General features: G+C 39.7%; 3 protein-coding genes and 3 pseudogenes across 5 annotated transcripts; 3 read left to right on the top strand and 3 right to left on the bottom strand.

Moving 5' to 3' along the window:
- Nucleotides 1–26,272: 26,272 nt before the first annotated feature.
- Nucleotides 26,273–60,138, bottom strand: LOC130870861 (cytochrome P450 3A11-like). Its single transcript, XM_057763767.1, has 13 exons — nucleotides 60,010–60,138; nucleotides 58,955–59,048; nucleotides 56,754–56,806; nucleotides 48,190–48,289; nucleotides 45,338–45,451; nucleotides 45,161–45,249; nucleotides 44,717–44,865; nucleotides 40,087–40,214; nucleotides 38,927–38,996; nucleotides 31,833–31,993; nucleotides 30,855–31,081; nucleotides 29,240–29,402; nucleotides 26,273–26,476 (listed from the first exon to the last, which is right to left on the bottom strand). Exons 1-13 carry the CDS (start codon nucleotides 60,078–60,080, stop codon nucleotides 26,381–26,383), a joined length of 1,515 nt encoding a protein of 504 aa, XP_057619750.1. The 5' UTR covers nucleotides 60,081–60,138; the 3' UTR covers nucleotides 26,273–26,380.
- Nucleotides 60,139–67,820: 7,682 nt separating this feature from the next.
- Nucleotides 67,821–68,825, bottom strand: LOC130870854 (S-adenosylmethionine decarboxylase proenzyme 1-like). 3 transcript variants are annotated; one of them, XM_057763760.1, is made up of 2 exons: nucleotides 68,710–68,825; nucleotides 67,821–68,622 (listed from the first exon to the last, which is right to left on the bottom strand). In XM_057763760.1, the coding sequence occupies exons 1-2, from the start codon at nucleotides 68,823–68,825 to the stop codon at nucleotides 67,821–67,823; spliced, it is 918 nt and encodes a 305-aa protein (XP_057619743.1). The 3 variants fall into 3 exon arrangements, with proteins under 3 accessions (XP_057619743.1, XP_057619744.1, XP_057619742.1); XM_057763761.1 differs by having other exon boundaries at nucleotides 67,821–68,356; nucleotides 68,717–68,825; XM_057763759.1 differs by having other exon boundaries at nucleotides 67,821–68,825.
- Nucleotides 68,826–72,185: 3,360 nt separating this feature from the next.
- Nucleotides 72,186–72,821, bottom strand: LOC130870857 (60S ribosomal protein L15-like; annotated as a pseudogene).
- Nucleotides 72,822–77,687: 4,866 nt separating this feature from the next.
- Nucleotides 77,688–77,927, top strand: LOC130870860 (cyclin-dependent kinases regulatory subunit 1-like; annotated as a pseudogene).
- Nucleotides 77,928–81,363: 3,436 nt separating this feature from the next.
- On the top strand, nucleotides 81,364–81,463 carry LOC130872354 (U6 spliceosomal RNA; annotated as a pseudogene).
- Nucleotides 81,464–88,514: 7,051 nt separating this feature from the next.
- Nucleotides 88,515–116,158, top strand: LOC130870851 (cytochrome P450 3A11-like). The gene is made up of 13 exons (XM_057763751.1): nucleotides 88,515–88,612; nucleotides 89,996–90,089; nucleotides 92,237–92,289; nucleotides 95,895–95,994; nucleotides 98,949–99,062; nucleotides 99,151–99,239; nucleotides 99,536–99,684; nucleotides 103,755–103,882; nucleotides 105,185–105,254; nucleotides 110,373–110,533; nucleotides 111,290–111,516; nucleotides 112,960–113,122; nucleotides 115,889–116,158. The coding sequence occupies exons 1-13, from the start codon at nucleotides 88,542–88,544 to the stop codon at nucleotides 115,982–115,984; spliced, it is 1,515 nt and encodes a 504-aa protein (XP_057619734.1). The 5' UTR covers nucleotides 88,515–88,541; the 3' UTR covers nucleotides 115,985–116,158.
- The last annotated feature ends 1,082 nt before the right edge of the window (nucleotides 116,159–117,240 follow it).

Raw genomic sequence — 117,240 nt, 5'->3', positions numbered from 1 at the left:
CATGGCTAACATAGACAAGAATAATGGGCTAACATAAGTTTTAAGAGTTAGTAAGATGTCTGAGCTACTAGGCCAATCAGTTTATAACTAATGTAGACCTCTGTGTGATTTCTTTAGGACTTAACGACTGCGGGAACCAGGCAAGACAGAAACCTCAGTCCACAGAATGGCACCCATGTGGATAACTGCATCCACAGAAAGCCTGAGAGAGCTTGGGAAGTTATTCTAGACACAAGAACAGAGTTAAGCATGGCTTATTGGTAGCAGCATTTTCTCAGATGGGCTCTGCTTGCTAGAGGCAAGCGATCTCATTTAAGAGAGGCTTCCTGACTCAGCATTAGCTGCAAAACCCTGCAGCTCTTCTAATAGGTCCTGCCACAAAACACTTAAATGGTGTTGATGAAAAGCTGACTGCATGCTTTTTGGTGGTGGCAGGGACCTTGAAATGCAATAGAGTCATGGCAATAAACATGCTCTGGCTGGTACCTCTGTCATGAGGCTGGAATCTCAGAAAGCTGAAAAATGGGCTGGATCCAGCTGTCAAAGTCACGGCTTTAATCCTACCCATATCGCTTAGCAAATTAAAGATTCATGTGGTCAGAAAAAGAGGGAGATAAACAGTAAAGATAGAGTCAAAGACAAAAAAAAAACCCTCTAAATGGTTTACTGTGTGTTTAAAAATATATGTAGGCTTGGGAGAAAAAAAAAGCATAAAGTCCTTTTAAAAAAAAGAGATGGGGCTGGAGAGATGTCTCAGAGGTTAAGAGCACTATCTGGTCTTCCAAAGGTCCTGAGTTCAATTCCCAGCAATCACATGATGGCTCACAACCATCCAAAATGATATCTGGTGCCCTCTTCTGGCCTGCAAGCATACAGAACACTATACACAGAATAAATAAATCTTTTAAAAAAAGAGATTAGTTGGGTGTGGAGGCACACACCTTTAATCCCAAGGCTTGGGAGGCAGAGGCAGACAGATCTCTGAGTTCAAGGTGTGGTGGCTCACACCTTTAATCCCAGCACTTTGGAGACAGAGGAAGGCAGATCTCTGTAAACTCAAGGATAGCCTAGTTTATAGAGGGAATTCCAGGACAGCCAAAGATACACAGAGAACCTGTCTCAAAAGCCAAAAATTAAAAATAAAAGAAATAGAGGTTGGGGCTGGAGAGATGGCTCAGTGGTTAAGAGCATTGCCTGCTCTTCCAAAGGTCCTGAGTTCAATTACCAGCAAACACACATGGTGGCTCACAACCATCTGTAATGAGGTCTGGTGTCCTCTTCTGGCCTGCAGACATACACACAGACAGAATATTGTATGCATAATAAATACATAAATAAAAGAAATAGAGGTTAAAATAAAGTCATGTAAAGATGAAAAATACACAGAAAGTCTCGATACTATGTTATTATGTTCTCTTTGAATTGTTTGAATGCTGAGGAAGTAGCAATAGCTACCAAAAGATGTATGTTTATAAATGCTGCTGAATTAAACCAAGGTAGGTATTTTGAAAATTCCTTGACTTCAAAATTGAAGTCAAAAGGTATGTTACTTTGGAGAGAGGTTTTGCTTTTGTTTCCACAGGAAATGAGAGGCTGTGAATTTATTCTGAGTTAAGAAAAATCAGGTTTGATCAAGGAAAACCACCCGAGAAATCTTTGGTAGGAACAGATGGCCCAGATGCCTGAGTTCTACATCCAGAACAGATTCAAGACTGCTGCCTGAGATGATGAAGCCTCATAGGATACTCCAGTCATGACTTGATCATAATTCTAAATTTTCTTTAGGTTCCCATACGATCATCAGCGCCACCAACCAGCAGGAAGTAACCTGGAAAACTATGCCCACATTCCCAAAAAATGGACTATGGATATTTTCCTTTGTTTAGAATGTTGGTTACAAGTTGTTATGGATAATGGACATGAGAAAATCTAAACAAAGGATATTAGGAAAAAAGAGATATGCCGGGCGGTGGTGGTGCACGCCTTTAATCCCAGCACTCAGGACAGAGAGGCAGGTGGATCTCTGTGAGTTTGAGGCCAGCCTGGTCTACAGGAGCTAGTTCCAGGACAGGTTCCAAAGCTACAGAGAAACCCTGTCTTGAAAAACCAAAAAAAAAAAAAAAAAAAAAAAAAAAAAAAAAAAAGCAGCACAATTGATCTCTTTCTTATGAGAATATATAAAAATCCATCCCTGGTGTTTGCAGTTACAAGCTTGTGTTCTTTTTAATTTTTTTATTACTTTATAAATAATACCGATCAAAATCAAAATTCCCACTTCCTCCACCCACTTCCCTTCTGTTTCTCCCCCACATCCTCCCCCACCTCCAGTTCTAAGAGAGGGCAAGGCACCCTGTCCTGTAGGAAGTCCAAGGCCTTCCCCCCTACATCCAGGATTAGGAAGGTATGCAACCAAAGAGAATAGGATCCCAAAAAGCCAGTACATGCAGTAGAGACAAATCCCAGTGCCATTATCATTGGCCTGTCAGTCTGCCCCAGTTGTCAGCTACATTCACAGGGGCCAGTTTGATCCCATGCTCGTTCAGTCCCAGTCCAGCTGGAGTTGGTGAGCTCCCATTAGCTCAGGCACTCTGTCTCAGTGGGTCGACCAACCCCTTGTGGTCCTGACTTCCTTGCTCATATTCTCCCTCCTTCTGCTCTTCAACTGGACCTGGGGAACTCAGTCCAGTGCTCCGATGTGGATCTCTGTCTCTGTCTCCATTTGTTGCCTAACGAAGGTTCTATGGTGATATTCAAGATAGTCATCAGTCTGACTACGGGACAAGACTAGTTCAGGCCTCCTCTCCTCTAATGCCCAGGGTCCTAGCTGGGGTCATCCCCATGGCCTCCTGGGAACCCCTCCAGAGTCAATCCTCTTGCAACCCCAAAATGGCTCCCTCAATTAAGATATCTCCTTCCCTGCTCCCATATCCGTTCTTCCTCTATCTCAACCATCCCACTCCCCCAAGCTCTCCCCAACCCTCCCCTTAATATAGTTTCTGACTCTCAATATGCAAGAAAAGTAGTTTTGCATATTGAAACCACTGAACTTATTCCCGATGATTAGGAATTAAGTTTTTATTTATACAGTTACAAGAAACAGTAATAGGAACTCTCTCTCTCTCTCTCTCTCTCTCTCTCTCTCTCACACACACACACACACAGACACACACATATATGTAGCAGATCCCATATGGGTCTGCCAGACCCTCTAGCACAAGGTAATGATAAAATTGATCAATTATTAGTAGAAAATGTGCTGCAGGCCTCAAAATTTCATAAAAAGCACCATATCAGTAACAAGCCTTTGAAAAGGTTTTTTTTTCTATCACTTAACAACAAGCCAAGGAAATTATATGCAAATGTTCTACTTTTCCCTTGTATAACCAAATTCCACTGCCTGCAGGAAATAACCCAAAGGGTACTCAGAGAAATAAAATTTGGCAAATGGATATGTTTCATTTTGCAACATTTGGAAAATTAAAATATGTACAACAAATCATAGATACATATTCAGGATTTTTTTAGTTTTTTTTTAATGTACCAATCCCAGTTCCTCCTTCCTCCTCTCCTCCTGTCTCCCCTTCCCTCCACCCTACTCCCACCCACTCCTCAGATAGCATAAGGCTTTCCCTGGGAAGTCAACTAAGACCCATCACCTCATTGAGGCAGGAACAAGGCCCTCTTTCCTGTGCCTAGGCTGAGCAAGGTATCTCTCCACAGAGAATGAGCTCCACAAAGTCAGTTTATGCATTAGAGTTAGATCCTAGTCCACTGCCAGGGGCCCCACATATTGACCAAGCCACACCATTGTCACCTGTTTTCAGGGGCCCTAGTTCAGTCCTATGCAGGTTCCTATTTGTCAGTCCGAAGTCAGTGATCTCCCACTAACTTGGGTCAACTGATTCTGTGAATTTCCTCATCATGGTCTTGACCCCTTTGTTCATATTATCCCTCCTTCCTCACTTCCTTTGTACTCGGGGATCTCAGCCCAGTGATTAGTTGTGAATCTCTGTATCTGCTTCTATCTGTTTCTGGAAGAGGATTCAAGCTTCTTTGGGGTTGTGGGCTGCAGTCTGGTTATCCTTTGTTTTATGTCTGGTATCCACTTATGAGTGAGTACATACTATATTAGTCTTTCTGGGTGTGGGGGATATTTTTTCCCTAGTTTTGTCCATTTGCCTGCAAATTAAAAGATCTCACTTTTTTAAACCACTGAGTAATACTCCATTATGTAAATGTACCACATTTTCTTTATCTATTCTTTGGTTAAGGGGCATCTCGGTTGTTTCTAGGTTCTGGTTACTATGAATAATGTTGTTATGAACATAGTTGAGAAAATTTCCTTGTGGTGTGAGTGTGCCTCCTTTGGGTATATGCCTAAAAGTGGTATTGCTGGGTTTTGAGGAGGATTGATTCCTAATTTTCTAAGAAACCTCCATACTGATTTCCACAGCTGCTATACAAGTTTGCACTCCTACCAGCAATGGAGGAGTGTTCCCCTTAATCCACATCCTCTCTAGCATAAAGCTGTCATCAGTGTTATTGACCTTAGCCACTCTGACAGATGGTAAATTGTATCCCAGCCTGTTTTTGATTTCTATTTCCCTGATGACTAAAGCTGTTGAGCATTTCTTTCAGTGTCTTTTAGCCATTTGAGATTCTTCTATTGAGAATTCTGTTTAGATATGTACCCCATTTTTAAGTTGGATTATTTGGTAATTTGATATCTAGTTTCTTGAGTTCTTTGTTTTTTTTTTTTGGTTTTTCGAGACAGGGTTTCTCTGTGGCTTTGGAGCCTGTCCTGGAACTAGCTCTTGTAGACCAGGCTGGTCTCGAACTCACAGAGATTCACCTGCCTCAGCCTCCCGAGTGCTGGGAGTAAAGGCGTGCGCCACCACCACCCGGCTTCTTGAGTTCTTTGTATATTTTGGAGAACAGCCCTCTGTCAGATGTGGGTTTGGTGAAGATCTTTTCCCATTCTGTAGGCTGCCATTTTGTCTTGTTGACTGTGTCCTTTGCTTTTCAGAAGGTCCCATTTATTAATTGTTTCTTTCAGTGTCTGTGTTACTAGTGTTATATTTAGGAAGTGGTCTCCTGTGCCAATGCACTGAAGGCTGCTTCCCACTTTCTTTTTTATGAGGTTTACTGTGGATGGATTTAAGTTGAGATCTTTAATCCATTTGGATGAGTTTTGTGCATAGCAATAGATATGTTTCTATTTTCATTCTCCTACATGTTGACACCATGTAGATGCTTTGTTGAAGATGCTTTCTTTTATCCCATTGAATAATTTTAGCTTCTTTGTCAAAAATCAGTTGTTCATAGGTGTGTGGGTTAACATCAGGATCTTTTATTCAATTCCATTGGTCCACTTGTCTGTTTTTATGCTAATAGGAAGCTTTTTACATTACTGTAACTCTGAATAGAGCTTGAAGTCTGGGATGGTGTTGGAGTTCAATGCCAGCCTGGACCATAAATTATTTCTCTGGACCAGATCCTAACATAAACTATCTCTCCTGACTGGCGTAGTGGCTCTGGAATAAAGACACAACTCCCATGGCTTTATCGGGAGGGAGATTCTCTGTGATCCCTCATGAAATCCTGAGTTCTTGAAAAATTTCCTCCGCTTTATTCTACAAACAGCCTTACATATGAAAATATAAACTGAGGGGGGAAAATCCATTAGCATTCTGTTTCCTAGGTAACCAGGTGAATAGCTTTTAGTCACACCCACATTTGCCTATATCTCCTCTGTGACATCTTCCTGGTCACGTGGGTTTGAATTAACATCTCTATTCAGGCATCCTCCAAATTACAGAGAAGGAGCAGAGCAACATCCTGACCTTTGTTCAGGTTAGTGACAGCCTGTCTAGAAGGTTACATGACTACTTCAGGTGCTAAATATGGCTTGATCGCCTGGCTACCACACCATGTAGAAATTTAGGCCTACAGGATGGCGATACCTCCAGATGTTGCTTTACTGTGCAGAGTTGTTTTGGCTATCCTCAGTTTTTTGTTTCTCCATATGAACTTTAGAATTTTTTTTTAAGGTCTGTGAAGAATTGTGCTGGAATTTTAATAAGTATTGCAGTGAATCTATAGATTGCTTTCGATAAGATTGTTATTTTTTACTATGTTAATCCTACCTATTCATGAGCATGGGAGATCTTTCCATTTTCTGATATAGTCTTCATTTTCTTCCTTTTTTTTTTTTTTTTTTTTTTGGTTTTTCGAGACAGGGTTTCTCTGTGGCTTTGGAGCCTGTCCTGGAACTAGCTCTGTAGACCAGGCTGGTCTCGAACTCACAGAGATCCGCCTGCCTCTGCCTCCCGAGTGCTGGGATTAAAGGCGTGCGCCACCATCGCCCGGCCATTTTCTTCCTTTTTTATTGATGTTTATTAAGCTCTACATTTTTCTCTGCTTCCTTCCCTGCCTCTCCCCTCCCCCTTTAATCCTCCCTCAAGGTCCCCATGCTCCCAATTTACTCAGGAGATCTTGTCTTTTTATACTTTCTACTTCTCATGTAGATTAGATCTATGTAAGTCTCTCTTAGTGTTCACATTGTTGTCTAAGTTCTCTGGGATTGTGGTTTGTAGGCTGGATTTCTTTGCTTTATGTTTAAAAACCACCTATGAGTGAGTACATGTGATAATTGTCTTTCTGTGTCTGGGTTACTTTACTCAAAATAATGTTTTCTAGCTCCATCCATTTTCCTGCAAAATTCAAGCTGTCATTATTTTTTTCTGCTGTGTAGTACTCCATTGTGTAAATGTACCACATTTTTTAAATTCATTCTTTGATCCAGGGACATTTAGGTTGTTTCCAGGTTCTGGCTATGACAAACAAAGCTGCTATGAACATAGTTGAGCACATGTCCTTGTGGCACGATTGAGCATCCTTTGTATGTATACCCAAAAGTGGTATTACTGAGTCTTGAGGAAGGTTGTTTTCTAATTTTCTGAGAAATTGCCACACTGACATCCAAATCAACTTGCTTTCCCACCAGCAATGCAGAAGTGTTCCCTTTTCCCCATAACTTCTCCAGCATAAGTTGCCATCAGTGTTTTTGATCTTGGCCATTCTTACTTACAGGTGTAAGATGGAATCTCAGAGTTGTTTTTATTTGCATTTCTCTGATGACTAAGGATGTTGAACATTTCCTTAAGTGTCTTTCAGCCATTTTAGATTCCTCTGTTGAGAGTTCTCTGTTTAGGTCTGTACTCCATTTTTTAAATTGAATTATTTGATCTTTTGGTGTCCAATTTCTTGAGTTCTTTGTATATTTTGGAGATCAGTCCTCTGTCTGATGTGTGGTTAGTGAAGATCTTTTCAAATTCTGTAGGCTGTCGTTTTGTCCTGTTAACTGTGTCCTTTGCTTTACAGAAGCTTCTCAGTTTCAGGAGGTCCCATTTATTAATTCTTTCTCTTTGTGTCTGTGCTGCTGGGGTTCTATTTTGGAAGTTGTTCCCTGTGCCAATGCATTCAAGCGTACTTCCCACTTTCTCTTCTATAAGGTTCAGTGTGGCTGGCTTTATGTTGAGGTCTTCGATCCATTTGGATTTGAGTTTTGTGTATAATGATAGATAGGAGTCTATTCATTTTTCTACGTGTTGATATCTAGTTATGCCAGCACTACTTGTTAAATATGCTTTCTTTTTTCCATTTGATATTTTTTGCTTCTTTATCAAAGGTCAGGTGTTTGAAGATGTGTGGATTGATATCCAGGTCTTCTATTCAGTTCCATTGGTCCTCCTGTCTGTTCTTATGCCAGTACCAGGCTGTTTTCAGTACTGTAACTCTGTAGTGGAGTTTGTATTCAGTGATTGTGATGCCTCCAGAAGTTCTTTTATTGCATAGGATTGTTTTGGCTATCCTGGTTTTTTTTTTTTTTTTTTTTTTTTGCTTTTCCAAATGAAGTTGAGTACTGTTCTTTTGAGGTCTTTGAAGAATTTCCTGGGATTTTGATAGACATTGCATTGAATCTGTAGATTGTTTTTGGTAAGATTGCCATTTTTACTATATTAATTCTGCCTACCCTAGAGCATGGGAGGTCTTTCCACTTTCTGGTGTCTTCTTCAATTTCGTTCTTCAGATTTAAAGTTCTTGTCATACAAGTCTTCCACTTTTTTGATTAGAGTTACTCATAGATATTTTATGCTATTTGTGACTATTGTGGAGGGTGTTGATTCTCTGATTTCTTCCAAAGCCCTTTTATTATCTGTGTGCAGGAGGGCTACTGATTTTTTTGAGATAATCTTGTATCCTGCTACATTGCTGAAAGTGTTTATGATTTGTAGAAGAATTTTTGGGATCACTTATGTAAACTAGCATATCATCAGCAAACAGTGAGAGTTTGACGTTTTTTCCAATTTGTATCCCCTTGATCTCCCTTTGGTGTCTTATTTCTCTAGCTAGGACCTTAAGAACTATATTGAATAGATATGGAGAGAATGGAAAACCTTGTCTTGTTTCTGATTTCAGTGGAATTGCTGGGAGTTTCTCTCCATTTAGTTTGATGTTGGCTGTTGGCTTGCTGTATATTGCCTTAATTATGTTTAGGTATGTTTCTTGTATCCCAGCTCTCTCCAAGACCTTTATCACGAAGGGATGTTTTATTTTGTCAAATGCTTTTTTGACATCTAATGAGATGATCATGTGGTTTTTATTTTTCAGCTTGTTTATATAGTGGATTATGTTGACAGATTTTCGTATGTTGAACCATCCCTGCATCTGTGGGATGAAGTCGACTTGGTCATGGTGGATGATGGTTCTGATGTGTTCTTGGATCGATTTGCTAGTATTTTTGCATCAATGTTCATGAGTGAGATTGGTCTGTAATACCCTTTCTTTTTTTTTTTTTTGCGCATTTTTTTTATTCTTTTTTAATTAAAATTTCCAACTGCTCCCCATTTCCCATTTCCCTCCCCTCCTCCCACACATTGCCCCCTCCCCCCACTCCCCTCCCCCATCCCCACTCCTCTTCTCCTCCCCCCAGTCCATTCCCCCTCCCTCTCGATACTGAAGAGCAGTCCAAATTCCCTGCCCTACAGGAAGACCAAGGTCCTCCCACTTCCATCCAGGCCCAGGAAGGTGAGCATCAAAACAGGCTAAGCTCCCACAAAGCCAGTTCATGTATTAGGATCGAAACCTAGTGCCATTGTCCTTGGCTTCTCATCAGCCTTCATTGTCCGCCATGTTCAGAGAGTCCAGTTTCAACCCATGCTTATTCAGTCCCAGTCCAGCTGGCCTTGAAGAGCTCCCAATAGATCAGTTCCACTGTCACAGTGGGTGGGTGCACGCCTCGTGGTCCTGATTTCCTTGCTCATGTTCTCCCTCCTTCTGCTCCTCATTTGGACCTTAAGAGCTCAGACCGTTGCTCCAATTTGGGTCTCTGTCTCTCTCTCGATCTATCGCCAGTTGAAAGTTCCTGTGCCATTCTCCTTGGCCTCTCGTCAGCTCTCATTGTCCGCCACATTCCGAGAGTCCGGGTTTATCCCATGTTTTTTCAGTAGTAGTCCAGCTGACCTTGGTGAGCTCCCAATAGATCGGCCCCACTGTCTCAGTGGTTGGGTGCACCCCTCATGGTCCTGACTTCCTTGTTCATGTTCTCTCTCCTTCTGCTCCTCATTATAACCTTGGGAGCTCAGTCCGGTGCTCCAGTGTGGGTCTCTGGCTCTATCTCCATCCATCGCTAGATGAAGGTTCTATGGCGATATGCAAGATATTCATCAGTATGATTATAGGATAGGTTCATTTCAGGTTCCCTATCCTCAGGTGCCCCAATGAACTAACTGGGGACATTGCCCTGGGCATCTGGTAGCCATTCCAAGTTCAAGTCTCTTGCCACCCCTTAGGTGGCTCCCTTACCTAAGGTATGAGTTTCCCTGCTCCCCTATCCAACCTTCCTTTATCCCCAATCACCCCAATTCCCCCAGTTCCCCTCATCCTCTCCTTCACACTTTTCTCTCCCCATCACCCCTCATCCCCATCCCACCCCACCCCCAAGATTCCAATTTTTTGCCCATCAGTCATGTCTATTTCCCATAGCTGGGAGGATATCTATATGTTTTTCCTTGGGTTTACCCTCTTGTTTAGCTTCTTTAGGATCACAAATTATAGACTCAGTGGCCCCTATCCATGGCTAGAAACCAATTATGAGTGAGTACATCCCATGTTCTTCTTTTTGGGTCTGGGTTACCTCACTAAGGATCGTATTTTCTATTTCCATCCATTTGCATGCAAAATTCGAGAAGTCATTGTTTTTTACCGCAGAGTAGTACTCTAATGTGTATATATTCCACACTTTCTTCATCCATTCTTCCATTGAAGGGCATCTAGGTTGCTTCCAGGTTCTGGCTATTACAAATAATGCTGCTATGAACATAGTTGGACAAATGCTTTTGTCATATGATAGGGCATCTCTTGGGTATATTCCCAAGAGTGGTATTGCTGGGTCCAGGGGTAGGTTGATCCCAATTTTTCTGAGAAACCGCCACACTGATTTCCAAAGTGGTTGCACAAGTTTGCAGTCCCACCAGCAATGGATAAGGGTACCCCTTTCTCCACAACCTCTCCAGCAAAGGCTATCCTTGGTGTTTTTGATTTTAGTCATTCTGACAGGTGTAAGATGATATCTCAAAGTTGTTTTGATTTGCATTTCTCTGATCGCTAAGGAGGTTGAGCATGACCTTAAGTATCTTTTGGCCATTTTAACTTCTTCTGTTGAGAATTCTCTGTTCAGTTCAGTGCCCCATTTTTTAATTGGGTTAATTATCCTTTTAAAGTCTAGTTTCTTGAGTTCTTTATATATTTTGGAGATCAGACCTTTGTCTGTTGCGGGGTTGGTGAAGATCTTCTCCCAGTCAGTAGGCTGCCTTTTTGTCTTAATGACAGTGTCCTTTGCTTTACAGAAGCTTCTCAGTTTCAGGAGGTCCCATTTATTCAATGTTGCCCTTAATGTCTGTGCTGCTGGGGTTATACATAGGAAGCGATCTCCAGTGCCCATATGTTGTAGGGTACTTCCCATTTTCTCTTCTATCAGGTTCAGTGTGTTCAGATTGATATTGAGGTCTTTGATCCATTTGGACTTGAGTTTTGTGCATGGTGATAGATATGGGTCTATTTTCATTCTTCTACAGGTTGACATCCAATTGTGCCAGCACCATTTGTTGAAGATGTTTTCTTTCTTCCATTGTGTAATACCCTTTCTTAGTATTGTCTTTCTGTGGTTTGGGTATCAGGGTAATTGTAGCCTCATAAAAATAGTTTGGTAATGTTCCCTCTGTTTGTATTGTGTGTAATAATTTTTTTTAACATTTTTATTTTTTGTTTTTTTTTTAAAGGATTTACTTATTTATTATATATGCAGTATCTGCCTGTAGGCCAGAAGAAGATGCCAGATCTCATTATGGATGGTTGTGAGTCGCCATGTGGTTGCCAGGAATTGAACTCAAGACCTTTGGAAGAACAACCAATGCTCTTAACCACTGAGCCTTCTCTCCAGCCTCCAGTGTGGAATAATTTGAGGAGTATTGGTATTAGTTCTTCTTTGAAAGTCTTGTAGAATTCTGAGCTGAAACCATCTGGTCCTGGGCTTTTTTTGGTTGAGAGACTTTTGATGACTATTTCTATTACTTCAGCAGTTATAGGTCTGTTTAATTTGCTTATCTGATCTTGATTTAATTTTGGTAAGTCATATTTATCCAAAAAGTTGTCCATTTCCTTTAAGTTTTCCAATTTTGTGGAGTACAGGTTTTCAAAATATAGCCTGATGATCCTCTGTATTTCTTCCATGTCTGTTGTTATGTCCCCATGTTCATTTCTGATTTTGTTAATTTGGATATTCTGACCCTGCCTTTTGATTAGTTTGGATAAAGGTTTGTCTATTTTGTTGATTTTCTTTTCTTTTCTTTTCTTTTTTCTTTTTTTTTCTTTTCTTTTCTTTTTTTTTTTGGTTTTTCGAGACAGGGTTTCTCTGTGGTGATTTTCTTGAAGAACCAACTCTTTGTCTCATTGTTTCTTTGTATTGGTTTCTTTGTTTCTATTTTGTTTATTTCAGCTCTCAATTTGATTATTTTCTGCCATCTGATTCTCTTAGGTGAGTTTGCTTTTGCTTCTTTTTGTTCTAAAGTTTTCAAATGTTCTGTTAATTCACTAGTTTGGGATTTTTCCAGCTTCTTTACAAACTTGTCTCTTAACACTGCTTCCATTGTGTCCCCTAAATTTGGGTATGTTGTGTTGTCATTTTCATTGAATTTTAGGAAGTGTTTAATTTCTCCCTTTATTTCTTCTTTGACCCTTTGATGATTCAGGTGAGCATTGTTTAATTTCCATGTGTTTGTGGGTTTTCTGGAATTAGTATTGCTGTTTACTTCTAGTTTTAAAGCATGATGATCTGATAAGGTACTTTTTTTTTGTATTTGTTGAGGTTTGTTTTGTTACTGAGTATGCAGTCAATATATGAGAAGGTTCCAGGAGGTGCTGAGAAGAAGGTATATTCTTTTTTGTTTGGATGGAATATTCTATAGATGTCTGTTAAGTCCATTTGAGCATAACATCTGTTAGTTCTCTTATTTCTCTGTTCATTTTTTGTCTGATTGACCTGTCCATTGGTGAGAGGGGAGTGTTGAAGTCTCCCATTAGTGTTTGAGTTTTAATATATGATTTAAGCTTTAGAAGTGTTTCTTTGACATATGAGGGTGCCCTTGTATTTGGGGGCATAGATGTTCAGTATTGAAATTTCCTCATGATGGATTTTTCCTGTGATTAATATGAAATGTCCTTCTTTGTCTCTTTTGACTGATTTTAGCTTGAAGTCAATTTTGTTAAATATTAGGATAGCTACACCTGCTTGTTCCTTAGGTCCATTTGATTGGTATATTTTTTTCCCCAAACTTTTACTCTGAGATGATGTCTGTCTTTGAGGTTGAGATGCATTTCTTGTATGCAGAAGAGGGATGGATTCTGTTTTCATATCCAATCTGTTAACCTGTGCCTTTTTATGGTTGAGTTGAGTCCATTTACATTAAGAGGTATTAATGACCAGTGGTTGCTATCTCCTATTAATTTAGTTTCCGTCATTGGTGATGTTAATTTGTGCGTTTTTTTCTTCTTCGGGATTTTCTGTAATGAGATCATCAATTGTTTGTGTTTTTGTTGGTGTAGCCATCTTCCTTGGGTTGGAGTTTTCCTCGTAGTATTTTATGTATGAATGGGTTTGTGGCTAGATATTGGTGAAATCTAGATTTGTCATGGAATATCTTGTTTTGTCCTACTATACCCAGACAGTTTTGCTGGGTATAGTAGTCTGGGCTGGCATCCGTGGTCTCTTAATGTCTGCATAATGCTTGACCATGACCTTTTGGCTTTCATTGTCTCCACTGAGAAGTCAGGTGTAATTCTGATAGGTCTGCCTTTATATGTTACTTTGCCTTTTTCCTTTGCAGCTTTTAATATTCTTTCTTCACTCTGTATGTTTAGTGTTTTATTATTATGTGGCAAGAGGACTTTTTTTTTGATCTAGTCTATTTGGTGTTCTGTAAGCTTCTTGTATCTTCATAAGCATATCTTTGTTTTGGTAGGGAAAGTTTTATTCTATGATTTTGTTAAATAAATTTTCTGTGCCTTTGAGTTGAACTTCTTCTCCTTCTTCTATACTTATTATTCTAAGATTTGGCCTTTTTATGGTGTCCCAATTTCTTTCTTCAAAGACTTAAAGTTCTTGTCATACAGGTCTTTCACTTGATTGGTTAGAGTTACCCCAAGATATTTTATGTTGTTGTGGCTATTGCAAAGGGTGATGTTTCTTTGATTTCTTTTTTAGCCTATTTATCATCTGCATGTAGGAGGGCTACTGACTTTATTTATTTATTTACTTAAAAATTCCCACCTTTTCTCTTCCTTCCATTTCTCTCCCCCTCCTGCCCTTCCCCTCCCCTTCCTTCTCCCTCTCCAGTCCAAAGAGCAGTCAGGGTTCCCTGCCCTGTGGGAAGTCCAAGGTCCTCCCCCCTCCATCCAGGTCTAGGAAGGTGAGCATCCAAATAGACTAGGCTCCCACAAAGCCAGTACATGCAGTAGGATCAAAACCCAGTGCCATTGTCCTTGGCTTCTCCTTGTCCGACACGTTCTGAGAGTCTGGTTTGATCATATGCTCCATCAGTCCCAGTCCAGCTTGCTTTGGTGAGCTCCCATTAGATCAGCCCCACCGTCTCAGTGGGTGGGCACACCCTTTGCGGTCCTGACTTCCTTGCTCATGTTCTCCCTCCTTCTGCTCCTCATTTGGACCTTGGGAGCTCAGCTACTGACTTTTTCAAGTTAATCTTAGATCTTGCCACATTTTTTGTCAGCTATAGGAGTTTGTCAGATATAGGAGTTCCTTTGTAGAAATTTTGGGGTCACTTATGTATACTATAATATCATCAGCAAATAACAAAGTTTTGTTTCTTCCTTTCTAATTTGTATCTGTTGATCTCCTTTTGTTTGTTGTCTTATTGCCCTAGCTAGACTTCCAGTTCTACAGAGAATAGATATATAGAGAGTAGACAGCCTTGTTTTTTATGATTTTAGTGGAATAGCTTTGAGATTCTCTCCATTTAGTTTGATATTGACTGTTGGCTTACTGCATATTGCCTTTAACATGTTTTGTAGTGTTTTTTGTATCCCTGATCTCTTCAAGACCTTTATCATAAAGGGGTGTTGGATTTTGTCAAAGGCTTTTTCAGCATCTAATGGGATAATCATGTGGGGTTTTTTCAGTTTTTTTTAATATTGTGGGTTATGTTGACAAATTTTCATTTGTTGAACCATCTCTACATCTATGGGATGAAGCCTACTTGATCATGGTGGATATGTTTTTTTTTTTTTTTTTGAGACAGGGTTTCTCTGTGGCTTTGGAGCCTGTCCTGGAACTAGCTCTTGTAGACCAGGCTGGTCTCGAACTCACAGAGATCTGCCTGCCTCTGCCTCCCGAGTGCTGGGATTAAAGGCGTGCGCCACCACCGCCCAGCGGTTGATATGTTCTTAAATTCAGTTTGCTAGTATTTTATTGAGTATTTTTACATCAATGTTCATGAGGGATATTAGTCTGTAATTCTCTTTCTTAGTTGCATTTTTGTGTGGTTTGGGTATCAGGGCAACTGTAGCCTCATAAAAGAGTTTGGCAATGTTCCTTCTATTTCTATTGCGTGGAACAATTTTTAGGAGTATTGTTCGAAATTCTGGTAGAATTATGTGCTGAAACCATCTGGCTTTGAGATTTTTTTTTTTTTGGTTGGGAAACTTTTGGTGACCATTTATCTTTCTTTATGGGTTATAGGTCTATTTAGTTTGATTATTTAGTCTTGATTTAATTTTGGTATGTGGTACTCATCCAGAAAATTGTCCATTTATTTTAAACTTTCCAATTTTGTGGAGTATAGGTTTTTGAAGTATGACCTGATGATTCTCTGGACTTCCTCAGCATCTGGTGTTATGTCCTCCTTTTCATTTCTGATTTTGTTAATTTAGATATTTTCTCTCTTCTTTGGTTAGTTTGGATAAAGGTTTATCAATCATGTTGATTTTCTCAAAGAACCAATTCTGTCTCATTGATTCATTATATTTTTTTCTTTGTATCAATTTTATTGATTTAAGCCCTCAATTTGATTATTTCCCAACATCTACTCCTTCTGGGTGAGTTTGCTTCTTTTTGTTCTAGAACTTTCAGGTGTTTTGTTAATTCGCTAGTGTGGGATTATTCCAGCTTCTTTATGTAGGCATTTAGTGCAATGAACTTTCCTATTTGCACTGCTTTAATTATGTCCCATAAATTTGGCATATGCTGTGCAGTCATTTTCATTGAATTTTAGGAACTATTTAATTTCTTTCTTTTTTCCTTGACCCAGGTGTGATTCAGATGAGTATTGTTCAATTGCCATGTGTTTGTAGGGTTTCTGCTATTAGTGTTGCTGTTGAATTCTAACTCTAAGACATGGTGATTTGATAAGATACATGGGGTTATTCCAATCTTTTGTATCTGTTGAGGTTTGCTTTGTTACTCAGTTTGTGGTCAATTTTTGAGAAGGTCCCTTGAGGTGCTGAGAAGAAAGTAATTCTTTGTGTTTGGGTGGAATGTCTGTTAAGTCCATTTGAGTCATCACGTCTATTAAGTCCTTTATTTTTCTGTTAAGTTTCTGTCTGGCAGTCCTTTCCAATCATGAGAGTGGGATGTTAAGTCTCCCATTATTAATGTGTGGGGTTTAATGTATGAGTAATTTTTTTTTTCAAATGTGTGTGCCCTTGCAATTGGGGAATAGATGTTCAGAATTGAGACTTCATCTTGAGGGATTTTTTCCTGTGACGAATATGAAATGTCCTTCTTCATTTCTTTTGATTGATTTTAGTTTGAAGTCTATTTTGGTAGATACTTGGATGGTTACACCAGCTTGTTTCTTAGGTCCATTTGATTGGAGAATTTTTTTCCTAACCCCTTACTGTGAGGTTATGTGTATCTTTGATATTGAGGTGCGCTTTTTGTATGCAGCAGAAGGATGGATTCTGTTTTTGTATCCAATCTGTTAGTCTGTATCTTTTTACAGGTGATGAATTGAGTCCATTTATTTTTTTCCTTTAGTCATTTTTATTGTACTATACATTTTTCTCTGCTCCCCTCCCTGTCTCTCCCCTCCTTTCCAACCCTCTCCCAAGGTCCCCAAACTCCCAATTTACTCAGGATATCTTGACTTTTTTATTTCCCATATAGATTAGATCTATATATGTCTCTCTTAGGGTCCTCATTGTTGTCTAGGTTCTCTGGGAGAGTCCATTTATTTGAAGAGATATGAATAACTGTAGTGTTGGCATATCCAGTCGGTACAATAAATAACCAGACCAGCTCAAGAACAACAGTTATGCCGGGCAGTGGTGGCGCATGCCTTTAATCCCAGTACTCGGGAGGCAGAGGCAGGCAGATCTCTGTGAGTTCTAGGCCAGCCTGGTCTACAAGAGCGAGTTCCAGGATAGGAACCAAAAGCTACGGAGAAACTCTGTCTCGAAAATCCAAAAAAACCAAACCAAAACAAAAACCTAAACAACAACAACAACAACAAAACCCCAAACAAACAAAAAACAACAGTTATATTTTTAATAATTGAAAGAGGGGGAAACTCATGCTACTAGAGTGGGAGGTCCGAAATCCGAAATGGTCCGGAGAGCACAACGTGGAGAGCGCGCGCGTACCTATCTACCCCTGTTTTTCTACCTGGGCTCTAGGCAGCCACACCCTAGCCAGATGTGATTGGCTGAGCTTCCCCATCAAATAACCCTTAATTATTAAGGGATATTAATAACCTGTCAGGAGCCATGTCCCCCCAAAATTTACAGGAAGCACCGCCGTGAGGAGTTTTGCAGAGAGCTTTACTTCCCAATTGTATTGAGAATAGTTTCATTGACAAAGCCTATCCCACACCCAAATTAACTGTTAAAAGAGAGCTATCTGTTAACGGAACCTGCCTCACATTCCAAACTATCTAGAGAACTAGGTGTGTCAACTTGTGACTTCCTGACCAAGGAATCGTGACCTGACTGATCGTAACCTCTTGGCCTACGTGATGGGGATGGACCACGTGGCAAGGTCCCGTGCCGCAGCCCCCCAAGCTCCTTATCCAGGGGCTATATAAGCTGTAACCATGACTCTAATAAACGAAGGCTTTGACAAGAATTATGCTTGGCCTTCTTCCTCCTATCGGCCTATGTCTTTCAGGTGGTACCTCTCCGTGACCCTGGAATAACTGACCAGCCAGGCGGGTTACAGACCCTAGACACAGTAACCTGTCAAGGTGGTCGACAATAACCCTTAATTATTAGGGGATATTAATAACCTTTAGTTATTAAGGGATAGTAATAGCCCTTAATTACTGTTTCCTGTTATTTTTGTTTTTGTTGTAATGATGGTGGCATTGTTTGTGTTTCCCTTCTTTGGGATTTTCTGCTGTAATAGTATCTATTGCATGTGTTTTTGTGAATGTAGCTAACTTCCTTGGGTTGGAGTCTTCTTTGTGCTAACTTCTGCAGGACTGGATTTGTGGATAAGCATTGTTTAATCTGGTTTTGTCATGGAATATCTTGTTTTCTCTATCTATGGTGATCGAAAGTTTTGCTGGGTAGGTAATCTTGATTGGCATCCATGGTCTTTTAGTGTCTACATAACACTTGTCCATGTCATGTGTATTATTTATTTATTTGTCATGTGCATTTTTATAGGTTTGCTTTTATTTGTTACTTGGCCTTTTTCGTTTGCAGTTCTTAAAATTCTTTCATTATTCTGTATGTTTAGTGTTTGATTATGTGGTGAGGGGTAAGGAGGCTTTTTTTTGGTGCAGTCTATTTGGTGTTCTGTATGCTTCATGTATTTTCATAGGCATGTCCTTCCATAGGTTGGGAAAGTTTTCTTTTATGATTTTGTTGGATATATTTTCTGTGCCTTTGAGTTGTACTTCTTCTCTGTATTCTTTCCCTATTATTCTTAGTTCAGGTTCCCTATCCCCCTTCTAAATGAAAAAACAGCAATATCAGCAGTGGCCTCAGCAGCTGCATAGCAACTGTTGTCCTGGATTGGATTCTTCATTTTATCTCATAATTATTGTATACAGATTTTATATATCAATTAAAAAGTAATATGATCCCCTGATTTCTCCTTTTCACCATAAAAAAATAAATAAAAAGAACTTCACACCAATAGAAGATAAAAATAGATAGATAAATAAATAAATAGAGATTATATCATCCTGATCACTCTGTAAGAAAACGAAGAAAGCCCAGGTTTGGGTGGCATATGCTCTAAATCCCAGCACTGTAGTGATATTTTATTTGTGTTCTAACAAGTAAAGCTTGCCTGAAGATCAGCATGTAGAGTTAAGTTACTAGAGGTTAAGCAGTGGTGGCACACACCTTTAATATAAAAACTTAGGTGATTAGTTCAACACCATTCTGGTCTACACAAAAATGATCCATCCGGTCTAGAAGAGAAACTGAATTCACACAAAGGTGATCCCAACACTTGGAATCACACACCTTTAATCCAAGTATTAGGGGGGTGAAGATAGAAATGATGTGGCTGGGCAGAGAGAGAATATAAAACAGGAGGAGACAGGAGCTGAGTGCAGTCTGAGGGACAGTGCAGTCTGGAGCAGGCAGTCTGAGGGCAGGATCACCCTTTTCTGAGCTGTTTTTAAATCCCCCCTTGCAGTGCAGCACTTAGGTAGCACGAGTCAGAGTGGCAAGCTCAAGTGGTTGCTGAATATTGCTAACCCCTTGGGGCAAAAACTCCCTGTGAAGTTCCTGCAGCTAAATAGACATGCTGTTTGAAATCTCCACCACAACTGAGTGGAGTGCTGCCACAGCAGCATTTGCAGCATGACCTTTTGTCCCAGCATAGGATGGAGCAGCAGGGTAGGCACCCGGGACAAGCTGTGCTGTTTATCCGCTGCTAGAAACTCCCTGGGTTTCTGTGCCCTGTGCCTGAACTCTGGGTTTTCTCCCTTTGTATACTACATCTAACCTCTTGAATGACTTATTTTCCCCAGTATTTAAAGAAATATCAGGGCAGATTTTAAAACAGTATTCTTCCTGACACTGTTGTATTGGTTACAGTCATAACTCGGAAACAGCGCCATCTGCTGGTTAACAGGTAAAATGGCAGGTTTTGTTTTTAAATGGGACTCGGGGTAGTTTTTGCTGCCACCATGGAAGAAATCATGAGAGGCCTATATGCCTATGGAGATACCTCAATTTACTGGTTATTAGGTTTCAGTTTTCTTCTTCATATTATATCATTATGGAAGTATATGGCATTAATTGATAGTATTAATACCATGATAGGCAAAATTGACTCCATATTTAAGGGTACTAGGAACTTACCTGAGAGGGTCTAAGCTGTTGAATTTGACATTCAGAAATTATCACAGAGTTTTGAAAAGGTAACAGACAGAATATACCTCCAGAATGGCAATTTGCACGATGTTTAAGAGTGTTTCAAGGAGGAGATGTTATCTTTGAAAGGAAACTTTAAGACCTTGGAATCACAGGTGCAGAATGGGGACCAGAAAATTGATACCATAGGGAAATCACTAGAAACATTTGCAGGTCAGGAGATTCAGGCTTTATGAGAGATTATGATTAAGAGATTTGAAATGATTGAGGAAATTATTGGAGCTGATGATCAGGGTGAGAAGACACAAGGGCAGGATACACTGTCACCACCAGCTGTCAGATCTGGTCTCCCCAGGATTTTAGCAACATACCCTGTAATTTACTCTGACAAAGCATCAATTCTAAAGGACCAAAGGGAGCCAAAGAAGGTAGATGGACGCCGATAGGGATGAACGATCTGAAGAAAATTAAGCACACCATCGTTACTTATGGCTTGCACTCTACGTTTGTTAAGGAAATGATAAACACTTAGGCTTCTAAAGTCAGGGCTATACCCCATGATTTATCCCAGTTAGCATTTGTGGTGTTGGACCTTCCTTGTTGTTTGGAATTCATTTCAGAGAAGAATCCAAACATATGGAACAGCAAGGGAGAGCAAAGGGTGTGGAGGTTTCCCAGGATTCTTGGTGTAGGAGCATATACTGATCCACAGGTCCAAGCTCTTTATGACAAAGAAGTATTGTCCCTATGCCAAAAGCAGCCTTGAATGCTTGGGATAGAATACTAGAATCAGGGAAAAGGATCGAGTCATATACTAGGGTTAGGCAGGGACAGGGAGAACCCTCTACTGACTTTTGGTAAAGATTAATTAAGGCTCTGAACATAGGAGTAACAGACCCAGAAGTTATATGAATAGTTCTTGAATCGCTGGTTTTTGAAAATGCAAACTTAGAATGCAAAAAGACAAGTGGGCCTTTAAGGTCTAGATTAATGGATTCAGCATACCATGAATTTTCAGACATTTAACTATGATGATGAATTTTGGTTAGGGGAAGTGATTTCCAAAACAATGAGGGGACATCAACCTGCCAAATGTTTTAATTGTGGTAAATTAGGACATCTGAAAATGGATTGCAGGAAAAGAATTTCTAGGAATAATACCTCATCTGGGAATGGCCAGAATAAGAAACCTTGGCCTTCAGGTATATGTAGGAGGTGTGGTAAAGGATGACATTGGACCAATAAATGCAGATCAACAACAGACAGACAAGGCAACCCGATACCTTCGGGAAACTCCCTGAAGGGGTTCTCACAGGCCCCCAAGCCAAAAATGGCCCAGTCATTCTCAGTAACCATGGAGGACATGTCATACCAAGAAAATTGAAAACTCTAGAACCTTCTGTGCAAGAGTATAAGGTTCTAAATGATTGTTCAAATTTGGAGGATAAGTCAGAAATTCAAATAGGAAATAAGAAGCATATATTTTGGCAAACCTCTATAAATGATCAGAGACCAAAGCTGAGAGTACATATAAATGGAATTGTGATTGTTGAGTGGATGTGAGTATCATCACTCCAGAATCTTGGCATCCAAATTGGCCTCTTCAAGAGGCAGATGTTCAATTACTAGGAATTGGAACCATATCTCAAGTTAAACAAAGCACGAGATGGGTTGACTGTATTGGGCCAGAAGATCAAAGAGGAAAGCTAATATGTAGCTGATGTTGCAATAAATTTATGGGGCCATGATGTGCTACAGCAATGGAATACCCAGATTAACATTCCTGAAGTACCAGGAACTCATAATTCTGGGAAGGATGTAATAAGGTACTATGCACAAAGGTCACCAGCCATTCAGGCTGTACAAGAACATAAAGCAACTAACAAACCTTTAGAGGTACCAACAACCCTACCTTTAAGATGGCTAACTGAGAAGCCAATATGGGTAAAGCAATGGCCTCTAGCTGAAGATAAATTGCAGGCTTTAGAACAATTGGTACAGGAGCAATTAGATGCTCGACATATTGAGGAGTCAACTAGGTCTTAGAATTCTCCTGTGTTTGTTGTAAAAAAGAAATCTGGTAAATGGGGAATGATGACAGATCTAAGGGCTGTCAACAAGGTAACTCAACCGATGGGCCCTCTACAGCCTAGAATTCCTCTGACTTTTCTGTTACCAAAAGGATGGTCTCTTATAGTTACTGATTTAAAGGATTGCTTCTTCACTATATCTTTACAAGAAAAGAATAGAGAAAAATTTGCCTTCACAGTGCCTACTTACAATAATGCTCAGCCTAACTAGGAGATACCAGTGGACTATCCTCCCACAGAGGATGCTCAATAGCCGAAACCTGTGTTAATACTTTGTGAGTCAACTGTTGGAAATAATACATAGGCTATTCCCTAAGGCTATAATTTACCATTACATGGATGACATTTTGCTATCTGATTCAAGCATAGATACTTTAGAAAGAATGAGGAAATATAGTTTTGCCTAAATGGGGATTAAAAATTGCTCTTGAAAAGATTCAAAGAGATTTTGTTAATTACCTAGGTTACATAATATGTTTACAGAAAATTAGAACACAAAAGGTACAAATTAGGAGAGACTGATTATAGACTCTTAATGACTTTCAAAGATTGTTAGGAGACATCTCCAGTCTATGACCAGCTGTTGGAATAACACCTGATTTAATAATTCATTTAAACAAAACCTTAGATGGTGATAAAGATTTGAATCGTCCCAGAGAATTAACAGCTGAAACAGAAAAGGAATTGACAATGGTTGAGGAAAAATTACAGAAGGAACATGTGGATAGAGTGAATCCAAATCTTAGTTGTATTCTAGTCATATTGCCTTCCAGAATTTCTCCTACAGGAATTTTAATGCAGAGGGAAGATATTTTAGATGGATCTTTTTACCACAGAAACCAAGTAAAAAATTAAAACGTTATGTGGAAAAGGTCTCTGAATAAATTATAAAAGGTAAACTGAGGCTTAATCAACTGGCAGGTATAGATCAAGCAGAAATTATAGTGCCTTTCACTACTGGTGAAATAAAAAAGTTAATTTTAAAGAACCTCTTTATATAGTTACTGATTCACAATATGCAGAAAGAGTTATCTTGCATATTGAAACCACTGAATTTATACAAGATAATACAGAATTGATTTCATTGTTTATCCAGGTACAAGACATAATCAGAAGTAGGCTTTGTTTTATGTACACAACACACATCTGATCCCATACGAGTATGCCAGGTCCTCTAGCACAAGGTAATGCAGAAATTGATTAATTATTGATTGGAAGCATGTTACAGGTCTCAGAATTTCACAAAAAAAAATCACAACAGTAGCAAAGTTTTAAAGAAAGAGTTTTGTATTTCATGACAACAACTAAGTAGACGATAAAGAGATGGCCTACTTGCTCTTTCTATAACCAAACACCACTACATGCAGGGATTAACTCGAAGGGTATTCAAAGAAATGAAATTTTGCAGAATTTGGAATATTAAAATATGTACATCACACCCTTGATACTTATTCAGGCTTTCAATGGGCAACTGCTTTAAGCTCAGAAAAAGCTGATTCAGTAATCACAGATTTATTAGAAGTTATGGCCATCATGGGTATACCTGCACAAATTAAAACAAATAATGGTCCAGCTTATGCCTCTAGGAAAATGAAATGTTTTTTTGCTTAAATATTAAGCATTTTACAGGTATACCACACAATCTTACAGGTCAAGCAGTCATAAAAAGATTAAGTTGAACTATAAAGGATATGTTAAACACACAGAAAGGGGTGGAAAATACCCCCATAAATAGATTACGTAATGCCTTATTAACCTTGAATTTTCTTAACACTAATAAGAAAGAAACAACAGCAGCAGAAAGACATTGGATAATGGAAAAGTCCGCTGAACTAAATCAACCAGTTTATTTCAAGGATGTGCTGACCTCACAATGGAAGCCAGGAGATGTGTTGTGTTGGGGAACGGTTTTTGCTCTTATTTCCAAAGAAGAATAAAAATTGTGGATATTATCAAAATTAATAAAGGTTTGGTTTGAAGAGGAGAAACCTCTTAGAAGGAGAAATGACAACTCATCCACAATGATGATATTCCTACAGGTGGTAAGAAAACATATAGAAGGGGGGGCAGGGTTCTGTTCTTATCCCTGCAGGAAAACACTCATCTTCAAAATATTCAAGGGACCATGTATATTTGAATACTGACAGATGGGAATAATTACTACCCAATATGGATCACCAAGAAAATTGAATAGGTTCCATAAGTAACAATGTGTGTGTGTGTGTACATATATATACCTTTTTATTTATATTCATAAGTATATAGAGCTGGTTTTGGAGTTGAAAATCTGGCTCAGTTCCTCTCTAATTCCAAGCCTGTTGTTAAGAGAAAAACCCAGAGTTTCTGTCTCATGTCAAGAGTCATGATATAGGACAGAAGGCAATAAGAATTTAGAAAATATCTTTGCTTTTCTTCATATCTATCATGCCTTTCATTGAATATATATGTCTGTTTATGTCTATATAATTACTGTTCAAGTTTTCCAGAATGAATAATGAATTTTCCTACAGTAATCTTTGAAGTTTCCAGGAAGAAGATGGGGACCCATAACAACAACTCCACCTGGTTGATATGATGTCATGATACTGATAGCGCCGCTACAAGACCTGTTTTGGGTACCAGCTGCACAAGATGGTTTCTACTTGGTTAGCTGAAATGGTGTACATCTTTTACAACATTCTGGACAGACCTCCACAAAATACTCAGAGACTATTTGCAGTCCTACCAGACATGAATCTTGAAATTTAATCATCATTTTACTTTCACAGGATCCCCTAGAAAGAACGTTGCCCCCATGACAGCTGGAAGTAATTTTAGAGGACAATGTCCCTTCTCCCAGCAAAGTTTGTCCTCAGGTTTAGGGACATCATTTAGGGGTTGATTATAATTGATATATGGTTGAGAGTTGGGGGAGGAATTTTATTAACTCAGGGATCTTTTTGAAAAAAAAGAGAAAAAATTGGATAATGGGATAACAGATTGGTATTTGTGAATTATTATTTATAGACAATTACATTGGCATAGATTCTTGTATATGAATACAAAGTTAAATTATATTGAATATTGTATCTACACATGCTTCTACCTCTGTTTAAAACATATATATATATATTTACCATATTGCAGTGTACATTTCTACCTCTGATCAAGATATTTGTACATTGTTTACATTTGGAGGTCATTGTCCTCATTTATTGCATAGTTGTTTACTGTCTTAGTCTTTAAGTTAGATAGGTATTATGAATTATAGAGCAATAGTCATCTATGTTTGTCATATTTATAGTTATACTAATTAGGTTTTTTAGGTACATAAAGATTATATTCCATATAAATAGATAATCTTCAGCCTCTTCAAAGAGCTGTAGAAAATGGCATATAATCTAACTCATAGTTATGTGGTAGTGAGACACAATCACTCCTGGCAGCACCGATCTATTCCCAAGAGACTGTTGAGGATCCCAGATATTCCACTTGGAGCTTGTCTTCTTCTTGGCAAAACCAGCCTCTGGGCAAGAAACTGCCCATACCTCAACTACTGACAAAATACATAGCAGAACTGTCAAATCTTGCTAAGACAGGGTAAGATGGTTTTGAAAAAAATCTTGCCTTTAAAAATAATCTGTCAGTTATTCTAGGCCTTAGCCAAAGTTGGTTGCCTCAACGCTGCAAATGTGACTTTGGGTGATTACCCAGGTAGTCAGTTGTCTCTGTGATTTGTTGCATGTTTTGGAAGTTGTTTGATTGCCCTTCCTAATTACTCAATTAACGTTTCCCTTCTCAGAACTTCGATGGGGTAGAAGACTAGATAAATGTAGTTGCTTTCCTCTCATGACTTGTCCAAGTTATTTATTATACAAGACTTAAGCTAGTTAGAATAGGATATTTGCTCTTATTGTATATAATTTTGTAGTAGATTTGGAACTCTCTTACTTAAACAAAAGAGGGAGGTGCTGCAGGAGCTCCTTCTGCTCCTTTAGCCAATAGCCTTTAAGATACCAGCCCACTTGGGCGTGGTCTCTTTGGCTTGAAAAAGCAGTGGTAGCCATGTGCTCTCTCTCTTGCTTCAGACTCCACTTCTGACTACCAGACTCTTTTCCTGGTCATGCAGGGGGCTGTTGTCCAGGATGGTAATCTGTAAGTTTTCCCCTTTAAATAAATTACCCTTCTATTAATCATAATTCCAAAGTGGTGTGGGATTGTTTTGTGACTTTCTCCTTTATTTTGACAATGAGAAAGCTCAATGGATGTACTGAATCCTTAACCATGCACCAAGTCCAGTTGATTAATCATCATCTTCATCTGTGTTTTATTCATAAGTAAATTAAAGATTCCAATGTTCTTGGACACCACCTGAAGAGGAACACTGCAGACTCCTTGAGGGGAAGTCACGCTCCAGTTATGAGCACATCCCGTGGTACAACCTTTAGAACAATGGGTTTTTCTGGTTTAAGAAGTGGTTTTCTGTGTAATTTCAAGGGAATCTGCAACCATGGAAAAAAATATTGAGAATCAATGAGTGAGCCAACAACAATCCATATTGAAAAGTAAGAACCATTCCGAATGATGTTTTGAAGGTACATCTAAGCTGCATTTGAGGTCATATGCTTGGACTTCCTTATCTCCAAGCTGTGTCCATTAGATGGTGAAAAACATGCTTCCAAATATGCATAAGGCAATATATTTATTGAGACTCTATGGTAATCAGGGACTGAGATGAGGCCATGCTTATTTATGTTATTTCAGTTCTATACTACTTTAGAGTAAAACTGTTAAAATTTTTAAACTTTAATTTTTGCTTTGTTTTATTTTTTTTCAAAACAGGGTGTCACTCTGTACCCGAGTCTGCCCTGCATCTCATTATGTAGACCAGGCAGGCCTTGAAGTCACAGAGATGAGTTCTGCCCGTGAGTGCTGGCATTAAATACATGAGCCACTAAGCCTGGCCAATTTTACATATTTGAGCCTGATTCTTAGTTACTATGTCATATTGTTCTTTTTTAAGTCCTGAAAAGTTCTTTTTGATTTGTTGATATTTGCAAACTAACCCTGAGAGGTTTCATTTCCACTCTATGAACAGTCCTCACAGCCTAGATCATATGTCACTAGTACAGTTGTGTCCATTCAGATAAGTCTTTAAGAGGACAGATATTTGCTTGCTTTCCTAGCATCTATTACGGCTTTCAAAGATGGGATAAATGAAGAATTCTGAGTCCTCCTGTGTTTTCAGTGGTGCTTTGGTCCTATGCTATTCAGAGACAGAGGGTAGCAGGGGAATAATGTTTTGTTTACAAGAGAAGGGAGGGGAACAAAGTTGTCATGGAGATAGAGATGAGTCAAATTTAAGATGACTGGAGCTTGCCAGAGCATCTGCCTTTGAAAGATGTTCCATTGGCTTCCAAAACTTGAACTTTGCTTTGTCTGTCTATATCTCTGTACATGCTTATGATTTAAATGCTTTAGGGAGAAAGTAGTAAAATAAGTGAGGTTGTGGGTTGACAAATCTACATAACTTCCTTAAACCACAAATCAAAGAACAAATATTTCCATCCATCTATTCGTTCAATAAAACTAATTGACAAAGAGAAGCCACATTTTAAATACACAAATCTCTTAAGTTTTTGCCATACCTTTGCATGAAACAGGAAGAAATTGTTCAGGAAATGCAAATGCTTTCTCTAAATGTCCTATCACATTCTTTTAAAATTTTAAGTAGTATACATATGTTTTCCATGGAGGAATAAAAAAGAGATGTACATAAAATTTATACACAAGTGTTATCTGTTATTTTAAAATTAGTTTTGATGTTTTTATGAAAGAATATTAAAATTGTAAGCTCTATTTCAAAACATTTACCAAAGGCTTTCAATGCACACATTCTCCACAAAGGATCATTGGAGTTTGTGGAAGGAATGATATGAGGTGGTATAGGAAAGATACAGAATATCCTTCAATACTGAGAGAAAAAGCACAACCAAACTGGAGGCTTTAATGACAAAGTATTAGCACAGGTGATAAATACAGCCTACAGAAGTCAAAAGTAGAATATAAAGCACATGAGGAAATACATCCAAGAAGAAGATTCATTTGCAGAATTAACAAGAACTTGAATATGAGAGAAGAATATGGAGGAAAAAAGAATACATTGCTTATGGAAACATGGCAGATGTTTGTTTCTGGTGCAGAGTTCCTGAGAAGTGAGGCAGAACCAGCAATATGTCCCATAAGGTTGAAAATCATCCATAACCATCAACTTTGTTAAGATTTATTTTTTATTGTATGTGTAGGAATGTTTTACCTGCACATGTGTTTGTATACCACATATGTGCAGTCTCAGTGGAAGCCAGAAAAGAACACAAGCAGCCATGGAAGTGGATTTACAAATGGTTGTTAGCCAACCTGCGGGTACTGGGAAGTGAACTCAGGTACTTTGTAAGAGCAGCTAGTACTCTTAACCACTGAGCCATCACTTGAGCCCTAACATTTATGTTTTACAATAATGATTCTCAACTTAGCATCACATGGAAAGCCAGAGATGGGCTTTTAAAGCCACGCTCTGGTAAATTATTTTAGGATTTCAGACATGATCTCCAGGAATCATGAATTTCTGTTTTTGCTTTTGATATGGGGTATTCTGTAGCTCCTGCTGGCTTCAAATTCACTATGTAGCCAAGGATTACTTGAATTTTTGATCATCTTGCCTTGTCCTTTTGAGTACAGGGATTTCAGGTAAGTATGCTTCCCCAGAGCTGCTTCATGCATTTCTGGGGATGGGAACCAGGGCTTTGTGCATACTAGGTAAGTACTTTGCCATTTGAGAAACACATATGAGTTGTAAAGCTCCTCAGTGATTCTAATGCAAGCCAGTAGATGACAGGACTGTCAGAGAAGAGCTTCTGTGAGTTCTGGAAGAATAGTGCATCACCCAACAAACATGAAGTTATGATCACTGAATTGCTTTATAGTACATGGCATACCAATTTTCAGTGGACATGACTGGATCTACAAATAGAATGCACATAATCCTGTCGTACTGCCTGCACTAACTCTTCATAATGCTACAGTTGTACTCTATACTGACACAGCACCAGAGGCCCCTCAATTCTTCCCTGAATACAAATAACTCATTAGGCCATAAAAAGAGTTAGCAAACATCAAACAAGCAGATTCGATTTTATACACAGAAACTTTGATTGAAAAATGTCTTCCATAAAACATTATTTACAGAGAAAGTTTTTTCCCCTTACCTGTGTTTCCTTACAAGGCTGGAAGGAGAAATTCTGCAGGAGTTTAGTGAGAGCAAGTTTCATGTTCATGAGAGCAAACCTCATACCAATGCAGTTCCTGGGTCCATACCCAAAGGGCATGTACACATAAGGATTGATGCTGCCCTTGTTCTCCTTGCTGAACCTGGAGACACACAGTAATGTCAAGTTAGCAAAGGATAGAAGCATAAGATCTACATACATGAATTTACCTTTAGACATCTAACCAGTACCATACAGGTAGATTAGGAAGGTTTCACTGAACTGATTCCAGGTATTTGGCTCTGAGAATTGTACACTAAAAGTCCTTTCTGTCCCCCTTGCCCTAAAAAAGTTTCCGTATCTGAGATAAGACAAATGCTTTAGACAGAAAATGTATCCTATGTGCCCACTAGTGTTATGTGGTAGGGATAATGAACCACTATCTGATTGGATCAGAGTTCCAATTTCCAGTGGTATTTAATGCCTGATACTGTAAATCTAGAGGTTATATGCACTAGGGTTGAATGTACTACTGTTGTTTTGCTAAGTGGACATGGTATCAAACTGTCTTCTGAATATACATGTTTATTCACAAAAACTAGTGCTGCTATTAGACTTGGTCAGAGAAGCTTCTGATTGCAGTGGAGACAGTTAACACAGAGACTCATAACTGCTCAAAATGCTGAGAATGAGTGATGGTGGAGTGCTCAGTGTTTAATGGGACATCTGTATCATCCCCTCCAAGGCTCAAGAACATCTCAGAAGACAGGACAGAATGACATAAGAGCCAGGGAATTAAAGGGGTACTGTGAAACACTATCTTCTGGACCTGACACAGCCATTGTACTCACGAATTCGTAGCAACTGTGGTTGCCTACACAAGGCTAGACCATGTTGACACACTCCATCAAGGATTGGGGAGGGAACTGGTGAAACATCACCTCTGTGAAGAGCTGTTGACAACTAATGGTTCCTGGGGTAAGGGGCTATTCTTTTTTATGGTGTAGCCTTGGTGATTTGTCCGTTCTGCAGTAAATTACTCCTAGACCTGCACTTATGCAAGCAACCCTAATTAAAATCACGATTCACAAGACAACAGGATGACATGAATAGAGGAGGAAGACTTGATGGGGACAAGCAGGGATTCAACAAGTGTGCAAGGGAGAAGTGATAGGAGGCGAAAATGACAAAAATACCTTATACATACATGCAATTGTCAAAGAATAAAAAATAACCAACATACTCTTTATATACATGCTATTGTCAAAGAATAAAAGCAAATGGGGGAATACATGTCTTAAAAGTCTCTTCAAGATAATGCTGGGTTCCATCTCTGAAAAGCATGTGTCAGTTAGACTGAAGGAAAGCGGGTTCCTGCCTCACACTTAAGTTGGTCATTTGTTACTTGATGAAGGAGGATGAAAACACTGTATTTAAATTCTCATTTTTTCCTCCCATCTCTCTTCCCCTTTCCCTTTTCCCCTTTTTTGTCATCCTCTTCACAGAATGCAAATGGATACTAAATCCCATTTAGATCATCTTTTCATAAGAGACACTATAGTATATACAGCCCAGCACAGTTAATAGTGGGTTCCAACTTCTGGAATTCTAGTACCTTTCAGGGCGGAATTCTTCAGGCTCTGGCCAGTACTGTGGGTCACGATGAAGAGAAAAAATTGGTATTATTACTACTGACCCCTTGGGAATAAACACACCACCCATTTCCATATCTTGTTTACAGATTCTCTCAAGTCTGTCAGAAATTGAGTATAATCTGAGGGTTTCACTCAGCACCATGTCGAGGTATTCCATCTCCATCACTTTATCATAGCTGGGAGGTGCCTGGGAAGAAAGAAAAAAGGTTTGTTCTGAGATTTTAGATTACCTTTCAATTGATCTGTATTGTACTATTGAGTTCTCGGTAGTGCAAAGTTGAGCCAAGCATTGCAAAGGTCATAGGCACTTATAATACATTTTAAAGAATTTTAAAATTGTTTTATTTTATGAGTGTAGCTGTTTTGCCTACATATGTGTATGTGTGCCACATAAGCACAATGTCCACAGAAGTCAGGAGAGGGCATCAGGTCCCTTGTGACTGACATTATATACAGTCGAGGGTTGCCATTTGGGTACTGGGAATCAAACCTAGATGGATTTTCTGAAAGAGCAGCCAACGCTCTTAACCATTGAGCTAGCTATCCAGTCTCTTACAGAATGGTTAGAATAACTATCACTTGGGCTTTAAAGATATCTCAATTTATGAATTGTCTAGTATGCAATCCTGAGTTCAGATACATATCATTCATAAAGCCAGACATAATGGCTAACATCTATAATCCCAGCAGGGTAGGGGAAGGGGCAGAGACAGGGCATGCCTGGTGATCCTTTCCAGACTGCCTAACCAATTTGATGATCTCCAGATTCAGTGAGAATACTTGTGTCAAAAACCATGGTGGAGAGCGATTTAGAAAAATATCCAGTGCAGGTCTATGATCTATGCATATACACCACACACACACACGCACACACACACCACTTTTTGTGAAAAGAAGGTATGTCTTTTTCCCTTCTATTCCAAGCACCGTCCATTCACCTTATTGGGCAGAGCCACATCGATCTCCTCCTGCAGTTTCTTCTGGATATCAGGGTGAGTAGCCAGTAAATACAGGGCAAAGGCAAGGGTGCTGCTGGTGGTTTCATAGCCACCAAAAATAAAAATAATTGACTGGGCCATGATTTCTGCGTCAGACAGAACTGAAAGTAAGAAAACATTTCAGGAAAGTCAGGTCAGGGTGTACCAACACAGAAGAGATAAGGAGATAATCAAACAAGGCTCCTGTTTCGCTAGAGAGAAGTATGGAGAAGTCCCTCAGTCACCCTGGGACCGTTATCACTTTGACATCCATGTGACAGCCAGAGAAGGAAAAGTTTGCTTCAGTCAGGATTCTCCCAAGGTCTATGCTATGTTCCTCCTCAGTGGGCAGTTTCAAGACACGTAGCATATTCTGTTTTTTAAGATTTATTTTTATTTTTTATTTACATATATTTGTGTCTGTCTGGGAGTTTTGGTTGACTTTCTACTGAGTCTTTATTGTACTCTTGAGTTGTCAGTAGATGCAAAGTTGAACTTAGCATAACAAAGGATCTAGGCATTTACAACATATTTTAATGAATTTTTAAGTTGTTTTAGTTTATGTGTGTAGGTGTTTTGCCTACATATATGTTTTTGTATGTGTATTTGTGTCTGTGGATGGGCGCCATGTGTGTATTTGGTATGGCTATGGTGTCCAGGAGAGAGCATCTGATTCCCTAGACATGGAGTTTTAGAAAATTGTGAGCTTTCAGAGGCAGGTGCTGGGAACTGAACTTCAGTCCTTTGCCAGAGGTTAAGAATTTTAATTAATTAATTAATTAAACATTTCCACCTCCTCCCATTTCCCTCCCACTCCCCCCACTCCCCCTTACCTCCCTCTACAGTCCTAAAAGAAGTCAGGGTGTCCTGCCCTGTGGGAAGTACAAGGCCCTCCTACCTCCATCCAGGTCTAGGAAGGTATGTATCAAACAGACTAGGCTTCCAAAAAGCCAATACATGCAGTAGAATCAAAACCTGGTGTCATTATCATTGGCTTCTGGGTCAGCCCTCATTGTCAGCTACATTCAGAGTCCAGTTTGATCACATTCTTGTTCATTCCCAGTCCAGCTGGCTTTGATGAGCTCCCATTAGATCAGTCCCACCATATCCGTGGGTGGACACACCCCTCACGGTCCTGACTTCCTTGCTCCTATTCTTCCTCTTTCTGTTCAACTAGACCTTGGGAGCTCAGTCCAATGCTCCGCTGTGGGTCTCTGTCTCTATCTCTATCCATCACCAGATGAAGGTTCTATGGTGATATGTAAGATATTCATCAGTGTCGATATGGGAGAAGGCCAGTTTAGGCACCCTCTCCACTGCTGCCCAAGGACCTAGCTGGGGAAATCCCCTTGGACACCTGGGAACCCCACTAGAGCCAAGTCTCTTGCCAACCCTACAATGGCTCCCTTAATTAAGATATCTTCTTCCCTGCTCCCATATCTACCCTTCCTCCATATCAACCATCCCATTCCCCTAAGCTCTCCCAAATCCTCCCCTTCTCCCTTCTCTCTCCCCATCTCTTTTTCCCCCAACCCACCTCCACCCCCATGCTCCCAACTTCTGCCCAGCGATCTTGTCTACTTCCAATATCCAGGAGGGTAAATGTATGTTTTTCTTTGGGTTCACCTTCTTATTTGGCTTCTCTAGGATCATGAGTTATAGGCTCAATGTCCTTTATTTATGGCCTGAATCCACTTATGAGTGAGTACATATCATAATCTTCTTTTTGGGTCTGGGTTATCTCACTCAGTAAAGTGTTTTCTATTTCCATCCATTTGCATTCAAAATTCAAGATGTCATTGATTTTTTTTTTTACCTCTGAGTAGAACTCTAAAGTGTATATGTGCCACACCTTCTTTATCCATTCTTCCATTGAGGGGCACTTAGGCTGTTTCTAGGTTCTGGCTTTTACAAATAGTGCTGGTATGATCATAGTTGAACAAATGCTTTTGTAGTATGATTGGACACCTCTTGGGTATAATCCCAAGTGGAATTGCTGGATCCGGAGGTAGGTTGACTCCCAGTTTCCTGAGAAACTGCCACATTGATTTTACAAGTTTGCTTTCCCACCAGCAATCGATGAGTGTTCCCCTTACTCCACATCCTCCCCAGCATTGGCTACCATTGGTGTTTTTGATTTTAACCATTCTGACAGGTGTAAGGTGGTATCTCAAAGTTGTTTTCATTTGCATTTCCCTCATCGCTAAGGTAATTTTAATTCTTAACCTTTGGTAGGGGTTAAGAGTTTTAATTTTAATTTTATTTTTAATTATCTATCCAACCGGAAACAGTGGGACTGATCTAATGAGAACTCACTAAGGCCAACTGGACTGGGACTGAACGAATATGTGATCAAACCAGACTTTCTGAATGTGGCTGACAATGAGGGCGGACTGAGAAGCCAATGATTATGGCACTGGGTTTTGATTCTACTGCATGTACTGGCTTTTTGGGAGCCTAGCCTGTTTGAATGCATACCTTCCTAGACCTGGATGGAGGTGGGAGGGCCTTGGATTTCCCACAGGGCAGGGCATCCTGACTTATCTTAGACCTGGAGAGGGAGGGTAGTGGGGGAGTGGGAGGGAAATGGGAGGAGGAAATTTTTAATAAAAAAATAAAGAATTTTAATTTTAGTTCTTCACCTTTGGTAAAGGTTAAGAGTTTTAATTTTAATTATCCATTTATGTATGTGTACAAACATGTTTACAAGTGTCCATGAAGAGCAGAACATGGCATTGTAGTTTATATAGCTAGAGTTATACACAGTTGTAAACCTTTTTGCATGAGTGCTGTGACTCTGCTGTTGATAAAGTTTCTTTCCCAATTAGTGTAAGTCCTTGTTTCTAAATTGAAGCTGTACTATAAACCCACAATCAGTGGGTATTTTTAAAGTTAATATCTATTTTAGAACTTGAAAATGAAACCCCTCATCACATTCAGCTTTGAAGTCTGTATTTTTATAATAAAATGAACCAACTGTAAAAAAAAAAAAAGAAAATGAAACAGAAGGTCAGAGGATATGTATCTCAGTAAGTGGAGAGCTAGCCTGGCTTGGCATGAATAATGCCATGGGCTCAGTCCCCAGTACTGTATAAACTAGGCATGGTAGGACAGAAGTTAAATGGTCATTCTCACTATGAATGTGAGGTCAGCCTGGCCTACATGAGACCTGGTCTGAAAAGGAGCAGGACATATAGATCAATTTGAAGTTAGTTGATCACATGAAAGTGTTTAAAGTGGATAAACTGGAGAGAATTCCAAACAAAACACATGATGACTTTATAAAGCAAATTTGGGGACCTAGAAGATCCCTTTACATTAACTTCTGATGGACACATCTAGAATAAAGTCTGGAAATTAACAACCATGATAGTAATAATGCTTTTAAATTAAAACATAAACATAGTTGGGAGGCTAGAGGTATGGCTCAATAAGTGTGAGCACTTGTTGCACAAGCCTGAGAACCTCAGTTTGAATCTTCAGTCCCCATGTACAATGCCTGTGTGGTAACACACTCCTATAGCCCTAGCTCTGTGGATCATAGAGACCTCTGGGTGCCAGCATAGCTCCAGGTTCAATAAGAGTTTCCATCTGGAGGAAATAAGGCAGATAGTGATTGAGGAAGGTACTTTGTGCCTTCCTCTGAAATCCACAGAGATATAGGGGTGTAAGCATGAGCACACACTCATGCACACATACATATAGTATCCAAAGAAGATAAAAAGTAATTTTTAAGTATGTGGAAGAATGAAGAGAACCAGTGTGCTTATACAAAGATGCAATGTTTTTAACATACAAAGAGAAGTAAGCAATCACTATAGATTAAGGTAGAGAACACATGCACAGCAGGGGTTCCAAAAAACATAAGCACTATTTGTATACATGCCTTCTGAATGGATGTTTATATTTAGATGTCTGGGTCAAGTTCTCAGTCAATGTGCTGGGAAAGACAGAAGCAGCATCTGTGTAGAGCTAGGTGACACACAGAGGCCACTGAAGACTCCCTTCATGTTTGGAACAAATTTGTGCCCATGTGCATCTAGAAAATTCCACACTGATAATAGCCATGTCCTTCTTTCAGTAACCTGACAGAGGTATTCTTCTGCTAGCCACAAATAGCATAAAGTATCATGGGGGTAACTCTAACCAAGTAAGTGAAAGATCTATTTGACAAGAACTTTAAATCTTTGAAGAAAGAAATTGAAGAGGATACCAGAAAATGGAAGGATCTCCCATGCTCTTGGATTGGGAGGATCAACATAGTAAAAATGGCAATTCTACCAAAAACAATCTATAGATTCAATGCAATCCCCATCAAAATCCCAACAAAATTCTTCACAGACCTTGAGAGAACAATAATCAACTTTATATGGAAAAACAAAAAACCTAGGATAACCAAAACAATTCTATACAATAAAAGTACTTCTGGAGGCATTACTATCCTTTACTTCAAACTCTATTACAGAGATACAGTAATGAAAACAGCTTGGTATTGTCATAAAAAGAAAGATGTTGACCAATGGAATCAAATCCAAGACCCAGATATCAATCCATGAACCTATGAACACCTGTTTTTCGACAAAGGAGCTAAAATTACGCAATGGAAGAAAGAAAGCACCTTTAACAAATGGTGCTGGAATAACTGGATATCAACCTGTAGAAGAATGAAAATAGATCCATATCTATCACCATGCACAAAACTTAAGTCCAAAAGGATTAAAGACCTCCATATAAATCTGACCACACTGAACCTGATAGAAGAGAAGGTGGGAAGTAGTCTGCAACACATGGGCACAGGAGACCACTTTCTACATATAACCCCAGTAGCACAGACAATAAGAGCAACCATGAATAAATGGGACCTCCTGAAACTGAGAAACTTCTGTAATGCAAAGGACACTGCCATTAAGACAAAAAGGCAACCTACTGAATGGGAGAAGATCTTCACCAACCCCGCAACAGACAAAGGTCTGATCTCCAAAATATATAAAGAACTCAAGGCACTAGACATCAAAACTCTAATTAACCCATTAAAATAAAAGGGTACTGAACTGAACAGAGAATTCTCAACAGAAGTTCAAAAGGCCAAAAGACACTTAAGGTCATGCTCAACCTCCTTAGCGATCAGGGAAATGCAAATCAAAACAACTTTGAGATACTATCTTACATCTGTCAGAATGGCTAAAATCAAAAACACCAATGATAGCCAATGCTGGAGAGGATGTGGAGTAAGGGGAACACTCATCCATTGTAAACTTGTGTAACCACTTTAGAAATCAGTGTGACAATTTCTCAGGAAACTAGGAGTCAACCTACCTTAGGATCCAGCAATTCCACTCGGGATTATACCCAAGAGGTACCCAATCATACTACAAAAGCATTTGTTCAACTATGATCATACCAGCACTATTTGTAAAAGCCAGAACCTGGAAACAACCTAGGTGCTCCTCAATGGAAGAATGGATAAAGAAGGTGTGGCACATATACACTTTAGAGTTCTACTCAGAGGTAAAAAAAAAAAACAATGACATCTTGAATTTTGAATGCAAATGGATGGAAATAGAAAACACTTTACTGAGTGAGATAACCCAGACCCAAAAAATGATGGAGGTGGATCTTGTATTTATCTGTTGCTTTCATTGGTTAATTAATAAGGAAAACTGCTTGGCTCTGATAGGACAGAAAATTAGGTAGGCGGAGTAGACAGAACAAAATGCTGGGAGAAAGAAGCCGAGTCAGTGAGTCGCCATGATTCTCCCACTCCAGACAGACGCAGGCTAAGATCTTTCCTGGTAAGCCAGCTCGTGGTGCTACACAAAATATTAGAAATGGGTTAGATCAATATGTAAGAGCTAGCCAATAAGAGGCTGGAACTAATGGGCCAGGCAGTGATTAAAAGAATACAGATTCCATGTAATTATTTCGGGTAAAGCTAACCATGCGGGTGGCTGGGTGCTGGGAATGCAGCCAGCCGCTCCTATCACTACACAAAAAGATGAATATGGTATGTACTCAGTCATAAGTGAATGCAGGACACAAACAAAGGACATTGAGCCTATAATTCGTGATCGTAGAGAAGCTAAATAGGAAGGTGAACCCAAAGAAAAGCATATATTCATCTTCCTGGATAATGGAAGTAGACAAGATTGCCGGGCAGAAGTTGGGAGCACGCAGGTGGGGTGTGTTGGGGGGAAGGGGAGATGGGAAGAGAGAAGTGAGAAGAGGAGGATTGGGGAGAGCTTGGGGTAATGGGATGGTTGAGATGGAGGAAGGGTGGATATGGAAGCAGAGACGAAGATACCTTAATTAAGGGAGCCATTGTAGGGTTGGCAAAAGACTTGGATCTAGAGGGGTTCCCAGGTGTCCAAGGGGATGTCTCCAGCTAGGTCCTTGGGCAGCAGTGGAGAGAGTGCCTGAACTGGCCTTCTTCCATAGCCACACTGATGAATATCTTGCATATCACCATAGAACCTTCATCTGGTGATGGATGGCGATAGAGACAGAGACCCTCATTGGAGCACTGGGCTCAGCTTCCAAGGTCCAGATGAAGAGCAGAAGGAGGGAGAACATGAACAAGAAAGCCAGGACCGCAAGGGGTGCATTCACCCATGGAGACGGTGGGACTATTCTAATGGGAGCTCACCAAGGCCAGCTGGACTGGGACTGAAAGAGCATGTGATCAAACCAGACTCTCTGAATGTGGCTGACAATGAGGGCTCACTGAGAAGTCAATTATAATGGCACTGGATTTTGATTCTACTGCATGTACTGACTTTTGGGATCCTAGTCTGTTTGGATAGACACCTCCTAGACCTGGATGGAGGTGGGAGGGCCCTGGACTTCTACAGGGCAGGGTACCCTGACTTCTCTTAAGAGTGTAAAGGGAGGGGGAGGGTGGTGAAAGGGAGTGGGAGGGAAATGGGAGGAGTGGAGGAGGTTTAATTTTTAATAAGTAATTAAAATATAATAAAAAAGAAAACCTTCCCACTCATTTTCTGAGCGATGACCACTCACTGAGAACTTCCTTGTCCATAGACCAGGGAGTCCTTGGTTACCTTTATGAGACTCTTTGTCTTTGGAATTATTTTGAGTGTTCATCATCAGCTGAAGGAAATCCACTCTGTGCTGGAAGCAAAAGAGAAGTTGCAAAAATAGAAGGTCAATGGTAAGGTCAGAGGTGAGACGTAGATCAGGAGTGTAGAATCTCACCCTTCTTTCTGAGAATGTAGATTCCTTAAATTCACACGTGGTTAGTCTTGCTTGAGTTCTTAAAGAACAGATGGAACTGTAGCTGAACCCAGAAGCAATCTAGCTGATTTATAAACCACTTTACAATAAATTACAATAGATATAATTTTAAAAATAACATTGATTTTTTGAAAATGTTTTTGTAGGAGATGAAAATAGTATTTCTCTTGTTTTAATCATTTTTATCTGTTCTTAGAGATTTTCATAGATGTATACAATGAGATATGGTCATACCCACCCATCATTTCCTCCATTTGATTCTTCTAGATCCCTTGTAACCTTTCTTCTTCCAAACTTCATGACCTCTTCTTTTTATTTTTTTATTTTTTTTTTTGAATTTTTGAGACAGGGTTTCTCTGTTGCTTTTGGTTCCTGTCCTGGAACTAGCTCTTGTGGACCAGGCTGGCCTCAAACTCACAGAGATCCGCCTGCCTCTGCCTCCTGAGTGCTGGGATCAAAGGCGTGCGCCACCACCGCCCGGCCTTGACCACTTCTTTTTAATAACCCACTGAGTCCAAGTGCTGCCCATATGTCCCTATATGTGGGGTCATTCACTGGTGCAAAGGAAACCTATTGGTGGTTATACCCTTTCTCTACAGACATTAAGTCCCAACAGTTCCCACGGAGGTGCAGCATTTGGAGAGGTCCTTCCTCATCTATGTTGGTGATTTGGTGGTGTTAGCTTGTGCTGGTCCTGTGCCTTGCCATTTTTTCTTAATTTTAATCCTTACAAAGGGCACTCTTGATTTCATTTGTTTTGCTAAGGGTTAATTCCTGACTTATTCTCAATCAGTTTTTCAAACTTCCAAATTTTCCTCTCACAAAAATAAAAATATCCCTTTTCTCTCTCTAAATACAACCCTTTCTATCTACTTTTAGTGATAGATGAAGTGAAACACACAGCTCACATGTTCACAGCCCAACATATTACAAACACTGCACCTCTCAGGAGACCACCACTTTTTACCTTCTCATCAGAGTTCAGCCGGTTTTCCTTCATTCTATCCACAAATTTTTTGAAGAATGCTATCGAATCCTTTGGGTATCTGGAGACATTTAACATCTCATATATTGGTATAAGGAATGGAAAGAGTACTGGAAAGGATAGACAAATAATAAATTTTAGTGCAAATACAGGTTTCATGTAGTGAAATCATGAAACAATCCAAAGAATAAGTCATCAGTGTCTCAACCAAACCATTCTCTCTGTGACGTTGCTCACACTGGGTCACCATTATAATGCTCCTTCTGCATTGAGGAGTAGTGAAAGGAACAATTCTGACTCTTGGATTTAACTCTGCTCCTGTAGTTTGTGTGGATCCAAAATATAGACAGGTCCATTGACATGGTTCAAGAGCTAACAGGACCTGCAGAATAGCCTAACAACCTGAGTTTGATCCCTGCATCTCACACTGTGGAAGTAGAGAATCAACACATGCCATATAAACACCAAAGCACATGTCCACACACATAAACAAATAAATCAATAAATTTCTTTTTAAGCTAATAAATAAACAAGTAGATAAATAGGTTGATTTCTTATTAGCTTATAAGTAGTAAAGAAAGAACAGCCAAGATAGCATTTGTTTTTCAGCTGGCATGATACAAACAAAACTAGCACCAGAAAGGATATTTGGATAATCAGATGTCTGTGCAAATTAATTATACAAATATACTTATCATAAAATAATCTTACCAAATAACCATCAGTCCAAGAAGTCCAGCAGGATACTGGAAAATTTATTGAGATATAGTTTTGTGGCAGAGTACTTGCTTAGCATGTGTGAGATCTTGTGATCTTCTTCAAGTAGCAAAAGAATACAAAATGTCTTGAGAAAGTATGAAAAAAGATAAAGCAAGACCATATATTGAAAAGGTGCAGAGAGGCTTATGTTGTAGGATAATCTTTTTGTACACTGTGAAGATGTGTCTCTTCTGAGGCACTTTTTGATTGGCTTAATAAAGAACTGAATGGCCAATAGCTAGGCAGAACTTCCAGTAGGAGAGAGGCATCTGGGAAGAAGAGAGGTGTAATTCACCAGCAAGATGTGGGGGCAGAGGGTTGGAATTGGGAGTTAGATGTACATATGGAGCATAGGTAATGAACCATGTGGTAGAAGGTGGTTTAATAGAAATGGATTAATTTAAGTTATAAGAGCTAGTGGGAAACAAGCCTAAACTAAGGCCAAGCTTTCATAATTAATAAGAAGCCTCCATGTCATTATTTGTGTTCTGGCCGTCCAAATAAAATCCACGGGGATGCCCCCAGCTAGGTCCTTGGACAGCAGAGGAGAGGGTACCTGAATGGTCCTTGCCCCACTATCACGCTGATGATTATCTCAAATATCACCTTAGAATCTTTGTCCGGCGACGGATGGAGATAGAGACAGAGACCCTCATCAGAGAAACGACTGAGCTCCCAAGGTTCAGTTGAAAGGCAGAAGAAAGGAGAAGATGAGCAAAGAAGCAGGACCGCGAGGAGTTGCTCCACGAATTAAGGCAGTGGGTCTGTTCTAATGGGATCTCACCAAATCCAGCTGGACTGGGTGTGAATGAGCATGTGATCAAACCGAACTCTCTGATTGTGGCTGACAATGGGGGCTGACTGAGAAGCCGTTGATAAAGGCACTGGGACTTGTTTTTAAGCCATGTTCTGACTTTTTGGGACCCTAGTCTATATGGATGCATAGTTCCCTAGGCCTGGATGTAGGGGGGAGGGTCTTGGACTTCCTACAGGGCAGGGTTCCCTGCCTCTCTCAAGCAGGGTGGGAGAGGGAAGAGGGGGTGTGGGGGAGCGGGAGGGGATTGGGAGGAGGGAAGGAATGAAAATATTTGAATAGAAAGATTAAAAATAAATAAATATATAAAAAGAAAAAAAATCTAGGGAAAGGCCTACAGCCTTAATTTTTAAAAAAGATTTATTTATTTATTTTGTTTACAGTATTCTGTCTGCATGTGTGCCTGTAGGCCAGAAGAGGGCACTAGATTTCATTACAGATGGTTGTAAACCACCATGTGGTTGCTGGGAATTAAACTCAGGGCCTCTGGAAGAACAATCAGTGCTCTTAACCTCTAAGCCATCTTCCTAGCCCCACAGCCTTAATTTTTTAAATATCAAATATCTGACTTTACAGTGTAAAATAAAATTTTAAAACAACTAACTCCAGGGCAGGAGAGATGACTCATTGGTAAAATACTTGCTGTGCAAACACCGGATCTGAGTTTGATACCCAGCACCTCTGTAAAGCCAAGGTCAAAGACAGGTGACCAATCTCAGATACACAGGAAAATCACATTATCTCCCTCAGTTCCATAGTCTAGCCTATAATGAAAAATGCAAAAATGTGAAAGGTATAAGTGTGGATATGGGATAATGCTCAAAAGGAGACAAGGAGAGGATGATACTTGGTGTTGAGGATGGAATGTAGGGAAAAGGACACAAGAGCTGTGTATGGAAAAGTAATTGACAGAGAAAATATTAAAACCCCAAAAGAAGCACCACTGCTAACTGTACCCAGCACATACACAAAAAAATTACTACAGGGCCTGTAGAGATTGCTCAACAGTTAGAACTGGCTGCACTTGCAGAGGAACAAGATTTGATTCCCAACACCCATGTGGCTGCTCTTAACCATGCATAACTCCAATTCCAGGAGATTTAATTCCCTTTTATGGCCTTGGCAGGCCCTTAATTCATATGGTACACATATGTGTAGGTAAAACACCCAATCACATAAAATAAAAATAAATAAATCTTTAAAAAATGTTAGAACAATTCAGCTATGTGAGAGAGATGATCTAAAAGCAGACATTAATATATCTAGCTTAGTTTTTTAATTGCATTAGGACTAAGGAAATTGTAATCAAAACTACAGGTCCAGCCTGCAGCATATCCACTAAGCAGCAATGATCAAAGTCATAGGAGAGCCAAGTGTTGGGTGGGACATGGGGAACTTGGAACTCTCCTGCATTTCCAGAAGACATATAAAAAGCTGCATCTACCGTGGAAAACATATGTTTAGTTGTTTAATATATTAAAATGGAGTTACTTTGTAATGCAGAAATGACTGCATTCTGAATATATCCCAAAACAAATATTTAAATGTAACCTTGTATTGAAATGCTCATGGCAGCAAAATTCATGGCAAACATATAAAACTAACTTCAATGTCTATAAACTAATATAGAATATTACTCATTCATAGACATAGGAGACAGTTACAGTAGTGTCACTTAATAATGTTCTAAATGACAGAGGCCTGTCACAGAGACTGTATAGTCTATGATCCCATGATGTGAAATACTCAGAATATGTAAATATAGAGAAAGTAAATTGGTGGTTGCTGGGGTCAAGGCTGCTTGAAGAATGATGGTGCAAATGTGCAGCATGGCTAGAATAGAGTTCTCTTCAGTTGACATTGGTAGATTATCAATCAGTGCAGACCCCTGAGTGATCAAAGTATAGAGAATAAGTGACTGTTGAGTGCTGAGTCCTACATGGAGCATTTTTATCAACACCCCATCACTCCAGGCTCAAGGAACATCACGAAAACAGATGTGGGGGTAAAGTAAGGGCCAGGACAGGTGGTGTGATGATCTGGGGTTCTGTTCTGTGTGCTATGAATGTTTTATTACCATTGGTTAATAAAGAAGCTTCTTTGGGCCTATGGAAGGGCAGAATATAGACAGATGGGAAATCTGAACAGAGATATATAGAGAGGGTAGGTGGAGTCAGGGAGACGCCATGTATGTGCCAAAGGAGACAGACACTGGAACTTTACCTGGTAAGCCACAGCCTTGTAGTGAAATACAGAATAATAGAAATGGGTTAATTTAAGATGTAAGAGCTAACTAATAAGAAGCCAGAGCTAATAGGCCACGAAGTAATGTAATTAATATGGTTTCTGTGTCATTACTTGAATCTGTGTGGTCAGGAAACCAACAAGTAGTCTCTGTTTACAGTGTGAAATACTATATCCTAGACATGGCCTGGCCCACTCTCGATCTGATCACCTACATGAGATCACACCAATAATATTGGTCAACATCCTAGGAGGCAGAGATTGCTGGACTTACTGTTTGGCCAAAAAAAGGGATGGGACATTAAATTGAGAGAAAGATGTGTTGGTGTATCTGAGGAAAGTGAGGGTGAGAATTAGGAGAGGGTATAATCAAGATAGATTGTATACCTTTATGATATTGTCAAAGGATAAATAATAGAATTTTAAAATAAAGAGAAGAGCAGTGTCTTAAGCCTTTAATCCCAGCACCCAGGAGGTTGAGGTAATGGGATCACTGTGAGTTCAAGGCCAGCCTGGTCTACACGGCAACTTTCAGGAAAGTTGAGCTACCCAATGAGACTCTCTCTAAAAGGAAATTAAGTTCAGAAACAAAAATAAGGCAGTACATGTCTTTGTGCCTTAAATATTGGATTGTGCCTTTATATACAACATGATAAGCTTGTGAGTTACATGTCAGGTGAATTATATACCAATAGAGCTGTTAGTTTTGGTAAGTGTGGAAGAGAAAGGCTGAATTTCAAACATGGCTACAGACAAGTGTACTGGGTCAAAAGGCGGAAGAACCATCATACGTACCTATTGACATAAATAATGGACTAAAAAAATCTATTTTTAATAGCTTCTTGGTCTTTTCCATAAAAGGATCATTTGGGTTGTTGAGGGAATCGACGTTCACACCAAATGCCGTGCTTGTGATCACATCCAAGCTGTAGGCCCCTAACACTCTGAGGAGATAAAGATGTAGAAATTTACCACATTCAGCAAGAAGCTTGAAATAATTTATATTCTTTGGCAAAACTGGTGAAACCACCTCAGTTGATCAAGCACCTTCCCCTATTATCTACCCTTTACCCTTGTGACCTCGATACTATCACATTTCTTTCTCAATTGTACATTTTGTCATCTAGTGTCTAAAAGGGAAGAAGGAGCAGCTGGACATGTGAGACACACAGAAGGGTGACCCTTCTGCCCCTGCTGCCCTTCCTCTCCCAGAACCACAGTGGATGTACCACTACTCACTCTTTGATGGTGAGAGGCTTGCCTTTCTCTGCCTCTCTTCTCAAGTATTTTACCAAAATATCTCCGTACTGTTCAACGATGGGGAACATCTAAGCACAAAACACAAAGGCACCCATGGTTGTTAGGTGTGGAGACTCAAGTCACACAAACATTTCAGCTAACAGTCCTTTTAGTCACCTCTTTGAGTTTTCCACTGGTGAAGGTGGGAGACAGCAAGGCTCGAATTCTCTTCCACTCCTCATCCTTAGCTGATGAGACGGCTTTACTCATTATCCCCACTGGGCCAAAACTCTAGAGTCAAAAAATATAGATATTGTTCTCTGTAAGTCCAGACCTTACTATTGTTGCAAAGTGCTAGGGGGATATTGGTTTATAACAATTTGTTTGTGACTGTTTATTATAGATCAAGCCTCATTCTACATGCAAAAATGGTCAGAATTTCCTCACAATCTTTAAGACATTGGGTGCTCATTGGGCTACCTGTTGAACTTTTAAACATTTTTATTCCATGATCCTTGTAAATTTAAATCTCCCTGTGGTTTAAAAATTAGTTTTAGGGTTGGGGAGGGGATAGAGAAGACAGGAACAAAACATAGTAGATTCTCCAGAGTTATGTAGATAGCAAATGGCTTGGGGATAAATAGAAAGTGAACTTTGTATCACACTAGTTCTCCAGCTCCATATTTACAGCATAGGCAATGTGAAAATTGATGCCTTGATATGGTGTGTGATCGTGTGTGCATATGCACGCTCATGTATGTGTTTGTCTGTGTCTGTGTGTGTGTGTAGAGTAGAATACTGGTGTGCATTCTCATTTGGAGAACAGAGGTATGACATCTTCCTCTACACTTCTACTGTATTTTTTTAGACAGAGTGTCTCAATGAATATAGAATGGTTTGGTTTGGCTAGAGTATCTAGGGAGCAGGCCCCTAGGACCCACCTATTTCCAAATACTGCTCATAAATAACATATGTGCTGCTCTGCCCAGGTTTTATGTTGGTGAGCTACACTCAGGTCTTTTACTGATAGAGTCATTTCCCTAGCCTGAGAATTTGATCTTTGGGTTTTTTCTAGATTTATTTCAGTATTGTGTATATGTATGTATGCATGTGTGTATGAATGTATGTACTTATGTATGCAGTGTAATCAGAGGTCAGAGGAGTGAGTTGGATCTCCTAAAGCAGGAGTTACAGGTGATTTGAGTTGCTGGATGTGGATGTAAGCAACCAATCCCCCATCCTCTTCTAGAACATTCAGCCACTATTTCATCTCTCTAGACCCTGGTTTATTGGTTTGGGGTTTTTTGTTTGGGAAAAGTGTTGTAAGAATCATTTTTCCTTAATTTTTTCTTCAGTGATAAAAGGGAAAATATAATTCTATTTCCCTGGTGGGAACTTTGTTTTATTTTCCACATTTATACTTTATACTAACGTTGAGTTTCCCAAATGACCTTATATGAAAGCCCTCAGCACAACAGGAATAAGTGGAACCGGCTTCCCTTGATGAAGGGCAGCTGTAAACTAGCCCTTCAGCCAACTCCACCACATGACCAAAAGCTGAATGAGGACCAGAGAGATGGCTCAGTAGGTAAATGCGCTTGCTGCCAAGCCCAACAACCTGAGTTCATTTCCCAGGATGCAGGGGGTAGAAAGAGGGAAACACAAAGTTTCTTCAGACAGAACAGTGGGATAGCCATGGTTTAAAAAGAGAGAACATTGAACTAAGTATCATACCTCACAAAAATCTAACATAAATAAATTACATTTAAGAACTAATCTCAAAATGATATTTTCTACATAAGAAAATCCACACAAAAGGGCCAGGTGACTAATCATCAACTTGACACTGTCCATACAATACACTGAGAAGGAAAATGGATACAAAATGAGAGAAGAAGGCAGGCTGTATATGGAGGGCAAGGAGCCACACTCTATTCTGTGTGTTTGCCACTGCACGAATCTAGATCTGTGAAAAACTGCACTGTACCACACAGACATAAGAAAGGACCCATGAAATAGGAAATGTAAACACAATCTAGATGACAACAGTGTACATCTACAAGTAGATACAATAATATAGTATATTTATACTTCCTCACTAGTAAAATGAATACCCAGACCCTGCTTGTATATTATTGTGGAAACCACTGTGAATCAACATTTATTTCTTTTTTAAATTCACTAAGTAGCCAAAGAGGTAGCAGTACATACTCTTATACCCAGCAATCAGGAGGCAGAGACAAGCAGATCTCTATGAGTTCAAGACAACCTGGCCTACAGAGTAAGTTCCAGATTAGTCAAAGCTACACAGAGATACACTGTCTCTAAAAAACCAAAGAAAACAAACAAAATAATTTCAATAGGTAAAATTAAAATTTTGTATTCTTAAACGGAGGAGTCCTGGGTGATGGTTCAACAGTTAAGGGTGCTTGCTGATCTTCTGGAAGAGCCAGGTCCCAGCACCCATGCCAGGCCCCTCCAACTGCTTGGAACACTAGTCTAATGGATCTCAACCCCTTTTTTTTGGACTCCACAGGAACCTACACATGTATGGCATTTACTTTTATAGACACAAGCAGTGGGACAATGGTCTTGTACTCTTTAAAGGTTGTCAGTTGCACTGGTTTAATAAAATGCTGATTGGTCAGTAGTCAGGCAGAAAGTATAGTTGTAGCAACCAGCCAGTAAGTAGAGGTGGGGTGAAGAGAAGAGGAGAATTCTGGGAAGAAGAAAGACTCAGTCTGCATTCCTCACCCAGACACAGAGGAAGCAGGATGATACTGCCTTACTAATAGAAGTTACCAAGCCATGTGACCAGCACAGACAAGAATTATGGATTACTGTAAGGTGTAAGAATTAGTTAACAAGGAAGCCTGAGATAATATGTCAACCAGTTTATAATTAATGTAAGCCTCTGTGTGTAGGACCAGGCAGAATAGAACCTCTGTCAACAGACATACATATATACATATAAATAAAAATAGCAAAAACAAGTCTTTAAATTTTTTTTAATTAAAAAAGTTACCTACCCGTCGGTTTGTGAACACAGAATAGCAGTCCTTCACTAGTACATTTTTGATCATCTCTATGTCCGTGATAGCTAACACAGGTGTTTGACCATCATGTAACCTGTGCAAAGAACACAGCTGATTAACCGAAGCCAGGTTCTGAAGTGGGAGCCCCAAATTCTCATTTTGATTCCAATGTTACATGACCCTCACTCTGGTTATACAACATGTTGTCACACTAATTCCAAGTCCAGCTTAGGGAGTCTGACCACAGACCCATGGAGTCTTTGTAAAGTGACAGGTGATGTCATTGAAGACACAACGAGTCACGTAAAGACAAAACAGTTTGTAGTGGGAATCTCGTAGAGTCATTATATCTTGGGTAAGCATTAGGATGAAAAAGTTGTTTCTCACTGTATGGATGATAATGACAGAATATATTAGTTTCTTGTTCAAGGCTCCAAGACCTTGAGGAAATCATAGTTGGGAACAGTGATTGTTTTCTATGAGTTATAGTCATTTTCTCTATGGGATTTCCATCTATTGCATGTCTTTTGTCACAGTACTATCCAGGCATGCTTGGAGGGCTTGAATTATTGGCTACTGCAACAATGCACAATAGGGACTAGAATTGTAGGGGTGTGATTATTTCTTTCAGAGAACATGTAGAATAAATCAAAGCAGCTTTGGCATGAGGAGCTTGTTGTACCCCAAACACAACCTTTGTGTAGAATCAATAAATACATTTCTTAACCAAGATTTGAGGTTTAGTTCACAAAAACTGTTCCTCCATGTTGCGAGTGAGCCTAAAATTAAATTCTGGAATTTCTTTCCTTTGAACATCCCACACAACAGGAAGCACCAGACATTTGGTGCCCAGTGTCATGGGTTCAGAGATGAGAGAGGTCTCGATACTCCAGGACTGCTGATAGAGGATGCTCAGGCAGGCGGTTCTCCAGTATAGGATCAGGACTTGGGGATTTCCCCATCTCAGGAGCAGCAATACGCTGGTTACTTCGTGTTTGTTAAAAGGAAATGGAGTGAATGTGAGAGAAAAACAGCTTACAGAACTGTTGGTAATAGTTACCAGACATTGCTATTGGTCTCATGCAACTCCCTTCAATGAAAACTTGGGGTACGGAAGTCAGTGTTGAGAACCTAATGAACTCATGTGAGAGAGGAGCCTATATATCCCAGAGAGGAGTCAAGATTTGCTCTTTATGTAATTTGATATCAAATGCTCTGCATCCACTGCAGAGTGAGGAATCATAGAAAGGTTCATTTGAATTTGAACAGGAAAGTAAAAAGGAAAACATTCAGGTTAGCAATTGTCCATCAGCAGAGGAGAATGTTTTTCACAGGAAGACAGGAATGTTGTTTTGGAGAAAGAAGAAAGTGAGGAGGGTCAAGGTAATGGAGATGAGACACTGAAAGTAACAATTAATAAATGGGACCTTTTGAAACTGAGAAGCTTCTGTAAGGTAAAGGACATGGCCAAAAAGACAAAATGGTATCCTATAAATTGGGGAAAGATCTTCACTAACCCACATTGGACAGAGGAATGATTTCCAAAATTTATAAAGAACTCAAGAAACTAGATATCAAAATACTAAGTAATCTAATTGAAAACCGGTGTATGGATCTAAAGATAGTATTCTCAACAGAAGAATCTAAAATGACTGAAAGACACTTAAAGATTTTTTTTTAACATCTTTAGTCATCACAAAAATGCAAATCAAAACAACTCTGAGATACCATCTTACTCCTGTCAGAATAGCTAAGATCAAAAATACTGTTGACAGCTTATACTGGAGAGGATGTAAGTGGAAACTCCTCCATTGCTGGTGGGAATGCAAACTCATGCAGCCACTTTTGAAATCAGTATGGCAGTTTCTCAGAAAATTCAGAATCAACCTACCTCAAGACCATACCATACCATACCACTCTTAGTCATATACCCAATGGATGCACAATCATACTATAAGGGTATTTGCTCCACTATGTTCATAGCAGCATTATTTATAATAGCCAGAACCTGGAAACACCCTAGAGGCCCATCAACTGAAGAGTGGATAAAGAAAATGTGGTACATTTACACAGTGAAGAGCTACTCAGCAGTAAAAAACAATGACATCTTGAAATTTGCAGACATATGGATGAACTAGAAAAAAGCATGTTGATTTGGTTAACCCAGACACAGAAAGACAAACACGATATATAGTAACTTATAAGTGAATGTTAGACATAAAGCAAAGGATAAAAAGGTTACATTCCTCATCCCAGCGAAGCTAGGTGAAAAGTAGGACTCTAAGAGGGACACACATGGAGGACACCAGGAAGGAGAAATAGTGAAGATCTAATGGGTTAACTGAGAGGGGATATAAGGGAGGGATGGAGGATAGTAACATGAGGGATCGAGATAGCCAAGTTGGGTGAGGGACAGAGAAGGAGAGCAATGAAAGAGATATTGTGATAGAGGGAGTCAATATGGGTTTAGGGAAAAACCTGTTGCTAGGGAAATTCCTAGAAATACACAAGGATTATCCCAGCTAAGACTCCTAGAAATAGTGGAGAGGATGCTTGAACTGGCCTCTCCCTGTAAGCAGATTAGTTACCCCTCCTAAGACCCATCATAAAAACTATATCCAGTAACAGATGGAAGAAGATGCAGTGATCCACAGCTAAGCACTGGGATGAGCTCCTGGATTTCAGTTGAAAGAGAGAGGAGAGATCATTGGAGCAAGAATGGTCAAGATCATCATGGGGAAACCCACAGAGACAGCCAACTTGTGTTAGCAGTAGTTTACTGACTCTGGACTGACATTTGGTGAACCTTCATGGGACCAAACTAAGCCATCTCAAAGTGGGTGACAGTTATGTGGCTTGCTCTGTTTGGAGGTACCCTAGCAGTGGGACCAGAACTTATCCTGGGTTTATGAACTGTTTTTAGATCCCATTACCAATGGTAGAATATCTCTCCCAGGAAGACTCATTGGGGAGGGACTTGGTCCTGTTTCAACTTGGTATCCCAGACTTTGTTGACTCCCTAAAGGAGGTCTTATCTCTTCTGAGGGGTGAATGGGGGCTCAGATGGGGGGATCTTGGGAGGTGGGAGAAGGAAATTGATGGGGAACTGGGGTTGGAGTGTAAAATGATCTTTAAAAATCAAATTATAAAGAGAAAATAAAAATAAAAATAACAGAGATTCATCTTCTCTTCCTTCTGTAGATGATACAATCTTGGAGATTCAAAAGATTGAAACACCAGTTGCACAGTTGCAAAAATTAAACATGCAAATAGACAAACTCCAGAGACAAAGAATAAGAGAAATTAAAGGAGAAATCTTCCCAGGAGAAAAAAGGAGAGGAGAAGAAACTTGAAAAGAAATTTTCCCAGTAAAAAGGGAAGTGTTTAATCAAGATAAAAGGCTTTTCCCTATAGAAGAAGGGAAAGTATATAATCAAGGCCTTCGAATAGGAAGACTCAAGAGATGAATAATGAAGGGAGAGAAAATCCTCTTTCCTTTGGAAATAGAGGAAGGGCAAAGATCATATCCAATAGAAAAAGGAATTCAGATCTGCTGGAACCCAGAGCTCTCTGGCTGGGTGATGCCTGTCAGTGCTTTCTGCAAGGGCCAGCAAGTGCAGAGAGGCAACATCTGAATTCGAGAGAATGACGGGTGGGCTCTGCTGTTGTAGTCTGAGCTAGCACGGTTAGCTCAGAACTTAGAATTTTCTTGTTTAATTTTAGTTTAAATGTTTATTTGCTTTTCCCTCAGAGAGGGAATAACTCAATATGAAATGTTCCTTCATGGGAAATGTTTTTTCTTCTGGTAGTGGAAATAACTCATTATCAAGTATCCCTTCATGGGAGAAAACAATTGAACCAGCCCAACTTGTAGTATAGATAACAGTTGTAATCATGGCATGAAGTACTAAGCAATGCTGTTTAAATTTCCAGATGTATTAATCATTCATTATATAGAGTCTGTTCTCTTCTCTTGATCATCTGATTAATGCTTAAATGAATATTCAATATTTATAGTAAATGACCTAAAGAAAAATTTATAATTTTGAGCTATATTACTGGGTATAATCTTATCTAGTTATCACTAGTGGGTATTTGATTCTGTTCTTTACATTGCTTTCAAGACACTCTTGGTTAAATTCTATAAAATGTAGTACCTGAAGCAGAGCCGCTTTTTAGTTTCTTAACTAATATGGCTGTGAAGGCGAAGCTCATGGAAATAATATCGTACTGAAAAAGAGCCTACAAAAACTATTTTTCCACTAAATAAAATTCAGGTAAATTGTCCTACCCTGTTAATAATTGGCAGGCCAATTTAACATGTTTCTTGGGATCTACAAAAGGGATCATCTTTTTAAGATTTATAAGAAATACTCCATGGTTATTGCATTAAATTAACTCTTAAAATCAGATAGAGAATTTTTAAAAATGCTTTTATACATAACTTTGTAAAAAGGACAAAGAACATGTTCATATACAGGTTACACATATTCCTCAAAATGATTGTACCCACTCTGAGTTATACAGCCCAAATAAATATTCATACAATTTCAGCACCCACTCATAAAATGATGTTAGAAATGAGATAAATTTTTAAAATTCATATTGAAAAAAATGTCAATAAAAACATAGGCTATTTAGATTGTTCAGAAACAAGACAAGGCAGAAACTGTTTACACAAATTTTGATTAGGGGCCAATGCTGGAATCCCAACTGCTCTGCCTTTAAAATCATTCACTAATAAGCCTATATGGGTGGAGCAGTGGCCTGTAATTAAAACAAATTACGGGCACTTGAGCAACTAGGACAAAACAGTCAGATGTTAAATACACGAAAAAACTACAAATACGTGGCATTCTCCTCTATTTGTAATAAAATAAATCTTAAAAATTGTGGTGATGACTTATTTAAAAAGCTGTAAACGAAGTAATTCAACCTATGGTTCCTTTATAGTCTAGAATTCCATTATTTTCTTAATTGCCTAAAGCTTGGGTTAGAATAGTTGTTAATTTAAAAGACTGATTTTTTTGGCTATTCCTTTGCAGCAACTAGATAAATAAAAATATATGCTTTTGCAGTTCCTACTTATAATAATGCCCAGCCTGATATAAATGGAGTTGGGAGGTGGTGACGCACACCTTTAATCCCAGCACTTGTGAGGCAGAGGCAGGCATATTTCTGTGAGTTTGAGGCCAGCCTGGTCTGCAAGAGCTAGTTCCATAACAGGTTCCAAAGCTACAGAAAAACCATGTCTTGAAAAACAAACAAACAAACAAACAAACAAAAAACAAAACAAAACAGAAAAGGGTATAAATGGACAGTACTTCCCTAGGAAATGTTAAGTAGTCCAACTTTATGGCCATTTTTAAAAATAAACCATTGAAAGTGGTTCATAAACAATTTCCTTAATCCATTGTTTATCATTCTGTTGAAGGATCATTGATCACAGTGTGAACCCCGAGATTGTATTAAATAAAATCAACCTTTGGTCAAGAGTCAGAGCCAACAGCTAGTTGGCAGGAAGTAGTCACAGAGAGTTGTAGTGAGTCTGGCCAACAGATAAATGCACAGGAAATAGTAAGGGGGGGATACTTTCATTTTGGTGGTCCTCTTTGTTTTGGGACAGAGAAAGCAGTGTTCCCTTTCTGAGACTCCAGCTAAGGTGAATGGTCAGCTGGTTGCTTCTCTGTCTTTTTGAGCTAGCAGGTTTTCACCCAAGAATCTGACTTTTGAGTATTTATTGGTAAAATTATAAGATTCAGATTTAGTTTAAAAACAGCATCATTATACGGATAATGTCTTAATATCTACCTCGGATGTCAATATCCTTGAAAAGGTGTTTATTGAGGTACCACAGATTTTTCCTCAATGGACATTGAAAATTACTCCTGAAAAGTTCTAAGAGGAAGCTCTCTTAATTATTTAGGTTTAAATTAAGTAAACAGAGAAACTAGCCACAAAAACAAGATTTGAAGAGATGAATAACATACACCTAATGAGTTTGAAAAATTTATTGAGAGATATTAATTGGTTGTACCCTACTATTAGACTGCTTACTCAAGAATTAAGTAGTTTTTCTCTAATTTCACAAAGTGACTTAGATTTTAACAGTCCCAGATATTTAACAACTGGAGCAGAAAAGGAGTTGGCCCAAGTAGAACAGAAATTGCAAGATATCTACATAGATCAATTAGATCTCACACATTGAGTGTATTTTATTAATTTTACCTTCTACTCATTCCTCTACTGGACTCATTATGCCAAGGGAAAATATTATTTTAGAATGTATATCATAATCAGAATGAAAAGTTAAAAACCTCTACAGAAGAGGTTTCTAAATTAAATATAAAGGAAGAATAAGATCTCTTCAATTGTCAGAAATGGATCCAACTGAGAGTGTAGTATCTTAGACAAATGTTGAAATAATGCAATGATGGGTAATTCATGATGACTAACAGAGCCTGTAGCAATTATTTAGGTGAAATCAGCAACAGATACCCCCAAAGTAAATAACTTCAATTTACCAAAAGAACTGAATGGCCGGGCGATGGTGGCGCATGCCTTTAATCCCAGCACTCGGGAGGCAGAGACAGGTGGATGTCTGTGAGTTCGAGACCAGCCTGGTCTACAGAGCAAGTTCCAGGACAGGCTCCAAAGCCACAGAGAAACCCTGTCTCGAAAAACCAAAAAAAAAAAAAAAAAAAAAAAAAAAAAAAAAAAAAAAAGAACTGAATGGATTCTTCCCCATTTAGTAAATCTATTTCTGGAGCTCTTACATTTTATACTGATGCAAATAAATTAGGAATGACTGGTTCTACAGCACGAAAGAAGTAAAGTATTCCAAAGTCTATATGCCTCAGTCAAAAAATCAGAATCATATGCTTTTCTAAAGATTTTATTAGATTTTGATGGGTCAGGCTCTTAATATAATTCCTGATTTTCAATATTCAAGATTAGTTGTATTACATATAACAACTGTTCAACTTGTCATGATTATTCAGAATTTACTCTATTTTTCATACAATTGCATATCAGGATGGTAATTATCCATTTTTTTTATCATTCCCATTGTTTTATACAGGATTGACTGGGCCATAAGCAAAAGGAAATGAAGAAATTGATAAAATATTAATAGAAATTATTTTATAATCTTCAGAATTTTATAAAACATCATGTTACTAGTAAAGGTTTAAAGTAAAAATTTATATTACCTGGTGATAAGCTAAAGAAAGTATAAAAAATTGTCCTACTTGTTTTGGTATAGTTCAATTCTTATACCTGTAAGAAGTAATCCTAAGGATAATCAAAGAAATGAAATTTGGAAAATGTATATATTTCACATAACAGAATTTGTAAAAAATAAAATATATGCTTCATACTATTGATACATACTCAGGATTTCAATGAGTATCTGCCTAAGTTCTGAAGAGGCTGATTCTGTAATTACTCCTTTATTAGAAACAATGGCTATAAAGGGGAAATCAATGCAAATTGAACATAAGCCCCTGTTTACATTTTCAGTAAAATAAAACATTTTGTGTAATTATAACTAAACACAATACGTGGATAGCACATAAACCTGGACAAACAATTGTTGGACGCTCTAATCACACTTTAAAAGAGATGTCATTAGATGCCATTTCTGACAGTCTTTATTTTTAGGGCAAGGCCAATGGTTTGGATGCCAATGAGTTGTTGACACCATTGCAAGCTCACCTATGATGATTCCAGTCCAGAAACTCTCTCAAAGAATATTAAGAAGAAGTCATAGGATGATTGGATTGATGGTTGCTGTGGTATAGAAATTATTGTATTGACTGTAACTGTTGTCCTGCCTGGACTAGCCCTTCATGAGGTAATTCAGACTGCTGAATTGATTAAAGTGTGGCATAAACATGCTGCAGAACTTTGGACTTAGCAAAATAAAATAGATACCAAGGTAGCCAATGAAATAGATGCTTTTAGACAAGTTGTAATTCTTTTTTTTTCCTTGTAGAACAGGCTGGCCTTGAACTCACCGAGATCCGCCTGCCTCTGCCTCCCGAGTGCTGGGATTAAAGGCGTATGCCACCACTGCCCGCCTCATTTTGGTTTTTAAATACATTGAATCTCTAAATTCAGTTAAACAACACTGTATACAATGATATACACTTCTATCAAAAGTCTTGGCAGCAGATGGTGAAGGTGCATGCCTTAATTCCAGAACTCAGGAGCAAGAGACAGGTGGATCTCTGTGAGTTTGAGATCAGTTTGGTCTACAGAGTGACTTCCAGGACAGCCAGGACTGTTACACAGAGAACCCCATCTCAAAAACATAACAAAACAAAATAACAAAAACACAAAGTCCAGAGTCCACGGAACGTCAAACCCTTTCAAAAAGCCACCATATACAATGTTCTCAAGATAATTAGTCCTGTGAATCACGGCGCTTAATGACACATGGCATCACTTTAAAACAGTGGGGCCATTACTACAGTTCTGGGCTGGTGTTGTCCTGCACAAGTAGAGTACATCCCCCTAAAAAGAGTCAACTCCATGGGACTTTCCAGAATACTCACCCCCACATTTTTCCATATTTTTTATAGCACATAGCATCAAATTTCCATATACCCTGGAATGAGAAATAGCATGAAATCCATTATTGTCCTGTATGTGCCCACCCTTCTGTAGCCAGGCAACCAAACCCTCAAATCCCATGAAATAAAATTTACTGTTTCTGACAGAGAAAAGTTCTTCAGTAACGTTTAGGGGTACCAGCAAGATGTTTCAGTGGGAGAAGGCTGAGTGACAGTGCAGAACATCTGACACCTTCCTATGGACTCTGCATGCACAGTCATAGTCATACACATGTGCACAGCAGCAGATACACACAAAATAATAATAATATCTTAATAAGAATAATGAAATTGTTTTACAGAATTTGCAATCAAAACATAGAACGTCTACAAGAAAATCTGAGCTGATGGGAGTGTGAGCTTTGCCACTTGCCCTCTGAACGTGAGCTTGGGAATGTCTGTTGTGGACTGACCATAGGCCAGGTGTCAAAGCAGGTTCATCACAAATAGACTTAAATGTGGCACATGACATGCTTATTATTGAAGTTTCTAACTTCAGTTGTTTTGTTGAATCTTCCTTTTCCCAGTGGTTTTGCCTTTAATATCTTTAAATGAAAATACAAAGTACATTGTGCAGTCCAGTATGTCTCGGGTTACACACTTGCTGCTCACACTCATGCACAGACTGCTGCCTTTAAAGGAAGAGAAGGTAGGTCCACGTCTGTGTTAAATCACTTGCTGGCATGTCTATATCCCTGGATCCCATTCTCAGCACCACAAAATCGAAACAGAACAGAAAACCTGTCTTTAGGGCTGGAGACGTGACGCCGCAGTTATGAGCACTTGCTGATCTTCCCAAGGGTACAAGTTCTGTCCACAGAACCCACACCCAACACCTCACATTCATCTGTTTCTCTGGCACCAGGGAACTCAGTGCCCTCTTTTGGCCTCTGTATGTACTGCACTTATGTGCATAAACCCACATGGATATGTATAAAATCTTCTTTCTAAAAGAAACAATAACTAACCTGGACTTTAGTTCTTACAGAAAGAGACAAAAGCAAAATAAGCTAGACTCAAGAACCACCACCATGTCGTGAAGAGTAAATGGTGAGACTAGAGCTATAGAAGTTGTTTCAGGGGTTCAATAATTACACAGAGAACCCAAGGACACGAATTGTCCCCCAAAGGTGTGTATTTATGTCTCTGATAACCTGATCCTGCATAAATATTCAGCAAAAGGAGAAAATGATGCCCATGAGTTGGATACAAAGGGAATTTTATTTAGTTCATACTGGTTGATGTCCTAGAAGCTGGAAACTCCCTCAAGATTTTCTTCAAATAAATACAGAAGTGCCTTCCTGGATCCTGCCCTGGGTAAGAAGTAAACTTCTTTTCCTGCTCACAAAGTCTGAGCTCCTGAATATCAAGATTAAATGGGTTGGAGATCTTTGCATTTTACCAAAGACAAACCTGAGGCTCAATAATCTGACATCAGGGCCAGTGAGATGGCTCCGATGAGAAGGCACTAGCCACCAACCCTGACAACCTGATATTCATCCCCTAGGACTCAGATGATGGAAAGAGAAAACTGACTCCCACAAATTGTCCCTTGACCTACAAATGCATGCTGTGGCAATACACACTCACCCAAAATTAATAAATATGGGAGAAAGTTGACAATGGGGGCTGTGGAAATGGTTCAGTGGGAATAGCACACCATAAAAGCCAGAGAGTTTGAATCCCCAATATCTGCATAAACGACAAATCAGGGTTAAAGTCCTCCAGTATCCCCACTTGCACGAGGCCAAGACAAGGGATCCCTGGAGCAAGCTGGCCACCTAAACTAGTCAAGTCAGAGAGAATTGGGTTTGTGAGAGACCCTGCCTTAAAGTATAAAGTGAAGAGCAATCAAGAAGACATCCAGTACAGCCTCTGGCCTCTACATGCACACGTATATCCATGCATAGGGACCTGAACACATATGGGCACTCATGCACATGTAAATACAGGCATACACACTATAAACACACACACAAACATTTGATAGTTTTAAGTTGGCAATAGAGCCCTAAAAAATCACTGAACATTCTCTAGTATCATGAGAATACACAGTATGAGGACCTAAAATCATGTTATTATTTCCTATCAAGGAGCATTTAACAGAACTAAACCATTTTTGTCCAACAGGAATCAACACTTACCTCGTAGTAATTCATCAGAGTTCCTAAAAATGGCAGAGGTTTGGGTCCAGGAATTCCCTGTTTCTTAAAAACATCATGGTTACGGGTCCCGTATCTATAGAGTGAAACAGAAAGTCTTGTGACCACACATACAGCAGAGAGGAGATAAACATGACCGAAGCCAAATCACGAAACATACCAACAACTTGGCTGTCCCTTCAGATCCCAGAGCTTAGGGACAGGGTGAGGGGTCCAGTGTACATGGCAGCCCATGGTTTGTATACGCTCCTACTGAGTTCTGGTGGGTCTAGGGATAACCTGAAAGTCACCCAGGTCAGACCAAGACTAAATCTTATCAGAAACCCCCTCAGCTCAGCAAGAGGGAGTTGAAAGTGTGTATGTGTGCCCAGCAGATCTGCATAACATAAATATGAACTTTAATAGTTAGTGTCACTGGGCCTTTAATACAGTAGTAGAGTGCTTGACTAGCACATATAGGCTCTGGTTTGAGACCTCTTTCTGCCAAAAATAAAAATGCAAAATGAACACAATTATTTCATCTCAAGCCTTCAAGATGACTGCACAGGTAAAGGGATTGACTTCCAAGTTTGACAGCCTTAGTCTGACCCACAGGATCCCCTAATAGGAGAGAAAAGACTCCCCAAAATTTTCTGTGACACACACACACACACACACACACACACACACACACACACACACACACACCTGTCTCACGTGCTTCCTCTATTCCCATTAAATAAAAACATGCAATTTCAAAGTTTTTTACAAGAGTTAATTTTAACTTCTGTTATCACGTTTTATAATTGTATTCTGGTGCCTGTGGAAGGCATTAGGTCCCCTGGGACTGTAGTTACAGATGAAGTGAGCCATATGTGGATAGCAGGATTCTAGCCTGGGTCGTCTAGAAGAGCAATCAGTGCTCTTAACCACTGAGCCATCTCTCCAGCCCCTGCTTTCTTTGTCACTTTTGACCTTGCACTCAGTACCAGAATACAGGTCTGAATACAACCCCAACCAGAGGACACCGTGGAAGAGGAACTTTGGTGGTTACTCACCGGTATAGGAGCACCAGGCTGATTACCAGGAGCACCCAGGTTTCCAGTGAGAGAATTGAAGTCAGGTCCATCGTTGCTTGGTGTCAGCAATGTGCCCCTCTGTTTTCTCCCTCTAGCTGTGTGCTACCCTTTGCAGGGCTTCTCTTCCACTAATGGTGCTGAAATGTGCCCAGCCTGGGGTGTTTATACTCTGGGAAGATGTGGTGCATGACCGGGACTTTGGTCTCCTGGATAGATCATGAAGTTCATCACAGCCTATTTTGATCTTCTGTGAGTTAACATTCTGTGTGTAGTCAATACACAATGTTGTCTTTTCAGGAAGACCAAAGGTTATTTTTTTTTTAAATCAAAAATTCAAGCAAATTTATTGACATAAATTCCCTTTCATCAAGGATGGTTTATTTCAAAAACACATGATACAAAGCCAAAATTGTTCTATCTGTGTACAGATCTTTAGAGAATGTCTTTCTTTTTCCCTGTAAGATACTTCATTATTTTTCAGAACTCAATTTAGAAAAAAAAATAGTCTCTTTGAATTTGTCTTCACCTGTGCCCCTAAGAAATACAACCACTTCTCCTGAGGTATGTCTCCTTCACATGCATCTCCTTCCCTCTAGCCCAGCACTGAGGGTCTTCCCGTACAGAAACTTTACTAGATTGTGAGAATATTCTGGCAACAGTCTCCCAATATGTAATAGAGTGGTAACTCAGTCCTGTCAACTTGGGCAGGGGAGAGGTGTTGGGTCGAGCAGGTTCCAATTATGTGTTAAAATGTCTTTGATTAGTTTCTAGTAAACGTTAGGAGACCTCTTTTTGAGTGATGAGAATGTTCTAAAACTCACTGCCTGTGTAGCTTGTTTAACCACATAGAACCACATGTAAAACATTGAAAATTACTCTGTGAATGGATAAATCATGCAGTGTATGAATATGTGTGTATTCATATTCTGATGAATTGCTTAACTCTGATGTATTGCTTAAAATTTTTATTTTTATTTGAGACCAATGATGTTTGTTTGTTTGAGAAGAAGAAAATCTAGGAGTAGTGATAAAAATCAGATGGGAGAGTGGCATCTCAGCAGTCACAAAGCCCTAGCTCCATCCCCAGCACCACATAATTGGTGGTACACTTCTGCAATGCCAGAACTCAGGGAGTAGACGCAGGGGGACCCCGCGTTCAAAGAGGAAATTCAAAGCTGCATAAGAAGTTTGAGACCAGCCTGGGGCATATGACACCCTGTCTTGGGGAACACAAACCACCAACAAAACCAAATTCTTCGACTCCTTCAATATACCAAAATTTATTACCTGCTGCTCCATGCTAGTGGTCATTATGAATGAGACAGACCTTACCACTTCCTGCTGAACTGTTTGTAATGATTGTTCTGTCTCTTTAAGAGACAAGACAAGCCCACTCCCTTCCTGCTTGCAGCCTCAGAGCCCCACTTTCTCTTCTTCCTGTCCCCTCTCTTGGAGAGGCAGCCTCTCTCTCTCTCTCTCTCTCTCTCTCTCTCTCTCTCTCTCTCTCTCTCCTCCGTCCCTCCCTCCCTGTCTCCCTCCCTCCCTCCCTCCCTCCCTCCCTCCCTCCCTCCCTCCCTCCCTCTCTCTCTCTCTCTCTCTCCTTCCTTTTTTCCTTCCCCTCCATAATCCACCTAATAAATGTCTGACTTTACTCTGTATGGTATGTTTATCTGTCTCTCTCGCCCAACTTCCACAGTCACATGGAGACCTGCCACGTGGTCTCTTGTGCCATCCCTGCTTGGAACTGGCCACTTTGGGGATCCCAGCAGCTTGCAGGAAACCCATCTGCATGGTGTGCCTATCTGTCTGTCCCTTGCCCACCTGCCACCCACATGGCTAGCCAGTTGCTGGGGACGTCCAGGGGACCAGCCACCTTTGTTTGTTGACCTGCTGCTGGTCTCGACTCTGCAGCAAGCTGCCAGGACCCGTAGCAAACCCATAATACTGTTGACACCTAACAGGTCCTGGGTGAGAGGGAGGCATTGTATGCATTTGTGTGTTAGCCACTGGTGAGTGGTGAGTCCACAGGCTCTAATGGACAGTTCTAAACCCCCGGACACACTGATGGCACTAGTTAAAGCCTGTAGGATCAGAAGAAATCATGAATATGGGAAAGAGATTTGCAGGGAGGAAGGAAGATTGACAAGGTTGGGAGGGAAATAAGTGAGAGTGGGGAAAATTAGCCAGAATTCATTATATACAGGTTTTCAGACAACAAAATTTATTAAGTAAAAATAAGTGCTGTACTCTGGGTTGGGGATGTAGCTCAGTTGAGAGAGTTCTTGCCTAGTACTCAGAAAGTCCTAGGCTGGATCACCAACACCACAGAACATGGCCGGGTGGTGGTTCTAATCCCTCCACTCCAGAGGTAGAGACAGCAAGATCAGAAGTTCAAGACTTAGCCAAGTTCAAGACATTCTTGGCTACTTAGCAAGTCTGAGACTAACCTGGACTACAGTGATAGGTCCTGTATTAAAAATAAAAAAAAAAACACATAGCCCTCCAATAAGGATATCAATGTTGTTCCCAGATTACGACTCCCCAGAGAGACCACCATAAACCACAGAAGACCAGACTGTAAAAAGCAAGGTTTTTATTGCAAGGTATCTCAGAATCCATCTCCAACACCCAATCGCAGCGAGGTAGAGAGGATTTAAGAGTTTCTTTGTGGGGTTTGCTCTTTTAAAGGCAAAAATCACAAGCAGCCCTTCTGGGTGGTGGTGGGGGTGGGGGTTTGGCATGGATGTAAGGGCTTTGCTTTCTCTCCCATCCTGTTTAGTCAATTTGTTCTTTGTTTTCAGTGCAAGTCACCCTGTCCCTGAGTCAGGCCATCTTTATTAGCCACATGGCTGGGCATCCTTGTGCTTTCCAACATCCAAGGCCAATATCTTTCTGGGAACATGAAGTTAGTCTGCGGTTACTGATTTTAAAAATTCTGGTAGGAAATTCCTTCTCGTCCCTTTAAGAATAAGGTATGATAGAGGGGCTCCCAGGTGCCCAGGGCATTGTCCCCAGTTAGTTCCTTGGGTAGCTGAGGATAGGGAACCTGAAATGGCCCTATCTTATAGCCATACTGATGAATATCTTGCATATCACCATAGAACCTTCATCTGGCGATGGATGGAGATAGAGACAGAGTCCCACAATGGAGCACCGGAACAAGTTCCCAAGGTCCCAATGAGGAGCAGAAGGAGGGAGAACATGAGCAAGGAAGTCAGGACCCTGAGGGGCGCACCCACCCACTGAGACAGTGGAGCTGATCTATTGGGAGCTCACCAAGACCAGCTGGATTGTGACTGAAAAAGAATCGGATAAAACAGACTCTCTGAACATGGCGGACAATGAGGGCTGATGAGAAGCCAAGGACAATGGCACTGGGTTTTGATCCTACTTCATGTTCTGGCTTTGTGGGAGCCTAGCCAGTTTGGATGTTCACCTTCCTAGACCTGGATGGAGGGGGAGGACCTTGGACTTTCCACAGGGCAGGGAACCCTGATAGCTCTTCGGACTGGAGAGAGAGGGGGAGAGGAGTTGGGGGAGGGAGAGAGGAGGGGGAGGGAAATGGGAGGCTGGGAGGCGGCGGAAATTTTTTTTTCAATAAAAAAAAAAAAGAATAAGGTATGAGGGTCTCACATCAGTATACAGAGACTCCAGGTTTTTCAATATACAACATTATATACAGCATTTTTATAGTTGTATATTTTAATATACAGTATCGCATCTACATGCTCTCTTTTTTGTTTGTTGATTATTGATTTAAAAATTTATTTTTTATTTTTACATACCTACTCCAGTTTCTCCTTATCCTGCCCTCCAGCCTCCCCCTTCCCATATTTATCTTCTCTTCAGGTGGGGCAAAGCTTTTCTTGGGGAGTCAATAAAGTCTGGCATACTAGGATTTGACAGCATCAAGCCCCTTCCCCCCGTTTCAAGGCTGAGCAAGGTATCCCACCAAAGGGAATGGGCTCCAAAAAGTCAGTTCATGCATCTGGCATAGGTCCTGGTGCCACTGCTAGCTCCCCCTTAACATAACTGTCACCCACATTCAGAGTGCCTAATTCAGTCCTGTGCAGGTCCCCCAGTCAGTCTATAGTCTGTGAGCTCCCACTAGCTCAGTTCAGCTGTCTCTGTGGTTTTCCCCATCATGCTCCTGACCCCCTTGTTCATATGATCCCTCCTCTGCCTCTTCAAATGATCTCCATGAGCTCAGCCCTGTTGAAAAAAAAGTACATGGTCCTTCAATAAGGAAATCAGTAGAGAGAGACTCCAGATTTTTAAATATACAGTATTATATGCATTATATACAGTATTTTTACATATATTTACATGTATATTTTAGTATATACTATTTTATCTACATGTTCTCTATATAATTTCATTCTGTGGATGTAAACAAACAAATGCTGCTGGGGATATAGCTCAGTAGAGGACATGAGCAGCATGCATGATGTTCTAGATTCAATCCCCTTTAGCAGGGGAAAATAATCCCAAATCCACTAAGTTGAGACAGCATTGGTAAAACTTTGGGTGGGTAAGACAGCTTGGCTGGTAAAGGTGCTTGCTCCAAAACCTGATGACCTGAGGTTGACCCTGGGACCCACATGGTGGGAATAGAGAATCAATTCCTGCAGGATGTCTTCTGACCTTCCCGCCCTGCACGCCATGGCACAGTCAGACACACAAAGAAAGAACAAATAATATAAAAAATTAAAATAGCACCAAAACAATGTACTCCGTTATTTTCCCTGTAGAGAAAAACCATGTACATGGGTTAAAGCATATACCTGTCCAACACACTGACCAGGTAATGACTGTTGGCATGGAATCCAAGTGCTGTGGCCATGTCCTATGATGAGCAGGGCAGATGGCTGGAAATGGGCCTAAGGCTTCATACTTCCTGGAGAAGTTACTAACACCCAGTTCTTTCTCATTACTCTGGTCCTATTTATCACTCAGAATCTCTCAAGTCCTCCAGCTCAATCAGGCTCCAAGAGCTCCTGATTGTATTATGGAGCACTAAGAAAGAAGGATTTTACAGAATTCAACAACCATTGTGGCTTTGTGGTCTAAAGATTACATTATTTTATCAACTGGAGTAAAGAGTGTGGAAGATCACTCAACTGCAAGTGCATGCACACATGTGCACCCTATGCCAATAAAGCTTACATCAGACAATGATATCTAAAGTTTACTGTTCTATGTACTTTGCTCACATTATTTGATAGCATCCATTTCTCAAACCCATGAGTATTGCTCTATCACAAGTGAACAAACTATGTCCAAATGATCAATATTCATCTCAGGTTAAGTAATTAATCTCTAATGCAACAAGGATCCAAGAGATCATGTGGCTGCAAAGCTCACAGTCTCCATCTTTTTTATTTGCAATTTTGAAGAAAAAAATGCATCATCACCCTTACTCTCTTTCCTCCCATTCCTCCACTCCATGTCAATATTATAACCTCTTTGTAATTATTATGATTACACATATATAAGCATAAATATATAAAAACAACATGTGGGTTCATTTAATGTGGCTTGTTTGCATGTTTGCAGGGCTGACCACTTGGTACCAGACAATCAATTAAGAGACCCATCCCTAGGGAAGACTAACTCTCCCTCTCGCAGCAGTTATTAATTGCCTATAGGTCATCATCTAAGGGTGAGTTTTGTGAGATTCCCCTGTCTGTATTAGCATGTCTATTAGTGATGCCAGTGTTCAAATCTTGTTAAGGTAACAATATTGTTGTTATATCATGGGTGTTACTTCCTACCATTTCTAGGAGATACCATCTTTTTTTTTTTTTTTTTACTAGACAATTAAGCAAACTTTTATTGAAGTTTACATTGTGGTACAGAAATACATTTCAACCGATTAAAAGTCCAACACCAATGAAGAAATTATGGCACCAAAACTTCCCCTCTTGCAATCAAACTAGGATCAATATCTAATCTACAGTTTGTTTTCTAGGCTTCTTTCCACACAAACCTGTTCAAACTTCAATATTAGAATTCATAATTCTATAAGATGGGAGAATCAGACCACAAACCAACAAAATCTACTGGGTTACAAAGTTCAGCTTAAATAAGCACTGGCTCTCCAAATAGCAGTCCAAAACATTAGCTGCTGTGCTCACTATAGAACCACACTGATAAAGCTGATTGGAGGCTTCCCCAACGAAGCCTTCAATCAACAGCATGCTTAAAGTAAAAATCCAGACAGTGTTCCAACGACTTGATTCCAAACCAAGTAGATTCTATGTTTAGAAATGCTAAAAAAGTGTTTCATTATAAATACAGAAGGAATAAGACATCACTGTGTCAGTCCAGAAACACCAAGAAAACAGTACAAGGGCAATAAATAGGAAATTTTAGTCCATTTTGCTCTTCTCCCAGCTGTTTATATACCACAATATCTGCAATTGCCACTGACATGCCAACTCTTGAAAGCCTGTATTTCTAGCCCCAGCCCCACTGACTATCTGTGTGTGCATATACGTTTACTATCTGGACAGTCCTCACTCTGGGCAGCCTTTCATTTGGTCATGTGAACAGCATGGTAAAGGAAGACCACACAGGAAAAGGTGAAGTCAGAACAGCTGACATGCATCACACACAAAAATACAAGTTCTAAGTCACAGATAGAAATGCCACAGATTCTGTTTTGAATCAAATTTTCCTTTTAGTAGAAACTAATGGCAACAGGTTAAAAGTTGACAGTGCGTACTGAGGTCAGAATGTCTAGGATTGACTATCTGCTTGACTTGGTGGACTTACTTCCTCCTGTCACTACTTAACAAGTTAGTGAAGGCATGGCAGGCACTCCATGAGAGCTAATTCAAGTACACTGCATAGCCTACTGTTTCCACTGAGTCTTTAATGAGTTCTCCCTGCTAACCCACCCCTGGAGACAAAATGCTTCTTATTTGATACATTCAGTTTTGTCATTTGTCTTCCACAGTTCAAGTCAATAAGAAGACATTATGTCTTAAAAAAAAAAAAGGTCAGAGACCATCTTCGAAATCCCCCAACTTGACGGGGGGATATTTTAAGTCCAGTGTAATAGTGTATTGCTTTAATTGGGGGGTGGGATGGGCGTGAATTGAGAGAAGAGGGAAAGACTTTGGTGACAGAAAGAAATCAATCACAGGATTATAAATGCAAGAACAACTATTAAAACAGTAGAACACAAAACAGTCACTGGAATCGTCATTTTCTTACAAGGACTCAACTTGTGAAAGAAAAACTTTAATTGCCATTGCATAAAACACCTGAATGAAGTAAAAATTGGTTTTGAATAACATTAGTAGAGAATATGCTCTAGAAAGTGGAGGTAACTGGATGTAAAAACTCTGGCAGCAATTTAATAGAACAGTCACAGATGTTCAGTTGAGGCCAGCATCTAATGAGGACGAAAGCCTTGTCTGTGGGGGATTTTGGATGATGCCTGCAGAAATATTACACTGCGCATACACCAAATTGAATCATTTTCACAAGTGTTGTAGAGATTCATACAGTCAAAGTTCTTTTCCGCATGCACTTCAGTTCCACAGCAAGAGTGGCATAGAACACCTAAACACAGAAGAGAGCATTCATGTAAGATATCTAACTCCTTGATAGAATAATGCATACACTTCAAAATGATTACACTATCATTACATCTAGGGCTTTCTGCAACTATAAGGAGGTGGTCATGGAGAACACAGCCCCCAGTATCAAAATCTAGAAAGCAGCCACCACCTCCTGTGTGTCTTCTCTTTTTGCGTTTTTTTCTTCTTCACTTTTCTTAATCAACTGTGCTGTTGTTGCTGCTTCTTAGCAAAACTGGTAAAAACAAAACTGTAATCATTGAACATAGCACTCTGGCAATCAAGACGTTTAAAACCTTCAATCTTCTGGGGTGAAGAAGGCACTGTGCGACTTTTAGAACTCTGATTAACAAACAAGGTGGTCACAAATTTTCCCGGCTTGAAGACTTCCACAACCTTCCTGACCAGGTCATCATAGGAGGTCTGGCTTAAGTTTGTTTCAAAGCTAACATAAGAGAGTTCTGGTTCTGGAGTGATGTGAATAGTCCAATATGTTCCATGCGATTTCATTCCATTCACCGAGTAGCCACAAGGATTGAACAGTGTGGCATCAATGACAGAACCTGGTATCAGGTCACGAATTCCACTCTCACGAGTGACATCCTTTGCAGTAACACCATCTTTCATGTAGAACTGGTCCATAACTGCTGGGTCAAGCTCACTCATCAGAATTTCCAGGGTTTGATCTGGCTGACTGATTACTCGGCTCTCTGGGAAATCCAAAGTATACAAGTACCAACAGTCAGAATTCATACGTCCCATACAACATGCTGCTCCATTTGGGAAAATCGCATTAAGAAACTCGATTTCTTCCTGGAAATTCCGGTGTGGGTATCCTTGGTGAGAAGGCTTCATGAAATTCTTATGAGAATAAAGGAAGCTTTGAATTGAGTCAAACCCACTGTAATCCCTAGCAAGCTTCAACAGGGGCACCAGTGCTTTCAGTAAGAGGGTGCTACCACATGTCTTCAGAATGAAACGTCTCTTGGAGACGAACATGCAACTCTCACTGAGTACATAAGCTTCCTGCTTGTCAGTCTTTGTCACACTTATGATTGAGCACTGCACATCCTTCAAAAGGACATCCCACTCAGATCTTGGGAGAGTGCGAAGATTCCCAGATCCCTGTCTGGCGTCGGACTGCTGCCTGGAGAACCAGACCTCCAGCAGTTTCTTGGTCCCTTGGAAAAAATGTGCAGCTTTCATCACCGTGAGACTAGCGAACAACCAACAACCGCAGAAAATCAACTAAATTAAATCTCTTCTCCCGCTGCTCCCGCCGCCGCTGTGGATTGTTCCAGCTGTGTTACTAAAGTTCAGGTTCCTTTTTTTTTTTGCTATAATTTTATATTAACTTTTTTTTTAAAGGACTAATAAAATTTTCCCAGCTATTTTTGTGAGCAAAAGTTGAATGTGAGTCTGTTGGAAATAGAGGCAGATACAGTTCAGTCTCTTGTAGTCTGCTGCTTTCCCGTTGGAGAGAGTTGAGCGAGCGTTAGCTAATGTCGCCGGCCATACTGTGTAAGCTAGGAGACACCATCTTATAGTAGACTTCCTGGTCCTCTGACTCTTACAATGTTACTGTTTTCTCTTTCTCAATATCCTTGAGACTTAGGTGGGTTGTGCCCTAGATGTCAGGGTCTTCATCTTTCACAGACTCAGCCCTGCCCAATGACATATAGGATTAGTGGGGGAAACAGCAGCTCATCCCAGGCCTTCCCAATGGGAATGGAATACTCGGAGCTCTGCCCTCTAATCAGGGACAAGATAAGGACCTCCAGCAAGCCCACAGTGAGGGCAGGAGGAAGGGAAGGCAGGAATTCCATGCTGTCCTTTAGCCAAAAAGATAAGCCCTTCTTTAGATTTTATACCAAAGAAAACCCTCAAGGAAATCCACATGAACGGTTAATTTCCAATCCTCCTCAGAGACTCTTGTCACTGACATGTGCACAGCACCTCACAGCTTGTAAGTTCCTTCACACTCTCTCTGTGGTCCTCATGACAAGTCCCTGACATAAGCATGCTGTTCTAGTCCCCATGCTGGGACTGATGCCATGGCTCAGTGGTTAAGAGCACTGGCTGCTCTTGAAGATGGGCCCAGGTTCAATTCTGAACTCCCACAGCTGGCTTACAATGGTATGTAACTCCAGTTCTGGAGTTTTTGGTCACCTATTGGCCTCCAGATATGTATGTGTGCCTCCAGGTATGTGTGTGGTGCACAAATATCCATGAACGTGAGACACCCACACACATTTAATCCCCTTGTTAGAGACCTACAGCTAGGGAGCTTATACAAGGTGACTATATATATGTATATATATATATATGATAAAAAATATATTTTGTATATATGATAAAAGCCAAACAATTCCATAATATCACTTCAACCCCTGAGACTTCATAAGGAGCACACCATGCTCAGCAATATTAGAACTTGCTCCAAATCAAACCTACAAAAAAGAGGATACCAAAGGGAAATGTGCATGTCTTTCATGTGAGAATCAGGGCAACCCCCCCACTCATCAAAAATCCTAAGCATAATAATAACAACAAAACAAACCCAGTAACAAGGGTTCAAGATGACACTCTGTGATAAGCTGGACTCCACCCAAGCTCAAGTATGCTTAGCAAAGAAAACAGTGTTAATATAAGCTGTCATATTAACATTGAAAGGCAATGTTACAGTCTGGCACAATAGCTCAAGGGGTAAAGTCACATGTCACCAAACCAAACAATGTGAGTTCAATTCCCAGCACCCATTGGATGGTATGAGGGAGTGTATTCCTTCAGGCTGTCTTCTGGTCTCAACAGCCCACACACATATGCACTCACACATAAATAAGTAAGTATGAGGTAAATATGTTTGTAAAGAATTGAGGGAGCTGGAGAGATGGCTCAGCACATAGAGCTCTTGCTGACGATACAGACGACCGGAATTGGGATCTCAGCACCCATGTCATGTGGCTCACATCTGCCTTAACATAAGTTCCAGTGGGAACTGAACTACCTCTGCAGGTACTGCACACACACACACACACACATAAACACACACACAGATACACACAGTCTCACACATTCATAGTCATGGATACATTCTCATGCATGCAGGCACACCCAGTGCACAGAACATATGCTCACTCAATACACACACTCACTCACACACACTGTATCTCTCTCACATTCAAACACTAATAATGATTCATTAAATAATAAAAAGTTATGTCTTCCCAGCAGTTCTGTAAATAAATCTAATAGTGAACAAGTATGTGTGTTTACAATTAAACTGTTATATCTCATTAATCTAACAAAGTATCCTTTAAAAATATAAAGAAAGGGTCTGGAGAGATGGCTCAGTGGTTAAGAGCACTCCCTGCTCTTTCAAAGGTCCTGAGTTCAATTCCCAGCAACCACATGGTGGCTCACAACCATCTGTGATGAGATCTGGTGCCCTCTTCTGGCCTGCAAGCATATATGCAGGCAGAATACTGTATACATAAATACATACATACATAAATAAATCTAAAAAAAATATAAAGAAAACATTCTTTTTCTATTTTCTTGTGAGTTTTACACATGAGTATTGAATTGAGATCAATTTCATCTTACTCTCTCCTCCCTCCAAGTCCTCCAATTACCCCATCCCCTCTCAACTTCATGACTTAATCACACTAAGTCCACTTAGTGTTGCTCATGTGTACATCAGTTTAGGGATGATCACTGTCAGGAGTGTCAACTCACAACCCACAAGCCACACACAGCCAAGAGTAACACTGAATTCAGCCCCCAAATTCATAAACTTATTCGAGGCATTGTAAGTTTGGGGTTTGAGGAATAATACAATTTCTTGTAACTCAATTTTTGGTTTGAAGGCATGACTTTTGTAGATGACAATGTTGTCATACAATGTCAAAAAGCTGAACTCAAATGCACTATTTGACACTTTCACCATTAGTATATCCAGCTTTTTTCTCTGGACCTCTCCCACCAGCAACTTTCAAAACCAACCCATCATTTTAACAGAAAGTCTCTCAGTTGGCTTTTTGCTGTCAAAGTTTGGCTTCATTTCGCAAGTCCACTGTGTCATGCCAGAGTTTCCAGGAGGCAAAGTTTAAAAATCATTAACGAAAATAAACATTTGTTCTATCTCCCTACTCTGCTTGAACTCAACTAATATCAAGGCAGCCAGGGGCAGGGGAAATGAGTGTATCCAGAAGGTCATTTGCCCAGGATGAATTGAGTTCTTAAGTTAAAGCTCTAGACTATTAACTAGGACAAGGGTTCTCTTGGTAATTAGCAAATAGAAATAATCCACCATAGAAAGTCAGAAAACTCCAATCACTTGTTATATTTTCTTTAAACTACATTCACTTGTTTATTGGAGAGTCATGCCATGGTGCATGTGGAGGTCAGGAGGTAATGTTAAGGAGTTATTTCTTGACAGCATGTGATCCCTAGGGACAGATCAAGTCTCTATGTTTGGAAGCAATTGTCTTTACCACTGAGCCACATCACCACCTCCACACTTTTATTTTTTTTTGACGGTCCTCCATTGTTTATTGAGTATGAATTGTACAAACATTACGTGTATTAGCGGTAACGGTGGAGCTGCAGAGTGTTGCGCCTTCTCCAGGCTGCACGGCGAGAGCCACCAATAGTGTGGTGGAACTTGTGGCCCTTTCCAAGGCCACGGCTCTTGCGGCCTGCAGATGTCAGCCCACGCATCTCTCTGTGCTTGTGGACCGGTTTGGTGATCCATTGGGTGTCAGGGTTTCTTCTGATAGCTTTATGGAATGGATCGATGAGGATAACCTCAAAAAATTTGTATGTGGAATCTTCACCAACCCAGTAAGAATTCAGGACTCTCAGAGCCCCACAGTGGAGTCCAGCTCTCTCCTCAGCAACAGACTGAAGGCTTCGGGCAAACTTTAGCTGGTTCACACCATGATGGACAGGCTTGCCGTAGGTCGCACCTTTGGGCACCCGGCGTTTGCGGCCACCATGGCGGACGCTAATCCTGTATATGACTTAACCTTGCTTGGCCTTGTAGCCCAGCCTCTGCGCTTTGTCGGGCTGGGTGGGGCAGGGAGCCCGGTGCAGCGCGGACAGTTGGCGCTACTGCCAGCAGCGGACTCTCAGCAGGAAGCGCATCACATCTGACTGCTTCTTCTGCCACAGCTCCTGGATGTACTTGTACGCACCCATCTTGGCTCACCTGATGGCTGCCGCCAGAAGAAAGGAAGAAGCCTTTCTCCCACAATCCCTTTTGTCCCTCCACACTTTTTAATACAACAAAATTATGCAATAACATAGTTGTCTAAATTGGGGTTTCTATTGCTGTGCAGAGACATCATGAGCATGGCAACTCTTAGAAAGGAAAATCATGTAATTGTGGTGGCTTCTATTTTCAGAGATTTAGTCCCTTATCATCATGGTGCAACATGGTGGTGTTCAGGCAGTCATGGTGCTGGAAATGGAGCTAAGATTTCTACCTCTTGACTTGTAGACACCAAGAAAGGATCTGTCTCAGTGGGTGTGGCTTGAGCATATTTGAGACTTCAAATCCCACCTCTACAGTGACAGACTTCCTCCAACAAGATCCCACCTACTCCAACAAGGCCACATCTCCTAATACCTCTCCCTTTGGGATTATGGGGGCCAATTACACTGAAGCTACCACAGCTTTATAAGTTTCAATTTGGCACAGCCTAGAGTCAAATGAGGAAGCACTCTCAGTAAAGATATTGTCCAGATCATACTGGCCTATGGGTACATCTTGGGAGATTGTCATTTTAATTAATGTAATAGAGTTCAACCAGTTTTGGGAAGCATCATTCCCCAGACAAATGAGAAAACTAAGTTTGAGTCTGAGCCCTCCAGCTAGCAACATTCCTCTATGGCTTCTCCTAAAGTTCCTGCTTGAGTTCCTGCCCTGACTTTCTTCAGTGATGGTCAGTAGCCTATAAGCATAAATAAAAATTGTTTCTTCCCGAAGTTGCTTTTGTTCAGATTGCTTTATCACAATAATGGAAAGGAAGCCAGAATGATAGCCCAGAATAGCAGAAGACTCACTCTGTAGTCAAGGCTGCTCTCAAACTTGTGGTTCTCTTCCTCAGCCTCTCATGTTCTGGCATTATAGCCTATAGTAACCTCACCTAAATTACATCTACTTTGCATTCAACTGTACAGGAAGCCCAAGGAAACAAGTGGTTATGGTGCTTGTTGCCCACAGTGACTTTTCCAGGGTTTCTTCCCAGCCTATATCAAGTTCCGGTACTATAGTCTTATCTTGTGGTTCTCTTTAGAACCTGAACCTCTTCTGTTTGTCCAAATTGAGTCTTCACTTGCCCTGGGCTTGGATTCATCTGTGGGGATATACAGTAAGATGACGTATGAACAAGACCAGCACCAAGAGAGCCACCGGGTCAGGCATGGCGATATAAGGCTTTAATCCTTCCTCAAGATCTAGTAATACCACTTTTGGGTATATATCCACAGGATGCTCAATCGTGCCACAAGGACATGTACTCAACTATGTTCACAAGAGCATTGTTTGTCATAGCCAGAACCTGGAAACACCTGAAATGCCCCTTGACCAAAGAATGGATAAGGAAAATGTGGTACATTTACACAATGGAGTACTACATGTCAGAAAACAACAACAACATCTTGAATTTTGCAGGCAAATGGATGGAGTTAGAAATCATCATTTTGAGTGAAGTAACTCAGACACAGAAAGACAATTATCACATGTACTCACTCATAAGTGGTTTTTCAACATAAAACAAATAAAACCAGCCCACAAATCACTATGCCAGAGAATTAATACATAGATCTAATCTACATGAGAAGTAGGAAATGACAAGATCTCCTGAGTAAATTTGGTGCATGAGGATCTTGGGGGAGGGTTGAAAGGGATGGGAGAGGCAAGGAAGAGAACAGAGAAAAATGTAGCACTCAACAAAAATCAAAAAATAATAAAAAAGATGACTAGTAAAAAATGTACTCTGATTTAGCTACATAAGATTGTGAGAAAACATGATAGAGAAAATTCTATCTTGACTGTGTGACTGCATAATCTTCAACATAATTAAAAAGCTCAAACAAAAGGGAGAGATATATTGGAAATCTGGTAGTCATTGTATCTAGGGAAAGCATTAGATAAGCATGAGAATGAAAAGTTGTTTCTCACTGTATGTAGAGTAATGGCCAAATGTTTTAGTTGTTTGTTCAAGGTGTCTAGACCTTAAAAAATCATAATAGAGAAAGGTGATTTTTTTTAATGATTTCTCTCCAGCCCCAACAAATGAAATTTTTAAGTCTAGATGTGTATATGTGGGAGTTGCTTACCATTTTTGTGATTTTTCATATTTAAAATACTGAAAGGAAAGGGAGAGATGGACCATGATTAAGAGCACACATTGTTCTTGCAGAGGACCTGAGTTTGGTTCCTATCACCCACACTGGATAACACTCAACCAACTGTAACTACAACTTCAGTGGTATCCAATACCTTTGGGCCCCATAGTCATCAGCACTCATGTGAATACACACAAACACATGCACATATACAAAATAAAAGTACTAAAAATAGATGTTCAAAAATAAAATGTTGGGGTAGAGAGATGGCTCAGCAGTTAAGAATACTGGTAGCTCTTTCAGAGGACCCAGGTTTAATTTTTAGCACCCACACGGCAGTTCACACTGGTCTATAACTCCAGTTCCAGGGCTTCTGACACTCTCACACAGACATACACATGCAGCCAAAACATCAATGGACATAAAGTAAAAATAAAATTTTATTTTGAGCCTAGTCTTTAACAGAAGGACCATCCCTCTAGCCCATTATTTTATTTTCAAACAGGATCCATCTTTCTGCTGCATACAAGAAACATACCCCAAACTCAAAGGCAGACATTACCTCGGAGTAAAGAGTTGGGAAAAGATTTTCCAGTCAAATGGACCTAAGAAACAATTTGGTGTATCTATGCTAGTATCTCATGAAATAGACTTTAAACTAAAATCAATCAAAATGATAGAGTAGGACACTTTATGCTCATCACAGGAAAAATTCACAAAGATGAATTCTCAACTCTAAACATCTATGCCCTAAATACAAAAGCACCCAGATATGTAAAAGAAGCATTACTAAAGCCTAAATTGGACATCAAATCTCACACACAAACAGTAAGAGACGTCAACACCCCACTCTCATCAATGGACAGGTCTGTCAGATACCAACTTTACAGAGAAATAAGAGAATAAATATCATGACTCAAACAGATTTAATAGACATCTATGGAACATTTCATTCAAACACAAAAGAATACATCTTCTTCTCAGCACCTTATGGAACCTTCCTTAAAACTGACCACACACATGGTCACAAGCAAACATCAACAGATATAAAAAAATTGGAATACCCACCTGTATCTCATCGGATCACTATGGCTTAACGTTCAGATTCAACAACACTAACTGCAGAAAGTCTACAAACTCATGGAAAATAAACAATGCTCAACTGAATCACCCTGGTGTCAAGGAAGAAATTATAAAAGAAATTAAAGACTTCCTAGAATTCAACAAGAAAGAGTGCACAACATATCCAAACCTCTGGGATACAATTAAAGTGACATTAAGAGGAAAATTCATAGCATTAAGTGCCTACATAAAGAATCTGGAGAAATCTCACGTTAGTGACTTAACAGCACACCCGAAAGCTTTAAAACAAAAAGAAACAGATTTATGCAAGCAGAGTAGATGACAAAAAATAATCAAATTGAGGACTGAAATAAGTAAAATAGAAACAAAGGAAGCAATACATAGAATCAGTGAAGCAAAGAGTTGGTTCTTTGAGAAAATCAACAAGATAGGCAAGCCCTTATCCAAACTAACCAGAAGGCAGAGAGAGAATATCCAAATGAACAAAATCAGAAAATAAAGAAATAACAACAGACACTGAGGAAATGCAAAGAATCATTAGGTCATACTTTGAAAGCATATATTCTACAAAATTGAACAATATGAAAGAAATGGACAATTTTCTGATGAGTTACTACATACCACAACTAAATCGAGACCAGATAAACAACTTAAATAGACCTATAACCTCTAAGGAAATAGAAGCAGTCATCAAAAGTCTCCCAACCAAAAACAAACAAGCAAGCAAAAAAACCAGGGCCAGATGATTGCAGCGCAGAATTCTACCAAAACTTCCAAGAAGAGCTAATACTTATTATACTCCTCAATGTGTTCCACACAATAAAAATAGAAGGAACATTGCCAAACTCTTTATATGAAGCTACAGTTACCCTGATACCAAAAGCACATAAAGACTTAACAAGGAAAGAGAATTACAGACCAATCACCCTCATGAACATGCAAAAATACTCAATATAATAATGGCAAACCAAATCCAAGGACACATTAAATCCACCTACCATAATTAAGTTGGCCTCATCTCAGATGCAGGGATGGTTCAACATGTAAAAATCTGTCAATATAATCCACCATGTAAATAAGCTGAAAGAAAAAGAACTTGTGATCATATCACTAGATGCCGAAAAGCCTTTGCCAAAATCCTACACCCCTTTCTGATAAGGGTCTTGGAGATATAAGGACCGTATATAAACATAATAAAAGTAATATACAGCAAGCTAACATCAAACTAAATGGAGAGAACTCAAAGCAATTATACTAAAACTCTTCCCATTACCCCTCACCCTCTCACTTTCATGACTTCATGACTTCTTCCTGCTAAGCCAACTTATTGTTGCTCCTGTGTACACCAGTTTAGGGATGATCACTTTCAGGTGTACTAGCTCATAGACCACAAGCCACACACAGCCAGAGTAACTCTGAATTCAGTCCCCCAATCATAAACTTATTCAAAACTTTGAAGTTTGGGGTTTGGGGAAAAATACAATTTCTTGTAACTCATTTTTTGGTTTGAAGGCATGAATTTTTTAGATGACTATGTTGTCAAACAATGTCAAAAAGTTGGACTTGGAGCTGCTGCGGGTTGTCTGGATGCCAGCAGAAAGGGTCTGAGCATCCCTGAGCAGAACAGTCATGTTTCACAAACAAATTTACTATTCAGACAAATAAGAAGATGAGGTGTTCGAGTACCAGGTATGTTATGTTGCCCAAGGGAATAGTCAAGCTGGTCCCTAAAACCCATTTGATGTCTGAATCTGAATGGAGAAATCTTGGTGTTCAGCAGAGTCAGGGATGGGTTCATTATATGATCCATGACCAGAACCCCACATCTTATTGTTTTGGTGGCCACTACCCAAGAAGCGAAAAAAATGAAGCTGGCAAGCCACCTTTCAGTCACAAGCTTTACACAGCTGTCCTTGCTTCCTACCATCTTTCGGATGGTGTGATTATGTTGCTTTCTTATTTCTCACTTTGATATTTAAAGGATGTTTGTTCAATACACTGTTTGAAGTGCTGGGACCTGCTTTGCTTCTTGAGTTGAGCCACCAATGCCACAACCCTGTCAGATGAATGTGACTTCAAAGCCCTAGTGTGTGCTGTATCCAGCAGGCCATATTAGCCAGCTCTCAAAAGCATGTGAAATCAGATCATGGCTGTTACAGAACAGTGGGAATTTGCTGCTGTGGTTTTTACTATTGGGTGTTGCATTTATGGTGACTTATAGATTTATATTTCAGTATTTTGGAAACCCTCCATTTTATCTGATAAATCTCTTCCATGTTACAAGCCTTGATTAAAGGAAGTTTTTATAATTTAAAGCTGTGGTTATAAGATTATCCTGTCTCCATGTTATTGTGTGCCTCCTCTATTCCCTCTGAGCCATCTGCCCTCCTGAAACCAAGGTGATATTATGGAATCATTCTGGTTCTGTGCCTTTTGGGTGGGTGGTGAAACATGGCTCTTTGCAGAAAGGAGCTTTACTTGGATATTGTAATAACAAATTTATAATCTATTTTAACTGGGCTTATTGTAAAATATTTGTTGAGGGGCTGGAGAGATGGCTCAACAATTAAGAGCATTGGCTGCTCTTCCAAAGGACCCAGATTCAATTTCCAGAACCCTCATGGCAGCTCACAACTGTCTATTACCCCAGTTCCAGGGGATCTGACACCCTCATACAGATATACACGCTGGCAAATCACAAGACACATTAAATAAATAATTCTTTAAAAAAAGTTGGACTCAAATACACTATTTGACACTTTTAACGTTAACACATCCAGCTTGTTTCTCTGGATCTCTCCCACCCAGAAACTTTTCAAAACTGATTCATCATTTTAACAGAAAGTCTCTCAGTTGACTTTTCAGTCAAAGCTTGTCTTCATTTCACAAGTCCATTGTGTCATGCCAGAATAATCAGGAGGCAAAGTTTGAAAATCACTGAAGAAAATAAACATTTGCTCTACCTCCCTATTTGCTTGAACTCAACTAATACCAATGCAGCCAGGGGCAGGGTAAATGAGTGTATCCAGAAAGTCATTTACCCAGCATAAACTGGGTTCTTAAGTTAAAGTTCTAGACCATTAACTGAGACAAGGGCTCTCTTGGTAATTAGCAAACAGAAATAATCCACCATAGAAAGTCAGAAAACTCCAATCACTTGTTATATTTTCTTTAAACTACATTGACTTGTTTATTGGAGAGTCATGCCATGGTGCATGTGGAGGTCAGAAGACAATGTTGAGGAGTTATTTCTTGACTTTCACCATGTGATTCCCAGGGACAGATCAAGTCCCTAAGTGTGGAAGTGCCGTGGACTGACTCTCTTGGAGATTGAAGACCGAGGGAGAACAGGGGTGAAGGCTTAGGAGAACCCAGGATTCGGCGAATGACAGACAGACACAACTCTAATGAGATTTGAATCTGCTGCAACTTTACTAAAATTCAAGCATCACTTTTAAGAGATTACAGAAGGAAGTTGGCAGACATAAAAGTTTCCATAGAAAATGATTACAGACAATTAATTATTCTTAACAAATCTTGTGGTCAGGGCCAGGTGGGCAGAGCCTTTCTTTGAAATTCGTCTCACACCACTAACTAACTGTGCTTTCTCATGGCCCTAAATCATATCTGCCCTCAAGGTAACCAAGGTAACCCAAACACCATTCTTCAGGATTCCATCCTCAGGGTTTGTTTCAATATTGAATGACTGACTTCATGTTATCAAGAATAGCCTGCCTTTCTTTCCTATCTAAAATGCACCAGGGGTTTCTCATTCTGGCTAGCCTCTCCATAAATGGTAACTCATGCCATTCCATACATTTTCCTTCATAATTTACCCATCTTCTACCAAATCTCCTATCATGAGCTCTTTCTGTTCTAGGGTATCTGTAAATTCCCCCAGAGAGTGAGCCAGAGTCTTAATCATAACATTAATGGCCTGAATCAAGGGAGGGAACTGACGCATCAGTTCCTCCGTATTCAAGGAGCTGTTGGAAAGGTTTTTCTGGTTCCTTGAACAGACTAAGTTTTTGTCAAGAGAAAAATAGAACAGAAGCAGAGTCAATGCAAGAAACCATCGCCAAGAACAAAGTGAACAAGATCGTTGAGGCTGATCAGGCACCTCAACTCGAGCAGACTGCCAGGGAACTGCCGGGGGCCAAGCTCCGGGAAGCAAAAGCCCCTCATTTTGAGACGGCCACCACCTGAGAGGCATTTTGTCACACAGGCGGGACAGCTATGGATGTGGCATGGAAGCACTAGTCTTTTCCCTTATTCCACATCACCACCTCCACACTTTTTTAATATAACAAAATTATGCATTAGAATAGTACTCTAATGTGTACATATTCCACACTTTCTTTATCCATTCTTTCATTGAGGGGCATCTAGGTTGTTTTCAGGTTCTGGCTATTACAAATAATGCTGCTATGAACATAGTTGAACAAATGCTTTTGTAGTATGATTGAGCATCTTTTGGAAAGGATGGACTTGTATAGCTATTGATTTAAAAGATTATTTTTTACTATACCTTTATGAGAAAAAGACAGAGAAAAATTTGCCTTCATAGTACCTCCTTATAATAGTTTTCAGCTTGCTATGAGATACCAATGGAAGATTCTCCAACAGAGAAGGTTAAATAGCCACACCCTGTGCCAATATTTCGTACTGCAGCCTTTGGAAATGATGCAAAAGCAATTCCGTCAATCTATAGTTCCCATTATATGGATGACATCTAACTAACTGATTCAAGCATAGATATTTTAGAAAGATTGTTTGTAGATGTAAAGAATATTTTGCCTTGTTTGAGATTACAAATTACTCCTTAAAAGATATGAAAAGGAGATTCTATTAATTATTTAAGATATAGAAAAGGTTGACAAAAAATCAGACCCTCAAAGGTGCAAACAAAGAGAGATCAATTGTAGACTCTTAATGACTTTTGAAGATTGCTAGTAGAAATTTACTATTTAATATCTGGCTCACTATTGGGGTGAAAATGATGAGCTGAGTAATTTGTTCAAAACCTTAGATGGGAACCAGGACTTAAATATTCCAAGAGAATTATCAGCTGAAGCCGAGAGAAATTGGTGGAAAAAAAATTACAAGATGTACATCTGGATCATTTGAATCCAGAGTTTTATTACATTCTGATTATTTTACCCACTAAGCATATTATTTATGGAAGATTAATGCAGAAGAAACATATTATCTTCGAATAAATCTTTTTACCACATAAACTGAGTAAAGAGTTAGAAACTCATTTGACAGAGGTCTCTGAATTGATTATAAAAGGAAAATACAGTTCTTGCTTTGGCAGCACATATCCTAAAATTGGAACCACACAGATATTAGCATGGCCTCTGGGCAAGGATGACACACAAATTCGTGAAGCATTCCCTATTTTTATCCAACATTCTGCATTTTACAATAAACACACCTCAGCCACAAAAACAGACATTACCTCAGAGTAAAGGGTTGGGAAATGTTTTTTCAATCAAACGGACCTAAGAAACAAGCAGGTTTGGCTATACTAATATATAACAAAATTGACTTCAAAATAAAATCAATCATAAGAGATGGAGAAGGACACTTTATACTCATTACAGGAACAGTTCATCAGGATGAAGTCTCAAACCTGAATATCTATGCCCCTAATATAAAAGCACACACATATGAAAAAGAAACATTACTGGAACTCAAGGCACACATCAAACCCCACACACTAATAGTAGGAGACTTCAGCACTCCTCTCTCACCAATGGACAGGACAACCACACAGAAACCTAACAGAGAAATAAGAAAACTAACAGAGGTAATGAATCACATGGACTTAATAGACATCTATAGAACATTCCACCCAAATACAAAAAATACACCTTCTTCTCAGCATCTCATGGAACCTTCTTGAAAATTGATCACATACTCAGTAACAACACAAACATCCACAGATACAAAAAATTGTAGTAACCACCTCTGTCTTATTGGATCACCATGGAATAAAGTTAGAATTTAACAACAATTCTACCCCCAGAAAGAGTACAAACTCATGGAAACTGAACAGTCATCTACTGAACCACCCCTGGGTCAAGGAAGAAATAAAGAAAGAAATTAAATTCTTCCTTGAATTCAATGAAAATAAAGACACAACATACCCAAATTTATGGGACACTATGAAAGCAGTGCTAAACAGAAAGTTCATAGAACTAAGTGCCCACATTAAAAAACAAACAAACAAACAAAGAAATCTCACACTAGAGACTTAACAGCACAGCTGAAATCTCTAGAAGAAAAATAAGCAGACTCACCCAGGAGGAGTAGAAGACTGGAAATAATCAAACCGAGGGCTGAAATCAATAAAATAGAAACACAGAACACAATCCAAAGAATCAATGAAACAAAGAGCTGATTCTTTGAGAAAGTCAACAAGATTGACAAACCCCTATCCAAACTAATCAAAAGGCAGAAAGAGAACACCCAAAAACACAAGATCAGAAATGAAAAGTGGGACATAACAACAGACACTGAGGAAATTCAGAGAATCATTAGGTCTTACTACAAAAGCCTGTTTACCACAAAGTTGGAAAATGTAAGAGAAATGGACATTTTTTTAAAGATAAATACCATATACCAAAGTTAAATCAAGACCAGGTGAACAATTTAAATAGACCTACAAGTCGTGAGGAAATAGAAGCTGTCATAAAAAACCTTCCAACCACAAAAAGCCCAGGACTGATGGGGGACTTTAGCCTATCGTGTGCTGTATAATGTGTGTCCCCCTGGGGGCCCCAAATAGCCTATAAAACATCAATGTGCACTTGTTTTTTCTCTTTGTTTTCCTGTGCTCCTGAATCGCTGGAACTCTGGTTTTGTAAGTTCCCCCTTTTTCCTTTATTAAAGCTGAATATTTTATATTAAGGCTAGTCTGGTTAATTCTAACTGCCAATCGATCAGGCCTCTTCACAGGACCAGATGGTTTTAATGCAGAATTCTACCAGAACTTCCAAGGAGAGCTGATACCTATACTCCTTAATGTGTTTAACATAATAGAAACAAAAGAGTCATTGCCAAACTCTTTTTATGAAGCTACAGTTACCCTGATACAAAAAGCACACAAAGACTCAACCATGAAAGAGAATTACAGTCCAATCCCACTCATGAACATCAATGCAAAAATTCTTAATAAAATACTGGCAAACCTAATCCAAGAACACATAAAAAAATCATTTATTATGATCAAGTAGGCATCATCCCAGAGATGAAAGGCTGGTTTAACATATGTAAATCTACCAGTGTAATCCATAATATAAATAAACTGAAAGAATAAAACCATATGATCATTTCATTAGATGATGAAAAAGCATTTGGCAAAATTCAACACCACCTTATGATAAAGATCTTGGAGAAGTTAGGGATACAAGGATCATACCTAAATATAATAAAAGTAATATACAGCAAGCCAACAGCTAATATCAAATTAAATGGAGAGAAACTCAAAGCCATTCCACTAAAATCAGGAACAAGACAAGGCTGTCCACTCTCTCCATATTGCTTCAATTAGTGCTTTAATTTCTAGCAATAGCAATAAGACAATATAAGGAGATCAAGGGGACTCAAATTGGAAAGGAAGAAGTCAAACAAATGATGTGATAGTGCACATAACTGATCCCCAAAAGTCTACCAAAGAACTCCTACAGCTGATGTGGCAGGATACAAGTGATGTGGCAGGATACAAGATCAACTCAAAAAAATCAGTTGCCCTCCTATACACAAAGAATAGAGAAGCAGAGAGGGAAATCAGAGGAACTTCACTTTTTATGATAGCCACAAATAGCATAAAGTATCTTGGGGTAATTTTAACCAAGAAAGTGAAAGATCTATTTGACAAGAACTTTAAGGCTTTGAAGAAAGAAACTGAGGAGGATACCAGAAAATGGAGGGATCTCCCATGCTCTTGGATGGGTAGGATCAACATAGTAAAAATGGCAATTCTACCAAAGGCAATCTATAAATTCAATGCAATTCCCATCAAAATCCCAATAAAATTCTTCACAGACCTTGAGAGAACAATAATCAACTTTATATGGAAAAACAAAAATCCCAGGATAGCCAAAACAGTCCTGTACAATAAAGAAACTTCCGGAGGCTTTACCATCCCTGACTTTAAACTCTATTACAGAGCTACAGTAATGAAAACAGCTTGGTATTGTCATAAAAACAGAGAAGTCGACCAATGGAATTGTATAGAGACTTGGTTATTAACCAACAAACCCATGAACACCTGATTTTTGACAAAGGAGCTAAAAGTATACAAGGGAAGAAAGAAAGCATCTTCAACAAATGGTGCTGGTATAACTGGATGTCAACCTGTAGAAGAATGAAAATATATCCATATCTATCACCATGTACAAAACTCAAGTCCAAATGGATTAAAGACCTTAATATAAATCCGACCACACTGAACCTGATAGAAGAGAAAGTGGGAAGTACCCTACAACACATGGGCACAGGAGACCACTTTCTACATATAACCCCAGTAGCACAGACAATAAGGGCAACATTGAATAAATGGGACCTCCTAAAACTGAGAAGCTTCTGTAAAGCAAAGGACACTGTCATTAAGACAAAAAGGCATCCTACTGAATGGGAGAAGATCTTCACCAATCCTGCATCAGACAAAAGCCTGCTCTCCAAAATATATATATAACTCAAGAAATTGGACTTTAAAATTCTAATTAACCCAATTAAAAATGGAGAAGTGAAGTGAACAGAGAATTCTCAACAGAAGAATTTCAAATGGCCAAGAGACACTTAAGGTCATGCTGCAATTCTTTACTCGCCTCAGATTGGCTTCAAGTCCCCACATACCCTATCATTTGCCTTCCAACGTGGATTTAAACTCCACACCTCCTGGAATCCATCGGCCCTGACTGTCTCTGCCTGCTTGATTTGATCTTTTCTGAGATTTTTTTTTAATTTTATTTTTCCATTCAAATATTTACACTTCCTTCCCTCCTTCCAATCCCCTCCTGCTCCCACCCCCCACTGCTCTTCCCCCCTCCCTCACTCTTGAGAAATGGCAGGGAACCCTGCCCTGTGGGAAGTCCAAGGCCCTCCCCCTCTACATCCAGGCCTAGGAATGCATCCATATAAGGATGGCATGTTTGAGCTGTTTTTAAACCTTCCTTGCAGTGTCACACTTAGGCAGCGCAAGTCAGAGTGCAAGCGTAAGCATTTGCTGACCGCTGCTAACCTCTTGGGGCAAAAATTCCTGTGAAGTTTCTGCAGCTCAAATAGATACACTGTTTGAAATCCTCACCGCAACTGAGTGGAGCGCTGCCACAGTGGCATTTGCAGCTTGACCTTTTGTCCCAGCATAGGACGCTGGGTGCGCAGCTCTAGCAGAGGCTGTGTCACAACCCACTATGGAGCAGCAGCGTGTGTTCCTGGGAAAAGCTGTGCTGTTTATCAGCCACTAGAAGCTCCCTGGGTTTTTGTGCCCTGTGCCTGGATTCTGGGTTTTCTCCCTCTGTCTACTACATCTAACCTCTTGAGTGACTCATTTTTCCCCAGTTTTTAAATAAATATCAGGGCAGATTTTAAAACAGGATTTGTCGTGACACTGTTGCATTGGTTCCAGTCATGACTCAGAGACAGCGCCGTCTGCTCGTTAACAGGTAAAATGGCAGGTTTCGTTTCTTATGGGACTTTTGCCATGGTTTTTGCTGCCACTATGGAAGAAATCACAAGAGGCCTACATGCCTATGGAGATACCTCAATTTACTGGTTATTAGGTGTCAGTTTTCTTCTTCATATTATATCATTATGGAAGTATATGGCATTAATTGATAGTGTTAATACCATGATAAGCAAAATTGACTCCGTATCTAATAGTACTAGGAACTTACCTGAGAGGGCCTAGGCTGTTGAATTTGACATTCAGAAATTATCACAGAGTTTTGATAAGGTAACCGACAGAATATACCTCCAGAATGGCAATTTGCACGATGTTTAAGAGCATTTCAAGGAGGAGATGTTATCTTTGAAAGGAAACAATAAGACCTTGGAATCCCAGGTGCAGAATGGGGGCCGGAAAATTGATATCATAGGGAAATCACTAGAAACATTTGTAGGTCAGGAGATTCAGGCTTTATGAGAGATTATGATTAAGAGATTTGAAATGATTGAGGAAATTATTGGAGCTGATGATCAGGGTGAGAAGACACAAGGGCAGGATACACTGTCACCACCGGCTGTCAGAACTGGTCTACCCAGGATTTTAGCGACATACACTGTAATTTACTCTGACAAAACATCAACTTCTAAAGGTCCTAAGAGAGCCAAAGATGGTAGATAGATGCTGATAGGGATGAATGACCTGAAGGAAATTAAGTACCCCATTGTTATTTTTACTTAATAAATTTTGTTGTCTGACAACCTGTATATAATGAATTCTGGCTAATTTTCCCCACTCTCACTTATTTCCCTCCCAACCTTGTCAATCTTCCTTCCTCCCTGCAAATCTCTTTCCCATATTCATGATTTCTTCTGTGTCCTGCAGGCTTTAACTAGTGCCATCTGTGTGTCCGTGGTTTTAGAACTGTCCATTAGAGCCTGTGGACTAACTCACCAGTGGGCTAACACACAAATGCATACAATGCCTCCCTCTCACCCAGGACCTGTTAGGTGTCAACAGTATTATGGATTTGCTGCGGGTCCTGGCAGCTTGCTGCAGAGTCGAGACCAGCAGCAGGTCAACAAACAAAGGTGGCTGGTCCCCTGGACGTCCCCAGCGGCTGACTAGCCATGTGGGTGGCAGGTGGGCAAGGGACAGACAGATAGGCACACCATGCAGATGGGTTTCCTGCAAGCTGCTGGGATCCCCAAAGTGGCCAGTTCCAAGCAGGGATGGCACAAGAGACCACGTGGCAGGTCTCCATGTGACTGTGGCAGTTGGGCGAGAGAGACAGATAAACATACCATACAGAGTAAAGTCAGACATTTATTAGGTGGATTATGGAGGGGAAGGAAAAAAGGAAGGAGAGAGAGAGAGAGAGAGAGAGAGAGAGAGAGAGAGGCTGCCTCTCCAAGAGAGGAGACAGGAAGAAGAAAAAGTGGGGCTCTGAGACTGCAAGCAGGAAGGGAGTGGGCTTGTCTTGTCTCTTAAAGAGACAGAACAATCATTACAAACAGTTCAGTAGGAAGTGGTAAGGTCTGTCTCATCTCATTATGACCACTAGCATGGAGCAGCAGGTAATAAATTTTGGTATATTGAAGGAGTCGAAGAATTTGGTTTTGTTGGTGGTTTGTGTTCCTCAAGACAGGGTGTCATGTGCCCCAGTCTGTCAAACTTCTTATGTAGCTTTGAATTTCCTCTTTGAACTTGGGGTCCCCCTCCCTCTACTCCCTGAGTTCTGGGATTGCAGAAGTGTACCACCAATTATGTGGTGCTGGGGATGGAGCCAGGGCTTTGTGACTGCTGAGCTGTCTTTCTCCCAGCTTATTCTTATAACTACTCCTGGATTTTCTTCTTCTCAAACAAACATCATTGGTCTCAAATAAAAATAAAAATTTTAAGCAATACATCAGATTTAAACAATTCATCAGAATATGAATACACACATATTCATACACTGCATGATTTATCCATTCACAGAGTAATTTTCAATGTTTTACATGTGGTTCTATGTGGTTAAACAAGCTACACAGGCAGTGAGTTTTAGAACATGCTCATCACTCAAAAAAAGGTCCCCTAACGTTTACTAGAAACTAATCAAAGACATTTTATCACATAATTGGAACCTGCTCGACCCAGCACCTTTCCCTGCTCAAGTTGACAGGACTGAGTTACCACTCTATTACATATTGGGTGACTGCTGCCAGAATATTCTCACAATCTAGTAAGGATACTGTACGGGAAGACCCTCAGTGCTGGGCTAGAGGGAAGGAGATGCATGTGAAGGAGGCATACCTCAGGAGAAGTGGTTTTATTTCTTAGGGGCACAGGTGAGGACAGATTCAAAGAGACTATTTTTTTCTAAATTGAGTTCTGAAAAATAATGAAGTATCTTGCAGGGAAAAAGAAAGACATTCTCTAAAGATATGTACACAGATAGAACAATTTTAGCTTATTTCATGTGTTTTTGAAATAAGCCATTCTTGGTGAAAGGGCATTTTATGTCAATAAATTTGCTTGAATTTTTGATTAAAAAAATAACCTTTGGTCTTCCTGAAATGACAACATTGTGTATTGACTACACACAGAATGTTAACTCACAGAAGATCAAAATAGGCTGTGATGAACTTCATGATCTATCCAGGAGACCAAAGTCCCGGCCATGCACAGACCTGGACCGCATCTTCCCAGAGTATAAACACCCCAGGCTGGGCACACTTCAGCACCACTAGTGGAAGAGAAGCCCTGCAAAGGGTAGCACACAGCTAGAGGGAGAACACAGAGGGGCACATTGCTGACACCAGGCAACGATGGACCTGACTTCAATTCTCTCACTGGAAACCTGGGTGCTCCTGGTAATCAGCCTGGTGCTCCTATACCGGTGAGTAACCACCAAAGTTCCTCTTCCACGGTGTCCTCTGGTTGGGGTTGTATTCAGACCTGTATTCTGGTACTGAGTGCAAGGTCAAAAGTGACAAAGAAAGCAGGGGCTGGAGAGATGGCTCAGTGGTTAAGAGCACTGATTGCTCTTCTAGACGACCCAGGCTAGAATCCTGCTATCCACATGTGGCTCACTTCATCTGTAACTACAGTCCCAGGGGACCTAATGCCTTCCACAGGCACCAGAATACAATTATAAAACGTGATAACACACGAGCAAGGAACTCAGGACTGCAAGGGGTGCACCCATACATTGAGGCAATGGGGATGTTCTATCGGGAACTCACCAAGGCCAGCTGGCCGGGGTCTGAAAAAGCATGGGACAAAACCGGTCTCGCTGAACATAATGGACAATGAGGACTACTGAGAACTGAAGAACAATGGCAATGGGTTCTTGATCCTACTGCACGTAATGGCTTTGTGGGAGCCCAGGTAGTTTGGATGCTCACCTTAATAGACCTGGATGGAGGTGGGTGGTCCTTGGACCTCCCACAGGGCAGAGAAACCTGCTTGCTCTTTGGGCTGAGGAGGAAGGAAGACTTGATTGGGGGAGGGGGAGGGAATGGGAGGTGGTGGCGGGGAAGAGGCAGAAATCTTTAATAATTAAATAAATTAATTAATAAAAAAAACTGAAAAAAAAACGTGATAACAGAAGTTAAAATTAACTCTTGTAAAAAACTTTGAAATTGCATGTTTTTATTTAATGGGAATAGAGGAAGCACGTGAGACAGGTGTGTGTGTGTGTGTGTGTGTGTGTGTGTGTCACAGAAAATTTTGGGGAATCTTTTCTCTCCTATTAGGGGATCCTGTGGGTCAGACTAAGGCTGTCAAACTTGGAAGTCAATCCCTTTACCTGTGCAGTCATCTTGAAGGCTTGAGATGAAATAATTGTGTTCATTTTGCATTTTTATTTTTGGCAGAAAGAGGTCTCAAACCAGAGCCTATATGTGCTAGTCAAGCACTCTACTACTGTACTAAAGGCCCAGTGACACTAACTATTAAAGTTCATATTTATGTTATGCAGATCTGCTGGGCACACATACACACTTTCAACTCCCTCTTGCTGAGCTGAGGGGGTTTCTGATAAGATTTAGTCTTGGTCTGACCCGAGTGACTTTCAGGTTATCCCTAGACCCACCAGAACTCAGTAGGAGCGTATACAAACCATGGGCTGCCATGTACACTGGACCCCTCACCCTGTCCCTAAGCTCTGGGATCTGAAGGGACAGCCAAGTTGTTGGTATGTTTCATGATTTGGCTTCGGTCATGTTTATCTCCTCTCTGCTGTATGTGTGGTCACAAGACTTTCTGTTTCACTCTATAGATACGGGACCCGTAACCATGATGTTTTTAAGAAACAGGGAATTCCTGGACCCAAACCTCTGCCATTTTTAGGAACTCTGATGAATTACTATGAGGTAAGTGTTGATTCCCGTTGGACAAAAATGGTTTAGTTCTGTTAAATGCTCCTTGATAGGAAATAATAACATGATTTCAGGCCCTCATACTGTGTATTCTCATGATACTAGAGAATGTTCAGTGATTTTTTTAGGGCTCTATTGCCAACTTAAAACTATCAAATGTTTGTGTGTGTGTTTATAGTGTGTATGCCTGTATTTACATGTGCATGAGTGCCCATATGTGTTCAGGTCCCTATGCATGGATATACGTGTGCATGTAGAGGCCAGAGGCTGTACTGGATGTCTTCTTGATTGCTCTTCACTTTATACTTTAAGGCAGGGTCTTTCACAAACCCAATTCTCTCTGACTTGACTAGTTTAGGTGGCCAGCTTGCTCCAGGGATCCCTTGTCTTGGCCTCGTGCAAGTGGGGATACTGGAGGACTTTAACCCTGATTTGTCGTTTATGCAGATATTGGGGATTCAACCTCTCTGGGTTTATGGTGTGCTATTCCCACTGAACCATTTCCACAGCCCCCATTGTCAACTTTCTCCCATATTTATTAATTTTGGGTGAGTGTGTATTGCCACAGCATGCATTTGTAGGTCAAGGGACAATTTGTGGGAGTCAGTTTTCTCTTTCCATCATCTGAGTCCTAGGGATGAATCTCAGGTTGTCAGGGTTGGTGGCTAGTGCCTTCTCATCGGAGCCATCTCACTGGCCCTGATGTCAGATTATTGAGCCTCAGGTTTGTCTTTGGTAAAATGCAAAGATCTCCAAGCCATTTAATCTTGATATTCAGGAGCTCAGACTTTGTGAGCAGGAAAAGAAGTTTACTTCTTACCCAGGGCAGGATCCAGGAAGGCACTTCTGTATTTATTTGAAGAAAATCTTGAGGGAGTTTCCAGCTTCTAGGACATCAACCAGTATGAACTAAATAAAATTCCCTTTGTATCCAACTCATGGGCATCATTTTCTCCTTTTGCTGAATATTTATGCAGGATCAGGTTATCAGAGACATAAATACACACCTTTGGGGGACAATTCGTGTCCTTGGGTTCTCTGTGTAATTATTGAACCCCTGAAACGACTTCTATAGCTCTAGTCTCACCATTTACTCTTCACGACATGGTGGTGGTTCTTGAGTCTAGCTTATTTTGCTTTTGTCTCTTTCTGTAAGAACTAAAGTCCAGGTTAGTTATTGTTTCTTTTAGAAAGAAGATTTTATACATATCCATGTGGGTTTATGCACATAAGTGCAGTACATACAGAGGCCAAAAGAGGGCACTGGGTTCCCTGGTGCCAGAGAAACAGATGAATGTGAGGTGTTGGGTGTGGGTTCTGTGGACAGAACTTGTACCCTCGGGAAGATCAGCAAGTGCTCATAACTGCGGTGTCACGTCTCCAGCCCTAAAGACAGGTTTTCTGTTCTGTTTCGATTTTGTGGTGCTGAGAATGGGATCCAGGGATATAGACATGCCAGCAAGTGATTTAACACAGACGTGGACCTACCTTCTCTTCCTTTAAAGGCAGCAGTCTGTGCATGAGTGTGAGCAGCAAGTGTGTAACCCGAGACATACTGGACTGCACAATGTACTTTGTATTTTCATTTAAAGATATTAAAGGCAATACCACTGCGAAATGGAAAATTCAACAAAACAACTGAAGTTAGAAACTTCAATAATAAGCATGTCATGTGCCACATTTAAGTCTATTTGTGATGAACCTGCTTTGACACCTGGCCTATGGTCAGTCCACAACAGACATTCCCAAGCTCACGTTCAGAGGGCAAGTGGCAAAGCTCACACTGCCATCAGCTCAGATTTTCTTGTAGACGTTCTATGTTTTGATTGCAAATTCTGCGAAACAATTTCATTATTCTTATTAAGATATTATTATTATTTTGTGTGTATCTGCTGCTGTGCACATGTGTATGACTATGACTGTGCATGCAGAGTCCATAGGAAGGTGTCAGATGTTCTGCACTGTCACTCAGCCTTCTCCCACTGAAACATCTTGCTGGTACCCCTAAACGTTACTGAAGAACTTTTCTCTGTCAGAAACAGTAAATTTTATTTCATGGGATTTGAGGGTTTGGTTGCCTGGCTACAGAAGGGTTGGCACATACAGGACAATAATGGATTTCATGCTATTTCTCATTCCAGGGTATATGGAAATTTGATGCTATGTGCTATAAAAAATATGGAAAAATGTGGGGGTGAGTATTCTGGAAAGTCCCATGGAGTTGACTCTTTTTAGGGGGATGTACTCTACTTGTGCAGGACAACACCTGCCCAGAACTGTAGTAATGGCCCCACTGTTTTAAAGTGATGCCATGTGTCATTAAGCGCCGTGATTCACAGGACTAATTATCTTGAGAACATTGTATATGGTGGCTTTTTGAAAGGCTTTGACGTTCCGTGGACTCTGGACTTTGTGTTTTTGTTATTTTGTTTTGTTATGTTTTTGAGATGGGCTAGTTCAGGCAGGACAACAGTTACAGTCAATACAATAATTTCCTTACCACAGCAACCATCAATCCAATCATCCTATGACTTCTTCTTAATATTCTTTGAGAGAGTTTCTGGACTGGAATCATCATAGGTGAGCTTGCAATGGTGTCAACAACTCATTGGCATCCAAACCATTGGCCTTGCTCTAAAAATACTTTCAGAAATGGCATCTAATGACATCTCTTTTAAAGTGTGATTAGAGCGTCCAACAATTGTTTGTCCAGGTTTATGTGCTATCCCCGTATTGTGTTTAGTTATAATTACACAAAATGATTTATTTTACTGAAAATGTAAGCAGGTGCTTATGTTTAATTTGCATTGATTTCCCCTTTATAGCCATTGTTTCTAATAAAGGAGTAATTACAGAATCAGCCTCTTCAGAACTTAGGCAGATACTCATTGAAATCCTGAGTATGTATCAATAGTATGATGTATATATTTTATTTTTTACAAATTCTGTTATGTGAAATATATACATTTTCCAAATTTCATTTCTTTGATTATTCTTAGGATTACTTCTTACATGTAAAGGAATTGAACTATACCAAAAACAAGTAGGATAATTTTTAATACTTTCTTTAGCTTATCACCAGGTAATATAAATTTTTACTTTAAACCTTTACTAATAACATGATGTTTTATAAAATTCTGAAGATTATAAAATAATTTCTATTAATATTTTATCAATTTCTTCATTTCCTTTCGCTTATGGCCTAGTCAATCCTGTATAAAACAATGGGAATGATAAAGAAATGGATAATTACCATCCTGATATGCAATTGTATGAAAAATAGAGTAAATTCTGAATAATCGTGTACAAGTTGAACAGTTGTTATATGTAATACAGCTAATCATGAATATTGAAAATCAGGAATTATATTAAGAGCCTGACCCATCACAATCTAATAAATCTTTAGAAAAGCATATGATTCTGATTTTTTGACTGAGGTATATAGACTTTGGAATACTTTACTTCTTTCATGCTGTAGAACCAGTCATTCCTAATTTATTTGCATCAGTATAAAATGTAAGAGCTCCAGAAATAGATTTACTAAATGGGGAAGAATCCATTCAGTTCTTTTTGTAAATTGAAGTTATTTACTTTGGGGGTATCTGTTGCTGATTTCACCTAAATAATTGCTACAGGCTCTGTTAGTCATCATGAATTACCCATCATTGCATTATTTCAACATTTGTCTAAGATACTACACTCTCAGTTGGATCCATTTCTGACAATTGAAGAGATCTTATTCTTCCTTTATATTTAATTTAGAAACCTCTTCTGTAGAGGTTTTTAACTTTTCATTCTGATTATGATATACATTCTAAAATAATATTTTCCCTTGGCATAATGAGTCCAGTAGAGGAATGAGTAGAAGGTAAAATTAATAAAATACACTCAATGTGTGAGATCTAATTGATCTATGTAGATATCTTGCAATTTCTGTTCTACTTGGCCAACTCCTTTTCTGCTCCAGTTGTTAAATATATGACTAAGAGTGGTATGGTATGGTCTTGAGGTAGGTTGATTCTGAATTTTCTGAGAAACTGCCATACTGATTTCAAAAGTGACTGCATGAGTTTGCATTCCCACCAGCAATGGAGGAGTTTCCACTTACATCCTCTCCAGTATAAGCTGTCAACAGTATTTTTGATCTTAGCTATTCTGACAGGAGTAAGATGGTATCTCAGAGTTGTTTTGATTTGCATTTTTGTGATGACTAAAGATGTTAAAAAAAATCTTTAAGTGTCTTTCAGTCATTTTAGATTCTTCTGTTGAGAATACTATCTTTAGATCCATACACCGGTTTTCAATTAGATTACTTAGTATTTTGATATCTAGTTTCTTGAGTTCTTTATAAATTTTGGAAATCATTCCTCTGTCCAATGTGGGGTTGGTGAAGATCTTTCCCCATTTTATAGGCTACCATTTTGTCTTTCTGGCCATGTCCTTTGCCTTACAGAAGCTTCTCAGTTTCAAAAGGTCCCATTTATTAATTGTTACTTTCAGTGTCTCATCTCCATTACCTTGACCCTCCTCACTTTCTTCTTTCTCTGAAACAACATTCCTGTCTTCCTGTGAGGAAACATTCTCCTCTGCTGATGGACAATTGCTAGCCTGAATGTTTTCCTTTTTACTTTCCTGTTCAAATTCAGATGGACCTTTCTGTGATTCCTCACTCTGCCTGCATCCAGAGTGTTTGAGGTCAAATTACATAAAGAGCAAATCTTGACTCCTCTCTGGGATATATAGGCTCCTCTCTCACATGAGTTCATTAGGTTCTCAACACTGGCTTCCATACCCCAAGTTTTCATTGAAGGGAGTTGCATGAGACCAATAGCAATGTCTGGTAACTATTACCAACAGTTCTGTAAGCTGTTTTTCTCTCACATTCACTCCATTTCCTTTTAACAAACACGAAGTAACCAGCGTATTGCTGCTCCTGAGATGGGGAAATCCCCAAGTCCTGATCCTATACTGGAGAACTTCCTGCTCTGAGCATAATCTCCCCAGTCCTGGAGTATCGAGACCTCTCTCATATCTGAACCCATGACACTGGGCACCAAATGTCTGGTGCTTCCTGTTGTGTGGGATGTTCAAAGGAAAGAAATTCCAGAATTTAATTTTAGGCTCACTCGCAACAGGAAGTTTTTGTGAACTAAACCTCAAATCTTGGATAAGAAATGTATTTATTGATTCTACACAAAGGTTGTGTTTGGGGTACAACAAGCTCCTCATGCCAAAGCTGCTTTGATTTATTCTACATGTTCTCTGAAAGAAATAATCACACCCCTGCAATTCTAGTCCCTATTGTGCATTGTTGCAGTAGCCAATAATTCAAGCCCTCCAAGCATGCCTGGATAGTACTGTGACAAAAGACATGCAATAGATGGAAATCCCATAGAGAAAATGACTATAACTCATAGAAAACAATCACTGTTCTCAACTATGATTTCCTCAAGGTCTTGGAGCCTTGAACAAGAAACTAATATATTCTGCCATTATCATCCATACAGTGAGAAACAACTTTATCATCCTAATGCTTACCAAAGATATAATGACTCTACGAGATTCCCACTACAAACTGTTTTGTCTTTAAGTGACTCGTTGTGTCTTCAATGACATCACCTGTCACTTTACAAAGACTCCATGGGTCTGTGGTCAGACTCCCTAAGCTGGACTTGGAATTAGTGTGACAACATGTTGTATAACCAGAGTGAGGGTCATGTAACATTGGAATCAAAATGAGTATTTGGGGCTCCAACTTCAGAACCTGGCTTCAGTTAATCAGCTGTGTTCTTTGCACAGGTTACATGATGGTCAAACACCTGTGTTAGCTATCACGGACATAGAGATGATCAAAAATGTACTAGTGAAGGACTGCTATTCTGTGTTCACAAACCGACGGGTAGGTAACTTTTTTAATTTAAAAAATTTAAAGACTTGTTTTTGCTATTTTTATTTATATGTATATATGTATGTCTGTTGACAGAGGTTCTATCCTGCCTGGTCCTACAGCCTCACAGTCCCAAAGAAACACACAGAGGCTTACTTTAATTATAAACTGGTTGACATATTATCTCAGGCTTCCTTGTTAACTAATTCTTACACCTTACAGTAATCCATAATTCTTGTCTGTGCTGGTCACATGGCTTGGTAACTTCTATTAGTAAGGCAGTCTCATCCTGCTTCCTCTGTGTCTGGGTGAGGAATGCAGACTGAGTCTTTCCTCTTCCCAGAATTCTCCTCTTCTTGTCACCCCACCTCTACTTACTGGCTGGTTGTTTCAACTATACTTTCTGCCTGACTACTGACCAATCAGCATTTTATTAAACCAGTACAACTGACAACCTTTAAAGAGTACAAGACCATTGTCCCACTGCATGTGTCTATAAAAGTAAATGCCATACATGTGTAGGTTCCTGTGGAGTCCAAAAAAAGGGGTTGAGATCCACTAGATTAGTGTTCCAATCAGTTGGCGGGGCCTGTCATGGGTGCTGGGACCTGGCTCTTCCAGAAGATCAGCAAGCATCCTTAACTGTTGAACCATCACCCAAGACTCTCCTTTTTAAGAATACAAACCTTTAATTTTACCTATTGAAATTGTTCTGTTTGTTTTCTTTGGTTTTTTAGAGACAGTGTATCTCTGTGTAGCTCTGACTAATCTGGAACTTACTCTGTAGGCCAGGCTGTCTTGAACTCACAAAGATGTGCATGCCTCTGCCTCCTAATTGCTGGGTATAAGAGTATGCACTGCCACCTCTTTGACTACTTAGTGAATTTTGAAAAAGAAATAAATGTTGATTCACAGTGGTTTCCACAATAATATACAAGCAGGGTCTGGGTATTCATTTTACTAGTGAGGAAGTATAAATATACTATATTATTGTATCTACTTGTAGATGTACACTGTTGTCATCTAGATTGTGTTTACATTTCCTATTTCATGGGTCCTTTCTTATGTCTGTGTGGTACAGTGCAGTTTTTCACAGATCTAGATTCGTGCAGTGGCAAACACACGCAATAGAGTGTGGCTCCTAGCCCTCCATATACAGCCTGCCTTCTTCTCTCATTTTGTATCCATTTTCCTTATCAGTATATTGTTTTGTCAGTGTCAAGTTGATGACTAGTCACCTGGCCCTCTTGTGTAAAAAAACATCATTTTGAGATTAGCTCTTTTTTTTTTTTTCTTTTTTTTTTTTACGAGACAGGGTTTCTCTGTGGCTTTGGAGCCTGTCCTGGAACTAGCTCTGTAGACCAGGCTGGTCTCGAACTCACAGAGATCCACCTGCCTCTGCCTTCCGAGTGCTGTGATTAAAGGTATGCATCACCACTGCCTGGCTTGAGATTAGTTCTTAAATCTATGATTTTATTTATGGTAAATTTTCGTGTGGTATGACACTTTGTTCAATGTTCTCTCTTTTTAAATCATGGTTATCCCACTGTTCTGTCTGGTGAAACCTTCTGTTTCCTTCTTTCTACCCCCTGCATCCTGGGAAATGAACTCAGGTTGTTGGGCTTGGCAGCAAGCGCATTTACCTACTGAGCCATCTCTCTGGTCCTCATTCAGCTTTTGGTCATGTGGTGGAGTTGGCTGAAGGGCTAGTTTACAGCTGCCCTTCATCAAGGGAAGCTGGTTCCACTTATTCCTGTTGTGCTGAGGGCTTTGATATGACAGCAGTTGTGAAGCTCCACATTAGTATATAGTATAAATGTGGAAAATAGAACAAAGTTCCCACCAGGGAAATAGAATTATATTTTCCCTTTTATCACTGAAGAAAAAATTAAGGAAAAATGATTCCTACAACACTATTCCTAAACAAACTACCTCAAACCAATAAACCAGGGTCTAGAGAGATGATATAGTGGCTGAAAGTTCTAAAAGAAGATGGGGGATTGGTTGCTTACATCCACATCCAGCAGCTCAAATCACCTCTAACTCCTGCTTTAGGAGATCCAACTCACTCCTCTGACCTCTGATTAAACTGCATACATAAGTACATACATTCATACACACATGCATACATACATATACACAATACTAAAACAAATCTAGAAAATAACCCAAAGATCAAATCTTTAAAGTGTCTCAGGCTAGGGAAATGGCCCTATTGGTAAAGGACCTGAGTGTAGATCCCCAGCATCCATATAAAACCTGGGTGGAGCAGCATGTGTGTGTTTTTTCTGAGCAGTATTTAGAAATAGGTGGGTCCTAGGGACTTGCTGAATGGCTATTCTAGCCAACCCAGACCCTTCTATATTCATTGAGACACCCTGCCTAAAAAAATACAGTAGAGGTATAGAGGAAGATGTCATACCTCTGTTCTCCAAATGAGAATGCACACCAGTATTCTACTCTACACACACACACACACATACAGACACAGACAAACACATACATGAGCATGCATATGCACACACGATCACACACCATATCAAGGCATCAATTTTCACACTGCCTATGCTGTAAATATGGAGCTATAGAACTTGTGTGATACAAAGTTCACTTTCTATTTATCCCCAAGCTATTTGCCATCTACATAACTCTGGAGAATCTACCATGTTTTCTTCCTGTCTTCTCTACCCCCTCCCCAACCCTGAAACTAATTATTAAACCACAGAGAGATTTAAATTTACAAGGATCCTGGAATAAAAATGTTTAAAAGTTCAACAGGCAGCCCAGTGAGCACCTGATGTCTAAAGGTTGTGAGGAAATTCTGACCACTTTTGCCTCTAGGATGAGGCTTGATCCATAGTATACAGTCACAATCAAACTGTTATACACCAATATTCACCTAGCACTTTGCAACCATGGAAAGGTTTGTACTTACAGAGAACAATATTTATATTTTTTGACTCTAGAGTTTTGGCCCAGGGGGCATAATGAGTAAAGCCGTCTCATCAGCTAAGGATGAGGAGTGGAAGAGAATTCGAGCCTTGCTGTCTCCCACCTTCACCAGTGGAAAACTCAAAGAGGTGACTAAAAGGACTGTTAGCTGAAATGTTTGTGTGACTTGAGTCTTCACACCTAACATCCATGGATGCCTTTGTGTTCTGTGTTTAGATGTTCCCCATTGTTGAACACTATGGAGATATTTTGGTAAAATACTTGAGAAGAGAGGCAGAGAAAGGCAAGCCTCTTATCTTGAAAGAGTGAGTAATGGTCCATCAACTGTGGTTCTGGGAGAGGAAGGGCAGCAGGGGCAGAAGGGTCATTTTTCTGTGTGTCTCACATGTCTAGCTGCTCCTTCTTCCCCTTTTAGACACTAGATGACAAAATGTACAATTGAGAAAGAAATGTAACAGTATCAAGTTCACAAGGGTGAAGTGTGGGTAGCAGGGGAAGGTGCTTGGCTAACTGAGTTGGTTTCACCAGTCTTGCCAAAGAATATAAATTATTTCAAGCTTCTTGCTGAATGTGGTAAATTCCCACATCTTTATCTCCTCAGAGTGTTAGGGGCCTACAGCTTGGATGTCATTACGAGCACGGCATTTGGTGTGAACGTCGATTCCCTCAACAACCCAAATGATCCTTTTATGGAAAAGACCAAGAAGCTATTAAAATTAGATTTTTTTGATCCATTATTTATGTCAATAGGTACGTATAATGTTCTTCTGCCTTTTGACACAGTGTACTTCTCTGTAGCCATGTTTGAAGTTCTTCCTTTCTCTTCCACACTTACCAAAGCTAACAGCTCTATTGGTATACAATTCACCTGACATGTAATTCACAAACTTATCATGTTGTATATAAAGGCACAATCCAATATTTAAGGCAGTAAGACATGTATATCCTTACTTTTGTTTTTGAACTTAATTTTCTTTTAGAGAGAGTCTCACTGTGTAGTTCAACTTGTCTGGAAGTTGCCGTGTAGACCAGGTTGGCCTTGAAATCACAGTGATCCCATTACCTCTACCTCCCGAGTGCTGGGATTAAAGGCTTAACACACTGCTCCTCTCTTTATTTTATAATTATTTTATTTATCCTTTGACAATGTCATAAAGGTATACAATCTATCTTGATTATACCCTTCCCTAATTTTCAGCCCCACTTCCCACAGACACCCCAACACACCTTTCTCTCAATTTAATGCCCCATCTCTTCTTTTTTTTTGGCCAAACAGTAAGTCCAGCAAATTCTGCCTGCTAGGATGTTGACCAATATTATTGATGTGATCTCATGTAGGTGATAAGTTCAAGAGTGGGCCATGCTGTGTCCAGGATATGGTATTTCACATTGTAAACGGAGACTGCTTGTTGGTTTCCTGGCTGCACAGATTCAAGTAATGACACAGAAACCATATTAATTACATTACTTCGTGGCCTATTAGCTCTGGCTTCTTATTAGTTAGCTCTTACATCTTAAATTAACCCATTTCTATTATTCTGTATTTCACTACAAGGCTGTGGCTTACCGTGTAAACTTCCAGCATCTGTCTCCTTTGGCACGTACAAGGCGTCTCCCTGACTCTGCCTACCCTCTCTATATATCTCTGTTCAGATTTCTCATCTGGCTACATTCTGACCCAAAGAAGCTTCTTTATTAACCAATGGTAATAAAACATTCATAGCACACAGAACAGAACCCCAGATCATCACACCACCTGTCCTGGCCCTTACTTTACCCCCACATCAGTTTTCATGATGTTACTTGAGCCTGGAGTGGTGGGGATATTGATATAGATGCTCCATGTAGAACTCAGCACTCAACAGTCACTTATTCTCAGCACTTTGATCAGTCAGGGGTCTGCACTGACTGATGATCTACCAATGTCAACTGCAGAAGACTTTGTTCTAGCCATGATGCAAATTTGCACCATTGTCCTTCAAGCAGCCTTGACCTAAGCAACCACCATTTTATCTATATATGCATATTACACATCAATGGGATCATAGACTATACAGTCTCTGTGACAGGCCTCTGTCATTTAGAACATTATTAAGTGACACTACTGTAACTGTCTCCTATGTCTATGAATGAGTAATATTCTATATTAGTTTACAGACATTGAAGTTAGTTTTATATGTTTGCCATGAATTTTGCTGTTATGAGCATTTCAATACAAGGTTACGTTTAAATATTTGTTTTAATGTTCTGAGATATATTCAAAATTGTTGTTCCTGCATTACAAAGTAACCCCATTTAAACATATTAAACAACTAAACATATGTTTTTCACGATAGATGCAGCTTTTTATATGTCTTCTGGAAATGCAGGAGAGTTCCAGGTTCTCTATGTCCCACCCAACACTTGGCTCTCCTATGACTTTAATCATTGCTGCTTATTGGATATGCTGCAGGCTGGACCTGTGGTTTTGATTAGAATTTCCTTAGTCCTAACGCAATTAAAAACCTAAGCTAGGTGTGCTAGTGTCTGCTTTTAGATCATGTCTCTTATATAGCTGAATTGCTTTAACATTTTAAAAGATTTACTTATTTTTATCTTATGTGTATGGGTGTTTTACCTGCATGTATATATACCACATGAATTAAAGGCCAGCCCAGGCCATAAAAGGGCATTGAATCTCCTGGAATTGAAGTTATGCATGCTTAAGAGAAGCTACATGTGTGTTGGGAATCAAATCCTGGTCCTTTCTAAGTGCAGCCAGTTCTAACTGTAGAGCAATCTCTCCAGATCCTGTAGTAATTTTTTGGTGTGTGTATGTGATGGGTACAGTTAGCACTTGCCTCATTTGGGGTTTTAATATTTTCTCTGTCAATTACTTTTCCATACACAGCACTTTTGTCCTTTTCCCTACATTCCATCCTCAACACCAAGTATCATCCTCTCCTTGTCTCCTTTTGAGCGTTATCCTATAACCACACTTATACCTTTCACATATTTACATTTTTCATTATAGGCTAGACTCTGGAACTGAGGGAGATCATGTGATTTTCCTCTGTATCTGAGATTGGTCACCTGTCTTTGACCTTGGTTTTACAGAGGTGCTGGGTATCAAACTCAGATCCAGTGCTTGCACAGCAAGTATTTTACCAATGAGTCATCTCTCCTGCCCTGGAGTTAGTTGTTTTAAAATTTTATTTCACACTGTAAAGTCTGATATTTGAGATGTAAAAAATTAAGGCTGTAAGCCTGTGGCTGTACTTTATTTGGACCACCAGAACACAAGTAATGACATGGAAACTTCTTATTAATATGAGAGTTTGGCCTTAGTTTAGGCTTGTTTCCCACTAGCTCTTATAACTTAAATTAACCCATTTCTATTAATCTACCTTCTACCACGTGGTTCATTACCTATGCTCCATATGTACATCTGACTCCCAATTCCAACCCCCTGGCCCCACATCTTGCTGGTGAATTACACCTCTCTTCTTCCCAGATGCCTCTCTCCTACTGGAAGTCCTGCCTATCTTCTCTTGCCTAGCTATTGGCCATTGAGCTCTTTATTAAACCAATCCAAAAGTGTCTTAGCAGAAAGACATCTTCACATTGTACCAAAAGATTATCCCACAACATAAACCTCCCCATACCTTTTCTCTATATGGTCTTGGTTTATTTCATACTTGTTGTGAAGAGCGGCAGCAGGCTACGTTCCTGGCATCCGGCTTCCCGCATGGCTAGCTTTACCCGAAATAATTACACAGAAACTGTATTCTTTTGAACACTGCCTGGCCCATTAGTTTCAGCCTCTTATTGGCTAGCTCTTACATATTGATCTAACCCATTTTTAATACTCTGTGTAGCACCACGAACTGGCTTACCAAGAAAGATCTTAGCCTGCGTCTGTCTGGAGAGGGGGAATCATGGTGACTGCCTGACTCGGCTTCTTTCTCCCAGCATTCTGTTCTGTTTACTCCACCCACCTAAGGGTTGGCCTATCAAATGGGCCAAGGCAGTTTTCTTTATTAATTAACCAATGAAAGCAACAGATTAGAAAGAAATCACTCCCACATCACATACTCTCTCGAGACATTTTGTATTCTTTTGCTACTTGAAGGAGATCACAAGATCTCGAGCATGCTAGGCAAGTACTCTGACACAAAACTGTATCTCAATAAATTTTCCAGTTTCCTGCTGGATTTCTTGAACTGGTGGTTATTTAGTAAGATTATTATATGATAAGGATATTTATATAATTAATTTGCACAGACATCTGATTTTCCAAATATCCTTTCTGGTGCTAATTTTGTTTTTATCATGCCAACTGAAAAACAAATGCTACCTTGACTGTTCTTTCTTTACTACTTATCAGCTAATAAGAAATCTACCTATTTATCTACTTGTTTGTTTATTTATTGCTTAAAAAGAAATTTATTGATTTATTTGTCTATGTTTGTGGACATGTGCTTTGATGTTTATATGGCATGTGTTGATTGTCTACTTCCACAGCGTGGGATGCAGGGATCAAACTCAGGTTGTTAGGCTATTCTGTAGGTCCCTTCAGCTGTTGAACCATGTCAATGGCCCTGTCTGTATTTTGGATCCACACAAACTACAGGAGCAGAGTTAAATCCAAGAGTCAGAATTATTCCTTTCACTACTCCTCAATGCAGAAGGAGCATTATAATGGTGACCCAGTGTGAGCAACGTCACAGAGAGAATGGTTTGGTTGAGACACTGGTGACTTATTTTTTAGACTGTTTCATGATTTCACTACATAAAACCTGTATTTCCACTAAAATTTATTATTTGTCTATCCTTTTCAGTACTCTTTCCATTTCTTACACCAATATATGAGATGCTAAATGTCTCCAGATACCCAAAGGATTCGATAGCATTCTTCAAAAAATTTGTGGATAGAATGAAGGAAAACCGGCTGAACTCTGATGAGAAGGTAAAAGTGGTGATCTCCTGAGAGATACAGAGTATGTAATATGTTGGGCTGTGAACATGTGAGCTGTGTGTTTCCCTTCATCTATCACTAAAAGTAGAAAAGGTTATGTTTAGAGAGAGAAAATGATATTTTTCTTTCTTGGAGAGGAAAATTTGGAATTTTGAAAAACTGGTTGAGAATAAGTCAGGAATTAACCCTTAACAAAACAAATAAAATCAAGAGCACACTGTGTAAGGATTGGAATTAAGAAAAAATGACAAGGCACAGGACCAGCACAAGATAACACCAACAAATCTCCAACATAGATGATGGAGGACCTCTCCAAATCCCATACCTCCATGAGTATAGTGATGAGGGGAGCAGGCCTGCTTTTCATTCTGCCCGACTCCCACACAGCTAGCTTTACACCCAAAATAACAAACACAAATTGTATTCATTTAAACATTGCCTGGCCCATTAGTTCTAGCCTCTTACTGGCTAACTCTCACATCTTGATTAACTCATTTCTATTAATGTGTATCACCACTTGACTGTGGCTTACTGGCATGAGTCTAACCATCATCCCTCTTGGGTAGGAGAAGCATGGCGTCTGCCTGACTCTGCTTACTTTCTCCCAGCATTCTGTTCTGTCTACTCTGCCTATCTAAGCTGCTGTCCTATCAAAAGGCCAAGGCAGTCTTTTTATTTAACCAATGAAAGCAACACATATAAAGAAGACCATCCTACACCACGTGAGGAACTATTAATACTTAATGGCTGCAGAGAGAGGGTGTAGCCACCAATAGGTTTCCCATGTACCAGTGAATGACCCAACAGACAGGGATATATGGGCAGCACTTTGACTCAAAGGGTTATTTTTTTTTAAAAAAAGTCATGAGTTTTGGAAGAAGAAATGTTACAAGGGATCTTGAAGGAATCTAATGGAAGAAATGGTGGGGTGGGTATGACTATATCTCATTGTATACATCTATGAAAATCTCTAAGAACAGATAAAAATGATTAAAACAAGGGAAATACTATTTTCATCTCCTACAAAAACATTTTCAAAAAAAACAATGTTATTTTTTAAGTTTATACCTATTGTAATTTATTGTAAAATGATTGATAAGTCAGCTAGATTTCTTCCAGTTCAGCTACAGTTGCTTTTGTTCCTTAAGGACTCAAGCAACACTAACCACATTTGTGAATTTAAGGGAGCTACATTCTCAGAAAGAAGGGTGGGTTTCTGCACTCCTGATCTACCTCTGACCTCTGACCACACCACTGACCTTCTATTTTTGCAACTTCTCTTTCTGTTTCCAGCACCGAGTGGATTTTCTTCAGCTGATGATGAACACTCAAAATAATTCCAAAGACAAAGAGTCTCATAAAGGTAACCAAGGACCCCCTAGTCTACGAACAAGGAAGCTCTCAGGGAGTGGTCACATCACTCAGAAAATGAGGGGGAAGGTTTTCTAGCAGAAGAATACCTCTGTCAGGTTACTGAAAGAAGGACATGGCTATCATCTACATGGAATTGTCTAGAAGCACATGGGCACAAATTCGTTCCAAAGGGTAGCCATGATGGGAGTCTTCAGTGGCCTCTGTGTGTCACCTAGCTCTACACAGGTGCTATTTCAGTCTTTCCCAGCACACTGACTGGGAACTTGACCCACACATCTAAATTTAAACATCCATTTAGGAGGCATATACACAAATGATGCTTATGTTTTCTGGGAACCCCTGCTGTGCCTGTGTTCTCTACCTTATTCTATAGTGATTGTTTACTTCTCTTTGTATGTTAAAAACATTGCATCTGGGGAAAACCTCTTTGTAGAAACACACTGGTTCTCTTCATTCTTCCATACTTAAAAATTACTTTTTATCCTCTTTGGATATTATATGCATGCGTGCATGAGTGTGTACACATGTTTACACCCCTATATCTCTGTGGATACCAGAGGAAGGCACGAAGTATTTTCTTCAATCACTCTCTGCCTTATTTTCTCCAGATGGAGACTCTTATTGAGCCTGGAGCTAGCCTGGAAGGCAGAAGGTCCCTATGATCCACAGAGCTGAGGCCACAGGAGTGTGTTACCACACAGGATTTGACTTAGGGACCGAAGGATTCAAACTGAGGTTCTCAGGCATGTGCAACAAGTACACATACCTATTGAGCCATCTCTCCAGCCTCCCATCTATGTTTATGTTTTAATTTAAAACTATTATTACTATTGTGGTTGTTAATTTCTAGACTTTATTCTAGATGTGAACATCAGAAGTTAATGTAAAGGGAATCTTCCATTCTTACCTATTTCCTTATTTCTCGTGCACACAATTGCTTATATATAGCAATATGATCTTCTAGGTTCCCAAATTTGTGTTTTAAAGTCATCATGTGTTTTGTTTGGAATTCTCTCCAGTTTGTCAACTTTAAACACTTTCATGTGATCAACTAACTTCAAATTGGTCTGTTGTGAGGTGCATCAGGCAGCTTCCCTGCTGCCCCGGCTCCCACATGGCTTCCCGCCACCTGGCTAGCTTTCCCCGAAATAATTACATGGAAACTGTATTCTTTTGAACACTTCCTGGCCCATTAGTTCCAGCCTCTTATTGGCTAGCTCTTACATATTGATCTAACCCATTTCTAATATTCTGTGTAGCACCATGAGCTGGCTTACCAGGAAAGATCTTAACCTGCGTCTGTCTGGAATGGGACAATTATGGCGACTCACTGACTTGGCTTCTTTCTCCCAGCATTCTGTTCTGTTTACTCCACCCACCTAAGGGTTGACCTATCAAATGGGCCTGGCAGTTTCGTTATTAATTAACCAACGAAAGCAACAGATTAGAAAGAAATTACTCCTACATCATTTCCCCTTTTTCTGTTTAAACAAAAAAGAAAGGCTTTAACTTTAACATAGTAAAATTACATATAACAAAACAGTTATCAAGCAAGAATTACAGTTACAATATTTACATCTACTTTTCTTTATCATAATAATGGAAAACTATAATTTTTCTTTATCAATAATGGAAAACTATAATTAACCATTCCTCAACTCCATCAAAGACTCCAGAAGGATATAATATGACCTAAGTAAACAAGAAATTCAAAACTCTAGAAATGACAGAGACATCTCGCTGCCTGTACAGTCACCCAAAGTTCCTCTGTACCACTGGGGCATCCATCTTTGGCCTTCAGGCCCGTAGTATCCAGCAGACTCTTCCATGAAGCAGGAAATTTCAAAGACAGTCAGTCATTATCTGCTGCGTCCTGCAGAATGTCTTGTAGACTCTTTCATAAATCAGGAACCCCGAAAGATCATCTCATCTTTAGGCAAGTTCAGCAGTCCTCTCTCTAAGGGTTCTTTCTGTCCAGTTTATGCATCAGTCCAGGCAAGAGCAGTTTCTTGCTCAAATGGCTATCAAACTCCATAAAAAGCCTCTTTGATTCCCATCGTCCTCTTGAAGTAGATTGGTGCTGCCAGGAGCAGACGTGTCTCATTGTCATGAAAAGCCCTACGTTATTAAAACATTTAAAATGCCATATTCTGTAGCCTTTGAAAGATATGAAGAATGCTTATCTGAAATATATCTATGCATATCTAGAAAATCTAACTAACATGACTACAAGCTTGACTATTATCAATAATTATCCATTAACAACCTATGTACATTACATTTTAAAATGAACTATACAATCACAATACCTTAATCAAGATTAGAAATATGCATATACATATAACAAAATTGACCTTAAAATCCACACCAATGCAAATTATTCATATCTATATCATATCCCCCTTTAAATGTAAAAGAACATTTATAAACCATATTTGGGAACAATGGCACAGTTTTTTCTCTCCAAACTGCTTCCTGATGAATGGGGGCACTGTTATTCAGGTCTTTTATGGGATAACCTGTCTGCTAGGTTCATCTCAGTCAGCAGTTGAGCAAAGTAATTTTTTGAGGGTGTTCACAGCAACCTTTCAGGAAGGCATGGGTCTATCATACCATATTGGGATAGAGGCAATCAATAGGGTCTCGTCCTCTGTGTAAACAAAAGAAGACCCTTTCCAAAGCATCATATCCTTAGACCCAAATCCTTAAGTCATAATACCCTTATATCCATTCTGGTTCTGCTTGGCAGCCCATATAGTGAAATGTCTCTCTGTACTTAGCTCCTTTACAGTCAAAAATTCTAAAGAAAACACAATACAAAGAATCCAGACTCTCTGTGAATTTTCCATTTCCACGTGGCCCATTTTTCTTTATTTCTTTTAATCTATAACTATCTGTACTATGTCTCTTTAAAGACTTTATCCTTTTTTTAAGACATTAACTTTATTCTCTATATTTTTTTCTTTTCTCTCCCAAGCCTACATACATTTATCCAACACTGTGACTCATTTATAGATCTTCTATGTCTGAAATCTGTTCTATTGTGAATTTGTAATTTTTTTACTATCCAGGAGCATTTCTTGAAATGTTAAGCACTTCTTAAAAGCTTAAGTTGCACCATGTACAAGTAATACGGTACTGCCTGTTTACTACCAGTCTAAACCTTAAGTGCGCTGTTATTATGGTAAATACGGTAGTTCCTGCCTGAGACCAGCACAGTTCAGCATGTCAGAGCTGAGCCGCTCCTGCCTCAGAGCCATCTGGTGCCCCTGAGCCACATACAGTTCCAGGCAGACAGCAGTCCACATTGCCATCAAGCAAGCCGTAGCACTTTACTCCAAATGCTCCATTTAAAAGCTCTGTCTCCCACAGGAGCCAGACAGATCGCAATGGTGGCACAGCCCAGAAAGCCGGCATTTTAAAACAGCCAGTTTTTTTCCTGCTGCTGAGTAGGGAAAATTTCTTTGCAGCACACAACCCACAAACAGCCAAAGCTGTGTTAAACTCTCTCTCCCTTTTTTAAAAGCCCTCTCAGGTTTTTAAGTGGATTTAGTCCATCACGTTGGAGCGCCACTCTGTTGATGGAGCGTGGTGGGCTGCATTCCCGCCCAGCTCCACACGGCTATCTTTCCCCGAAATAATTACACGGAAACTGTATTCTTTTGAACACTTCCTGGCCCATTAGTTCCAGCCTCTTGTTGGCTAGCTCTTACATATTGATCTAACCCATTTCTAATATTCTGTGTAGCACCACGAGCTGGCTTACCAGGAAAGATCTTAACCTGCGTCTGTCTGGAGAGGGGGAATCATAGCGACTGCCTGACTTGGCTTCTTTCTCCCAGCATTCTGTTCTGTTTACTCCACCCACCTAAGGGTTGACCTATCAAATGGGCTTAGGCAGTTTCTTTATTAATTAACCAATGAAAGAAACAGATTAGAAAGAAATCCCTCCCACATCATTGGTCAATATGTCCTGCTCCTTTTCAGACCAGGTCTCATGTAGGCCAGGCTGGCCTCACATTCATAGTGTGCCTGAGAATGACCTTTTAACTTCTGTCCTACCATGCCTAGTTTATACAGCACTGGGGATTGAGCCCATGGCTTTATTCATGCCAGGCTAGCACTCCACTTACTGAGCTACATATCCTCTGACCTGTTTATTTTCGAGTTCTAAAATAGATATTAACTATAAAAATACCCACTGACTATGGGCTTATAGTCCAGTTTCAATGTCGTAGCAAGGACTTATACTAATTGGGAAAAAAACTTTATCAACAGCAGAGTCACAGCACTCCTGGCAAAAGGTTTACAACTGCATGTAACTCTAGCTATATGGACTTTAACGCCATGTTCTGTTCATCATGGGAACTTCTACACATGTTAGTACACACACATAAATAATTAAAAATAAAATTAAAATTAAAACTTTTAACCTCTACCAAAGGTGAAGAATTAAAATTGAAATTGTTAACCTCCAACAAAGGACTGGAGTTCAGTTCCCAGCACCTACCTCTGAAAGCTCACAATGTTATAAATGTTATAAAACTCCATGTCTAGGGAATCATATACTCTCTTCTAGACACTATAGCCACAACAAACACATACATGGCACCCACGCACAGATACAAATACACATACACAAATATATATGTAGGCAAAACACCTACACACATAAACTAAAACAATTTTAAAACACATTAAAATGTGTTGTAAGTGCCTAGGTCCTTTGCTATGCTAAGTCAACTTTGCATATACTGACAACTCAAGAATACCATACTCAGTTGAAAGTCAACCAAAACTCCCAGACAGACACAAATATATGTAAATAAAAAATAAAAATAAATCTTAAAAAACAGAATATGCTACGTGTCTTGAAACTGCCCACTGAGGAGGAACATAGCATAGACCTTGGGAGAATCCTGACTGAAGCAAACTTTTCCTTCTCTGGCTGTCACATGGATGTCAAAGTGATAACGGTCCCAGGGTGACTGAGGGACTTCTCCATACTTCTCTCTAGCGAAACAGGAGCCTTGTTTGATTATCTCCTTATCTCTTCTGTGTTGGTACACCCTGACCTGACTTTCCTGAAATGTTTTCTTACTTTCAGTTCTGTCTGACGCAGAAATCATGGCCCAGTCAATTATTTTTATTTTTGGTGGCTATGAAACCACCAGCAGCACCCTTGCCTTTGCCCTGTATTTACTGGCTACTCACCCTGATATCCAGAAGAAACTGCGGGAGGAGATTGATGTGGCTCTGCCCAATAAGGTGAATGGACTGTGCTTAGAATAGAAGGGGAAAAAATGCAGCTTCTTATCACAAAAATTGGTGTGTGTGTGTGTGTGTGTGCGCACACACACACACATATATATCATAGACCTGTACTGGGTATTTTTCTAAATCACTCTCCACCATGGCTTTTGACACAGGTATTCTCACTGAATCTGGAGATCATCAAATTGGTTAGGCAGTCTGGAAAAGGATCACCAGGCATGCCCTGTCTCTGTCCCTTCCCCTACTTTGCTGGGATTATAGATGTGAGCCATTATGTCTGGCTTTATGAATGATACGTATCTGAACTCAGGATTGCATACTAGACAATTCACAAATTGAGATATCTTTAAAGCCCAATTGATCGTTATTCTAACCATTCTGTAAGAGACTGGACAGATAGCTCAATGGTTAAGAGCGTTGGCTGCTCTTTCAGAAAATCCATCTAGGTTTAATTCCCAGTACCCAAATGGCAACCCTCGACTGTATGTAATGTCAGTCACAAGGGACCTGATGCCCTCTCCTGACTTCTGTGGACATTGTGCTTATGTGGCACACATACACATATGTAGACAAAACAGCTACACTCATAAAATAAAACAATTTTAAAATCCTTTAAAATGTATTATAAGTGCCTATGACCTTTGCAATGCTTGGCTCAACTTTGGACTACTGAGAACTCAACAGTACAATGCAGATCAATTGAAAGGTAATCTAAAATCCCAGAACAAACCTTTTTTTCTTTCTTCCCAGGCACCTCCCAGCTATGATACAGTGATGGAGATGGAATACCTAGACATGGTGTTGAGTGAAACACTCAGATTATACTCAATTTCTGACAGACTTCAGAGAGTCTGTAAAGAAGATGTGGAAATGAATGGTGTGTTTATTCCCAAGGGGACAGTAGTGATAATACCAATTTTTTCTCTTCACCGTGACCCACAATACTGGCCAGAGCCTGAAGAATTTCGCCCTGAAAGGTATCAGAATTCCAGTAGTGGGAAACCGCTATGAATTTTGCTGGGCTGTATATACTATAGTCTCTCTTATGAAAAAATGATCTAAATGGGATTTAGTATCCATTTTCATTCTGTGAAGAGAATGACAGAGAAAGGGAAAAAGGGAGAGGGGAAGGGAGATGGGAATAAAAAATGAGAATTTAAATACAGTGTTTTCATCCTCCTTCATCAAGTAACAAATGACCAACTTAAGTGTGAGGCAGGAACCCGCTTTCCTTCAGTCTAACTGACACATGCTTTTGAGAGATGGAACCCAGCATTATCTTGAAGAGACTTTTAAGACATGTATTCCCCCATTTGCTTTTATTCTTTGACAATAGCATGCATATAAAGAGTATTTTGGTTATTTTTTATTCTTTGACAATTGCACGTATGTATGAGGTATTTTTGTCATTTTTGCCTCCTATCACGTCTCCCTTGCACACTTGTTGAATCCTTGCTTGTCCCCATCAAGTCTTCCTCCTCTATTCATGTCGTCCTGTTGTCTTGTGAATCGTGATTTTAATTAGGGTTGCTTGCATAAGTGCAGGTCTAGGAGTTATTTAATGAAGAATGGACAAATCACCAAGGCTACACCATAAAAAGAATATCCCTACCCAAGGAATCATTAGTTGTCAACAGCTCTCCACAGAGGTGATGTTTCTCCAGCTCCCTCCCTAATCCTTGATGGAGTGTGTCAACATGGTCTAGCCTTGTTATGCAACCACAGCTGCTGGGCTTTCATGCGTACAATGGCTGTGTCAGGTCCAGAGGATAGTGTTTCACAGCACCCCTTTAATTCCCTGGCTCTTACCTTATTTTGATCCCTCTTATGAGATGCTCTCTGAGCCTTACAGGGGATGATACAGATGTCCATTAAGTGCTGAGCACTCCACAATCACTCATTCTCAGCATCTAGACCAGTTATGAGTCTCTGTGTTAACTGTCTCCACTGCAATCAGAAGCTTCTCTGACCAAACTAATAGCAGCACTAGTTTTTGTGTATAAACATGAATATTCAGAAGACAGTTTGATACCATGTCCACTTAGCAAAACAACTGTAGTACATTCAACCCTAGTGCATATAACCTCCAGATTTATAGTATCAGGCATTAAATACCACTGTAAATTGGAACTCTGATTTAATCAGACAGTGGTTCATTATCCCTACCACATAACTCTAGTAGGCACATAGGATACATTTTTTTGTCTAAAGAATTTGTCTTATCTCACGGAAACTTTTTTAGGGCAAGGGGGACAGAAAGGACTTTTAGTGTACAATTCTCAGAGCCAAATACCTAGAATCAGTTCAGTGAAACCTTCCTAATCTACCTGTATGTCTGGTTAGATGTCTAAAGGTAAATTCATGTATGTAGATCTTATGCTTCTATCCTTTTCTAACTTGTCATTACTGTGTGTCTCCAGGTTCAGCAAGGAGAACAAGGGCAGGATCAATCCTTATGTATACATGCCCTTTGGGTATGGACCCAGGAATTGCATTGGTATGAGGTTTGCTCTCATGAACATGAAACTTGCTCTCACTAAACTCCTGCAGAATTTCTCATTCCAACCTTGTAAGGAAACACAGGTGAGGGAAAAAACTATCTCTGTAAATAATGTTTTATGAGAGACATTTTTCAATCGAAGTTTCTGTGTATAAAATCGAATCTGCTTGTTTGAGGTTTGCTAACTCTTTTTTATGGCCTAATGAGTTATTTGTATTCAGGGAAGAATTGAGGGGCCTCTGGTGCTGTGTCAGTATAGAGTACAACTGTAGCATTATGAAGAGTTAGTACAGGCAGTATGACAGGATTATGTGCATTCTATTTGTAGATCCAGTCATGTCCACTGAAAACTGGTATGCCATACTATATAAAGCAGTTCAGTGATCATAACTTCATGTTTGTTGGTGGTGCACTATTCTTCCAGAACTCACAGAAGCTCTTCTCTGACAGTCCTGTCATCTACTGGCTTGAATTAGAATCATTGAGGAGCTTTACAACTCATATGTGTTTCTCAAATGACAAAGTACTTACCTAGTATGCACAAAGTCCTGGTTCCCATCCCCAGAAATGCATGAAGCAGCTCTCGGGAAGCACACTTACCTGAAATCCCTGTACTCAAAAGGACAAGGCAAGATGATCAAAAATTCAAGTAATCCTTGGCTACATAGTGAATTTGAAGCCAGCAGGAGCTACAGAATACCCCATATCAGAAGCAAAACCAGAAGTTTATGATTCCTGGAGATGATGTCTGAAATCCTAAAATACTTTACCCAGAGTGTGGCTTTAAAAGCCCATCTCTGGCTTTCCATGTGATGCTAAGTTGAGAATCATTATTGTAAAACATAAATGTTAGGGCTCAAGTGATGGCTTAGTGGTTAAGAGTACTAGCTGCTTTTACAAAGTACCTGAGTTCACTTCCCAGTACCCGCAGGTTGGCTAACAATCATTTGTAAATCCACTTCCAGGGTTGCTTGTGTTCTGTTCTGGTCTGGCGAGACTATACATATGTGGTATACAAACACATGTGTAGGTAAACACTCCGACACATACAATAAAAAAATCTTAACAAAGTTGCTGGTTACGGATGATTTTCAACCTTATGGGACATCTTGATGGTTCTACCTCACTTCTCAACCTCCGCACCAGAAAACAAACATCTGCCATGTTTCCATAAGCAATGTATTCTTTTTTCCTCCATATTCTCCTCTCATATTCAAGTTCTTGTTAATTCTGCAAATGAATCTTCTTCTTGGATGTATTTCCTCATGTGCTTTATATTCTACTTTTGGCTTCTGCAGGCTGTATTTATCACCTATGCTAACATTTTGTCATTAAAGCCTCCAGTTTGGTTGTGCTTTTTCTCTCAGTATTGAAGGATATCCCATATCTTTTCTATATCACCTCATATAATTCCTTCCACAAACTCCAGTGGTCCTTTGTGGAGAATTTGTGCATTGAAAGCCTTTAGTAAATGTTTTGAAGTAGAGCTTACAATTTTAATATTCTTTCATAAAAACATCAAAACCAATTTAAAAATAACAGTTAATACTTGTGTATAAATTTTATGTACATATTTTTGTGCCTTCATGAAAACACATGTATACTACTTAACAATTTAAAAGAATGTGATAGGACATTTAGAGAAAGCATTTGCATTTTCCTGAACAATTTGTTCCTGCTTCATGAAAATGGATGGCTAAAATTTATGAGATTGGTGTATTTAAAATGTGGCTTCTCTTTGTCAATTAGTTTTATTGAATGAATAAAGGGATGGAAATATTTCTTCTGAGATTTGTAGTTTAAGGAAGTTATCTAGATTTGTCAACACATGACCTCACTTATTTTACTACTTTCTCCCTAAAGTATTTAAATCATAAGCATGTACAGAGATATAGGCAGACAACCAAGGGTCAAGTTTTGAGAGTCACTGGCACACCTGTCAAATGGCAGATGCTTTGGCAAGCTCCAGACATCTTAATTTGGCACCTCTCTATCTCCATGACAACTTTGTTCCCCTCATTTTCTTGTGATCAAAAGATTACTGCACTGCTCCCCTCTATCTCTGAACAGCATGGAACTAAAGCACCACAGAAAACACAGGAGGACTCAGAATTCTTCATTTATCCCATCTTTCAAAGCCGTAATTCATGCTAGGAAAGCAAGCAAATCTCCATCCTCCTAAAGACTTATCTGAATGGACACAATGGTACTAGTGACATATGATCTAGGCTGTGAGGACTGTTGATAGAGTGGAAATGTATCATCTCAGGGTTAACTTGCAAATGTCAACAAACAAAAAATAACTTTCCAGGACTTAAAAAAAAAACAATATGACATAGTAACTAGGAATCAGGCTCAAATATGTTAAATTGGCAAGGCTTAGTGGCACATGCATTTAATACCAGCACTCAGAGTGCAGAACTCATCTCTGTGAGTTAAGGCCTGCCTGGTCTACATAATGAGATGTGGGGCAGACACAGCCACAGAGTGAAACCCTATCTTGAAAAAATAAAACAAAACAAAAATTAAACTTTAAAAATTAATTTAATTTAAAAACTAAAACATTTTTACTTTAAAGTAGCATAGAACAGAAATAACATAAATGAGCATGGCTTCATCTCAAGCCCTGTATACAGTAGAGTCTCAATAAATATGTTGCCTTATACATATTAGAAGCATACTTTCACAATCTAATGGACACAGCTCAGAGAAAGGAAGTCCAAGCATATGACCTCAAATGCAGCTTAGATGTACCTGCAAAACAGCATTCTGAATGGTTTTTACTTTTCTTTATGGCTTGTTGTTGGCTCACTCATTGATTCTCAATATTTTTTCTTCCACGGTTGCAGATTCCCTTGAAATTACACAGAAAACCACTTCTTAAACCAGAAAAACCCATTGTTCTAAAGGTTGTACCATGGGATGTGCTCATAACTGGAGCGTGACTTTCCCTCAAGGAGTCTGCAGTGTTCCTCTTCAGGTGGTGTTTAAGAACACTGGAATCTTTCATTTACTTCATGAATAAAACCAACATGATGACGAGGATTAATCAACTGGACTTGGTGAATGGTTAAGGGTTCAGTATGTCCACTGAACTTACTCATTGTCAAAATAGAGTATCATCTAACGTAAAGGAAATGACAAAGGCAGCTGAGAGAATGAGAAATTAATCTTCTCTGATCCTCATGGGATCATCTCCATCCAGTTCTTGCCGTCTCCATCAATTTCTTTGAGCTTTTTGGAGAGTAACAATGTCTCTGGAATTGATCAATAAATTTCTGATGAAAATGTAAATTATTGTAACACTAATTATAAAATTTGAATCATATGTATTGACTCCATATTCTACAATAATATTACACTAAAAATATAAATATCTCTTTCTTTAAAAATCCTATTCAAATATATTTTATATTCTTTAGGTTTTTCATACAATATATTTTGGCCAATTAATTCCTTTTCTGCAACTCCTCCAGATCTTTCCCCATATCCCTTTTTATCCAGGTCTATATTATCTCTCATTGTTTCAAAACTAATCTAAACAAAACAAACCATGGAGTCCAGTTCAATTAGATAACAATTCCTGGATGTGAGGCCTGCCCTGGAGTGCAGTTGACAAACCCAATGTCAGCCCATTGATGAAAACTGGCTTTCCTTCTCTCAGGACCTATCAATTGACAACAGCTCCTTGTCTAGGGATAGGATTCTCAGATCCTCTACACTAAGATTTTGTCTGGTTTGTGTTCATGCAGATCTTGTAACAGTCTCTGGGAGTTCACATGTACACCTGCCATGCTGTGTCAGGAAAATGCTATTTCCTTGAAGTCATCTACTACCTCTGATTCTTAGAACCTTTCTGCCTTCTATTCCACATGGATCTTTGAGGTAGAGGTATGATATAGTCATGCTGGTCAGAGCTGAGCATTCCAAAGCCTCTTCCTCACTTCATCTTGACAAGTTGTAGGTTTTCTTGTTAATTACTGTTTACTACAGGAAGAAGCTTTTTTGATGAGAGTTTAGTGATGCACTATGTAATTAAGAATCTTTTTATTGCTATATTCATTTAATATATTAGTAATAATAGGTATTCTCTTAGGACTCACTGTTCATCTAGTCTCAGGTTCTTGGCCTCATTGACAGTGTTAGGTATGTGTTCTATCTCATGGAATGGGCCTGAAATTCAATTAAAAAGTGGTTGGTG

Source organism: Chionomys nivalis, chromosome 3, assembly GCF_950005125.1.
Source record: "Chionomys nivalis chromosome 3, mChiNiv1.1, whole genome shotgun sequence".
NCBI classification, from domain to species: domain Eukaryota; kingdom Metazoa; phylum Chordata; class Mammalia; order Rodentia; family Cricetidae; genus Chionomys; species Chionomys nivalis.
The sequence above is the reverse complement of the archived record's forward strand: the minus strand, read 5'-3'. Positions and strand labels throughout refer to the sequence as shown.

What these genes read in the sequence shown, in the direction of transcription:
- LOC130870861 (XM_057763767.1), bottom strand. Translation starts at nt 60,080, where the DNA reads ATGGACCTGACTTCAATTCTCTCACTGGAAACCTGGGTGCTCCTGGTA. An exon ending in AGCCTGGTGCTCCTATACCG is followed by an intron (nt 59,049 to 60,009) that starts GTGAGTAACCAC and finishes TTCACTCTATAG; the next exon opens with ATACGGGACCCGTAACCATG. An exon ending in TCCATTATTTATGTCAATAG is followed by an intron (nt 40,215 to 44,716) that starts GTACGTATGATG and finishes TATCCTTTCCAG; the next exon opens with TACTCTTTCCATTCCTTATA.
- LOC130870854 (XM_057763759.1), bottom strand. Translation starts at nt 68,825, where the DNA reads ATGAAAGCTGCACATTTTTTCCAAGGGACCAAGAAACTGCTGGAGGTC.
- LOC130870851 (XM_057763751.1), top strand. Translation starts at nt 88,542, where the DNA reads ATGGACCTGACTTCAATTCTCTCACTGGAAACCTGGGTGCTCCTGGTA. An exon ending in ATGTGGCTCTGCCCAATAAG is followed by an intron (nt 110,534 to 111,289) that starts GTGAATGGACTG and finishes CTTTCTTCCCAG; the next exon opens with GCACCTCCCAGCTATGATAC. An exon ending in AACCTTGTAAGGAAACACAG is followed by an intron (nt 113,123 to 115,888) that starts GTGAGGGAAAAA and finishes CCACGGTTGCAG; the next exon opens with ATTCCCTTGAAATTACACAG.